This window comes from Miscanthus floridulus, chromosome 8 (assembly GCF_019320115.1).
Source record: "Miscanthus floridulus cultivar M001 chromosome 8, ASM1932011v1, whole genome shotgun sequence".
Classification (NCBI taxonomy): Eukaryota; Viridiplantae; Streptophyta; class Magnoliopsida; order Poales; family Poaceae; genus Miscanthus; species Miscanthus floridulus.
The window spans coordinates 226,058,436-226,201,187 of NC_089587.1; the positions used below are offsets into that span (position 1 = coordinate 226,058,436).

A 142,752-nucleotide genomic window follows, 5' to 3' on the forward strand; every position below is an offset into this window, starting at 1 on the left:
AAGTGTTCGGGTCAGGGTGCTTTTGTAGGAGCATGTACTAAGTAAACAATGGTAAGATTGAAGCTTAGGAAAAACGACATAGCTGTTCTAGTAGTTCAGAGAGATGGGCTTCGTTGTTGTCCTTCGGTCGGTACGCGTCTGGTCGGATCACTTCGTCCTTCAGTCATCCAGATCCTAGCCCGCTATGCCCCCTTTCTTGGTTGCTGCCTCCTTGCCTTTTTCTTCCTTTGGCCTGCCACCCTACCGTAGAAGGTACTTGAGGAGCTGGCAGTCCTTGTAGAGGTGTTTTATGGGGTAGTCATGGTTGGTGCATGGGCTCTCCATGAGCTCGTGGAAGTGGCCGGAAGGGCCCTGCTGGGGCTGCGTGCCCGCATGATTAGCCTGGCGACCAACGCGGAGTTGGTCGGTCGATGGTGATTCTTTCTATTCTTTTTCCCCCTCTACGTGGAGGGGCCTTCGTCCTGATCGTAGCGCTTGGCCTTGCCCTTGCCCCGACCTCTATCAGAGCATGACAGGAGCAGCGTTTGTTGGGGGTTTTGGACAAAGGTCCACGGTCCCGGGCCATCAGGGCTAGGATTCTAGTCGCTGCTGCGTGTGTCTCGGTTCAGTCCGAGCCACACGAATATAGGCGGTTGGTGCAGAGCGGTCACTGGGTCAAGACGAGGTGCTAGTGTGGCCTCCTATGCCACACTTGGTGATTGTAGCGGCGATCAGGTGGAGCGACCCATCTGCCGAGTTCTTGTTCCCCTGGCGGAGAGCAAGGACATGTATCGGCGTCACGATATGGAGCACTCCGCTTGTTGAATGGCGGCGGTCTCCACTAGAGCCTGGAGGTTCTGGTGGATCGCCTGTTCATGAGGGTCGTTTGGCTTGGACAGGCCGTGCAGAAGCATTGCCGCGGCGGCGATGTTCTGGTTCGCCCGAGCGAAGTGCGGGGGATCGTTCCCCCTATCCATGGTGTTGTGCTAGACCTGACAGGTGCGCCCCCAGGCACTGCTCGCCAGTCTATGCGCGCGGGGCGCAGTGTGGTGCGCCAGGCATGCTGGTGCAGTTGGTGGCTGATGCAGCCACCGTTGTCATAGTTCCTCCCCGTGCTCAAGTGTGAGCTCGGGGGTCTCCGTGTGAGGGTCCGGAGAGGTGTGAGTCCGTGAGGACTCTGCTTCCATCGGTGGGTGTCCTAGAGGGTCCGCCACGGCGCACTCCTGGGACGAACGGTGGCTAGGTCCCATGTCGCCGATGCTGGAGCCATCACTCTTGCCATCATCATCTATGAGGTCGAGGAAACAGGTAGGAGCATAGCTTGCCATTCCCACAAATTTGGATGCGAGAGGGGGCGGCGTAGGCATCCTTTGGAGCCCCCGACCATATGCGTCTGTGGAAGACGTGAGGCCATAGGGGAACCGGTCGTACGGTGGTTGCATTGGGGACAACAGGGTTCCGCTGGGTAATCGGCGGAAGATAAAGAATAGTAAGTAAATAACAGCATGTATATTACTCACAGCGGGGTTTAAGCAGAGAGTTTGCTCGAAAAGAAGCGCAAATGCCGTGTCATTGAAGCCATGCGTCCCAAAGTTGATGGAGGACGCTCCTCCGATGGGTGTCGGGGCGTGAGCCTCCTCGTGGAGATGTAGCACGCCGAGCCAGTCGGTGATGAAGTTCAGGCTTCCGAAGAGGAAGGCCTAGGATGGCTCGAAGACGGGTGGAACCCGCATCCCAGCGGGTGAGAGTGCGGGAAACTCCAGCGAGCCGAAGCGAATCATATCGCCCGAGCCCGCCACGGCGAGGGTGGCGAAAAAGTGGGCCATGCGATTACCAAAAAGTGTTGAACGTACAACGTCCTCCCCACGAACGGCGCCAACTGTCGGTGCAGAAAGTGACCAACTAGTGAATATTTATAGTTTTGCTGTACATTGTGATTGGAGGTGGCCTAGCACTCAATGACACAGGATTTATACTGGTTCAGGCAACGTGCCCTCCGTCCAGTCGGGGTCGGTCGGTGACTTTATTCCTAAGCCTGGGTGCTCGAAGTTTGCAGTGGGGTTACAAACGAGAAGGAAAAAGATGGGGTGTATAAGAGGTCCGGTTAGAAGGGCCGAGAGTGACAGGAACTTCGCTATGAGCTAAGTGTTCAAGCGGGTTCTTGAGGTCCGCACCTGGTGGCTCTGTGGTTGTGAGCTATCGATCTAAGGAACTCTGATCAACTGGAATTGGTCCTCTTTGTTGGAGAAAGCGCACCCCCTTTTGTAGATGAAGGAGATGACTTTACAAGTGATAGGGTGAGGGTACGTATGTTGCCGAGCCTTGTTGCCCACACCGGTGGGTACAAGATAGTGGTGGGCGCCTACAATACTGTTGCTGTCACTGTAGAATGTCAGATGCACATAGGAGGTCGTGCTGCCTTTTTCAGAGATGGTGGACGTCGGTACCTACAAATACTGTTTGATGCATGTTCACCTGGTATGGTAAATCCTGGTGCCCATACCGCTATTGACGCCCAGAGGCACGTGGGGGGGGCTTACCGTATGGGAGTTTTAGCGGCCCCTACAATACTGTAGAGGGAGATGTCGACGCCTACAATACTATTTGTGTTAGGGTGGCTGTAGAGTATTGTTCTGTGCAGGGTATGATCCCTGGTACAGTGGTTTTGACTCGTGAGCCTTGTCTTGCCTTTCTCCGCATGTCTTCTGGTTCCTACCGAGCGGGCATCCCTGATCGGATGGCTCCAGTCAGCTCTGAGTGCGCCGGTCGGAGAAGGGCGATGAGCAGGGTTCCTGTGATCCCCAGTCAGAGAGACGCGGGGTCAGAGCTAGAAGTAGTGTTTCGGGCCAGGCCTTTCGATCGGAGAGGTTGTCCGGTGGCGGCTGGAGTCAAAGCGAATGCTCCAGTCAGATAGGTGGGCCAAAGCAGCCGATGAGAGGGCGATGTTTCTCTTTGGCCAGACCTTCTGGTCGGTGACTGCACCGCCCTTCTGGTCTATCGCTTTAGACTCTTGGGTTGAGCCTTGGCATGGAAGCTGGTCCCCGAGGGACCCTGGGTTCATGAACCCAACACATACCACCTTGAACCACTATGGGTCTAAGAGTACGACCCCATGGTCAAACTTTTGACACCAGGAGGGAAGCGGGCACGTCTTAACGTGACCCATGGCCATGATAGGCCATGCTTGGGGGTTCGTATCATCAATAGTGATGGGTGTGTGGTCACTGTGCTACCTAACCCCCGTACGGTCGCTAACAGGCACGTCGGTTCACCTCGCCGTCCACCGGGACAAGATGGGACACCACGACCAGCTGATGACGTCGAGGCATGGCACCAGTGGTGAATAGGAGCCTGACGTGAAGGCGTCCCCATCACCATCTACAGCATCAGCGAGACCCGCATGAAGAAGAAGAAGAAGGACATGGTGGCCTTGGAGGCCTTCTTCTCCCTCGCTTTTCTCCTTTTCTCTCTCTATAACCTGTGCCTTCCCCTTCACCTATAAAAGGAGAAGCATGACGAGAGCATGAGGAGGGGGCTGAACGAGCACAACAAGACTCAACTCTATTCGATCTTTTCATCAAAGACTTGGGACCTTCTTCCTCTCTCGTCCGTTTGTAACCCCTACTATAAACTAGTGCCGGTAACACGAGCAGCAGCAGACTGGACGTAGGGACATTCCATCTGAACCAGTATAAATCCTTATGTCCTCCGAGCACACCATCCTAGCCAGACGTGCAGATACAAATTTACTAGCCGATGATCCAAAACACCAACACAATGGTTATCTAGTGCCACTAAGTGTGAGTCTTATTTGCATATACATTGCGCTTAGTGACGTGGTGAGATGCATGAGAAAGCTCAGGAATTTTCATTTTGAAAAGCTATCTCAAGTGCTAAATTTGGTTTGGTGCTTTTTGGGAAGAGATAGCACTTGTTTTGGGCACGTTGTGATGTCTAACTGGAATTTCTTGCTCATAGTGTTAATTATTCCAGTTAGAGGTGCTCTGTTTGTTTGGCATAATTAACTGGAAGTTCATTGCGCCCAAGCTAGAATTTCCGGTGCGGGAGGCTAACGATTTGGAGAGGAGCATCGGCCAAGAATTTCCAGGCGTAGTGTGAGAATGGGCACCTGCACAGCAATGATCGGGAGGCTAGCTAGCTGGGGATAATGCTAGGTCTCCCCCTCCCTTTCTTCGTCCTCCAACCATTCCTCTTTCTTACAAGAACCCTAAGAGAAGAACAAAGCTCTCTCCTCTCCCCTCTCTCATTCCCAAGGATTTGTGCTCCATTCAAGTGAGAGGTCGACCTCTAGTGTTGATTTTGAGAGCTTCAAGAGCATTCCCTCTTCTCTCCCTCTCCTAGCTTGGTGCTCATTCATGAGAGGATTTGGGGAAAACCTTAGTGTGTGCATTTGAGGTTGCATATTTGGTGGCGCTAGGTGATTCTTGTGATTGTGGGTTTCTTATTACTTTTGGTGATTGCCGTCACCTAGGCGGTTAGTAATTTATTGATTGGTGAGGGGATTTGGTGATTATGTTCGCTCCAATCAAGGATATATTTGTGAGGGGTTCTTGGGCTTATTGCCCGACGAAGTGTCAAAAGCCACTCTAGTAAATTGCTCGTCATTGAGTTACCTCACTTGTGGGTATGTTCTTACGGCGCCCATTTGTTAGGCTTGGTTTGTGAAATACCTATTAGCCGTCGAACCACCAAGTGTTGGTCGACACAACGGGGACTAGCATGCCGGCAAGCACGTGAACCTCAGAAGAAAAATCTTGTGTCTATTGTGATTGGAATTCTCCTGGTGATTCACTTGGTATTCATATTATGATTGGTTCATCTCTCTTTCCACAACGGTATAATTATCCTACTCACTCTCTTGTATTTATATTAATATATAGTTGTATAGTAAGTTTTTAATGTAGCTAGTTTGAGAGCTTGCTTGTTAGTTGAGTAGCTCATTTAGTGAAGCTCTTTAGTGTAGCATGTTTGAGAGCTTTTAGTGAGTAGTGACTTAGCTATTGATTGATCTAGAGACATTAATTAACTAGAATTGTTGGGATAGGTGGCTTGCAACCCTTTGTAGAGTTAGAGCAAAAAGTTTTGGGCTCTGTTCGGCTGATATATAAGCCGGCTGATAAGTCGACTGAAGTTGTTTCGTTGTGTGAGAAAAATACTGTAGATTCTAGACCGGCTGATAAGTTCAACCACTTTCTAATTGACTAATTAGCTATTCTAGTGGTTTTGTAGAAATTTTATTAGACTATTCATCTTGTAGCTATTTAGAACCTTTCAACGTCCCGACGAGCGGCCCCGCACGGGAGAAGGCGAGTGGCGGGCGACGCGGTGAAATCTACTGCCGTAGATGGCGTGGTGCGGAGGTGTAGAACGCCGTGACGGAAGAGCGAGGAAGATTGGCGTCCAGCAGTTGTTTTTAATGGAGAAGCGTGTGTCTGTTGACCGGTCCGTTGCGCGGGTCTAGAAAGCCATTATCCGGACGGCGGGACGCCTGCAGCGAGCATTTCTGTTTTTTAAGGGCCTGTTTAGAACAAGGGAAAATTTCTCTATTCCTGTGTTTTTTCTGCGAAATTGAACTGATTCCTATGAAATTCCTGCGTGCGTTCCAAACAGGCCCTAAGAGAGAAAAGCTGTCACTATCTATGTCGCGTTAGCTTGATGCGGTGCAAGTGCAACGCAACATTGTTCCGACGTGTCACCATGTCGCGGATGGACCTGGACCTGGACGTCCTGCCACTGCCGGCCCTGCAGGCTGGGCTGTCTTGCAGGCCCATATAGCAGAGGAGTTCCGTTGAAGTTGAAAGCAGGGTGTTTGCTTCAGATTAAAACCGCAGCCAATGTGGTTTTTAAGTTCAATCTATAGTTCAACCTCCAACCTAACGAGAACCGACTATGATTTCACAATCCGGCCAAAAAAATCGATCTAAACGAATAGGCTTCTGGAGATTCTACTGCATATTGTAGCAATCCAAGGCCATGATTCAGTTATCTCCTCTCTATGAGCTTTGGGTAGATTCTAGCGTGGTGAAAGACAATTTAGCCCTGCTCCAAGGAAAAAGTTTAAGAATTGAAGGGCATTTTAGACATTTGGCTTCTGAAATGAATACACCATTCAGAGTAAAAACTAGATGTTGAATATGCTGGGAGCCGTTTGGCAGTACTCCTAGGAGCAAATTCTCCGTGAGAATCAGCCAAATAACAAGATCCTAAGAATTAGAGAGCGGACCTCTAGCAGACATGCACTTGGATTATTACCATCCGGATTCTAGATTTCTCATAGTTATTTGATGGTCTAAAATGGACTACCCTAATTAATTAATCATGTGATTTGGAGGACAAAGTGACATCAAAACGTACGTCAGAGTGGAGAGGAGGACATGTGGACCATTATGTCTCCATCATCAATCTACTCTCATCTTCCAGCGTCCAATCGTACGTACGGATCGTTTTCCTTTCATTTGATCTCCTTTTATATACATGTACTATGATTGTTGATTATGATCGTGTTAAATAGAGACAAGGACAATATATATGTAGTACGAGGGTTATACTCCCTCTGTCCACAAAAGAATACAATTCTCACTTTTCGAGAAGTCAAATAGTTTGAATTTACTAAATTTATGTAAAAAATATACTAACATTTATGATACAAAATAAGTATCATTAGATTAGTTATAGAATATATTTTCATAATAAATTTATTTAAAAATATAAATATTAATACTATTTACTATAAATTTGATCAAAATTAAGTCAACTTGACTAGTACGCATCCCATAATTGCATTATTTTACGGACGGAGGGAGTACATGTTATTGTTGGGCTCCATTATTGTTTCGCTTTCTATGTTACTTTTGTGCACATTTTCAGAGCCTCTTTGGCAGGGATTTTCATGTGGCTTCTCCACCTGCTTAATTAGAAGCTGTACCAAATGAACAGTCTGAAGCAAAAAAAAAAGGTTAGGGACGGTGAAGCCGAAGCTATTTCGGAGGTGGAAGCTCAAGCCATGAAAACATAATTTCTCCTGATTTTTCTCTTTTTATAAACAAGTCTAAGCTCTACCAAAGAGGGTTTTATAGTGCATATTAAAACAGCTCCAGTCCAATACAGTGCTTGGGAAACCGCCAAGCAGACAGATAGTACGTCTGACGTCCCTAAAGAAGAGAAGAAAAGCAAATGCGTAGCGCAGGTTACACGTTAATCGCAAACATCCGAGGCTAAAAGCAGGCAGCTAGCGCCGCAGGCCGCAGTGGTAGAGAGACCAGAGCTAGCGTGTGAGGGCCGCAGCCGGACCAGAAGTCTCGCCGGGAACACCGCATGCACCGGCGTCGCTGTCTGTCTCTGTCTCCTCCGTCTCCAATCCGTCGTTCATAGGTGGGGTGGGGTGACCCAGCACGCACGCCAACGCCATTGCCGTTGCAGTCGCGGGACCGTAGGAATTTTACGTGAATCAGTGAGAAACGTGGAAATTTTCCCGCGTTCCAGACAGGCCCGCAGTCTACATCTGCTACTGCAGTGCAGCCAAACCAGGGATTGGCGACGGCACGCCACGCGCACTTTGGTCATCGTCGTCTCCGATCATCGCCTTGGATCGAATTCGTTTGCACTCTGCCACTCTTGTTCTTTGCTCACCTCCTGCGTCCTTCTAGAAGACCACCATGCTTGTCAGTTGTCACCGCGCGCGCTTTTTCCAACCTCACCACCATCCCTTCTTCTGGCCTACCTCCCCAAAATCCGACGCTACATTAACATATGGCAGCAGGTCAGTGACAGTCGGCTGCAGAGCAGAGGGACTCTCCCCTCGCTCCACTGCTTCACTCTTCACTCTGCTAGCTGCCCTGCCTGGCTGCCGCCGATGGACGCGAGCCAGGGCAGCAGCAGCAGCGCCAACATCTTCCCGATGCCACAGATCCCCCCGCTGCTCTTCGCCCCGCCACCGGCGGCGGCGTTGCCATCTTCTTCCCTCTCTCTTTCCTCCTATTCCTCCTCCTCTTCCTTGCGCGGCCACGCGCCGTCCATCACCAGCTTCCCCATCCTCGTGCTCACGGTGCTGGGCATCCTCGCCGCCTCCGTCCTCCTCCTCGCCTACTACGTCTTCGTCATCCGCTGCTGCCTCACCTGGCACCGCGGCTCCTCCGACGTCGCCGGCCTCATCGTCTCCCGCCGCGGACTCCGCCCCCAACGCACCGGCACCACAACCTCCGGAAGCACCGCGCCCGCCGACGCCGAGCCACGCGGTCTCGAGGATGCCGCCATCCGGGCGCTGCCGGCGTTCAGCTACAGGAAGAAGCCCGCCAAGACCGCGGCGGCCGCCGATGAGTCGTCCGCCCCGGCGAGCGAGTGCGCGGTGTGCCTTGGCGAGTTCGAGGAGGGTGACAGGGTCAGGATGCTGCCCGCCTGCCTCCACGTCTTCCACCTCGGCTGCGTCGACGCCTGGCTCCAGGGCAACGCCAGCTGCCCGCTCTGCAGGGCCAGTGCGGACGTCGCCGCCACCCTCTGCCGCCTGCCCCCGCTGCCGCCCGAGGAGGAGGTGGTGGTGGCCATCCAGGTCGTCGTCCCCGGCGCCGAGGAAGACCAAGACGCGCTGCCACGGTACCGAGAGGCCACCGTGGCACCTGCTGCCGAGGTCGAAGGAGAAGGTACTGGTGAGAAGACGAAGAGCACCATCAATGTTCTTCCACCGAGGATGTCCTTCTCCATGGACGGAGACGCAATGGCTGCTGGTGGGGAGGTTCACCTGCAGATTCAGAACATCTTGCAGAGGGACAGCCGTACACATGATGATCATGACAGCGACAGCAGCGGCGGCGGTCGGGTGTAGTGTAATGTAGGCAATTGGATCAACATTCTTCTTTTCTTTGCTGAAAAACGTGATTTTAGTTTCAAGCGGGCGTCGTGTATGGAAGACTTTTCTTCTTTAATCTCTTCTGTCCACCTTTTACTATATCAATATATACGCAAGATATTGGTCCCATCCCTGTTGATAGAGAGAATGAGTCATATTTTTTTTCCCCAAAGGTGAAGTATTTTCATTACTTACATAGTACAGGAATGGGGCAAAATATTCCTCATTGAAAGTTTTGAACACATTGCAAAGTTTTGAGCACATTACAAGAAGAAGAAGAAGAAGAAGAATACATAGTCAGCTTGACAGAAGGAAAGACAAGAGCTTGGAAATTGGAATACTAGCTTGTCTAGCCTGTTTCGCAAGCTTATCTGGACATCCTAAAAGAACAACCTGCTCTTAATATGCTAATGAAAGTTTATATCAATTTTTATTTATAAACGAATTTAAATTTCAAACTCAAAACTAAAATATTATAGATCTTCTCGAGAGCTAAAATTTTCATATGCATTTCAGTATGAAAAAATATGTTTTTTTTTCTAAGGTAACAAACCCCTAATGTTCAATATATTAATGCAAGTTTGTATCAGATTTTTAAGCATATCAACGTCTGCAAATGAATGAAACTCAAAAGAACTACAAAACTGTAGATCTCATTGGGTGCTACAATTTTCATATAAAAATCAACTTTTAACTTCTGCATGTTTCTGAAACAATTCGATAGAGTATTTCCCAAATAATACGATATAGAGTGGTACACTGCTGTTATTCGTGATTTGCCCATGTAATCTGATTGCAACTTCCAACCAACACGTCTGACGTGTCTAACGCAAGCTCCATGCTTTTGTAGGCACACTAGCACAATCCAGTGTGGCGCTGCCTTGCGGTGCCTGTTATTCTAAGTACCCTAAATGTCTCACCAAATTCTCTAGTTCATAAAAAAACAGGGCATGCGGACATTTCTGTCTTGAATACACATCATAGCTTGACGGATCAGGTCTTTCCTTGCTGCAGGGAGCTGGCAGTTCACCAGCCATTGATTTTCGGATATCCAAAATATCTGTAATACTACATATAACAACTAACAAGAAAACCCAAATCCTTCAGCCAATATTTGCAGAGGCTACCGTTGCACAGCTTTGGCAGTATCAGAATCTGTTTCCTGCTCCTGAGGTTCAGGCAATGCGTTTGCTGAACCTTCAGGTGATAGGCATGCGAGAGCCTTTGCCTTGATCTGGTTGTAGAGTCGCATAGCTTCCTTGAGCTCATCCCTAGCGTCAGCTCCATGATTTCGCCATGAATCCACCACTCTCTTTTGGAACTCCATTGCCAGGGGATAACTGCAGGTGCAGAAACATGAGGAGGTCATACTTATCAGTTCGAAGTTGGAATACAAAGCAGCTTCTATTCCTAAAGTAAAAACAGAACTTAACATCTTATGCCCAGTGGTGGAGCTTGATCTTAAATCTCGGTTGGGGGGTTACTGCACCCCAGCTTACAGCTGTTTTTTTTTTTAAGTAGTAGAGTTGGTTATTTTGAAGGTTGCTTAGGTGGCATGCCACATGTTGGCCTGAACACAGCTCCTCCCCTGCTTACAGCATGTCTGAACTATCTCCACTATGTGCTTAGAAAATTAACATCAATAAGCCAGTCAGCCCCACTATGCTGCCTAACAAGTTTGTGTATAAAAGACAATAAGGCACTAATATCGACCTTATAATCCCAGCGTCTAACATCCAACAGTATATGCTAGCCCATCCAAACTATCTTAAGAACAAGTATGCACAATAGCATGTGAATTATCTTAGCATCTCTTTTTTTTGTCTGGTTATGTTTGAGTCGAAGCTAACAAAAAACACACTCAAGATAGATTCGAGAGGGGAGGAAAGAAAACTCATTGTAATGCATTTGTGAAACTATACCTTCCCATAGCATCGTAGGCCTTAGCAAGGCTCTGACAAGCCTCGATGGTATCTGAATGGTGAGGTCCTAAGGAGACATCCATGACTTCTTTAGCGAGCGCAAACATCTGAGCAGCGGACTGTGGTCGGTCCATCTCCATGTAAGCAGCACCCAAGTTGTTATATACATACCCTACTCCATAATGCTTCGGACCAAAGCTGTCCTTCATCCTCTCCACTGCATCCTCCAAGTACGGGACAGCTTCAGTGACCTTACCGGTCAAGAGCAAAAGCCACCCAATCCTCGCTGCGACATTGCCCTCCAAATGCTGTGCCTGAGGGATCCTCTCAAGCATTCCCAGGCTCCTCTTCAGCAAAGATATTGCCTTTTCAAACTCATTCACCATCTCATACAGTGAGGATACCTCTATATACATCTCTGCCACTTTGTCAGCTGTGGCAAATTCCTTCTTCTCCAGGATGTCACAAGCAATCTCCAAGCACCTCTTTGTGTCCCCAACCTTCTCCTGGTTAGCGAGTGCCTTCGCCATTGATATGAAAACTAAAGCTCGCATCTCACTATCCTTGTCCACCTGCTTAGCGACATTCTTCAACACACTGACAGCCTCATCGAACTTGCCCAATGCGATCTTGATGTTTGCTGCGTCAATCTCAGCGTGCAGGAGGTCAGGGCCAGCCGCACCCCAGCTCTTCATTACCTTCTGCGAAATCTCATTCTGCTCCAGCGCCTGCCCATGCTGCTCCAACCCAGTGTATATCACTCCAAGCAGGCGCCTGTCGTGCGCAACCTCCACGGAGTTCTTGCCGAGCGTCGACTCGTGCAGATCAAGCGCCTTCTGGCAGAACGGCAGAGCCTGCTTGAAGTCAAGCAGGGTGGCGTACGCCTCCGCGAGGTCCCGGTACGCGACTCCCAGCTCCCGGCTGCCCGGCGGCAGAATGGACTCCTTAAGGTCGAGGCAGGTGCGCATGTCGGCGAGCGCCTCCTCCCGCCTCCCCAGCGCCGTCTTCACGTTGGCCAGCTGCAGCCGCACGGCGTGCGCCACGGGCCTCACGTCGAACCCTCCCGGTTCCTCTCCAGCCCCGAACGCGACGCCTCCGTCGGGGAGGAGCGGAGCGAGGAGGCGTATCGCGCGGGAGAGGAAGGAGAGCGCGTCGTGGAAGCGGGAGAGGTCGAAGGAGGCGGAACCCGCGAGGTGTAGTGCCATGGCGAGCGAGACGGCGTCTGAGGCGGAGGCGGAGGCGGGGGTGGCGGCGTTGGGGCTGGCCTCGAGGATGCCCAGGCATCGGAGCGCGAGCGCGAGGACGCGGGACGCGTCGGCGGAGCCGGATGCCTCGAGGTTCTGGCCGAGCTTGAGGCAGGCGAGGGCGAGGCGCTTGTCGTTGGCGGGCACGGCGGCCTCGAGGCGGGAGAAGGCCGCGAGCATGTCGTTCGTTGACCTCGCCGCCTCGAACGCCTCCTCCGCAGCCTCCGCGACAGCGGCGGCGGCGGCGGCAGTGGCGGGGACGGGAGGCGGCGTAAGCGGCCGCGGCGAGAAGTGGTGGCGGGGCGGTGCGAGGAGAGGGTTTATTAGGGCTCTGCGCGCGGGGGACGTGACCGGCCCCCGCAGGCGGGTCCTGAGGAGAACGGAGGCGGCGCGGCGTAGCGCCATGGTGGGCGAGGGAGCGGTTGCTAGCTCGCGGCGGCGGCGGCCGGCGGTGAGGGCGAAGAGGGAGGAATCTGGCCGATGGGCTGGGCTTTCTCTTCTTAGCAGTAAGTAGCTGAGCTCATTAGATACTGTCTGGGCCGTACGCTGGGCTGGGCTGAGAAACATGTGCCACCTACCGAGGGCATATGGACCACCGAAAACTGAAGAATTAGGCCTGTTTTGGTTTTGCAATCTCCTTTACATGCGCGCGACCACGCGACCCAAAGCCCATTACCGGCGGTAGGGTTTGGGGACCTCACCGGCGTTAGGGTTTGGGTTTGGGGATCTGCTCACCGGTGGCCTTATATTAGAAGGAGGTTTTGTGGGGCGGCGGCCATGACATGGCGGTGGAGCGGGTGAGACAGGGGCGGCGGGAGATGACGGTTGGGCGGGGTTGGCGATAAGGGCACCACGGTGGAGCTTGTCGGCAAGCTGCCCTGTGTTTAGGAGAGGGTGGGGTCGATGGGCGGGTGGCGGGAGGTGGGTGGCGCAATGAAGTGGTGGGAGTTCGGTGGTGGAAGCCGGGGGCTACAGCGAGGGCGAGGACGATGCCTGTGATTAGGGAGGGCGGGGTCGATGTGTAGGGAACTAGGGACGGAAGGTGGGTGGCACGATAAGACGGTGGGAGCTTGTCCGCCATGTGTACCCATTGACTTGGTCTTTGTCTCCAGCCGCGTACACACATTATTCCATACTAGTAGGCATGCACGTGCGACACGCATGTGTCTATCAAACTAATATTTATATCAAACAATAATAATGACAATGAAACTTTGGAGAAGTCAACATATATCATATAAAAAATATAATTGTTAAAATCGTTATTCTTTTTTTAGTCATGTTTATAATTCTATTTTGCCTATTCGTCTTTCTCCAAATAATTATCACCGGGACATAGTAGTAAGACAAGGGTGTTTTTGGCACGACTTCACGTCCGCAGGCTTCTATGCCGGAGCAGCGAATCATGGCTTCTTGTATGTACGTGAGAAGGGCTCCTGCTCATCCAAACATGAAGTGCTTCTCCTCTGGCTCTGGTGCCGAATTTGTTAGCGGAGCAAGAGACGGAGTGCCACCAAACAGGCTGAAAGTATTTGAGCACATTTTCATTATTTATTTAGTAAGGTAAGTTGAATGCCAATGTGATAGCCATTCATAGTTTCAAATTCCTTCATTTTAAGAGATATACAAATGCCATAAACCCATGTAAAAAATATTTGGAGAACTCTAAAATTTGTTAACGAGTTATAGTGCAATATCCATTTCCCATTGCAACTTTTTTCACACAAAATGATGCCAGTCCATAGTGTAACACCCTCAGTGTTACACCCTAAAACATTTACTAAAACATGTCATGAGCATCATGCTTATGTGTTAATACATGTGATAGAGTGTGTAGATAAATTTCTTGTAACTTAAAATGACTAATAAAAATGTTAAACGAAAGTTGATTCAATATGTTCATGTATATCAAGTAGGGTTTAAAACTAATTTTTATTGAACAAAAATGCTATAGAACATATATGTGATGCGTAAATACAGTTTGAAGTACAAACTTTGTAGATGACAGTGAAATACTTGCTGTCGAAAATGATATTACTAGCTAATATTTCCATTAGCTTAGAAATCACAAATTAAAATCAAATTCAGCTCAAAACATAGAAAATTTACAAGTTTATCAACAGCTAGACATTGCTATGTTTAGCAATTTATTTTGAGAGATTAGGTTAAGGGGTGGTTAGTGTTATAGCTCGATTTAGTAGTCTCATGTGGCAATGGTGAAGATGGTTTAGGTCTAGAAGCAACCGTTTAGTTTTTAACTTTTTATGGGCGCTTTAAAATTCGTGCACGACACAGTCTCATGTGGGCGCGATCACCATGCTCGGACGCTCAGCGTCGCCGCGTTGGTCGTGCATGCGCATGATGCAGCGCGTGGCCAACCGTGGTTGCCTCTGGCCTGGCTTTGGCTCAGTCGCCATTGGCCCCGCCGCGTAGAGCTGCTGTCGCCCACCGCACCACGACGAAGCCACTACCGGTGCTATCACCTCACCGTCGCGTCCGCCCACTGCTGCATCACCGCACTGCCAACCCACCTCACGCCGTGACGTTGCCGCTGTCATCGCATCGTCGTCGCGTCCGCGCCTGTCCGCTGCATCTCTGCGTTGCTACCGGCCCACTGCGTTGTCGCCTCTGTCGCATGCAGGTGGTCAGGCTCACCATCGCCTTGTCATTAATGACACTACGGCTACACGGGCCATGCCAGTCGGGAACACGTGCGCCTATCTGCTAGCACCTGCGTGTGGGCCTCCATGATCTCGCCGACCACATCCCGCCAAGGCGAGCACGAGCCAGGCCACCTGTCATGCCCCGTCTCTCTCTTTCTCTTTTCCTCCCTCCATTGTCGTTGTCGAGCCACGCCATCAATTACCCTTTGAGCGATCACCTCCATTCAATTCAGCACATTCCCGTCTTCACCATCATGTCCTCTCGCTGCCCGACCCCACCCAACTTTGAAGCGAGCACGACCAAGCTCCAATTTGGAGTTTCTTCCACCGCCGTGCCAATAAAGCCACGTCCGACCGTGGGTGTGGGCAACTCTCCCACTGTCCCTCCTGAGCCAATTCACCTGCACCACTGGCATTGCCTTGACTCCCTCTCCACCTTACGCGCCTTAGGTGAACCGCTATTGCCTCCCCTTCATTGCTGACGCGACCGTGTCGGTGCGATGCGCCACCGCACGGCTCGGCTGCACATGGCTAGCCTTTCTCCGTCATCTTCCGCCCTAACTATCACCTCAGCCTGGTCCATGGTAGCCTCTTGATGCTCACGCGCTAATTGATTAGGTCTATAGCTGCCCCAGCTCACCGGAATAGTGGCACTGCCATCGTGGATGGCCGTGCGCCGCTGCAGCCTTCCCTAGCTTGTTCTATCACCTATCACCGCCGCTTAGCATAGCCGCTCGAGTCAGAGATGGTGATCGACCCGTTAGGTGGGCCTATGTAGGTCCCAGGTGGCCGGCGTAAGCGCTTAGTGCCGCCGCTCGCCGCGTCACCGTGCGCTGGGTCACCGGGGGTGCACGCGGGCAAATTAGGGAAAGGCCAGGGGGTTAAGTGAGAAGTTCTGAGAGAGGAGAAAATAGCGCCAGGACAGTTGCAATTTGGGAGAAGTGCGAGGTATCTTTTGCAAAGTCATCGACGCGCGCGAGATTCCCCCACCGCAGGCCGCCTCGCGCTGCAGGCCAGCCTCACTGGGCTGCGCCTATGGGTCACCGCACGCTCGCGCACGCGCTGCGTCGCGTGGGCCGCTTGCTGGGCCGCGCGGGTGAATTCATTTTTTCATAAGGAATTAGAAATAGCTTTCTAATTTAATTTTTGAGCTAATCTTTGGTAAATCATATAAAATCATGTAGGTGAACAAAAATTGTGAAACAAATTTTGTTAGATTCCTAAAATTATGCTCTATATGTTAGTGTATTTAATTCATATATGTACATGTTGATACCAGGAGCTATTAAATCATTTGAGAGTGCTTAATATTATTAGGTTAAATATTGTATGATTTTTTATGGTAAATTGGTGATAGCTTTAGTCCTGAAATTTTTATGGTAGCTTCATTATATTATTATGTGCTCACTGTAATTTTTGTAGCTTTAGAATAGACTAAGCATTATGGTAGTTAAATGCTCTTTGTTTTAATATACATTAAGTCATTAGTAGAAATGAAGATATATCCTCCATTTGTAAAGCTAGGTGTTTATTAGTTGAACCCAACACTTTGTAAGGTAAAGATGATAGTTAGCTTAGTACCTTAGTCATTAGAGCTAGCTTAGTAGCTTAGTATGCGTATTCTTATTTTAAGAGTTGTTGTTGCATAAATGCTAAGTGTTGCATCATCATCGCATGCATGTAGAGAATGAGTTGGCGGAGATTATGACCATCAGCGATAACGAGTTCGAGAGGCACTGCCGCACCATGGCACTATCGCACTTAGGGCGACACTGCCGCACTTAAGTAACCATTGGGAGGCAGAGGGTATTTATACTTTTCCCCATCCTCCATAATGTCTCTCTCTTCTTCCCCAACGGTTCAGGCCGATGAAAATTAGCAGGTGCTCATCTCCTCTCTCCTCCATTAGTGTCCTTCAAACTCTTAAGCTTTCCCTTTGACTTCCCCATCAATCCTTGAGAGAAAAATATGCTAAAAGTGATGAGAGAGCAGCTCTACTGATTCCCAAAGCCTAAAGAGCATTTGGTTCACGTTTTGGCCGGTGGTTGTGTTTGTTACTCTTGGAGCTTGGCTCCTAGCCTGCTAGAGCGTCGCCCGGTGAGCTTGCCAAGTTTGTGGCAGCCCAGGTGGTTTGTAACCACCTCTTGCAGCAAGTAAAATCACCCCTCATCTCAAGAGTTCACTCTCTTGACTTGAGAACGAGGTAGGGTTGCAAAGCTCTAAGCCTTAGTGGTATACCTCAATAATGTGGACTTAGGCAAGCCTTGGCAGTGAGCTAAACCATTGGATAAATCATTGTGTCATCTTGTGCTTGTGTTGCTACACTTGTGTTCTTATTGTTGTTGAGGTGATTTCTAGGGTTTGAGACCGATCTACTTGTGTGTAGTATTCCTACCACTTTCAGTTGTCGATCTATGATCTACTACCCTATAGGAAGCTAAGAAAATTTACCTGATCTAAATTTTGTTGGGTAGATTTTAAACTATGAACTAATCTCTCCTACAGGTACGGCAGTGCCGCGCTCATAGAGTGGCAGTGCCATGGGTGAATTTGACTTCGGTTTGGGTTGAATTTTTACAGGCCTATTCACCCCCCTCTGGGCGTACCAGAGATCCTACAAGTGGTATCGAAGCGGGTTACCTCGTGTGCGCTTCATCGCTTGAGGTATGGAGCCGGGGGAGGATCCGGTGTTGTGAAGCCCATCAACGTCGATCCAGAAGATGTTGGGCTGCATGACACTGACGACAGTGAGCTTAGCACCTCTACAGCGAGCAACTCCATGCTCCCACAGCTAGAGGCAACCAATGCCGAAAAAGCTCAAAATGAAGAAGAAGAAAGAAGAAGAAGAAGAATGGTAGCTAGAAAAGAGAAAAGAGAAGCAAGAGTGAAAAAGAAGAAGGAGCAGCAGCGGTTAGAAGAGAAGAAAGCAAGAAAAGAAGAAAGAAGACTCAAGAGATAAGCTAGAAGAAAAAGAAGAGAAGCAAGAAAGAAGAAGGAACAAGAAGCAAAAGCCTCCAATGCATCTTCAAGTGAGCTATCTAGCAGCTCCAAAGATGGTGATGATGATGAGTCCTACCAAGTGCATAGCAAGAAGGATAAGAAAGGAAAGGGCAAGAAGAATGACGACAACAAATTTGCCACCATATCCTTTAACTATTCTTCTATGTCTATGACTAACCATGATCGTAAGTCTTTCATTAATGTGCCCATGAGCAAGTTACCTCATTTCGATAGGACTAACTTTGCCAAGTGGAAGCACTTGATGAGAGCCTATCTTATAGGTCTTTACCCTGGCATTTGGGAGGTTGTTTGCAATGGATTTGAGCCACCGGTTGATCCCAAGAATCCAACCATAGAAGAAATGAGAATCATCCACCTCAATGGTCAAGCTACTAGTGTGCTACTTAGTGCCTTGGATGGTGATGAGTACAATAGAGTGATTGGTATGGATGTTGCCAAGCAAATTTAGGATACTTTGCATCTTGCACATGAAGGGGTTGACAAAGTGAGAAAGGCAAGAATTGATTTATTGATGTCTAAGCTCAACCAATTTGTTATCTTAGATGGAGAAGGGCCACAAGAAATGTTTGATAGGTTGATGACCATGGTGGGCAAGATTAGAGGCTATGATTGTGATGAGGTAGATGATCACAAAGTTGTCAAGATTATGTTGGAAGCTTATTCACCGAGAAATGAGACCATAGTAACTCTAATTAGAGATAAGAAGAAGTTTGAGTACTTCACACCAAATGATATACTTGGGAGGATCTTGACCTTTGACATGCAAAGAGAAGAAACAAATGAGAGGAATGAGCTTGGAGAATTGCAAGCAAAGATAGAAGGCATCAAGATCAACAAGGATGTAGCTCTCAAGGCCAACAAATCAAGCAAGCAAGGCTCTACTAGCAAGTCCAAGACCAACAAGCAAGCTTCAATTAGCAAGCCCAAAGCAATCAAGCAAGTTCAAGAAAGAGTAGAGAACACCTCATCCTCTAGTGAGAGTGAATATGATGATGACCAATATGAGAAAGTGGATGATGTTGCTCTCTTTATGAGGAGGTTTCACAAAGGGTTGAAGAAGCAAGGGTACAAGGTAGTAAAGAGGAAGTTTACAAACAAGAAGAAGAGGACATGCTACAATTGTGGAAGCACCGATCACTTCATTGCCAAGTGCCCACATGAGATCAAGGAGAACAAGTATAAGAAAGAGAAGAAGGAGGACAAGGCCGATAGGAGAAAGAGCAAGAAAAACATAGGAGAAGCTCACATTGGGTATGAATGGGATTCATCTATTGAAAGCTCAAGTGAAGAAGATAAGAAAGTTGCAACCATTGCTATCCATGAGTCATCTTCTTCACCAAGACTTTTCACCAACATGTCTGATGATGACTACTACTCCCCTCACATTTGTCTTATGGTAAAGGGTGAGAAGGTAAAATCTAAATCCAATGCCAAAGCTCCACCACCTCCACGTCCTAGTGATATCTCTAGTAGTGATATTAGTGATAGCTCTAGTGATGATGAATCTGGTGATGAAGAAATTAATAAATTAACTAAGAACTTAGATGGAAAGACCAAACTATTCATCACTAAACTAATGGAGGACTTAGAGAGTGTCCAAGCTGAGCTAGAATCTAGAGAGGAAACTCTTATCCAACAAGAGGATCTCTACATTGCTAGGAAGGAAGCTCTTGCATTAGAGAGAAGTAAGGTGGAATCCTTGCATAAGGCCTTGGCCAAAGAACAAGGGGACCATGCTATCATAAAGAAAGAAAATATTACTCTTAAGAAAAGGTATTGTGACTTAGATGAAAAACACAAAGAACTTGAGCTGCAATATAACATTCTTTGGGATAGCAACTCACATCCCTTTAATGCAAATGATGCCTCTACTACCTCCACTAGTTAAGGTTGTGGAAAATATTATAATATTGATTTTAATACTTATTCCACTAACCTTACACACATGGAGGCAATGAGAAAAGAAATTGCTTGACTCAATGAGATCATTAGCAAGGGCTGCTTGAGTGGTAAGGCTCAAGTAAGTGATAAGAAGGCAAATGACTCAAAAGTGCATCAATTCAAGCAAGGGAGACACCTCTCAATTAAGCATGGGCTTGGGGCACACTGTAGGAGCCAAGACAAATAGAAGAAAGATCATAAATGGCTATGAGTGAGTCAAGTTTGAGAGGAAAGAAAGAGTTGATACAGATCAGCCTACATAGATAGTGGTAGTGCCATAGTCCAGAGCGACACTGCCGCTCCCCACAAAAATTGGAAGGCTACCAATTCTGCTCCTGATCAAACTAAGCCCAAGAAGAAGGTGTTCCAGCAGAAATAGGTTTAGCAGAAGCCAAAGGAATCAGTGTGGGGCACTATGAATAAGTATGCCTACCAACCAAAGTTTCAACCACCTCAACAAAGCTTGACTTCGTATTTTGTTTTAAGGAACAATAGCAGTGGAAAAGTGATTGCTAAATATGTTGGAAAGGAAGCCAACACATATAGGAATACTTCTATTTGGGTTCCTAAATTTCTTGTGACTAACATGCAAGGCCCCAAGTCTAATTGGGGACCTAAATCAAGTAACTAAATCTATTTTGCAGGCATACTCCTATGGTGGGTCAAGTTGGGTGCTTGATAGTGGATGTATAAATCATATGACCGGAGAAAGGAGTATGTTCTCATCATATACCCCAAAGATGGACTCAAATGAAAATATTCTCTTTGGAGACAACTCTAAGGGGGATGTGATTTGTCTCAGTAAAGTTGCTATAACCCTTGAGCATTCAATTACAAATGTTTTACATGTTGATTCATTAGGTTACAATTTGTTTTCTGTCTCTCAATTATGCGAGATGGGCTTCAATTATCTCTTTACGGATAAGGGTGTGGAAGTCTTTAAAAGGGATAATTCCTCTATTGTCTTTACGGGTCATTTAAAGAACAAGCTTTACCTAGTTAATTTCAACAAAAGTAAAGCTAATCTTGAGACTTGTTTAGTGGCAAAATCTAGCATGGGGTGGCTTTGGCATCGTCGACTAGGCCATGTTGGGATGAGGAACTTGGCCAAACTTCAAAAGGACGAACACATCCTTGGGCTAACAAATGTTCACTTTGAGAAAGATAGGATATGTAGCGCTTGTCAAGCCAGAAAGCAAGCTAGCATACCTCACCCACTAAAGAGCATCATGACCATGACACAACCATTAGATCTCATACACATGGATCTCTTTGGACTGGTCGCCTACCTAAGTATCGGGGGTAATAAATATGGTCTTGTTATTGTTGATGATTATTCCTGTTTCACTTGGGTATTTTTCTTGTTTGATAAGTGTCAAGTTAGAGACAAAGTGAAGACTTTTGTTAGAAGAGCTCAAAAGGAGTTCGGTATCCCCATCAAGAAAATGAGAAGCGACAATGGGACCAAATTCAAGAACACCCAAGTTGAGGAGTTTCTTGATGAAGAAGGCATCAATCATGAGTTCTCAACTCCATACATCCCTCAACAAAATGGTGTAGTAGAGAGGACGAATCATACACTAATTGACATGGCAAGGACAATGCTAGATGAGTACAAGACACCAGACCTCTTTTGGTGTGAAGCCGTCAACACCACTTACCATGCCATCAACCGTCTCTACCTACACAAGAAGTTGAAGAAAACTTCATATGAGCTTCTAACCAGTAACAAACCAAAGGTGTCCTACTTTAGAGTGTTTGGGTGCAAGTGTTTCATATTTAATAAGAAACCCAAAATCTCTAAGTTTGCACCTAAAGTTAATGAATGTTTTCTTCTTGGTTATGGATCAAATGAGCATGCCTATCGTGTTTTCAACAAAACCTCTAGGAGAGTTGAAATAGCGGTAGACGTGACATTTGATGAATCTAATGGCTCTCAAGTGGAGCAAGTTGATTCAAGTGTTGTAGGAAAGAAGGATCCACCATGTGAAGCAATCAAGCAATTGGCTATTGGTGATATAAGACCACAAGAGGATGAAGTCATTGAAGTGGAGGTTCCTCAAGCTGCTGATGAACAAAGTTCTACTGATGTACCTGATGCTAAGGGGAGCAGACCCCTACTACAAATTAGCAGAGCGGTAGTGCCACACATAAGAGCAGTAGTGCCGCACTCCCTCTAACAGCAGCAGCAAGTCCAACTCCGATTCAAGGACAGAACCTACAACCCATATTCGAGCAAGAAGATAATGAAGATCCAGAAGATGGAAAAGAGGTCATTGATCATCCAAGGCTAAGGCAAACAATACAACGGGGTCATCCCGTCGACAATATCCTTGAGAGTCTTCAAAAGGAGGTAACAACTCGTTTACATTTAGCAAACTTTTGCCAATATTACTCGTTTGTTTTCTCTTTAGAACCTCTTAAGGTTGAGCAAGCACTTGGTGATCCAGATTGGGTGATGGCCATGCAAGATGAGCTCAACAATTTCGAAAGAAATCAAGTGTGGACCTTGGTGGAGAGACCCAACACCAATATCATTAGCACCAAGTGGGTCTTCTACAACAAGCAAGATGAGAATGGAGTGGTGACAAGAAACAAGGCAAGATTGGTTGCTCAAAGTTTCACTCAAGTAGAGGGCTTGGACTTTGAGGAAACATATGCACCCATGGCAAGACTTAAAGCAATCCGAATGCTTCTAGCCTATGCCACTCATCACAATTTCAAGCTATATCAAATGGACATGAAGAGTGCATTCCTTAATGGCTCCATTCAAGAACTTGTCTATGTTGAGCAACCACTGAGTTTTGAAGATCCTAAGTTCCCCAACCATGTCTACAAACTCTAAAAGGCGCTCTATGGGCTTAAGCAAGCACCAAGAGCATGGTATGAATGCATTAAGGAATTCTTGCTTAAATAAGGCTTTGAAATAGGCAAAGCCGACCCTTCCCTTTTCACTCATAATATTGGTAAAGATATATTTGTGTGCCAAGTATATGTCGATGACATAATATTTGGTAGTACTAATCATACTTTTTGTAAGGAATTTAGTAGGACCATGACAAAGAGATTTGAGATGTCCATGATGGGTGAGTTGAAGTTCTTCCTCGAATTTCAAATCAAACAAGTGAAGGATGGAACTAGAGAACCATGGTTTGTGGTATCCTAAGGGCTCTAAGTTTGATCTACTTAGGTATTCGGATTTCAATTACGCCGGTTGCAAAGTAGATCAAAAAAGCACTTCAAGGACATGTCAATTCCTTGGACAATCCCTAGTGTCTTGGAGTTCTAAAAAGCAAAATTGTATAGCCCTTTCCACTGCCAAGGCCGAGTACGTTGCGTCCGGTGCATGTTGTGACCAACTACTTTGGATGAGGCAAACTCTTCATGATTTTGGATGTAATTTTACCAAAATCCCATTATTATGTGATAATGAGAGTGCCATTAAGCTTGCAAACAATCCCGTAAGCCACTCTAGAACCAAGCACATAGACATCCATCATTATTTCTTGAGAGACCATGAAACCAAAGGAGATATCAAAATTCACCATGTGAGCACTGAAAAGTAACTAGCCGATATCTTCACAAAGCCCTCGATGAGTCAAGGTTTTATGCTTTGCGTAGTGAGCTAAATATACTTGATTATCGTAATGTGGTTTGAATTTTAGCATGCCTCTGTTTGATAAACTAGTATCTAGGCAAAAGAGTTAAAATTTTTCATATTGTGCATGAAAATGATTTATAAAAGGCAACTTATGTATCATGATCATGGTTTGTATTGATTATTTATTTCTGGTCATGGTATATAGGTGATACGTGTCTATATCTTATACAGAGAGAGTCATATAGATTATAGCTAACTCCCACTGTTTTGGGGAGTGCGGCAGTGCCGCGCCTGCCGTATGGCACTGCCACAGAGCGACACTACCATGCTAGGCATGTGGTAGTGCTGCACTTTGAATCTCAATTGAGATTTGGCCCAAATGGTTTTACTGTGGGACCCATTTATTCTTTCTCTTATCCTTAGGTTGGCAAGAACTTCTTTCCCTCTCCTCTCCAATCCTTGTTTCAGAAGGTAGAACCCTAAACCTACTCGATCTATGCAATGTGAGTGTTTCTGTGATGGATTTGGGTTCTTAGTGGTACTATGAATGAGTAGGAGGGAGATTTGATGGACAAATTGAATCAATAGGTCGATTCATTTGGGGGCGATGCACAACACATGCGGTAGTGTCATGGTAAGGTGCTACAGTACCATACCCTACAGTTTGAGACTGCGTCTGGTTGTGACTTTCCCTAGATGAATCGATGTATTGGTTGGATTTATTCACCACATGCTCTCTCCCACTCAAAATGTTATCACTATTCCCATCTATTACATGACATCATGTGTTTTTATCTTGAACTATGCTCTAGAAATTGTTTGGTGATGTGGGAAGACATTTGAAAAATGGATTTGCTAAGAAAGAAGAAGGACGTCATGAGCTTGTGGAGATACTGAATGCGGTAGTGCCGCTCTCAGGGTGCGGTAGTGTCGCAGTGCCTAGGCAGCACTATCCATAGTGTCTCTCAAGTTCATGATCTAAGTCCTTTTTCTTATCAAGACTATTCTTCAAGTGATTTTCTATGTCCCATTAGTACAGTTTCTTATCTAGTTCATTCTATGCATAGATGGAGCATAGAGATAGTGACCGAAGGGGAAAAAGGAAGATGAATGAGCAAAGAGACAAGGATCCACCTCCCTGTGGTCAAGGGAGGTCAACAGTAGCAGGCAATAGTGTAGCTCTAAGGGGACTTGGTGACAAGGGGAGGCGCAAGCAATACATTGAAGATGAGGAGAGGCTAGAGATGATAGGTCATACCACTGATGCCATTCCTAACACTCCACAACATCTCTCTGAGTTTGATGGCAGATACATGAGAGATTTTAAGGGTGAGATCATCATGAGACCTCTAGATGACTCCTGACAGCATGTAGTTGCCAACTATTCCAAGAGTTGGAAGCTAGTGGAAGAGACAAGGGGGATCAATCCCTATGCAGTGCGCAAGGATTTGGGCATTAATTACAGATTCCAGAATGAGTTTTATTCCAACTTTTATGCCACTGCCATTCTTGCATCCAAGAAAACCAAGATCATCAAGATGCAGTATATTGATTGGGATGAGATGGAGGAGGAGGAGCCTGAGTTCGACAAGATAATCAAAATTTGTGACAGGTTCCAGCTTTTAGACATCATGGGTTTCCAGTATAACTGGAATGAGGAGGTCCTTACATAGTTTTATGCCACATACTTCTATGACCAGACCACTGATGAGATTCACTGGATGACTGATGGTCGGCACTACCGAGTTGACTTTGTCACTTTCAACTAGATTCTTGGCTTTGGGGAGGAGCACAGAGGTTACACTTACATTCATGATGAGCCTCGAGCTGAGATCCATGACATCAGTTACATGTGGAGAGATAGAAGAATTGTGGATGGCAAGAGGAGTGGTCTACACAACTTCTATTACATCCTCAACAACCTCATTAGGAACACCATAAACCCAAAGGATGGAGCAACCTTAGATATTAATGGCTATATGAGAAATGTGTTGGCTAGATTTGCTCCAGATGGGGATAGGTTCAATGTCCCTAGATTCATGTGAACTGAGTTGAGATTTGCATTGGAGGATGGGAGGAGGGGGCTGCCCTATGTCCCTTACCTTATGTTCATGATTGAGAGGGTCACTGGATTTTATTTTCCGAAGGATGAGATACACATTATCTACAAAATTGAGAAGACCCAGTCAGCTGCAGCTACTCAGGGAGCGGGGAGCTCTCATGCTCATGTAGATATCCCTGAGTCTTCCTGCTCTAGGTCTCGCAGTGGAGGTAAGATTAAGAAGTTTGGCAAGTGGTTAAAGGCAATCTTTGGCAAGTGCACCTATGCAGCTGACAGAGCGTATGAGACACAGCTTGAGTAGCGTCAGCAGCGTGGATAGGACCTTCCACCACTTCCTCCTATTTCACCTCCTCCATAGTATGACCTTTCAAGTCTCTCTGACATAGATTCAAATGATGATGAGGAGGAGGAGCAGGGATGAGTAGCAGATTGGGATGAGACCCTAGAGGGATACCGTCAGAGACAGGAGCCAAGGTGTTCCACTTGTTCCACTCGCTACACCGCCACTACTCATCGTCAGGGCCATGCACGTATTGACTCCAACGATGATGATGGTGATGGTGGTGTCGGGACTGCTACAAGAGGTGCTAGGGCTGTAGGAGGTGATGATATTAATTGGACGGACATCCAGGGAGATGACGAGTAGGTGTTGATCTTTCTTCTTTTCTTCTCTTTTTGGTGCTTTATGCCAAAGGGGGAGAAAATTAGAGGGGTCAACAACTTTTAGATGCCATGGTCAACAGTTGCGCTTCATGTCCTATTCGATGAGTGTTAGTCTTCTCTAGGTGGAAAGTTTGAGAGTTGCTCAAAACTCTAAATTATGAAATAATGCTACTATTTGACTCTTTGTGTATCGGATATGGACATGTATCATTTGTGTAGATTAGAAGTCATCTTTATTGTGCTAGGTTGCATATCTTTTTTTATCTGAGCTAGTTGTGTGGTGCTTGACTCTGTCTTGCTCATACAGTTAGGTGTGGCAGTGCCACACTTAGCTACAACAGCAAGCACATGTGTGCATGATCTGTCATATGCATCACATATATATTTTTATTGACACTATGTGTAGCACCCCACAAAGGCATGGATGTAGGGGAGCCCCAATTTTCACTTCACTAAAGTGTGAATCTTGGCCTCTTATGCCAAGTTGAGAACTCAATTCTCTATTCACATATTTAGGGGAGGCTCTACACCCATGGCTCGAAAAAAAATCACCAAAAGGGAGAGATTGTAAGTGCAATCAAGCCCTAATGTGGGTTTTGGTGTTGATAACCACCTAATTAGAGAACTAATGATATTTATTAAGATGACAAGTAGGGAATTCATTATATAGGATGTCACATGGAAAGGAAGAGCCCCCAATTACAAATAAGGACAGCATCGCGCTCAAAGGAGTTTTGAATTCTTTTATCTTTGAAAATTGAGTATGAAAAAAGTCGTACTATAAAGGGGGACACTACAACTAGTTAAAAAGTGTGCAACCAAATGCTCAATCTTTACACAAAACATCCTCACACCTCAGCCAAGACAACCAACTTAACAACTCCTTCACCCTTGCTGTCTTGCTGGGTGTGGCAGTGCCGCACCTAGAGAGAGGCACTGTCGCACCGCGGCACTGCCACACTTAGGGTGGCACTGCTACACTTAAGTAACCGTTGGGAGGCAAGGGGGTATTTATACTTTTCCCTATCCTCCATATTGTCTCTCTCTCTCTTCTTCCCCAATGGTTCAAACCGACAAAAATTAGCACATGCTCATCTCCTCTCTCCTCCATTGGTGCTCTTCAAGCTCTCAAGCTTTCCCTTTGACTTCCCCATCAATCTTTGAGAGAAAAAGATGCCAAAAGTGATTGGAGAGCAGCTCCACTGATTCCCAAAGCCTAAAGAGCATTTGGTTCACGTTTTGGCCAGTGGTTGTGTTTGTTACTCTTGGAGCTTGGCTCCTAGCCGGCTAGAGCGTCGCTTGGTGAGCTTACCAAGTTTGTGGCAACCCCAGGAGGTTTGTAACCACCTCTTGTAGCGAGTAAAATCAACCCTCATCTCAAGAGCTCATTCTCTTGACTTGAGAACGAGGTAGGGTTGCAAAGCCCTAAACCTTAGTGGTATACCTTAACAACATGGACTTAGGCAAGCCTTGATGGCGAGCTGAACTACGGGATAAATCCTTGTGTCATCTTGTGCTTATGTTGCTACACTTGTGTTCTTATTGTTGTTGAGGTGGTTTCTATGGTTTGAGGCCGATCTACTTGTGTGTGGTGTTCCCACGACTTTCAGCTGTTGATCTGTGATCTACTACCCTATAGGAAGCTAAGAAATTTACCCGATCTAAATTTCGTTAGGTAGATTTTGAACTATGAACTAATCTCTCATGCAGGTGCGGTAGGACTGCTGTTTGGTGCGGTAGTGCCGCGCTCACAGAGCGGCAGTGCCGTGGGTGAATTTGACTTCGGTTTGCGTTGAATTTTTACAGACCTATTCACCCTCGTCTAGGCGTACCAGAGATCCTAAAGTGATTAACCTGTCATTACTCACAATAGGTGATTATTATAATTACTCTCATGATAAAATGATGAAAGAAAAAATGGAGACAGAGTAGGGATATGATATGGATATTGGTGGGTGTAACAAGTTGTGTCCTATGGCCAACGGGGCTTAGCTTGGTTACACTGTTTTCCCTGTTCGTGTTAATTAAGGACCGTCCGTTGCTGTGGATGGTAGTGAGGTTACAAACTTATTATCCTGAGCACATACTTGCTTATGGAAGTGGGAAGACTCGTTACGCTCTTATTGTGGGTTCTGACTCTTTCCGGATCAACTGATTGGAGGCGGGGAAAGGTGAAGGTCTAAGCACCATATAGAGATCGGGTCTCAAGTGTGGGGGCTTGGAGTCTAAGTTTGGACGGGGATCTAGACCCTATGATAGGAGTGGAATGGGTTGGTCTTGTTTGTGCCTAGGGTACAAATGGATCATGTGTTTTGGGCTACCTAGCTGGGATACATTGGTTCGTGAATCACCTTTCCGTGAGACAGTACGACTTGGCTATGATCTAGCACCGTAGTAAGAACTGGAAGATAAAAGATTGTGAAATGGTTCTAATTGCTTAACCCTTGCTTGGAAGTAGAACAGGTGCTTACCTAGAATAGCTAGCTAATGAAGTAATCATGACTGCTAATAAAACTTGACTGTAAGGATGAACTATTAGTAATGCTTTTCGCAAACAAAAAGAAAAAAGCAAACCCATATTGCCTATTATATTCCTTAGAGTCAGGAAACTATTCCCACTAGTCGGGTAAGTCTTGCGAGTATATTGTGTACTCAGGGTTTTATTTTACCCCTGTTGCAGGTGCAGCTTGAAGAGTAGCTCTTGTGTGAAGGATTCTTCTGGTGGGCACAGACGGATCCTTGTATCGTTTTCGCTAGATGCTTATTTTCATTCCGCTGTTTAATTCTCGCACTCTGAACTCTGGGATCATAATAAATATTTTCTAAGAACTCTTATTGTATGAAATAGACTAAGTATTGTAAGCTCATACTCATTATTAGATTCTGGATGTAAAACGTGGATTGTTTCGAGTTCTCCCTTGGGGTGTGCTCGATGAAACTGTCCGATGTAGCCAACTTTTGGAGTGCTTAGTGTCTAATGGAAGACGAGCGCATCCGAAAGTGTGCTATTTTGGGTGGTTCTGCCACACATAGCTAGAAAGAGAACATTAGGATTCAGTCACATATGAGCTTCATCATGGAAAAAATGGTTATTAGAAATCAGCAAGGCCACTCCAAGCTGAAAGTTTTAGTGACATTTGGATTATATTGATATGAATGTGTACAGCAATGCAAAACTATGGGTTATCAGCATATGAATTTTGAATAGCTACATCGGGGAACCTCTAGCCAAAATACAAAACATAATTGTTACATCATTCCCTCTATGTGAGGATGTCTTCGGTGTAGTAATTACTAAGAAGAATATATCAGTATTGCTTATCCTCAAATGTGCAAAGTCAATTTCCACAATAATAAATTAAAACAATAGACATATGTTCAGAACATTGAAGAAATGAAAGCAGCATGCAAGTCCCACAAACAAGATATCAATTTAAGCGTTGTGCAACAAGAATTCAGATAGACAGAACAAAGATTTGGATATTGGGATGCATAGTTCAGGACCTTGTTGTTATGCATCATTAGGCCATTGCAAGTGTAAATCCCTACATCCTGCAGCTTCTTCGTGTCTCCTGCATTTATCCTCTGAGAAATCAAGGTGCCAAGCAGATGCATGCACCATAGATTAGCTTGAATGCAGGAATTATATATGCCGAGTACTCAAATTAATAGCATTGAACAACACAAATGGAAAACACAACACAAGTGAATCCTATTTCTACCAAAACAACACGTTAATAACCATTGTTCTGGAACCATGTGGTTCCAGCAAATCTACAGACAAAGTAAAACTTCAGATGATCTACAAAGAAATTGTATGAGCATTTACATGTACGGAAATCAGTGATTAAATTAAGAAAAATAGTAAAAACTATAGTTGCTAAGCACAATGGTTTCAAAGCACAAATGATTCTGTATACCACCTGACACCGAAGACTTCAGAGGCCAAAAGAATACTAATAAAGACTATCAAACTCAAAAAATATAATATCCGTAGCAAGTGGTTGGAATTAATCCTGATATTAAAATCCATGCTAAAGGATGTTAAAATAGTCACATATGTACATGTGACTTTGCACTTGATATCCACGATTGCTTGTCGAAAGAGAAAAGAGCATAAACTAAAAATCCATGTTTTTGACATTAAAGTCCAATGCTAAAATTGATGTCAATTACAACACAAAATAAAATAGTAATTCAACAGTTTTCTTAACGTCTGATCAATCACCAGTCCCAGGTACAAATACGTATTTTTATATGATATGTAATCTGACGTAGTTCAATAGGACATCCACAGCCTGTTCGGTTGGCTGGTTCGTATCGTTGCTGGTGAAGTGAAGAAGTACTGCTGGCTGGTTTGTGTGAGAGAAAAATACTGTTTCAACTGAAAATTTACGATCGTTTACGACAAGCCACAGCCAAACGAACAGGCTGCCGGTGATTTCTTATTTAGGCTAAAGGACGCCACTTTTTTTTCTTAGCAACTTTATAATATACAACTACAATAGTTAAAGTGGTGGCATATTTTATAAAAATATAGGTAATGGTTTCATCTTTGTTTTTTTATCAATAGTGTAACATCAATCTGGGTTATGTCCATCTAAGTAAATCGAGTGCAAATTAAAAGAGACAGGGCAAAAAGACAGATCGAATAACCGTCAATAATATCAATCTAGATTGTAGGGAAAAATAGCTAACCATCGGAGGTTCAATAACACCACCACTGCAGATCCATCTGCGGTCATCGTTGCTACTAGTGGAGATCAGGATCTAGCGCTGTCATCGCCTTGGAAAAATATGAAAGTTCAATAGCCAAATCAATTTGAAATATTGCATTGGATGAGGATCATGTACAACTATTCTAAATCATTCAGTGTCAAAGGACATAATTCCAATATCTCAGCTGTATACCACCCTGAGTATACAGTATATTGACCAAAAGGAAATCAGATTTTTTTCTATGAGGTACGTGAACGGTTAATTACATTTTCTCTGTGAACCTTTCAAAGCCCGTCAAAAAAGTGGCACATGTGAGAAAATATGGTTCAGTAGTGCAATTCAGATTCAGTAATTCAAAACTGAAAATTGATGTTAGTTTGTTCTATTTTCTAATGATTCATCGATGATCAATCTACTATTGCTCTTTCAATGAGATAATTACCTAAACAAAACATAACAAAAGTGAAATTTCCCTGGAAGTGCAAAACCATTCCTAGTAACGAAGTGGCAGTACTTGTCTTAATTTTTAGGTAGATATTGTGTATGCACAACCACCTTAGAAATTCTATAAGCCGGAAAGGAGGCAATTTTCACCTTTTCCAGTCCGAATATGTATGTATTGACTGGAAGGTCGTAAAAGCAGAATTGAGACACTGACGAACGTATTGCCTGACAACAAAGCACACAGAATGGCTTAAATCCCACTACTGCTGCTGCAACACTCAAAATCTACTTAGATTCTCAGACCAATGTAAATATGTATATGGTTATCAATCTTAGTGAACTCCTTCCATGAAATTATAGTCAGATTAGTCATTATCAAATTAATGGATCTGAGAGAGCACATGGGGATGAAGCATGGGGAGAAGCTGACACCTACAATTAGATAGCAAGATGGAAGAGATCAGGTCCCCTGATGTAGCGTATGCTTGCACCTGTGGCCGGAGATAAGGATGATGTGCAGCCGAGGGGCGAGGGCAGGGATGGGGCGCGCGAGTGCCGCCGACCTGGAGGAAGAGACCCACGCGCCGCCGCTACCACCTGGGAGGGAGAGAGTCGCCTGCTGGAGGAAGCGAAGCAGGCAACGCCGCCCGACGGTGGTGGATTGAGAGGCGACGCCGGCGCTAGCAACGCACCAGAGGACAACAACCACGGAAGGGAGCGAGGCGCCGATTCCACGGTTGCGGAAGGAAGGGAGGCATCATAACCGCACCATGGACCGTGGCCCGTGGGTACTCGTGCGCGGGTAAACAAATTGCTGGTGAAAAAAAACACCGTGGGGAGAGTGGCGGACACAGGATTGAGCGGCAGGAACGTAAGATCGCATGTAAGACATCTTTTGGCCCCACAGTAAGATTAATTAGTACCATTAGATTTAAAGACCCAAGTCATCCCATGGTTCTCACCTAAGTTGGGTAACAAACTTTTGGGTAACAAGTATTTATCAATTTCTTCGCTCTTTTATAGTATAGATATAGATTAGCTTTTCTCACCAACCATAAGCTAAAATAAAATAATCTGCATATGACAAAAAGCAACCTCTATCCTCTTGGTTATTGTCCCTCATGTACGAAACATAAATCAAAGATGATCTCGTCCTAAATCAAACATGGACACAGGACCATCCTATCCCAGAAAACTGAACCTCAAACCAAAGACGCAATCCGGTAGCCAATGGAGCCCAGGTTTCCATCTCAAAAAGAAAACCCTATACTAATTTGGTTGACTATTCAGTCAAATCTAAGTTGTGTTGAAATGCCCTGCCACACTCGACGTCTCCATTGTACATACAGGATCAATTTAATTTTCAAGAAAAAAATCACAGAAACATAATAAATGAAATGTTCACGTTCCGCACAAAAAGAGCCTACTCGTCTGTCCATAGCAGCCAAGTTCCCAGAACGTTGGGGTCATGGTACGAGAACGCAGTATGTGATACGTTGTTGCTTAAATTCATGGGACGAAGGGGATATATATAGCTCGATCTCGTTCCTTCGATTAATGGAATGTGTAAGTGTAACGGCAACGTATCCCCAAAACAATGAACACAATCCTAATTAAATTGGTTGATATCATGAATGAATTAATTAGCGCATGTTTTCACTACGTAAAACTTAGAAAGTTCTAAGATAAAATAGATAGTTGAACTCGTCATGTGACCTCTCCTCTTCTTTTTTTTTCTTCATCAATCGAATTTTGGGCCTTAGATTTTCATCAAGTGGCTAGGCGTGGTTCCTGTGGTGTGGACCACGTTCAATCGGTATTCGAAACAATGTTCCATCATGTTTCCTTTCCATGAATTGGAACAATATTCTTGAAACGTGTCCAGGTTCCGTTCACAGGCTGCTAACGTCGGTCCACAGAAAAAAAAAAGAAAAAAAGAGAGAGAGAAAAGTCGTCTCCTCCACCAACAGCCGTAGAGGCACAGGCAAGAAGGATCGGAACAGCATGTCATGGATGTACGGCTGTGGCCGCACCAGCAAAAGCCAACTAGGCAAAGCTCGTGCCATGATGACGCAGACACAGACACCTAAAACGAACCAAAGCAGCAACAAACAGTCTGAACTAGACGACCCCCTGCACCTCCACTCAACTCTCAACAGCACAAGGGATTTTGGGCCACATTGTGGGTGTGGCGTGGCCTAACCTGAAAATGACCCAGCTAAACTAACGTTCATCTGATCATGACGTCCAGGATCTGAATTAATCAAAAGGTCCAATGCCCCAAGAACACACGGCCACTATTCATATTCAGAGCAAAAGATTCAGATATTTGCAGAGACTCACACGGTCGTTTTAAAAATATAAGTATCCATCGCTCCCTTGCACATTGGCATAGCAAACTAGGGATTCAGCTATTTTACTTTTTATCAATCCAACAAATTCGCTCTCCTTTTATCACACTCCTAATATTCTCGCATATCAAATTTACTCCACAAAATTATGTAATATATGCATCCATCTCTCCCTCAAATATACACTTCGGATCATCTCTCTTTCTATATATCTTCTTACTTACTACTCCTTAACCACCAATTCATGTAATGCAATCGCGAGCTGCCGTCGTCAGTCACAGAGCTCCTCCAATGCGTCGGCGAAGCAGGAGCTGAAGCGCGCCATGTCGGCCTCCGGCAGCACGACGCCGATCTCCACCCCGGCGGCGTGCGCGTCGGCGTCGCGGCCCTCGGCCAGGGAGACCGTGCCGGGCGTCTTGTCGATGGACACCAGCTCTACCTTGGTCGGCCGGCCCAACCCGAAGTCGGTCTCGTACACGCCGTACCGCGGGGACCCGCCCACCGACATCGGCCGCTCGGGGACCAGCGACAGGATCTTGTGGAACCACCCGCCGGCTCCGTCCAGCACGCCGCCGTCGAGCCCCGCGACGGCCGCGCCGATCGCCGCGGCCGCGGCCGCCACGCCGTCGACGCCAAGCAGCTCGGCCGCGCCCACCTCCACGAAGCACGGACGGAGGCAGTTGCCCAGGTACTCCTGCGGGATTGGCGGCGACAGGCGGCGCCGGCACTCCACCGAGAACAGCAGGTGCGCGCGGGGCCGCTCGTCAGCGCTGCTGCCCACGCGCGCCAGGCAGGCCCACGCCAGCGCGCACGCCACCGTGAACGCCGAGCAGTGGACGCGCCCCGTGCCGCTGCCGCCGTCCGCGACCTTGGCGGCCACGCGCCGCTTCAGTCCGTCGATGCGGTCGCGAGTGAGCGCGAACGACGCGATGACCAGCTTCGGCGGCGGGCCTGCCGCCGCCGGTGGAGGCGGAGGCGGGCCGTTGGCCGCCAGCTGGCGCATTTCGTCGAGCGTCCTGGCGGCGAGGCCCTCGGGGTCGGCGACCACGCCACGGTCCAAGAAAGGCGGCGGCGGGACCGGCACCGCGTCCGCGCCGCCGACGGCCTCCCGGCACCGGGCGGCCCAGGTCTTGACGAAGTGCATGTAGCTGGAGTCGTCGCAGGCCACGTGGTGGATGGAGACGCCGACGGCGACCCCGCGGGCGGGGAACACGGTGACCTGCGCCGCCGCGAGGGCGAAGGACCCGTCGGCCTCCGGCGGCTGGAGCCGCGGCACCAGCGCGTACAGCCGGGCGACGTCCCTCGGGTCGCCGCCGGAGAGCTCGTCGAAGTCGTCGGAGCTCTCGGCGACGGTGAGCTCGATGGCCTCGCCGTCCTCCCCGCCGGCGGAGCAGAAGAATTCGTACCCGCCGCCGCCGTCCGGGCACGGCCGGACGCGGCCGAGCAGCGGGTAGAACGCGTGCAGCGTGGCGGCGAGGGAGGAGACGAGGGACGGCAGGAGGTGCGCGGTGAAGTGCTCCGCCGTGTGCGCGTAGGGGTAGAAGAAGACCCGCTCCACGGGGCCCGTGAAGAGCCAAGGCACGTCGAAGAAGGTGAGCGGCAGCACGCCGCCGGGCGCCGGAGGCGAAGCTCCCACCTTGAGCCTGTCAAGAACCTTAGTGGCGGCCATGGGGAACTGGAGATGCGGCCCCCTCTCCCGTGCCTGGAGCTGGAGCCGCACCACCGCAGGGAGAGAGGAAAGGGAGGAGGTGGTGAGCAGATCAGAATGGTGTCCGATTCAGATCCACCAAACACCTGCCACCAAACAAAACGTGTCCCTCTCGTCTCGTCTACCACTGCTGTCTGCTGCTTCGCTTCTCTTGAGGAAGGAAGGAATGTTACAGGCAGAAAGACACTGTCAGTGGCAGACTGACGATTTCTGCTGCGGTAAACAGTAGCCAATCTCCTGCACAAGCACAGAGAATAAACTGACAGGCGCAGGCAAAAAGGTTCGGTGTCTGCTGAATTACAGCAGCGAAAAGCAGAGAGCAAGCTGATGACAGCAGGGAAACCTGTGTTCAACTTCAGAGAATGAACCTGGTGACAGCCCAGTGAGGCAGAGAATTGAAGTGAAAAAGAGGCAGTAAACTTTGAAAATCTAGTGCAGTCACACTACAATCAGACCAGACCTAAAGATCTGTAGTAACAGATAAATCCGGTATTTGCGCACTCAGGTAACGAGGCAGCTGCAGTGTTGATCTGAACAGATGGGGTGGGTGGGTGTCGCCGGTCGCCCTTGTCTCTGTCAAACAGCCAAACAGTCAAAATTTCTGTTAAGCATCTCTGTTCTCTGGCTTATGATTTTGAAGCTGCATGTCCTTTCAGCCACCCACTTGGTTAACATTATGCTGCAGGTACTGTGCGTATCCGTGCTCCAATCTACAGAACAGACGAGCAGGGAAATTTTGGGAAGAGTCAGCTCTCTGTTTGAAAAAAAGGATTTGTCTTTGTCAATATGTGTCGGCGCCATGTGCTTACCATCACACAAGCACCGTGTTCGGCTGGTTGGGACTGGGCTGGTTGGGCCTGGAGTGGGCTGACAAATGTACTGACTATTGACACCTGGTTGTCTGTCTTGTATGAAATGTATGCCTCAAATGGTTGGTATAGTCTACTGTTCATTCGCAGCAATTGTGTAGTGAAACCTGGGTTGTTGGCGCCTGAATTCAACAAATGTGGCGCCAACCAGCAGGTTTGAATGGACATGTATGCCGACCAGCAGGTTTGAAATGTATGCCGAACAGCAGGTTTGAATGGACATGATGAAGTCAAACCAGCCCAGCCCCAACCAGCCGAACAGCAGGGATCAGCCCACTCCAGCCCCAACTAGCCCAGTCCCAACCAGCCGAACACGGTGAAGATGTCTTTGGCTCTGGAGGTCCTCACTTTGATTCTCTCAAGTCTCATCTGGACCCTGTACATGATCCCAAATTTTTATATAAAAGACAGGGATGCAGAGCTTTATCATCCTATAATCACATAATTAACTGAAGGTTAGACCTTGGAAATATATCCTGGCCCTGAATGCACGCAGAAATCGTGTAAGTAAAGACCGCTCCAACCTTAATATATCCAGTAAGGACCAGCGTTGTGGTTGGAGCAATCCGAAAGGGGAAAACTTTGCTCCAAATGTAGTAGTAGCAGTTGTTGCTATGGCCTTCAGAAACGATGGATACTTGACTGTACCAGAATGTGTTGGTAGACAGTTGCTGTGATGAGAAGGCATGAGCAGCCGGACAGACGCTCACCAACCCAACTGTGGAGCCTCTCTGGTATCAACTGAAAGGTCACAAAAGTATCTAAAGTCTGTCAGGAAATAATGAGCTTTCAGCAGGTTCATAGAGAGCCAAGGACTGATCTTAAGCAAAGGCACCGAGGTGATTGGGAAGAAACACTTGGAAGTGCTACTGAAATCAAATGGTGTACCTCAAAAGGAAAAGATGCAGGCAGTGATTGATTATTATCATTTAATAGAAAATTATTCAGACATTCATAGTTATAAAGAATTAGTATAAGCATCTTTATATAAAAAAAGCTAGTAGAATGGCAAAAACAAATGGCAGTAGTTGGCACAATAAGCAGATAACGTCAAAATACTACAGCATGTTTTCATGAGCAATTTCCTGCACATACAGAAGGCAAAACACATGAGCAGATATTTGCATCATAAGATCCGAAATTACCAAGAGGCAAACCAGTAAATCACAGTGGAGATATGACTGGCAATGACATTATCTCTTACATTGCCCAGGGACTAAATCGCAGAACCCATGTGATCCAAGCTTACCGAAAATAGCAATATGAGCAGCACAAAAGCAGTTTGTTAACACCACAAAGCAGATTCGAATTCTTTTGGCATATTATTTTTCTCATTCTACTAACCAGCTTTTTAACCAAAAAATAGCAATAACGACAGCAAACAAAAAATTAAGAAAGGTTCGCTCCTAGAAAAACTGAAATTGATCTCACAAGTTCATATTCCTCCCAGCACTACAAAATAAGAAACATTTATGAAGTGGCATCTAACTGAGATCAAAATATTCAAAACCTCGAGTACGTATTTTTGCTCTTGCGACACTTAGTTTCCTGCACTGGAGTTCATTATTTCTTCAACGTTCCATCTGCCAATTGAAGCTCCTGCTAGTTTATATGATTTGGGCTACAACTCCGTCTTAATTTGGTCCGTCCATGTGGATGTGGCTGGCCGTGCAGTAACTACCGACTAACTACTTTTCTTGGCAAATCGTTGGGCCTCAAACTGATCGAGGCCCAGGCCCATACTTTTGGGCCTACATATGCAAACTCCACAAGCCTTCATCATCATCATCAACCAAGTACTAATAAGGATAATCTAAAAAAAAGTACTAATAAGGAGCATCTCGTCCTGAAAGGAAACTACAATTCCACTAAAAAAATAAATAAAATACCATCAGTGGAATTAGTTATCAGCAACTCTGACTTCTCTTTTTTATTTTTTATTGAAAAATACTAGAGAGGAACATTTGTGAACGCACAGCCAACAAGAACTTCATTTCGAGAAAGGGACACAAATACTAAAAGCTCTTCAACTGGAATGATGGGGGAAGCACCACAAGCACAATTTCCGAGGCACCTGTTCATCACCAGATAATACTATCATCACTGTATAGTGCACTGCATTACTGCATCCCCCGGCCTATAGCTTCTGCTCTCTTTGCTTTCCAAGCTTTATCCTGTTCGGAATGAGCAATCGTTATTATGGTGATCGATCGCACATGGTTTTGGTCTTTTTGGGGGCCAAAGTTCGTGCATATTTTGACTCCTCCATTACGAGCTCTAGCTAATGGTAATGCTTGCTGCAAAGAGCCAAAGACCTCGATCACCTTCAATTCTTCTTTTGCTCCTCCATGGAAAGCAGCTGCATGCACAAAAACAAAGACACAGCACCAGTCTTGCTTTCCATTACGTGCTTTTACGTCTTGGGATCAGTGCTAAATTAAGTCGGTTGATTAGTGGGGTCTAATCACTATCAAGTGCCATAATAAGCCCTTGCCTTTATTTTTTCCGTGCTTAGCTTTATTTGCTTGTTTGAGTGATGACCAGCCAGCAGCCCCTTGACCAGGATGCCAGCTGTTGAATGCCTGCCTGAAGAATCCAAATAAATACTCCTGCTACCCCATGCTAATACTAAAACTTGGTACAAGACACAAAGTGCCAAGGCAAACAAAACTAAATGAGCCTGCATTCGACTTTATGAGACAGCCATCTAAACTTCAGGGGCTGTTTCTCATGACATGCATTTTTTTTAGCAGCAATAAACTGTAATCTTTCAACTCGAGGACAGCAACAAATACGTGTAGCTCACAAATTCGATCGCTTGTCACCTTCCCTGTGGTTTGCATATATAATTGACCTGACCTAGCTAGTCTGTGATCTTGAGACAGTGATAAGAACAAGCTAAGCTTGACACGCTTGTTAGGGCCGGCCGGCCGGCCACCTAATGACGGGCTATTAGCATCCTAGGCTACCTAACCATGTGTGTAGATCTTGTTATTCTAAGCCACATTAATCACGCGTTAAATCTACGGCTTTGCATGGATCGATAAAGCAAGAGGGTACGGTGGATTGATCGCAAAAGTCACTGACCTATCCTTGTTGTTAAATCAGCTATAACAATCGTCGTCGTCTTCAAGCAGATTATTAGTACAGTATTGATCAAGATTTGTTTGTTCGGGTTAATTCGTCTTGTTGTGTAGTATGTAGCTTGGCTGCTTAATCTGCAGGCAGCAGCTAGCTTTAGAACATCTGAACAGTTAGCTGTTCTTCGGCGTCGATCATCAAGAGCCTTAGCTGCTAGTAGATGTGAAAAGAAAATTTGATTTAGTAGCTAGATATCAGTAGCACATTAGCCTTCCCTTTTGTAATGGATTCAGTAAGAACACGCATGTCTGAATGAAAATTTTAGAGTTCCAAGATACTAACCCTACAAATAAACCTACTGATTGTTGTCCTTATCTGATGTCTGAAATAAAGAAACACTGCATTATTTGGCATGTCTATCTCAATTACCGCAATGTGATTAACATTGGATAGTCAAGCCCTCCCATCCCATGGCTATCATACCATGCTCATCAGGCTTTTGGAGTGTGCCAGCAGAGTCATTTTCTTTCACAACACACTACTACCACAGTAGGAGTAAGTTGGTCAATCCTCCAATCACAGTCAATTCTACCAAGAAATCAGCCATTGGGATCAGTGGCCTAGCTATGTAGCCTCACCGTGTTTCTGTTTCTGTGCAATGTGCGTACGTGCTTAGGTTTAAAAGGTCAACAGTACTGTAAAACACACTCCTCTCTCCTGTTGTGGTTGCAGTTGTAGGACGCAAAAGTAAACGTTGCTGCGGCAGAGGAGTTCATACCCTGTCCTTTGTCAAGGGGACAGTCACTCTGCATGGCATGGAAAACTAGGATTAGCAGCAACAGCAGCCTACGAATGCATACAAGTCGTTTTAAGGTCTCTAGAGAGCAAGATATTGGTGCCAAGTCAAAATCTTGCTTCAGCTTTTGGTACTGCTACTGAAGCTTCTAGCACTCTCCACTCTAAACCTGTGAGCTGTGAGCCTGTGACAGTGTTTGCTAGTATCTTATTGTTGTCATCACATTTGTACATCAATCAGCTAGGGGGATTCTAGGGGTGGAAAAAATAGAATCCCATGGACTCATGGTGACATGAATGAATGTTTGCACAAAACTTGGAGCACAACACTACTACACCAGATGCAGTTTTCCAGGGCCAGCTGAGAAACATATGGGGGCACAGAAGTTCAGAGTGCAGTTTGACTGCATCATCTGCTGAGACCAGTGTGATGGCATACTGTATATACTGAATGAACTTTCTTTCAAACAAGTCTTGTTGTTGGAGAAGCCTTGTACTGTATCAATCAATCGTGTCCAGACTCCAGATAGCAAGACTAGACTTCCACATTGCCAGTCACAGTCAGTGCCAACTGCCAATGAGATGTCATGCTCATGCATGAGAAGATGAATTTATCTACTCATAGTCTCATATCATATAACAGTTAGTTCTTATTTAGCCAGACATTTGCTAGAAGCAACTAACAAAAAAAAAAAAAAGAAAAAGGAAAAAGATGCATGCTTGCCAACCACTATATATGATTTATACTAGTACTACTCATCACCATTATATAAGATCAGAACACTGATGATATATAGTAGTAACAAAAGAAAGGAAAAAGAGAGTACTTCATCACTAGCTGGTACAAGTTGTTAATTTCCTTTTGCAGGAATTTCTAGCTCATCTCGCACTTGCATTAGCGGAGTGGAGAGATGAGATGGCATGGCATGGCTCCAAAACGCATGGTGTCTCATCATCCTAGGCAGCTACAGCTACAGGGAGTAGTTGGGGCTCCTCATCATGGCCTGGGCCAGGTACTGGAGCTCGCCGGCATCCACCTTGCCGGCGCAATGCTGCGCGGCCGCGGCGACGTCGTCCCTGAACCCGGCCATGAGCTCCGGCATGAAGCAGTCGTCGAGGGGCCCGGCGCCGGGTCTCCTGGCGCTGCACGCCGTGTCCTGGCGGAGCAGGGCGCTGATGCTGGCGCTGTCCGGCCACTGGTGGTGGTGGCTCGCCAGCGAGTGCGCGGCGCCCTGGACGCCGCACGCGAGCTGCGCCTTGGCCTGCATCAGCTGCGCTTGAAGGATGGCGACCTGCATTATATTTTCGATCAGGTCAAAGACAAACAAACAAGCTTGATCGATGATGATCTTCTGGCTGCATGCCAATAAAGAACAAAATCGATGATCGAATATCGATCGAGCACCTGCTGCTGGAGGGCGAAGATCTGCGCGACGCAGCCGTAGACGGGGTCGCGGAGCCTGGCCTGCGCCTCGTAGGTGATGGTGACGACGGCCTCGCAGCGGTCGGCGACGGGGAGGTGGGACAGCAACTTGGAGGCGTTGCTGGCGCCGAACACCTTGTGGATGGCGGCGAAGCGCGCGGCGCCCTGATCGCTGCTGAAGTAGGGCGCGAACACGCACTCCGGCACGCACCGCCGGCGCAGGAACTTGCACGCGCCGCACGGAGACCCCGCACCCGTCGCGCCGGCAGCAGCCGCGGCGGCGGCGGCCCCTCCGTTGGCAGCAGCAGAAGCAGCTCCGGCCATGTCGATCGTCGTCGTCACTGGCGCAAATTAACAGCTAGCAAATTAAAAGAAGTGTTAACTAGCTAGCTAGTCGATCGCCGTCTCCGATTCCGATCCTACTGGTGCTAGCTATGGTAGGACGCGCAAGCTGCACCCTGCTTGTGGACTACCGGTGCAACTCGAGGAGAGATGGATTTATAGGAGGAGAGGGAGGGAGGCCAGGAGGGGAGCGCCGGAGCCCGGAGCCCGGAGGAGGGGTAGACACGTAGGGCAGGGTGTCTGGTTTGAAGGGAGCAAACGTGTTAATGCTGTGTTGAAGAAAAGGAGCACCGTTGCTTGGCTTAAGCTGACACCACCGATTTTTTTTTTTGCCCTTTTTTTTTTAAAAAGTTTTTCACAAATATGCCTCCGGAGGTATGCTTTTAAAATCTAGACCATTACTTCGGCGCCGTAGTAATTGGCACCGAGATTACATGTCTCGGCGCCACAGTAATTGGCGCCTAGGTCTTGTGCCCACGCTGGCGCCGAGGCAGACGTGGCGCAAACGTGGCAGCCAGCTCGGCGACATAGATCTTGGCACCGACTTTGGCGCCGTAGATCATGGCACCAAGCTCGGCGCCTACATATTTGGCGTCGTGCCTGCTGAAAGCTCTAGTTTGGTTTTGGTTAATTGATGAAACTCTAAGTGCTAACATAGTTTATCAAAGTGATTATGAGATAGGTAGCACTACTCCAAGTGATGAAGCAATGGCGAAGAACATGACAATGGTGATGGCATGGTGATGATCAAATGCTTAAACTTGGAAAAGAAGAAAGAGAAAAACAAAAGGCTCAAGGCAAATATAAAAATTGTAGGAGTCATTTTGTTTTAGTGATCGAGACACTTAGCGAGTGTGATTACATTTAGGATCGATAGCCGTACTATTAAGAGGGGTGAAACTCATATCGAAATACGGTTATCAAAGTGCCACTAGATGCTCTAACTCATTGCATATGCATTTATGATCTAGTGGAGTGCTAACACCCTTGAAAGTATTTGTAAAAATATGCTAACACATGTGCACAAGGTGATACACTTGGTGGTTGGCACATTTGAGCAAGGGTTAAAAACCTCACCGGCGCCCTAGACAGAAAAAACAGGGTTCATAGAGTGACCGGACGCTGGTGGTGTAGTGACCAGACGCTGGGTTCAGAGTCCAGTCAGTAGCAGCAGTGAGCACGCGTCTCGGCCTTGTGACCGGACGCTGGCGCGAAGAGTTACCGGACGCTGGCAGGGTGCGTCCGGTCAATACTGACGTACGCTGACGTGTGGTGCAAAGTGGAGACGTTGAGTGACCAGACGCTGGGTGAGTCCGGTTGAGCATGACCGGACGCGTCCGGTCGTGATTTTGCGCGAATCGAACCTTATTGGAAACGACCGGACGCTGAGGTCCAGCGTCCGGTCACCTCGTAGCAATGTGTCCGGCCATCACTTAACCGTTGGGATCGGGCGCTCAGTATTTGAAGAGAGGGGACACGTGGCGTGTATCGCGCGACCGGACGCTGGGGTCCAGCGCCCAGTCAATCTGACCGGAGCGTCCGGTCGGCCCGTGTTCAGTGCAGTGAGGAGCCCAATGGCTCTATTTCGTGGGGCTTCTATTTAAGCCCCATGACCGGCTCAAGCTCACTCTCTTGGCCATTTGCATTGACATAGCAACCTTGTGAGCTTAGCCAAAGCCCTCCCACTCATCTCCATCATTGTTTCATCATCATTGTGAGATTAGGAGAGAATCCAAGTGCATTGCTTGAGTGATTACATCTAGTGGCACTTGGCATTCGTGTTTTGCTGCGGGATTCACTTGTTACTCTTGGTGATTACCGCCACCTAGACGGCTTAGAGTAGCGATGATCGTTGAGTGGAGGTTGGTGATTGTCTCCGGCTCCGATCGTGGTGATTGTGAGGGGTCTTGTGCCTTCCTCGGCGGAGAGCCGAAAGGTGACTCTAGTGGATTGCTCGTGTCATTGAGTTACCTCACTTGAGGGTAGGTTCTTACAGTGTCCAATTGTGTGGACGAGGTTCGTGCAACACCTCTTAGTCGTCGAACCACCAAGTGTTGGTCGACACAACAGGGACTAGCGTGCCGGCAAGCACGTGAACCTCAAGAGAAAAATTGGTTGTCTCTTGCCCTTTGGTATTCTCCCGGTGATTGATTTAGTATTCATCTTTTGATTGGTTCACTCCTCTACACGGCAGTATAATCACCCTACTCACTCATTTATATTCTTGCAAACTAGTTGTGGCAAGCTCTTTAGTGTAATTAGAATTGAGAGCTTGCTTTGTTATTTTAAGTTCATCTGGTGGAGCTCTTTAGAGTAGCAAGATTGAGAGCTCTTAGTGAGTAGTAACATTGTAAGTTGTGTGCCTAGTAATCATTGTAACTAGAATTATTGGATAGGTGTCTTACAACCCTTGTAGAGCTAGAGCAAGTTTGCATTTCACTATTTGTCATACTAATCAGATTACTCTAGTTAATTTGTAGATTTTTAAATAGGCTATTCACCCCCCTCTAGCCATATTAGGACCTTTCACCTACCTGACACCAAGCTCGGTGCCTACATATTTGGCACCAAGCCCTTTCCTTTCTCTCTTCTTCGTCTTCCTCTTTCCTTCTCTCTCATTCGTGCGACTCCCGAGCCCGCCCGCCACTAGTGCCACACCACCACACCCACGCCCGGTACTCCACACCAGCCGCTCCGAGCCTAGCACGGCATGCCCCCTGCGCGCCGCCCCCACCTCGCCCCCACGCGCCACCCCCGCCACGGCCACCGCGCCACGCCCGCTCGCTGATCCCATCCGCCCACCGACCTCGTCCTCCTGCTCCCGGCGCACCGTGACCTCATTATCGCTCCTATTGTCTACGTGGCAGGTCTGCTCCACCTAGGCGTGACCTTAGTCCCTGCTCCAGTGTCCACGAGCCGGCCCCTCCCCGCTGGCCGCCCGATCCGTGCCGCCGGCTGTTCCATTGCTGCCGCTGGCCCTCGAAGTGCCAAGGGCAGTGGCCCTTGGAAAGGGACAAGGGGAGGGGCTGGTGTCTAGTAGCAAGGCTGCAGCACCCGCCATGGATGACAAGTTTGGCTAGTGCTTTTTGCCTCCAACATCACCTGCTCTGTTTGTTGCATTCATCGGACAGGTAAAATTTGTGAATATGCAATGTAAGTACTTAGTTAGCTTGAATTGTAGCTCTAGTTTGATTATTTGGTACTTACTAGTAAATGTGATCACGTAGGTAGTTGATTTACTTAGTGAGATAGGTATGTAGATAGAGACATACATAGATACATAGGTATATAGATATAGTTAGATAGCTAGTTGTATATTTAGTTATTTAGGTAGGATTTAGCTATTTAGTTACTAGATTATATCTATATACTTAGTTATTAACCTATTTACTCCAGGACTATCAGAAGACTCTAGGTCTAAGGATTTACGGCAACGCAGCGACTGGGCCGTGTAGGTCAGAAGGTTGAAGAGCACTAGTAGATGCCTTCCTTGGGCATGAGGTTGGTGAGCAAGGGGCTCACACTTCTGGAGTTCTAATCTCCTAGCTCCGGCAAGAGTTTGCACAGTGCCCTGAGGAGGCAGACGATGAGACAGTTGGGTACTACTGCAGGGCATGGATCCTACACCTATTTGCATGCGTTCTCTTCCCCGATGCAATGGGGACACTGCGTCATGGATGTGGGTCCACTTCCTCACTGACTGGCACCAGGTGGGTCAGTACAGCTGGGGCTCAGCAGTGTTGGCTCTTCTTTACCGATAGCTTTGTGAGGCGTGTCATCAGACTTCGTCCTTAGCCTCACTTGGTGGATGTGTGTACTTACTCTAGTTGTGTATGTGGGCTCGTCTACCAGTTGGTTGTCCCGAGGTTCTTGCTCGTCATGTCTGGTTCCCAGGCCAGCCTCCATGTCGGCAGCCGATGTGGGCGTGCCTTTGGGACTAGGTTAGAGTTCCGCATTCAAGGTTAGAGCGGGCGTACATTGAGTTCATGAATGAGCTAGACACGCTCACGGCCTCTAGTGTAAGTAATTTTTATTTTCCATGCTGGTTTGAAATGGTTTTGTTGGGTTCATAAACCCGGGGTCCCTCATGGACCGGCTTTCCAACAAAGGCTCGGCCCAGCAGACAACGTTGTGAACAACGCGCAGCTCATGGGCCAGCCCAAAATACTTAGATGATAGGCTAGAAGGATAATCCAATCTCCGACCAGAAGGCCTAGCCGAGGAGGAACGGCACCCGCTTCTGACTTTGGCCCGCCTCTCTGACCAGAAGGCCTCGCTTCCAACTCTGGCCCCCATCCGGACAGCCTATCTGTCTGGAAGGCCTGGCCAAATACCACTTTTGACTCTGACCCATGTCTCTGACTAGGGATGTGCCAAAACCCTGCTCACTGCTCTTCTCCAACTAACGCATTCAGAGCCAGCTGGGACCAACCGACCGGGGACGCCCGCTCAGTAAGGACTAGGAAAACAGATGGAGAAAGTAAGGTAGAGCACTCAAGTCAACCATAATACCAAGGATCGTACCCTGTGCACCTACAGGACGATACCCTGCGACCTCCCTGGCATGATAGAGCCCAAGCAGTGTTGTAGGCACCGATATTTCCCTTAAGTGTTGATGGTGCCATCAACCACCATACCGGACAAACACGGTAATGCTCCCCCACATGCCTCTGAGGCATCAACAGTGTTGTGGGCGCCGGCATTTACCGTACTAGGCGAATATGGTAAAACACTCTGTATGCCTCTGGGTATCAACAGTGAGACAGGCACCGATATCTGCCATACCAGAAGAAGATGACGCAACCTCCAACGTGCATCTGCCATTAAAACAATATTGTGGGCGCCTACTATCATCTTGTACCTGCCGGTATGGGCAACAAGACTTAGTAACATACGTACTCTCTCCCTCTCACTTGTAAGGCTATCTCCTTCATCTATAAAAGGGGATGCACTCTCTGCCAACAGGGAGATCGGGCAGTTCACTAGTACACAACAACAGAACCATCAGGTTCAAACCACAAGCACATGCTCGAACACTTAGCACATAGCGGGGCTCCCGTCACTCTCGGTCCTTCAGACTAGAGTTCGACCAGACCTCTTGTACCCCCCATCTTTCTCTCTTCTGTTTGTAACCCCATAGCAAACTTCTAGCACCTAGGCTCAGGAATAAAGTCACCGACCGACTCAAACTGAACTTAGGGCATGTTGCCTGAACTAGTATAAACCATATGTCATTGAGTGCTAGGCCACCTCCAATCATAACGTACAGCAAAACTACAAATATTTACGTGTTGGTCACTTTCTGCACCGACAGTTGAGACCGTCTGTGGGGAAGACGTTGTACGTTCACACTTTTTGGTCATCAGATGGCCCACTTTTCTACCACCTTTGCCATGGCGGGCTTAAGCGATACGACTCACTTTGGCTCACTAGGGTTTCCCGCACTCCCACCTATTGGGATGTGGATCCCACCCGTCTTCAAGCCATCCTAGGCCTTCCTCTTCAGAAGCCTAGACTTCATCATAGACTGGCTCGGCATACTACACCTCCACGAGGAGGCAACCATCCCGATGCCCATCAGAGGGGCACCCTCCGTCGGCTCTAGGATACCCGGCGACTTCAACGATGAGGCGCCTACGCTTTATTTTGAGCAAACACTCTGCTCAAACCTCGCTATGAGTAAAGTACATACTGTTATTTACTCACTATTTGTTATCTTCTGCCGATTATCCGGAGGGACCTCGTTGTCCTAGTCATGACCACCATGCAACTGGTTTCCCTACGGCCGGGGGCTCCAAAGGATGCCGGCGCCACCCCCTCTCATGTCCGAGTTCGTGGGGATGGCGAGCTATGCTCCCACCTATTTCCTCGACCTCATGGATGACGATGTTGAGAGTGATGGCTCCAGCATCGGTGACATGGCACTTAGCCACCATCCGTCCTAGGAGTACGCTATGGTGGACGCTCTGGGACAGCCACCGGTGGTAGCGGAGTCCTTATAGACTCACATCCCTCTGGACCCTCATGCGAGGACCCTCGTGCTCATACGAGAGCACGATGAGGAGCTACGACAACGGTGGCAGAACCAGCCACCACCTGTGCCGGCACGCTCGGCGCACCACACTGCGCCCCATGCGCATAAACCGGCAAGTGGCGCCTAGGGTTGCGCCCGCCAGGTCCAGCGCAACATCATGGATGGGGGGAACGATCCCCCATAGTTTGCTTAGGCTAACCAGAACATAGCTACCGTGGCATTGCTTCTGCGCGGCCATCCCGAGCCGAACGACCCCCAGGAATAGGCGATCCACTGGAACCTCCAGGCACTGGTGGAAACCGCCGTCGTTCAACACGCGGAGAGCTCTGCATTACGACACCGACTCGTGGCCTCTCTCCCCACCAGGGGAGTGGGGATGCACTAGATGAATCACTCCACCTGCTCACCGCTACAGCCACCGAGCATGGCACAGGAGGCCGCATCTAGGCCCCCACTTGACCCGATGCCCGCTCCGCATCGACCGCCTATACGCGAGCGGCTCGGGCCAAACCAAGACACTCGTAGCATCATCAGCAACTGGAGTCAGTCCTGGCATGATGATGGCGTTCATCGAGCAGTAGTGATGGTAGGCGACACAGACCCCGGCCAGACCATTGCAAGGAGTGGTGAAACACACCCTAGGCGAAGTCGCTGGCCGGACAACTGGAGTCCCAGCCTGGATGGCCCGGGACCATGGGCCTTTGCCCGATGCATCTAGAGAGTGTCACTCCTGCAATGCTTCAATAGAGGCTAAGGCAAAGGCAAAGGCAAGGCCAAGCGCGAGGATCAGGACGAGGGCCCCTCCACGTAGAGGGGCAAAAAGAACAAAAAAGATCGTCACTGACTGGCCAACCCTGCGTTGGTCGCATGGCTGATCACACATACAACCAGCCCTAGCAGGGCCTTTCAGACCACTTCAACGAGCTCATGGAGAGCCCGTGTACCAACCACGCCTACCCCATCAAACACCTCTACAAGGACTGTGAGCTCCTCAAGCGCCTTCTGCGATAGGCCGGCGGGCCAAAGGAAGGAAAAGACAAAGAAGCAGCGCCCAAGAAAGGGGGTGTAGCGGGTAAGGATTCGGATGACTGAAGGTCCCTATATGGTGACCGAGGTGATCCGTCCGGATGCCTACCAACTGAAGGATGACAACGATAATGTTCTCACCAACACTTGGAACAGCGAACAACTATGTCGTTTCTTCCCCTAAAATTCAGTCTTATCATTTTTACTTAACGTTTGCTCCCATAGAGCGCCCCGACCCAAACACTTTTGGTCCAGGTCGCTCGGGGGCTCCACGGGGGTGTGACGTCACCCCTCTTTTCACTATCATATGATAAATACATTTTTTCTCGAACAAAAGGGCAGTCCATTCCTTTAATTACCTTACATAACTTTGCTTTAAATATTCTGACCGATCACACCCCGCCTCTACCTACGGTTACGAGCGGCTGAGCCTCGCAGGCCATGCCTAGGCTCTTAAGGTTGCAGCCTATGGTGTGAACGAGCAGGTGCGAAAAAGAAGAGAATAAAAAATAAAGTTATGCTAAGGTAAAAATAAGGAACGGACGGAACAAGCTTCCATAAATGAAGTAGTTCCATCATAAAAACAAAGTTGTTGTATTCATAAATACACAAAAACACTTTACACAGGGGGCTCCCCCATGACATTATCTTCTACATTTGCTAAAGTATTTCTACTACTTCTACTATGGCTTCACGACGGCATCGACTACCGGCTCGACCGGTGAGGGAAGGGGCTGCTCGTCCTCTGACTGGGCAACATTTAGCTCGGTTGGAGGTGGGGCGACGTCCACTTCTGACCCACGCTCCATGCCATCCACAGGCTAGGCGACGTCCTCCTAACGCACGCTTCCAGCCATGTCCACACGGCGAACATCCATCACCCACTACGCGGAAACTTGCTCGGCCAACAACTTTGTGTGTGGCAGCAAGCTCTCCCTGAGTGACTGAATGTCCTCCGTGCTACAGCTGTCGACGTACCCACTGTAGATGGTGGTGAAGTCTAGGCCTGGGTGGTACATTGCCACCAAAGTCAACACCCCCGATGCTTCATAGAACAACCCATCGGTGATGAGGGCCCGGACCTCATCCGGAACCTCCGCCAGCCGGATAGCGAGCGTGCTGGTACTTGGTGCCGACCCAAAGACCTCCAAGATGACGAGCTGGGCAACATTGCGTATCTAGTCAAGTTCCCCCTTGAGGGCACGTCGCTCTTCAAGGCACTTAGCCAGCACCTCCGCATTCTGGCCAAACATCACTTTGGCCATCTCCAGGCCATGCTCCAACGACTCTACCTTTCCACCCAGCTCTAGAAAGAGGATGATAAGCTCAGAATCAAGCTAAAGGAAGAAACCAACATGTCGAAAGCAGAAAAGGTACTTACCGAGGTGGGTGTTCTTGAGGATGGAGAGTCCCTCTGCCTGTCGGGTCACCTGCTCGCGTAGCCGGGCATTCGCCTCCTTTGTCCCCAGCACCCAGCCCTAAAGCATGAGCACTTCCTGGTCAGCCTTCGACCGGGCCTTTTGCTCTGACTCCAAGGCCTTCCACTCCATATCTAGGGTCTCCAGGGCTCTTTGGAGCGCCGCCTCGATGCCCGCTAGGGACATCTATAGCGCCGCCTCGGTCTTCACCTGGCGGGCCTTCGCCACCTCAAGCCCCCGCTCGACGGTAGTCACCCATTCCACCGCAAGCACTTCTACCGCCCGCACCTCGATTGCCTACGCCGCCTGGTCCTAGGACTCATGGTGGGTGGACTCTAGCTAACGCTCAAGATCGGCCATCTAGACGTGCTCCATCCGGAGGAAACGGGACTTATGGCATGACATCTCCTCCAGACCCTGCAAAAATAAGAAGCAAGCATGCTGAGGCAACCAACGAAAGACCAAGGGGTCAAGGATGAGCACGGGAAACTCACCATCATGGCACGACGTAGGTCAACCTTGACCAACTACTAGATGGACTCAACCCGCTCCTAGGCCTCCTTAAGCTTCACCGACAGCTTGGCGAGATCGGACTCCACGGCGAGTCCTCTCCCCCCAAGGATGTCCTAGGGCTGACACTCTAGGATAGGGCCACTCTAGGTCAGTCTCATCTAGCCTGCTGGAGGGCCCAGCCTCTGACTAAACCACCGTCAGCTCCTACGACGGTGTCGGTAGCTCTACCATGTAATCTGCTTCGTCATTGGAGGGGATCTCCACCACCTCGGTTTCACGGGCCACCGATAGGTGTTCTGACTCTATCCTAGCCGCACTTCCCGCTGGCACCTCCAGCGTTGACTGAGAAGGTGAGCCGCATAGCCCCCCGCCTAGCGAGGCAGGGAGCCTGGTCTCCCTCTCCTCTTCTGCCACAACCGATGGGGGAGGGGCCACAAGGGACACCTCCGACGTGGCCTCCACCGTCACCATCGGGATCGCCGCCAACACCATCACCACCGCTATCGCCGTACTAGCGACTGGCCCAGGGGCCACCGCCCCTAGAAGGGAAGGACCCACCACCACCACCCTGCTCTCCCCACCGCTCGCCACAACACGGTGCAAGGTGGGCCTCCAATCCTCCCGCACGGGAGTTGGGGCGATGCTCAGCCCCGACGACATTCGGCCGCTGTGAAAAAGGTACAGGTCAGTCACACTCCAAAAATCTCAACAGCAAGATTGAAAAGAAACAAAGAAAGGCATACTGGGATGTAAGCGGTACGACTCTGAAACCATGACCCGACATCAACGGGCCCATAGGGCGAGGACCACTCCCAGGCTACGACCCACGCCCCCTCACTTCAGCCAAGGGCGGAGTTGACCCAATTGGCTCCTACTCAGCCCGCGAGTCACCATGACCTTTGGCTCAGGGCACGTCGACCGGAGCAGCTGGCAGAGCATCCTCTCGTTGTGAGTCACGCACTGGCGCCAGCCCCGATGATGCTCAGGTGCGAGCCCGCTCCTCTGACTACCTAGCCTGTCCCACCACGCCCACGGTAGGCGGGGACGAGGCCGGCGACACCTTAGAAGAGCATGGTGACCGTGTTCGCTTCGCCTCCCGTTCGCCGACGGCATCCGCACTCATAGCACGCTTCCTCGGCATAGGAACATCACCGCGCCTCTCTGCCTCCTACTCATCGCCAGCGTGTGCGGTCACAGGATCGCAACACTCCACCGAGGTCGCAATGACCTCCTGGCTTTCCTCCTTGAAGAAAAATATGTCATCCTCCACCTCTGTGGGGTCCTTTGACTCGAGCTCTGACTCAACATCACTCTTATTTTCCTCGGCCCACATATGGCGGGTGATCTCCTTCTCCTTCTCATGCTTCCGCTGAGCATCCTTGGCTTTCTTCTTCTTCCTGGCATCCGCCTCCTCCTTCTGGGTGGCTTGTCGTGCTCTGCCCTCTAGCCCCTTTGGAAGGTACGGCCAGGACTTGTAAACTCTAAGTCCCTACAGGCGACTCGATCAAAAAATAGGAAAACAAAGGGAAAAAGAAAACGGAGTAAAGAGAGGGGACCATACTAGTTTGGACACCACCGAGGAGTTGAGAGGTCCAGGCTTTCCATCGAGGTTCTCTTTAGGCCTTAGCTATAGCACCCGGTCGAAGCGACTTTAGACCTCATCGTTCGGCAGCTCCTCCGGCGACACGCGATTAGGGTTGGTTGGGCCATTGTACTTCCACATTGGCCGCATCCTCTCCGCTAGTGGAGTGACCCGATGGTGGAACAGGGTGTGCAACACCCACACCCCGTCAAGGCCACGTCGCACGAGCTTCTGGAGCTCCACCTAAAAAACCTCCAACTTCTTCTTCTGTCGACTGGCAGGGCCCCACGACTAGCTCTCCAGCTTCTCCGCCCTCCTACCGGTGAAAGAGGGGAACGACGCCTCCACTGGGTTTCTGATATAGAACCATTCCCCGTGCCACTCATGGTTGGAGTCACAAGGGATATAGATGGGGTACGAGCCCCCCGTGCTCGGTTTCTTCTATAGCTCAAAGCCCCCACCGGCGCGATCATGAGTGGCTTCCCCTCGGACAAAGCTCGCCAAGAGAACATCAGCCAGAAAAAATCCACGTGTGGCTCCATCCTAAGAAAGGCCTCACACACGGTGATGAATCCGGTGATGTGTAGCACCCCAGTCAGATTGAGGTGCTGTAGCTCCAGGCCCCACTCATTGAGGAGCCCACGCAGGAACCAATGCGCGAGGTATCCTAACCCACGCTCATGGACGGTGAGGAAGGAAACAACCTCATCGCCCTGAGGTTGCGGGAAATCCTCCCTCCCAGGAGCCCTCTAGTGCGCCACTTCCTTCGGCGGTAGAAACCCCTTCTCGACAAAGGCCTCCAGCACCGACTCCCTCATGACGGATGACCTCTAGCCTGACATTTCGCTTTGGGTTCACAAATGGATCTGTGAGTTTTCCTATCTCCCTCGCTCTCCCCTTTTTTCTCCTAGGAACCGCCGTAGCACTTAGACGCTCTTGGTGAGAAGGAAGAAAGAGGAGAGACGGTAGCTGAGGAATAGGTGAAGGAATGGGGCAAAAGCCCTCTCCCTTCTCCTACTTAAAGAAAGGAGCACAATAGTTGGGAAAGACACGACGATCGGGGAAAGGTGAAATGATGGGGGCAAGAAACCCTCTCCCTTCCCCCATTCAACGTGGATGGGAAACGACGGGACGCGCCCTTATCGATGGGACGCACCCTGCCCTGATGAAAATGGTGCCTGGTCAGACAAGGACATGGCCTTGGGTATGGCCCACCACTACCACATGACCAGGCATGAGAGACAATGCTCCACCACGTGCGGATGGCTCTCTGCCTTCCTAGGCGGGACTTAGAAAGACCCAAACAACAGGATCTCCGCCAGGAGAGACCATCGGGCTTCCTAAGTCAATCAAACGGCTTAGGAAAGCGCCGAGAGACAGGTAAGGAGCAAAAGGATGCCCTATGTAGGCCATGCCGACTCCATCATGAACAACGAGCGTGGATCTTGGTCGAACATTTCCGATTGGAGCTCCTCAAACCCCGTCACTCGAGTCATCAAGGTAACATTACCAAACCTCCACTATTTCTTGATATAATCATTCATACATCCATACACGCATTCATTTCATACTGCCCGCACCCCCCGGACGATTCTACCCGAATCACCCTGGGGGCTCGGGTGCTAAGGTATCGCATATGTGGTTAAATGCATCACAACGCTCCGTGTTGTGTCACGAAGCGGCAGTTGCCTCATTCAAACATGAGCAACGACCGACTAGGGTTCAAAGGCTGGCCCACAAAGGGCTCGAGGCCGCCTCACGTCAAACAAAGCCAGAGGAGAAAACATAGATGAGCCTCGAGCGGCCCTCGCCTAGTTTGCCCTGAAGTAGAAAGGGTCATCTCAACCTTCTTGTTCGATCCTAAACCTCGCCAAACTCACAGAATCTCTATCGAGGGGAGGCCAGCGGGCCACCCAGGTCGGTCTCTGAATGACCCAGGCATCTACCGGGTTGCAGGTTAAGGAGCAGTGGAATGTCACAAGAGGGCTATGCTGACCCCATCACGAACGACAGACCTAGATTTCACTCGATCATACCCATTAGTGAAGCTCACTAAGCGCATCACTCAAGCCCGAGCGATCGAGGCAAGCGACGTTAGCTCAGCCCCTCAAGTTGTGAGAAACCAGCGGATGGGGTAACGCACAAAACTCAATCGACCCCTGCCAAAGGCCAACGGGGTTCAGGGGCTCAAGACACCAAAAAATGCCTCAGCTGCACCTGGTCCATGACTTCGACTCGCCCAAATCCCTCGGCACGTCCGACGCCTAGATCCGTGAAGTCCAGTTTCGATCCCTTAGCTGCGCTCGACGCTAGGATCCACGAGCTCTGTCTCGCCTGATCCCTAAAAACAACTACCTCAGGCTATGCACTGACACCTTGGTTGATGACTCTATCTCGACTAAAATGCACGCACACACACCCGCTGACAAAAAAAACCCCAAGGGATTTGGCCTGAATCGCCCGAGGACTCGGGGGCTACACTCACTGACGAAACAAAATGTCCCCCGCTGGCAACATGAAAAATCCCCCAGATGATTCTACCCGAATTGCTCGGGGGCTCAGGGGCTACACCCATGGGTGCGCTCGCGCGCACCCACCGTCAAGACAAAAATCCCACAGATGATTCTACCTGAATCGCCCGGAGGCTCGGGGAGCTCCTATCGGGTTCATAAACCCGGGGTCCCTCATAGACCGACTTCCTAATAAAGGCTCGGCCTAGCAGACAATGTTGTGAACAATGCGCAGCTCATGGGCCGGACCAAGATACTTAGACGACAGGCCAGAAGGATAATCCAATCTCCGATCGAAAAGGCCTGGCCAAGGAGGAACGACACCCGCTTCCGACTCTGGCCCGCCTCTCCGACCGGAAGGCCTCGCTTCCAACTCCGGCCCGCTCCGGATGGCCTCTCTAATCGGAAGGCCTAGCCAAACACCACTTTCGACTCTGACCTATGTCTCTGACTAGGGATGCGCCAAAACCCTGCTCACTACTCTTCTCCAACTGGCGCATTCAGAGCCGACTAGGACCAATCGATCAAGGACGCCCGCTTGGTAAGGACCAGGAAAATGGACGAAGAAAGTAAGGTAGGGCACTCAAGTCAATGGCAATACCAAGGACCATACCCTATGCACCTATAGGACGGTACCCTATAACCTCCCTGGCATGACAGAGCCCAAGAAGTGTTGTGGGCACCGATATTTCCTCTATAGTGTTGTGGGTGCCATCAACCCCCATACCAGACAAACATGGTAAGGCTCCCCCCACATGCCTCTAAGGCATCAATAGTGTTGTGGGCGTCGGCATTTACCATACCAGGCGAATATGGTAAAACACCCTACATGCCTCTATGTATCAACAGTGAGGCAGGCACCGACATCTGACATACCAGAAGAAGATGACGCAACCTCCCATGTGCATCTGACGTAAAAACAGTATTGTGGGCGCCTACCATCATCTTGTACCCACCAGCATGGGCAACAAGACTTAGTAGCATACGTACTCTCTCCCTCTTACTTGTAAGGCCATCCCCTTTATCTATAAAAGGGATGCGCTCTCTCCCAATAGGGAGATCAGGCAGTTCACTAGTACACAACAACAGAACCACCAGGTTTAAATCACAAGCACACGCTTGAACACTTAGCACATAGCGGGGCTCCTACACTCTCGACCCTTTAGACCAGAGTCCAACCGGACCTCTTGTACCCCCATCTTTCTCCCTTCCATTTGTAACCCCACAACAAACTTCAAGCACCTAGGCTCAGGAATAAAGTCACCGACCTACTCAAACTAGACGTAGGGCATGTTGCCTGAACCAGTATAAACCCTATATCATTGAGTGCTAGGCCATCTCCGTTCACAACGTATAACAAAACTATAAATATTTACGTGTTGGTCACTTTTTGCACTGATAGGTTTAGTATAGCATCTAACATCTTGTTTCAACATGTTGTAGGTGTCGTGGGAGCTGTACGATGGAGAGAGGGCACTTCCTTTTTGGTTGAGCAACATGTGTGGGTGCGACTATGACTTATACAGGATGAGGTGCCCTCTAATCTGCTTCTATGCTATTGAGTTCCACCTACCAGATAGAGTTGCATGCCAATTTGGAGTGAGATAGCTTTGGCCAACGGCTCCATTTTTCTACTAGCGTTGACTTACACAAGTAAGTGTTCTGCTATTTCAATTGTCCCGTTATAATCCATTTGTATTAGTTCCTATATAAGATGAAGTAATGATGACGTACATGCACTTTTAATATGGTCATATGTAAATGGATTAAGATGAATGTGCGTGTCTAGGAATGCATATATTCGTGTCATATTTTTGTTTGGTTTGCATAAAAAAACAAAGGAAACTCTGCCAAAATTTTCTACACAAATTTGTATTACTTCGTATAAAAACTTCACTAACGATGGCGTACACTGACGTGTAGGTTGGATCATCAGAAGAATAGAAAGATTTTTATTTGGGAGAAGCACCACCACTGCTACATTGAACAATGGGAGCTATTGGACACCAACATGGACGAGAACGACTGAGCCACACACGAACCGTGAGTATAGGCACTACCAAGCTTGGCCAAGGTGTGACACATTATAGGCTGAGGCTACAATGGACAGAAGATGACTACTGTCGACATCGAGTCCTCCGATAAAGACGCGGCGTATGACCAAACTACTCGTGTAGGAAGGCAGGTGGAGGCAGGACCAATCTTGGATAAAGTGGTAGATCAATTGCCTTATTTTTCTATGTTGAGTTGCATACCAATACAATCTTACTGAGAACTTTCTTGCAAGGCAACACCCTTAAATGCTCGGTTGAAGACATTGAGCGCTTTCGTCCGAGAGTTAGGGACGACGACACACATAGCTTTCTAGATGTAAGATTCTAAAAATTGTTTCAAGTATAATATTAATACGTTAAATTCTTTTAGTTAACATAATTTTGTGCAATAGAGACTGTCACTTTGGCTACACCGTGCAGCTGCTCGTTGTGGTTGCAGGACAGCCACAACGCAAGACTTGTATGTTCCTTCCGTAGGCAGAGGAGGCTTAGGTTCATCTAGCCAAGCACCTATAGGGTCCATAGGCATTGTGTATGAGAATGAGGATGAGGATGATGAGGAGGTGGACTAGAGGCACGAGGAGCTTGGACCGTCTCAGCTACAGGATGCTCCCTCGACTCAGCCTACACAGCCTGCAGGCACTAGGTGACGCCGTCTACCTGACCCTTTCACTCCAGGCATCGATGCTCTTGGTGACAAGGGTAAGGGTAAGACTAGAAGGCAGTGAGGGTTTATGGTAGATATTATTATGTACTATTATAGACTTTGTGGACTTTCATTATCAACTATTGTGGACTGTATGGACTATTATTATAAACTGTATGGACTATTATTATGAACTGTATGAACTACTATGGACTATAATTATGGACTGTGTGGACTATTAATATGCTCATGTATAAGATTTGAGATGAATGTGGCATATATTTGTATGTTTGAATATGTTGTATTGGGGTTAAATATTCATGTCATATTTGTGTATGGATTGCATCAAAAAATAGGAGAAATTATGCCAAAATTTTCTGCCTAAAGTACATTAAACTGAATATTATGACCACAGATAATGAAAACAACAATGAAAAGTCCAATACTATGACACATTAAATAACATAATAATACTAGAAGTACATGCCGGTAAACTAAATAACGCAGTACATGACCTAAGTACGCCCATACTTAAAGTGCATTACATGACAACACAATGAAAAGTCCATGAGTAGATAACATTGTTTATGAATAAACCATATAACTAGCAAGTCATGGAGATTACTAAGTGCAACGAGGCCACTTTCCCTTTCTCAGGGCATCGAGATTCTCCTCCATCGCTGCTTTCGCTCGGCGCGCACGCTCAAGCTTCTTCTCCCTCTCCTCCCTATACGCAGCAACACGCCTCCTTTTCTCCTCTTCCTTGAGCTCCTTTTCTAAAGCCTCCTCTCTGTGTCTCTTCTCCATCATCTCCATGTCCTCTGCCTCCCACCGCAACAGTTTCTGCATCCATTCCATGTCTTCAGGCTTGATCTCAGTGTCGATCCACTACTCAAAAATCACAGAGTGGTGGAGGGGTCTGCAACAAATGCAATTGTTACAAAACAAAAAAATCATGCAAGATTTCATATGACACAAAATAATTATTACACAACATCAATTCCTCACCATCTTGTTAATGTGGCGCTGACGAAGTGTAGGCTCAAACGCAAAATTGGAACACATCCAATACCTCTGCCTATACGTGTCCTCTTCATCGAACTTGGCTACCTTGCAAGGATCGCCGCAAAAGCACATGGGTACTGGAACACCACTAGACAGAGGAAATGGGTCGAAGGCATTTCCGGTCATCCGGCCATAACTACAATTTAACCAATTTCGTTCTAAGAACCAAAATCTATTAACATTAAACCCTAAACCTAGGGTTTCCCATTTGATGCACAACAATGAACCCATAATATAACAATATGCGCCGAGGTTACCTTGGTTTGCTAGCTTTTTCACACCTTGGCATCCTACGGTTGTATAATACAAATATTAAAAATTGCATGAAACCCTAAGTAATGATGATTTTTAGGTTGAAAATCCGACTAATATATACCGAATCGATGCGAAAAAAACTAGAAGGGAAGCGAGGATACCTTGCTCTAGAAGATCTACGGATCAAATCAAAGTTTCTAAGGTCTAATATACCGATTCGTGAGGTAGGGCGAAGTGGGGAGCGCAAAAACCTGAGAGGAAGGAGAAAGAAAAGGAAGAAGCCTAAGCCAGAAAGGTCGGGCGCTGGTTTAAAACACCACCTCGGCACCATAGATCATGGCGCCAAGCTCGGCGCCAATGACCCTGACGCCGAGGTGGCTGCCATGTCACCGCCACGTCTACGTTGACGCCTATGTCGACCCAAGACCTTGGCGTCAAATGCTCTGGCGCCTCGATGTGTAAACTCGGTGCCAATAACATCGGCGCCAAGATAAGGGTCTAGATTTTAAAAGCATACCTCCAGGAGCAGATTTGTGAAAAACTTTCAGAAAAGGGCAAAAAACAAAAAAATCGGCTGCCACCACAGCCTGCAGCTATATAGCTTAGCTTAAAATATCCTAGCTACAACACTCCCCACTCTGCTGCGGCTACCGCTATGGAATCGATGTTTTAATCACTGAATAGTAAAAAAAAGTAAGAGACTAATGTGGACTTAATAGATGGTCTCTCATATTTACGATGCATCATTTTCTCGTAACACCATGTTTAAAGCTGCTTGTTGCGATATATTTCTCCTCCATATTTATTAGCTTAGAGCTAGCGCTAACTTATACTATTAGAGACGCCTAAGAGTACCCCTAACCTAAAAACTAGGATACTCTCTTTGCATTGTCCCATATTACTTGACGTTTTCGACTCACTCACCGCGACCAACGACAAAAGGCAAAAGACCAAATTGCTCTTCAAGGAGTAGTGATAGAGATGTATTGAGAAAAAATGGTGTATTAGGAAGTCAGAAGGTCAAGTATTTTAGGCAAAATTTGAATTTTCTATAAGGTCATCTATTTTGGGTGGAGGGAGTATTAGTTTCTATATTCTAACTAAACAAAATAATAATGTGGCATTGGAATAAAAAAAATAGAGGAAGATGAAATAATTTTTTTAGATAAGAAACTATGCCTACCAAGATATGAACAGATGCGGTAGGCAGATGATGAAGAAAGACAACGTGTGATCCGACAAATTTTATTTTGAACAAACTATCTATTGCAAATGTGGTTTGTATGTGTTGTGTCTAATAATTTGGCTATATATGTGTTGTGTCTAATGATTTAGCAAATATAGAGTGCCGTGCAAACTGAGTATATCTCAGCTGGTTGGGTTTCTTGTAGTGGAACCTGTCCACCCGGATTTAAGTCCCCGACTTAACACGGGTACTCGCATTTTTCTAGATTTATTTTAGGATTTTACGGTGCTATTCTTTTAGTGGTAGACGACGTATCCGTCGACAGCGAGACGCTAGTGGTGACTTCGTCAATCTCGAGATTTATTGGTCCAACTCAGTTCTTCGTAGGGGTAGGATGTGTGTGCGTGCGTTCATAGGTGTGAGTGTACGCTCGTGTATGTGAGTGTCTACATCTGGGTCTCACAAATAAAAATATAGAGCGCCGCATATGAAGGCACACTCAGAGCACGAGTGGGTAGAGTGTGTGGCGTACTCAGAGCATGAGTGGGTAGTGTATGTGCGTGTGTTTACAGGGATGCGTTCATAGGCATGTTTGGTGCCGCCCCGAATCATTTGCCCGAAGAAAGATGCTGCCTATGTTACCTGCAAATCCATTCGATTTTGCCTGGCCAGGCAACCGCATAGGTGAGTGTTTGGTTCAAGCTCACTGCCTAGAAAAGAGAGTCGTGGGCCCCTGGAGAGTTTTCACGGTGATTAAAGCCCAGGCAACGGCAAGCAGCAACCAGGCAGTCGATTTTGGTTGCCTGGGGAAGAAGCATATGTCTGATCCAAATTGTTGTCCAGGGCTTCAACCAAATATCTTGCGGGGCAGATTACAGGCAACATATTTTCCAAGCAAAAGTGACTCAGGGCTGCATCCAACAGAACCAGAGTGCCGCATATGAAGGCACACTCAGAGCACGAGTCGGTAGCTCGTGTGCTGGTGGCACGGTGCGTGGTACGTGCACATTGCAAACCTAAACTTTGTTCAAGATTTGGCAAGTATAGAATCTATCTCACAGTTTTTGAGTTGAGACTGTCGTAATATTTGTTGTTTTAGCTCTCTGGGCATGGTGATTAAAGAGAAGTGAAAAAGATGTTGTGCACAGGTAACGAAAAGTAAAAAGACCTAGATAGAAATGTATTGATAGAAGAGAAATGTGTATTAGAAAGTAAGAATGACAAATAATTTAGTCTAGAAGGCTAGAATACCTCTCGTTAGTGTCATAGTTTGTCTATTTAGGTCCGTTCGTTGGTCTGAAATTTGGCTGAAACTGGTTGAAAAATATTGTTCCAACTGAATTGTTGTGAGAGAAAAACATTGTTCCGGCTAAAAAAAAAGCCGAACAAGCGGAATGGGTAAGCCGAACACGACCCTAAAAATTAAACTTGAGTCCTACTAGCTGCTAGAATCAGAAAAGACCCTTGTTGGAGCATATCGTTGCAGAGGTAACCGAGCTGTTTGACCGATAGTTTTTGTGACCGATAACTTCAAGCAAAAAGCCAACAGGGCGAAGAAAGGAGTCTAGCTAGTAGCACGGCAGGCACGCAGGAGATGGGCGATGAGAAGTGTACTGGTGTCAAATGGAACCAAGTGAAATCAATGGATGGACAGGTTGAAGGAAGGATCGGAGGTGATAGGCCTGTTCGTTTCAACTTATGAGTATCAGCCAGAATCAACGATCAGCTTACCGATCGAACAGGCCCGATATACGTACTCCCCGTATACTGCTAGTACGCACTAGTATATAAAATTGGAGGTGATTGTGCACGTACTCCGTACGTGGTGCCGGCATAAACAAAGCATTTCGCGCCGAACGGTCGCACTGTGCTGCACGCAGCACGCTCCACTCCTCCACTCGCCACCTCGTCGTCGTCCTCCTCCCAACTTGCCCGCCGTTGCCGCTGGATGTATCTGCTCCTCTCCTGCTCACATTCATTAATTAATCTATCTAATCGTATGACGACGCCCATGCAATGCACTCCCTGCTTGCTTCATCCATCCATCCATCCTCGCCTTTGACTGCTCATACATCATACTCCTCTTCGCAAAAACATTTGGCCTCTAGCTTCCTCCTCGGCTCCTCCTTACTTATCAAAAGAGGGAAAAAAAAAACAAAAACAAAAACACTTGGCCTCTTCCTCTACTAGTAGTAGTACACTTCATGTCTTCATCAGTTACTACTAGGAAGGAGTACCTGTGTTTCAGTTCCAGTCTGCTTGCAATGCAAAGCTCTGGCCTCGAGTCCTCGTCTCGTTGTCTGTACGCTTGTTTGGCATTGCTTTCTCTGGTTTTCTGCCAAGGCAGGCGCAGTTGCTGCTGCTGCTGCTTCCGGGGGCCGGGCCTGAGTGCTGACCAAGACAAGACACTGAGGCTGGAAAGCTGCAGGTGGCCGTGGCAAACAAACGAGGGCTTTGCGTTCGCCGACAGCGCACTGCCGTCTCAACCGTCGCTGCAGCTCACCAAGGGAACCAGACAGGGGAAGCAGCCTACCATGACCTTCAGAAAAACAACCACAAGCAGCAGCCGGGCAGGCAGTCAGTCAGAAGCCGCCATTGCCATACGGTCCTCCTGGGGAACAAGCACATGCGATGCTACCAAACCCAAACCATACCCCGTACCGTGCTTATTCTACTAGCATGAGATCACACGTTTATAACACAGGCTGCCTGTCATCAAGATTTTTTTAACACTTTTTTGAAACTATTTTCAAATATGACACTGTTTATTTTTTCAAAAAAGTGTTAAAAAAAATTGTCATCAGCAATCAAACTTGCGCACGCTGTCAACAATCAAACTTGCAGTTACGAGGAGACGACGCGCATGCACGAGGCAGTTGCCCACACGTGCACACGGTTGTTGGCCCGGCTCCTGGCTCCTGGCTCCTGGCTCCTGGGTGTGCAGTGCAGCTACGTACACCAAGAGCCTTCACATTCAGTCAGTCGGTCAGTCACAAGGTTACATTACACCATGCTACGGAGCTGACAGATGAGATCATGGGGATGGAGATGTCAACTCTCCTCTACAAAAAAAAACAAGCAAAAACAACTCCCACGCCGTGTCGCTGAAGCAAAGGAGAAACCCTTGCATCATCAGCATTGATCACACACTCTGCACCGAAATCCAAGGGGGGCACAGGCAATGGATCAGGCCAACGCCGTCCTTGTTGAACTGAACCAGATAGATCATCATGTTACGCCAGGGAGCGGCGGGATCAGACAGCAACAGCGGCTCTGCCGACCGGCCTAGCCGAGCCACGCAGTGGCGCGGCGCTCGCCGCCACCGCCGACGCTGTGCCGGATGCTGATCTTCTCGTGGGAGTACTTCTCCTGGAGGTACTCGAAGGCGTTCACGTCCAGCTTCCCGCTCACCGACTTGCCCTGCTTCCGCCGGATCTGCTGCTCCTTGATCGAGTTCCACAGCTTCACGATCGCGTCCCGCTGCTGCCGTGTGAACCGGGTCGCGTTATCGTACGCGTGCTTCGCAAAGATGTCAATGGCGGTTTGCGTCCTGACAACCAAGATATCATTCAATACAAAATATATAAAATATAATATTGAGCATATGGATGGATGACGCTCTATCAGACAAGAGAACTCACCATGGGATTCTGTAGCGCCGAGCGGCTATTTCCAGGCATTTCAGAAGGGCCTCCCGCTGTGACTTGAGAAATCTCTTTGCTTCCTCCTCGTCTGCTTTTCTGTTCAGAGCTGCGACTGCCTTTTCTCGAGCTCTCTCAGACTTCTTCGGCTTGTGCTCAAGAAGACCATCTAAACCGAAAGGATCAGAAGATTCTTCTCCTGGCTCTGAGGCTGCCGCATGTGTGCTATCATCTGCCACAGAGTCAGAAGCTGCAGCTGGAACACCATGATCTGTTTTGTTGTCCGTCACTGCATCAGTTTTGCTTGCAGCAGCAAGAGCCGCAGCTTCATCGTTGTCATCATCCACTGTTGCCACTGGCAGGGCTGAGATTGCATCTTTGATCTTTCCTACAGCCTTTGAGAACTACAAAAATAAAAGAAGAATATGGTTCAAGCATCAGTATCCCCAGGGTGATATGTATTGGGTTATGGCAGCATGTCTGATGATTGCATATCTACAGCAGCTGCCAAGTACATCTAGTAAAATATTTCATACTTAGGTTGTCAAGATAAGCAACACGTGGTGTTCAGAGAAAAATACCCACCACAAAACTGTCATCAGTGAAAAGATTATTAGCCACCACTGCATGCAGCACCCATATGTCAAATTGTTTTTTCTGCTGTTGGTTGAATAACTGCACATTAATCACAAGTTGTTAGTTAAAGTAGTGAAACACATAGTGACCTGACACAACCGAGCGACTATTTGTTTCAGGTACATCAGAAAGTTCACCTCTGTTACACCCTGAGCAGCATCAAACAATTTGTGGTAGTCTGCTCGTACAGAAGGCTCATTGCATGCTCCCAGTGAAGACATCGCAGCCTCTAGTATAGCAAAGAAATGACCGATTGTTCCAGGCTTGACACTTCCAGCCTCGATAAGTTGCAAAGCTAGTTTTGATGCCTTGCTGAATTTAGAAGTATTCCCTATGTGTGAAGCTATCTTCTGCATAGCCTCAATCACTTGTGTTTCTGACGCATCAACGGTTGTTCTGAACCGAAGACGTTTCTCGGGGACTGCAAGAGAGTATGAAATTTAGGGCATAATAACCGTCTGCCAAGTAAAGGAGTTTGCTTATTTGTTCTTATTAAGACAAGAAATTGGTCAGAGGAGGCCACTACATATAAAAAAAAGATGGAAAATAACAAGCAAGAATTTGAGCAGGTCAGATTGTCACTATTTTTTTCCTTGCACATATCGCTGCCACTGGCACAGTGCAATGCACTAAGTGCTAGCCCAGTTAACGGTCAGTTATGAGAACAGAATGCAGAAAGGCTTACATTTACCCATGAGAGAGTTAAAGGAAACCAATGGCAGACATCATCTAATGGTGTAATCAGGCAAATACGTCCAGCACAGCACTAAATGGAAACTGCGAAGCCTACTACGTGGGAACACATCACTCATAGGTGTGCCTTCTTGCAAGTAACACTACAAAAACTCAGTGAGCAGAGGTTGGTATTGGTAGTGACAAAATCAACACACAGACCTCTTCATAACTTAAAAAAGCGGGTGTGAATTCCTATCATTGCCCTGAACATTGTGGACGCGTTAAGTTAAGTGCATCAGTAACTCTAGCATACACCTATGTTTTTTTTTATTCTAAAGAATGAGAGGAAGCTATTATCGTCCTGGTGAAAAAGCAAAACTAAGAGGAGGTTATCACTACTTGGATCTTACATAGGCCCTAGTAGCAGTAGGACTACGAATCGCATCGATCTTACTAGTGTGCCACATAATCCAGGTAATTTGCTCAACAAAGCCATTCTTGTTGCTTCACCAGTAACAAATCTCAAGCCACCCAACCAATCCAAACCACCCGAACTGAAACGACCTCTTTCTCCCCTTTTGCCCTCGTTGAGCTCGACCTGGGATATGGCCATATGGGAACGGGGGTAGTCAAATCGCGCCCTGAAATCCCCTCCTCTGTCAGCCTCGACCTGGGAAATCGCAACTCAACCTGAATTCAGGCCCCTTACTATCCGGTTGCTGCTCAATCCTGATGTGCTACTCAGTCTCCACTTGAAGTCAAGGGGGCCCAATTAAACGATTAAGGGTTCCAATTCAAAGCGACGGGAGCAGGAGCAGTAGAAGCCGCGGATCATTCGGCTTGCAAAATAAAGGAGGGTAAGAAGCAGAGATCTCACCATGGGATTCCGGCGCGGCAGCCGCGGGGGCCGATGGGGAAGAGGTAGTAGCGTCGGCGGAGGGGGAGGGCTTGCTCCGCTTGAGGGAGCTCTTAAGCGCAGGCTTCGGTGCCGGCGCTGGCGCCGAAGGAGGAGGAGGCGGCGGAGCGAGGGAGGCCGCGCCAGCTCCGCCGCCGGCCTGGGCGGCGGCGGGCGGAGGCAGGCCGTCGAAGAGGTCGTCGGAGGCCATGGACGGGGTTTGTTTCATTTGGACTTTGGAAGAGGTAGAGACCAGAGAGAAGAGGAGAGCAAACTACGGGCCTTGGATTTTGATAGTAGCACAGCAGCAGGAATTAAACAAGGCCCGGCCCGGCCCAGATCCGGCTACGTATGGGCCTTCTGTGGTCAAGAATTCCTCCCATACACTTGCTTACTAAAAAAAGGGACTTTTTTTATGCGTTCCTACGGGTAAAAAACCGAAATTTCTATTAAAAAAATCATGAGATCATACACGTTTTGAAAAAATATAAATCAGTGGTTCCCTTCATGCATAAAATCTGGATTCGCATTGGTGATGATAATCCTGTTTTCTTTGTTGCGAATGCATAATTGGCAAACCATCCATTGGCAGAAAAATGCAAGCTGCCGAACTTTATAAGTTTTCATTCTTACATGGTTTCATTTCCTTCTATCTTCATGCTGCTCCTTGTTTCAACCTCCATATCACGATTAACAACAAAAAAGATCCTATCAGGATAAGAGTATCATCAAAGCCAGTGGATACATGGCTGGTGCAGTCACATTAACCAAGAAGCTTTCGGTCACTTCGCATTGAGTGATCATCGACGAAGAGGAACCTAGGACTGCACATGAGGGGTCTGAAGGAAGAGAAACTGCATGGAAAGCAAACCCTGGTTTAAATAAATTCACACGATAGAAAATCTAATGAGCCAGATAGTTCTTCGTGACGATATAGGCATGTACCTCAAAGGACTTCCCGGATCTCTCATACTCGAGCATACTGAGAGCTACTTCACAGCTCTGCGAGACTATGGGCTCAGGATCCTTTGCAAACTCCTCCAGAAGCACAATGCTTTCTTGGTCTACAACACAGCACGATCACAGTCTCAGGTAACTAGAGAATGTCTATGCATGGACTGGAGTTGGTAAATGACATTCTGCCAAAGCTTGCGGTATTGGTTACCTGCGATTGAGCCAAGGGCTTCAGCAGCTTCATGCCTGACCATTGGATGCTCACAGACATCCTTCAGGACTGTAGAAAGTGCATCTGAAGCAGCTTTATTTTGCAGCTGACCTAACACATAAGCAACCTGTAGAATAATACCAAGAAAATCGTATTACAACAACAACAACAACAAAGCCTTTAAGTCCCAAACAAGTTGAGGTAGGCTAACCAAGAAAATCGTATTATATTCAATAAAACCAAAGATATTGGAATGCAAAGAGAAAAAATACTTAATTTCTTGAGAGGAATATGATGTTATGACCTAGTTGAATCAGGCAATGTGCACACTAGGTCTGAAGCAGTTTCACACCACCAATCCTATTATCCTACCCAGATTTGTTACTATGTTTCTTCTTTTCAGAAAGGGAAACACCAAACTTCGACTCCATCACTAAATAAAAATAACAGACAAATTTCTTGAGGATCCTACTGACCATAAACTAAGAGGTTGTGACTGGATGTTGTCCGATCTAACATAACAGGGCTGAAAAACAACTGACATGTGACATCACATATACTAAAAAAAATAGCTGCAAGGCTGCTCAGGTATTCAGGTTTGTGCTCAACTTCAACTCTATTTCAATTTATTATGCCAGTTCAAAATTTTCAAGTGTAAATGTTCAATAATCTAGATTGCCAGAATCTAAAGAAATAAGTTGCGAGCCAACAAAAAAAAATCCAATAGAATTCAGAATAATTTTTGCCAAAACAAAAGAAAAATTCAAAGGATACATTGCTGGTTGTTTGATTTATGATTGTATACAAAAATATGACAACATGGATTAGCCAAATTTTTGACGAAACCTCGTGACGTAGAAGAGCACTTTTGACGCTCAGAGCTGCAACAATAGCAGAAACAGCAGCATCTCCACCATCATTCCTAAGTGCAAAAAGAGCTGCATACCGTTCGTACATGCTCTCTTGCTCATTGAGAAGAAGATCCCTGAAAAACATCCACCATGTTGACAACGGAAAGGCTATGTAGGCATAGGATACAATCAACACATGTAAGAATCCTTTGAAAGTTGTAAATAATACCTTAATTGATCTACTGAAAGTCCATGCTTTGCAGGCAGCGCTGGATCAACTGAGAGGAAGGGTGAACTGGTTGTACTCTCAGCCCCATTAGCTTTCTTCTGCTCTTCTATTCGTCTTAGTGCCAGCTCGCAAGTTTCTTGTACCTCCACAGCAGGATCAGTTGTTAAACTTTCCTCCAACAGGGGGATGCTCTTTTCCAGGCCAATAGCTCCAAGAGCTTCAGCTGCCTAACCAATACACATACACAATTATTTAACATGGATATTCAAGTACTAGAAGCAGCATATAACATCGATTTAACTGAGTACCTCATGGCGTACAATTGGATGTAGAGAAAGATCTTTTAGAACTGCCACCAGCGCAGGAATAGCCTCAGCATCCTGCATTTGTCCAAGTGCAAATGCAGCCTCATGGGCAAGCAAGTTAGAAGGATCCCTTGCAGCTGAACAATTTACAAAATATGTCAGGTTTTCTTAAGCACAATCCTTTGATCTATAAAACACTAAGTTGAAGGAATCTGACGATGCACAGCTAGTAGTGCAACAGTAGGTGGTTGCAATTCAGGCCCTTGATGTGCTTTTCACTTCTTGCATAACTAGTCTAGTACACTTCTTTTTCAGTTATGGACTACTAAAAAAACATTAATAGAAATTTAAGAGCTAGCAGCTTTGTTGACAGCAGACTAAATTAATAGCATAATCTCACAATTATACATATCAGTAAAGGAACAAAAAAGGTGGCAGGCAACAAAACTTTCAGGAAAATAACATGTACAGCATAGCATTAAATATTAAATAACCCGAACCAATGAAACAATACAAAAATTTGAGATAAACAAACACTCTAAATAGTTCGAGAAAAACAAACACTCTAAATAACAAAGGTCATATGTTCAGCGAGTCCTACAAAAGGGCTAGGTGGTCAGTGACTCAGTGCTAACTTCCTTTGGTGCTGGCCAAAATGTAACTCAAAGTTAAATTTTCTAGCATCACCAGTTCGTCACCTCAGCACTAGTATGGACTGTAAGGACACTAGAGTTTGGAACTAAACCAGCGAAGTACCTAGGACCACTGCATCTTGTCGATTAGTTCGGGAAAGCAACAGGGACCAGAAATCTGTTGCACCGGTTGCTAAAACCAATCCACAAGCTGCTAAAGCCTTCTTTTTTTCAGATATAAGGAGCTGCTAAAGCCTTCAACCAAGCTTTGAAGAGTAGCGAAGCCGAGTAAGTGAAGCGTAGTGAGAGTGAGACCTTGGAGGAGGGCGCGGCGCGGGGCATCCCCGCGGAGGTTGCGGAGGGAGAAGAGCGCCCGGAAGCGCTCCGCGATGGGCTGCTCCGCGTCCAGCAGCCGCTCGCAGAGGAACCGCTCCATCTCCGGGGACGATTCGAACGCGGAGGTGGCCGCCATCTCACGCCGGCGATTCCGTACGGTTCTCACGCTTCGGCAAAGGTGGTCAGTGGTCACTGGCGGCGGCGGCGGCGGAGGAAATCCCGTGTCGGAAAGAAAAGGAGAAGATGAGGACGAGCTCACGTCGAGGCGACGCGGACCGTCCGATCGAAACGCGCCACGTCACCTCTCCGAACGGACGGACGACAGCGACCTATCCTTACAGGCTCCTCTCGCTGCCGGTGGGTCCCAACGCCTTTGACCCAAATCCTGGCCCACGTGGCAGTTACACGCTACTTGTGTAATCTCACGTCGGCGAAGCGCGTAGCACCAGCATTCCTTCTCGCCCCCTTTGCGGCTTCTCGCAGCGCTGCGAATCCCAAATCCGCGCTGATCCGACGCGAATCGATCGAGAGGTGAGCTCGCTAGATTCCCCCGCAGATCCCCGCACTCGCCCATCCCTCTCCGGAATTTTCCCTCTGCTTTTTCGTGCTCTTGGCGCCCTCTTCGGCGATTTGTTTCTCTGATGGGTTTGGGGTTTGGTTCCTGCAGGTAGGAGGCAGCACGATTCGGATTGAGACGAGCGCCATGAACCCGAGAGGGTAAGATTCTGCGCCTTTTTGTTGCTTTGAGCTTGGGATTTCCTGACATGGTGTTCGGATTTAGGGTTGATGAGCGCGTGCGATTTGTTAGTAGGACCCAATGTGGCTGCCTCACTGGATGGATATACATGCGATTGGTGCGATCGGTACGCTGCATTTGTTAGGGGTTAAGATGAGTGATTAGTGGTGCTTTTACTTGTTCCTTGTAGATAATTCAGTTGTTGTTGTCCTGTAGTTATGGTTGAGGAATTCCCTGCAAAAGACAAATCGTTTGTTGTATAGGACAGTTTCATTTCCCGAGCTCTAAGTTGGTTGAGGATCATGAATATAGGTTTATCAGACATAGAAGTTGGTTTCACATGATTATTGACTGGGCTTATTTTGCTTCTCTGTCCCAACAGACCAATGAATTCGTAACTTGGGACTCTAAGAGCTACCATTCTAAAGCTACTGATATCTATGTTTATGCGTGCTGATATTTCTCTGCTTCAACACATTGATACTTTGCTCACTATCAGCCTCATGGTCAAAATTCTTTCTGCTAGTGCCGTCAAAAAAAAAACTTTCTGCTAGATCTTCTCTCTGTCCCTCTCTATCTCTGTCCCAAGCTCTGTAGTCTGTAGTTGTGCATAACACCGCATCTTTACAAATAATCCAATTATGGAAGGGGGTGAAAAGGATCTGCTGGAGCAATATAGCTATAATTAGAAAAATATAAGACATGGTGATCCTCGTTCGGCATAATAGCAGTACATGAATTTCACCCAGACGAAATGGACAGACTCTCTCTATGGCAACTATGGATGTCAATTGTATTGCTAATTGGGGCTGATATGTACTACCTATGTCTTGCCTAGTTATTATCGCACATCCTTTTTTTGTCACCTTATAGTAGTTTTCTGTTGTACCAAAGCATTTTAGCAGACAATGTTTTGACTTATTTCGTGATATGGGTCCAGAGAACTGTGTTTGTCGGTCCATCACAGAGTATGCAAGTTCCCCGTTTCTGATTCGTGGGCAATATATGTTTTATAACTATATTGTTATAACAAATATGGATTATTGTTGAGCTGAGTCGACCTTTTTTTAAAATTAGAGATAGAAATCAGACTTCAGAAGTATCCACCCTTTAGGGAAACACATATGTTTTTCTCAGTTTAAATGCAATTTATAGTTTGGATTGTTTCAACATATTTGTTCAGCTACTTTATCAAATGAATAAGGTTGTTTGTTGTTATTCATCACTGTGATACAAATATACAATCGCCTAGGTCATCATGTACTTATCTTTGAATTTGTGAACTTGGACACATAGAAATGTTAGTCCCTGGTTATATATTTGTGAATCCCTTAATACTTCTGATAATGTGGAATCCCATTTTTATCTGAACATCCTATGTTAACTGTTCCTTTGTGAAAAATTCATTAGAGTACTTAAGTTTAATTTTCATGTGCTGATGTGGATATTCTGGACCCCTTTCACTTTGCAATTATTCTGTATGCACCCTTTGTCTATTGATTATATGCCCAACTCTTATATTGGTTATTTTATGCACTTTGTGCAGCTACCGTAGCAACAGAACTTCTCTCTTCGATGGCATTGAGGAGGGTGGAATCAGAGCAACATCCTATTCTTCCCATGAGATAGATGAGCAAGAAAATGATCGAGCTATTGATGGACTGCAGGATCGTGTCAGCATTCTCAAGCGGGTATTGTGCCATTTAAACTTCTTAATGTTCTAATTCCATTGATTCTATTATGTAAATAATTGTAGGTATTATCATTATTATTAGTAGTAGTATATTTACTAGCTCAAGCTGTGTTGCATAGATAAGATAATAAAATAAGTTTATTAAAACAATACTGTGTTCCTTTAAAAATAGTTCCTCCCTGCCGCAGCTGTAGTGCATAGTAGCAGTAGTAGTGTAGATAGGGGATTCTTGTCAACCGTGTGCTTTCCTGGATCAGTTTGGTTTTAAATATTTGAAAGTAGTTCAGCACAGTTTTCTGGTTAAATTTTACCAAAAAGGAATATGATTATCTGATGGGCTTGCAATTATGAATTTGTGGCTGCATTAATGCTATCTGAATATTTCGTTGGCCTAACTTTTTTTTTTAGTGTGGTATGCATTTGGTAGCTAACAACTAGAATGTCTACATTAATAAGGTATGGCTTTCTTTAAAAGCTAACGACTAGATGAGATATAGAAGGATTCTTATGTAATTTGGTACGCTTGAAAAGCACTGGGAGTAACCAGCAAATAGGAAGTCCTGGAGAATATCTGGACATGGGTCATGTCATGATTCTGGTATAACTATGTCTCTTCGTCAATCTGATTCTTTCTGTCTGACGTCAGTGTAGACATTCTCCAAAGTCCAAATTAACAAATATGATGAGCAGCAATCTCTATTAAGGTTTAGGGTGCTTTGCTCATTTTATTAATGGTATGCTAGAAAATAAATAAACATTCAAACATCCCATCCATTGACTAGTTTAAGTTTGCTGGAATTGTTCTAACTTTAGGATTCTTTCCCCATTTATCAATCTGGATAAGTTTCTAGACAACTATATATTTGTTATTAGGTACTGAAAGCTCTTTTACTTTCCTGTAGTTGTCAGGTGATATCCATGAAGAGGTGGAGACTCATAATAGAATGCTAGACCGAATGGTATTTGCCCTTTTTTTGTTGTTGTAAGATCTGTATCTACTATCCTACTCCCTTACCATCATGCCTGATTCAGGGGAATGATATGGATGCATCAAGGGGTTTTCTCTCTGGAACCGTGGACAAATTCAAGATGGTAAGCGACAAGAGAAACAATTACTAGCACGTAGTTCATCTGTCCCTTGTGCCCTTCCGAGATGATTCATGTGTGAATGAACATGATACAGGTGTTTGAGACCAAATCAAGTCGGAGGATGGGAACCCTCGTCGCATCATTTGTCGCCCTTTTTCTGCTGGTTTACTACTTGACCAGGTAGAAGCGTCCTCAGTGAAAGCTCTGTGGGCTGGCGTGCTCAAGAACACGCTGGAAATGGATGTGCTGATCTGCATACTGTGCCGTATATACCTTGAAAACTCACTGTTCTGAGTGCAAAGTATGTTGATGTGGGTTTCGTGAACTCTGCACTGTATAACACGACTACAGCGTGTTGGGTCGATCCTCTGCTCTGTTGCTGGAGCTACAGAAAATGGATTAAAGTTTGTTGTCCGTTCCTTCAGCATGTTATGTGTATGGACGAATGGTATTAGATTATCTCCAACAATATCACCCAAAATACAAGACACATTCTATATTTATATTTGGGTAGTGTTATAGCTAAAGGGGTTTGATACATATTTTTAGTCTTCTTCAACAACAGGATCTAAAAGAGAACTTTTTCTGCAAATAAGTCTCTAGGAGAGAGGATACTTATATTTAGGTTGTGTCTCTGCTGTAACCCAAAATGGGTCTTGCATATAGGTATTTTGTTGAAGGCTAATACAGTACCATTCATGATTCATTTTGGGGTTGGATCTCCATATAGGTCCATTAGAGTAGTAGTAGCATGTGGAATCTCTACCGTGATGTATCTATAGTTGGTTATCTTGTGGCTGGACTTGTTTAATTGTAGAAGCTTTGTTTGAGCACACTGTGTGGTCGACACGTGTCGCGTGGCACATCATGCCAACAAATTCAGATGGAAGGAATGATAATGTGGTTGCACCATGAACAACTGCTATAATAACACTTGATAAGGAGTATTATATGGTTACAAGACTTAAGGTCAGCGTGTGATTAAACGCAGGAATCGCAACCAACGCAATGATCGAGGATGCAATTATTGATGCAGCAAGATGCTCTCCATTCTTGCGGGCAAGGGAACAAGCACCAAACACCTGTAACTAGCTTAGATAATTGCACCAGCCGGTCCTAATCACATGCATGTATGCCTATACATACCTATGCCTCGTATTTCTATACTAATCTCGCTAAATGCACCAGCTCTGACAGGTCGATTTCGGTTTCTAAACATATCTTGTCCTCACGGGCACTGTTATGTTTTTCCTTGTTTTTCACCAAACTCTCCTATATATGTTTGATTAATTATGGTTATTATATAGGACAAATATGGGCCAAACATGTCGAATGATACTTTAGGTTATACATCTAGTTATGTCACTTAGAGCTCGATTGGTTGTTTGTCTCGTTAGCAAGAGAGATGCTTTGTCTGTATGAAGATATGTTGTACGAGATAAAACTATCACGGGAGAGCTAAAAATGGACTTTTTCAAAACCGTCTAACTTTAAATCAACTATTGAGGTGCCAAAGTTAGACAAAGGCAAGAGTGGAGGGTCAAAAATAGACTTAATCAAGTACTTTAGTTTTTTAGATATTTATAATTTTTAGGCAAAATGGTCATTTTTGTCCCTGAACTATCGTCCGAGGCTCAGTTTGGTCCCTGAACTTTCAAAGTGTCCACTTTAGCCCTTGAACAATAGATTTGCAGGTCAATCTCGTCCATCCCCCTTCATGGCTCGCCACATGGCCAGCGGTAAATGCAAAATGACGTTCCTGCCCCCTCGCTCCCTCCTTTTTTACCCTCCAGCTCACTATGTTTCCATCTCCCCCGTTTCCCCCCTCTTGTCCATGTTTCCTCTCCTTGTCTTTTTATCATCTCCGTCGGGGAGGAAGAGCCGTGAGATTGGCCGGCGGGTTTCCCCAGTTTCCTCTCCCCCATCTGCTTCCTCTGGTTCCTCTCCCCTGTCTCCCCCATCTCGTCTTTCCCTCTGGTTCGGTTGCTCCTTTTCAGAGGCCGCCGCCGCCGTTGTGCCTATGTCTGGTGTCTCCATGGCGCATGGATCTAGTGAGGGGAGAGGGAAAGGCAGAAGGTCGACGCCAAGAAGAGGAGTACCGCCGGATCCCAGGGCGTCGAGTTTTAGCGCTCATGAAGCTGCCCGCGTTGTGGAGTTGAGTACAAAGCTATTGGAGCTAGGGTTAATGAGTGGACTATACTAAATTTTGATTGCAATAGGGATTCATTTGATTTTTGATCAAAAGTTGTCGATTTGTTGTAGCTTGAAACATTGCTTGAAGCACATTCAGAGGGGGAAACTGAGGAGAGGGAAACACCGTGAGCCTCTAGTCGATAGGTAAAGGAGGGAGCGAGGGGCAGGGACGTCATTTCGCATGTATGGTTGGCCACGTGGCAAGCCATGAAGGTGGATGGACGAGATTGACCTACAAATCCATTGTTTGAGGACAAAAGTGGACACTTTTAAAGTTTAGGGACCAAATTGAGCCTCAGACGATAGTTTAGGGATGAAAATGGCTATTTTGCCTAATTTTTATGTATTTAAATTTACTTATTGATAAATATTTATGTGTATTAAAATATTTACCTACACTTTATTGGATTTTTTTTCTAAATACGATTCCAAACTTACTTAAAATATAGTTTATATGTTTGAAGTTCTCCTAGTTTGAAATTGTTTAGAACAAACTCGGATAGAGAAATGCCAACCAAACTTGATAGATCTCAATGAGATATACAATTTTGTAGTTGACGACTATTTCATTTGAAATCATTTACCGTCCCAAAATTATGTTTGAAGTTCTCATATTTTGAAATTCATTTTTTAAATTTTTTTTATATAACGAACTCAGATAGAGAAATGACCAAAACCAAACTTGATAGATCTCGATGAGATATACAACTTTGTAGTTGATGATTGTTTCATTTGAAACCATTTATGTTCCCGATTTTTTTGAAGTTCACATATTTTGAAATTCAAAAATTTTAAATTATTTGAACGGACTGTGATGGAGAAATAACCCAAATCAAAGCGATATCAATGAGATATATTATTTTTTAGAAAAATTTTGATACCAAAGTTTTATTTATGATAATTTTATTTTTTTTCCTTTTTATGATAAAAATCCAATAATGTGTAGATAAATATTTTAATACATGTAAATATTTATCAATAAGTACATACAAATATATAAAAAAACTCAATACTTGATTAATTCTATTTCTAGCCCCTCAACTCTTGCCTTTGTCTAACTTTGGCACCTCAACTATCAAAACAATTCAATTTTGACCCGAGGCTATTCTGAGTGGGTTTCAGATGGCTCTAGGGTCGAAATTAATGGTTTTGATAGTTGAGGTGCCAAAGTTAGACGGTTTTGTAGGTGCAGGTTAAAATTTGACAAAGATAAGAGTTCAGGGCCAAAAATAGACTTAATTCTAAAAATAATACAAGGTTAACACCATAATTTTATTTTATATAATTATACTCTTAGAGTCCTTATTTTGTTTTATTATATCTTATAATTCTTTATTTAAAATACACTAATATTATTTGATGTGTATTAATCATGTGCTAATAACATCGATATAGTTAGTAACCACGGCATGCATACAGCGAGCCTGGCTCAAGAGGAACACCCAAAATCTACATATTTGCAGAGCAAGGCTAAGAGGCTCCTTTTGCATCTCGGAGTCGGACCAAAAGACTGTGTGTTTTTGGGATATCACCTCCCACAAATATAGATGATTTGGTCTATCATTGGTCTAAATTGGGAAACAAAAAGTACAATACATTGTTATTAACAGCAACTTCCGCACTTCTTTGGGCAATCTGGATAACAAGGAATGAGGTGGTTTTTGACAAATGCAAACCAAAATCTCTTTTTGCAGGTACTATTCCGAGGAACGCACTGGCTTCGTCATTGGGCAAACTTACAGCGGCATGAAGATCTTAAAGATCAAATGATCTCTGTAGCACAACACCTAGAGACGTCGGCTTTAGATTTCTTTGGATCCAATGGTTGGCTTTCACAAAGGCATGTTGGTTTTGTTTAATCAAAAACTTTTTACCTGTTCCGTTAGTCATGTGTGTGGTTGTAAGTTTTACTTCAGCCGAACTTTGTGCCCAGGTTTGAAGTCTGTAATAATTGGTCTGATTCTATCCTTGGATAGATGAAGCCGGATATTTTATCCTTTATCTAAAAAAAGTGGATTCATGCAACAAAACAAAGCTTTTTTCTGCGTATACGGATGAGGTGAGTATAGACTGGTGGAACCGGGAAACCAAACACACCCTTTATAGGAAATTAATCAATACTAACTTGCATCTCCCATGAGCCTGGATAGGGCACATACAACTCACCAATCACACCCTAATGTATATATAGAGCTTACCATGCCCATGTATAAAACATCTCACAATAGAGACCTAATGCACTCTAGGTATGGTTCTCATCTGGTGGACTAGTGCAAGATTGAGCACACAATGCAACCTGTGTGTTAGTTGCTGCAACGTCGAGTTCAGTTTGTATTAGGTGTAGTATTCTTCTGTCTAATAATTTAGTGTGTGTGTGTGTATATACGACTATATACCACTTTGGTTGGGCGAGGTTAGATATGTCATGCAGCACACCACCCCATCAGTGTTTGACAAAGCTTAGGTTATCCATCTCCGGGAGATGTGCCAACTATTTTAGTCATGTTAGTGGGCAATGCTTTGTTAAAACAGCTCTTATTAGTTTAGTTGGTCGCAGTTAGCTTTTGTTTTGTTCCTTTAATTTGCTTCTTTAGATTATAGCTGGAAGTGGAGGCATGAGTATGACAGTATCTTTATTATTTGCTTGGGTTTGCCTTTGTTGTACTTTGCAAGAGTGCCGTGCCGTATTTGTCATGGACCACAAGATCGCGAGGTAACGCATGCACGGATTAGTTTTTTCTATCTCCTCTAAACTTTTTCATGTTTATGCATGCCTTCTGAAGATTATATTCGCACACAACACCGTACACCGTAGCAGGTGTAAGTGTAAGTCTGAGTGATATTAAGATGCAGTATTATTCAATAGCACAGAAGCGGTTTTAATTTACGGCAGCAGGGATATATATATATAGATATAATTTTCCTTAAAATTTGCAAATCACTCTACTCAGTAAACTATAGTGAAGCATCATGCATATGTATCTTTAAGATGAGTACTAATAATCTTATTAGTAAATATTTTGTCTAGTTAAGATTACCAAATGTAGGGGCTATGAATTAAGGTGGATTAATTATTTAATCTGACGAAATATGCTGTGTAGTGGAATCTTGTGCCGCAAAGTTTCTTAATCTTATAACACATAAACAAACAAACGTATGCTTCGGGTCACAAGACATGCATCATCCTTTTGTTTTTGTACAGAGATCTGACATAAAAAGCATACATGTAGTTTATACGTAGTTTGCCTAGTATTATTAAAACAGTGCCTACTACTTCTAGCCTCCAAAATCTTATTGTTCTCCTTTGGCATGACCTCAAATCGTCTGTCCTTGCGTAAGACTAACTCTGAAACAGTCTTAGTAGGTCTTGCTAAGTACTGACTGCCTAGCTTGTGGCTGCGCTGCTCCATGTTTGTGAGTTGTTGAAAATGGCATACTGAGAACAAGTAAACTACCATCGATCATCATATAGAGCAAATAGATCCCCTTGTCATTTTTAATTTATTGCCACTAGTTTGGGCATCCCGAGGGTGAGTGATTGAAGGCCTTTGGCAATCATTTATGGGTATATATTTTGACAAGAGAAAAAGGTACATATATGAGATCTCTACATATATATAGATTATGGTATTTGATCGCTGCATCATACATGTCAGTTCATTAAATTATTGTTTGTCTCAAATTTTGAATGCAGCTACATATAAGCTAAGGAAGCACATATACCAACTTATATTAAGCACAACAGGAGGGAAAAAAAATCTTAGTTTAATTATGCAACCAGCACACAGCAGCAGGAACATGTGCAAGCATGGTATGGTACAACGGCGCAAAATATATCGATAAATTATGTTTCATAACTCCCATGGATAAAGAGAGTATTCATTTTTTTAATAAAAAAACTTGATCTGTGGGGCAAGACAGTCTTCAAGCATTGTGTGATAGGAAAGACCTTGTGAGAGCGACAAACGACCTAGGTCAGGCCTTAGACATGTGTTTTAGCATGAGGCATTATCAATGCTCTATTCGGAGCAAGGAAATTAACTTCTGCTCTTCTGTCACAAATGTAAGTATCGGGTTCATAAACCAGGGGTCCCTCGAGGACCGGCTTCCACGCTCGGGCTCGGCCTAGGAAAACAACATACAGTTCATGGGCCGGCCCAAGAGTCTAAAAACACAACGGGCCGGAAGGGCGGTCCGGTCGCCGACCGGAAGGTCTACCCAAAAGAACAAGTGCCCGTTCGTCAACTTCTTCGGCCCACCTCTCCGACCGGAACACTCGCTTTAGGCACCAGCCGTCTCCAAGCAGTCTCTCCAATCGGAAGGCCTGGCCCAAAACGCTGCTTCCGACTCCGACCCCGCGACCGGGGCTCGTGGGAACCCTGCTCGCCGCTCTTCTCCGACCGGCGCACTGAGAACCGACTGGAGCCGTCTGATCAGGGACACCCTATTCGGAAGGAACCAGAAGACGTGCGGAGAAAGGCAAGGCACGGCTCACAAGTCAAAACCACTGTACCAGGGACCATACCCTGCACGAAACAGTGCTCTGCAGTCACCCTGACACAAAGTATTATAGGGGCCGCTAAAAACTCCCATACGGAAAGCCTCCCCGCGTGTCTCTGAACATCGATCGCAGTATGGGCTCCAGGATTTGCCATACCGGGTGAACATAGCGCGGCTCCTCACATGCCACTAGGCATCAAGAAGTATTTGCAGGTACCGACGTCCATCCTTCCTGAAGAAGATAGCTCGACCTCCCGTGCGCATCGGACATTCTACAGCGACATCAACAGTGTTGAGGGCGCCTACCATTATCCAGTCTTCATCAGCGTGGGCAACAAGGCTTAGAAACATCCGTACTCTCTCCCTCTCACCTGTAAAGCCATCCCCTTCATCTATAAAAGGGGATGCGCTCCCTCCTACGAAGGGGACGGACTTCTTCAAATTCAGACTCACTAGATCGATAGCTCACAATCGCAGGACCTCCAAGTTCCGACCGCAACCCTTCCGATCGGAGCCGACCGGACCTCTTGAACACCCCTCCTTTCTCCTTCTCGTCTGTAACCCCACTACAGACTTCGAGCACCTGGGCTTAGGAATAAAGTCACCGACCGACCCAAACTGGACGTAGGGCACGTTGCCTGAACCAGTATAAATCCTGTGTCATTGAGTGCTAGCCCACCTCCGATCACAACGTACAACAAAACTACAAATATTCACTAGTTGGTCATTTTCTGCACCGACAGTTGGCACCATCCGTGGGGAAGATGTTGTACGTTCAACACTCTTTTGGTCATCGGATGGCCCATTTTTCTACCACCCCCGTCGTGGCGGGCTCGGGCGATACGATTCGTTTTGGCTCGCTGGAGTTCCCCGCACTCTCGCCCGCCGAGATGCGGGTTCCACCCGTCTTTGAGCCATCCCAGGCCTTCCGCTTTGAGAGCTTGGACTTCATCGCCGACCGGCTCGGCGTACTCCACCTCTGCGAGGAGACTCACGACCCGGCACCCATCGGAGGGACGTCCTCCATCGACTCCGGGACGCGCGACTTCGACGACGAGGCATCTGCGCTTCATTCCGAGCAAACTCTCTACTCAAACCCCATTGTGAGTAATATACATGCTGTTGTTTACTTACTACGCTCTATCTTCCACCAAATACCTAGTGGGTTACCGTTGTCCCCGTCACAGCCGTCATACGGCCGGTTCCCCTATGGCCTCGCGTCTTTCATGGACGCATACGCCTGGGGACTCTAAAAGGTGCTGGCACCGCACCCTCTCACGTTTGAGTTCGTGGGGATGGCGAGCTATGCTCCCACCGGTTTCCTCGACATCATGGATGACGACGTCGGGAGTGATGGCTCCAGCATCGACGACGTGGCGCCTAGCCACCGTCAGTCCTGGGAGTACGCTGCGGCGGACGCCCCGAAATAGCCGCTAGGGGTAACGGAGTCCTTCCGGACCCACGCCCCACTGGGCCCTCACGCGGAGACCCCCGAGCTCAGAAGTGAGCACGGGCAGGATCTACGACGACAATGGCCGCATCAGCCACCAACTGTACCAGCGCACTCGGCGCACCACACTGCGCCCCATGCGCATAGACCGATGAACGGCGCTCGGGGTCGCACCTGTCAGCCCCAGCGCAACGCCCTAGTTCGGGGGACCAATCCCCCACAGTTTGCTCGGGCCAGTCAGAACATTGCCGCCACGGCAATGCTCCTACGCGGCCTGTCCGAGCCGAACGACCCTCGCGAACGGGTGATCCACTAGAACCTCCGGGCACTGCTGGAAACCGCCACCGTTCAACAAGCGGAGTGCTCCGTATCACGATGTCGACTCGCAACCTCGCTCCCCGTCCGAGGAACAGGGACGCAGCAGATGGGGCACTACACCCTATCACCGCCACAACCACCGATTGTGGCACAAGAAGCCGCAACCACACCTCGTCTTGACTTGACCACCGCCCTGTGCCAACCGCCTATCTACACGCGGATTGGGCTGAACCGAGACGTGCGCAGCGTCGACCGAAGTCCCAGCCCTGACCGCCTAAGACCACGGACCCTTGTCCAACCGCTCCAGCAAGCGCCGTTCCTACCGCGCTTCAACGGAGGCCGCGACAAAGGTAAGGCCAAGCGCCAGGATCAAGACGAGGGCCCTCCACACAGAGGGGGAAAAAGAACAGAAAGGATCGCCGCCAACCAGCTAACTTCACGTCAGTCGCCGAGGCCGATCACGTGGGCATGCAGCCCCAGCAAGACCCTCCGGGCCACTTCCACGATCTCATGGAGAGCCCATGCACCAACCACGACTACCCCATCAAGCATCTCTACAAGGACTGCCAGCTCCTCTAGTGCCTCCTAAGGTAGGCTGGCAGGCCCAAGGGAAGAAGAAGGCGAGGAAGCAGCAACCAGAGGTAGGGGCGCAGCGGGCAAGGATCTAGACGACCGAAGTGATCCGACCGGAAGCCTATTGGCTGAAGGACGACGACAACGACACTCTCTCCGAGGACCTTGGAATAGCTATGTCATTTTCTTCTTTTCCTAAGTTTCAGTCTTACCTGTACTTAGCAAACGCTCCTATAAGAGCACCCTGACTCGAACACTTTTCGGCTCGGGGCGCTCGGGGGCTCCACTAGGGGGCTCTACTACCCCTCTATTTTTGTTCTTACCTTAAGTACTCTTTTACTTTTGTATGGAGAAACTCCTTCCCACCCGAACGTAAGGGCAGTTTGTTCCTTTGATTTACCTTACATAACTTTGCTTTAGAACATTCCGACTGATCGCACCCCGCCTTTTCCTACGGCTACGACCGGTCGAGCCTCGCGGGCCACGCCCCGGGCTCGCAAAGTTGCAGCCCACGGAACAAACGGGCAGGTACGAGAGAGAAAGAAATTTAAAACAAAATTATGCTAAGGGAGAACTAAGGAACGAAAGGGAATAAGCTTCCCCAAACGGAGCAACTCCATCACAAAAACAAAAACTGATTGCAGTCATTAAAACACACATGAACGTTTTACATAGGGGTCCCCCCCATGAACTTAAACTTCTTACATTTACTAACTACTTATATTTAAAAAGGTATTAAACCGACCCGGCGGCATCTGCTGACGGCGCGACCGACGAAGGCGCAGGTTGCTCGCTCCCCGATAGCACGACGTTCAGCTCGATCGGGGCCAAGGCGATGTTCCCCCCTGAACCAGGCTCCGTGCTATCTGCAGGCTCGGAGGCATCCTCTCCATGCATGCTTCGGGGCATGTCTTGACGGCGAACATCCATCACCCACTCGGCGGAGACTTGCTCTGACACCGATCGTGCATGCGACAGCAGGCTCACCCCGATTGACTGGATGTCCTCCATGCTCAGGCCTTCAGCATACCCACCGCAGATAGTGTTGAAGTCCAGATTCGGGTGGTACGTTGCCACCGAGGTCAGCACTCCCGACGCTCCATAAAATAGCCCGCTCCTGACAAGGTCCTTAACCGCGTCCGGGACCTCCGCCAGCTGAACCGCGAGCGCGCTGGTACTTGGTGCTGACCCGAAGACTTTTGAGACGACGAGCTGGGCAGCGTTGTGGATCTGGCCAAGCTCCCCTTTGAGAGCGCGTCGCTCTTCATGGGACTTGGCCAGCTCCTCGACATTCCGGTTGAAGTTCGCCTTGGTCGTCTCCAGGTCTCGCTCCAGCGCCTTCACCTTTTCACCTAGCTCTGCAAGAAGGGCGACAAGCTCAGAAATAGGCTGGGGGGAAAAGAAATCAACACCATGAGAAAACAAAAAGGTATGCACCGATGCGAGAGGTCTCAAGGGTGGAGAGATCCTCTACCTGCCGAGCCACCTGCTCGCGCAGCCAGGCACTCACGTCATCCATCCCCATCACCTGGTCCTAGAGCGTGAGCACCTCCCAATCCGCTTCTGACCGGGCCATCTGCTCCACCTCTAGGGCCTTCTATGCCGACTCTAGGGTAGCTCACTCTGGCTCAAGGGCTGCCAAGGCCTCTTGGAGCGCCGCCTCGATGTTCGCCATGGACGTCCGCAGCCCCGCCTCCATCTCCGTCTAGCGGACCTTTGCCGCCTCGAGCCCTCGCTCAGCAGTAGTCGCCCGCTCTACCGCACGCTGCTCCTCCGCTCGCGCCGCGGCCGCCTCAGCCGCCCGGACCTGGGACTCGTGGCAAGCGGACTCCACCCGACGCTCAAGCTCGGCCATCCAGGCATGTTCCGCTCGGAGGAAGTAGGACTTGTGGGACGACACCTTTCTTATTTCCTGTGGGAAACAAGCATTATAAAAAAACCGACGAAAGATTCAAAGGGCAAGGAGAAGTACTAGAAACTCACCTCCATAGTGAGCTGCAGGTCGACCTCAACCAGTTGCCAGGCAAACTGAGCCTGCTTTCGAGCACTCTCCAGCTTCGCGGACAACTTGGTGAGCTCGGACACCGCGACATGCCCTTGCCCCCCCAAAAATTTCCCAGAGCTAGTGCTCCTGGGAATCCTAGAGGACAAACCTCGCCTTCGATGGGTCCTCGGGGAAGGGCCACTCTAGGTCACCCTCCGATGAATCGCCGGAGGGCCCAGCCTCCAACCGGACCACCGCCAGCTCCTGCGGTGACAATGGCAGGTCCGCCACAATGTCTGCCTCATCATCAGATGGGATCTCCACCACCACGTTCGCATGGGACGCCACCTAGCATCCCAACTCCATCCCAGCCATGCTTCCCTCTCGTCGACTTTAGCCCCAATGGCAAGGTTGGGTCGTGCAGCCCTCCACCCGGCGAGATGGGGAGCTCGCCCCCCCTCGTCTCCTCCACCACAACCGGCGGAGGAGGGGCTGCAAGGGTTACCTCCGATGCCACCTCCACCACTGGCATCGGGATCGCCGCCAACAATGTCACCACCGCTGTCACATTATCAGCAGCTGCCCTGGGGGGCACCACCCCTAGGAGGGAAGGCTTTGCCTTGCCCCTGCTGCCCCCTTCGCTCATCCGTAGCACGCTGCAGAGTGGGCCTCCAAACCTCCTGCACAGAGGCCGGGGTGATGCTCAACCCCGGCATCCCCCGACCGCTAACAAAAATCATGGGTAAGCCACACTCCAAAAAGACTCAACCACCAAGAGTCGAAGAGGCAACAAAAGGAAACATACCAGGTGGCGAGCAGCACTACCCTGAAGACAGGCTCCAATGACGATGGGCCCACAGGACGAGGTCTGCTCTCGGACAGTGACCCGCACCCCCTCACTTCAGATGGGGTTGGAGTCGTCCCAAACCGCTCCTACCCATCCTGTGAGTCGCCACGACCTCTGGCTTAGGGCTCCCCGATCGGAGCAGTGGGCGGGGCGTCCCTTGACTGCGAGTCACACGTCGACCAGGTGCTAGTTTGCCCCTCAGACCGCACGAACTGCTCGGTCGCACCCACGGTAGGCGGGGCCTCCTCCGGCTGCAAGTCCAGCATTGCCACCGGCTCCATCGCCGCACGGATGTCGGTCCGCTCCTCGGACCACCCGGCTCGTCCAGCCGCGTCCGCCACAGGCGACGGCGGAGCTGGCAACGCCGCCGAGGGGCACGGTGACCGCGTTCGCTTCGCCGCCCGTTCGCCGACGACATCCGCACTCGCAGCATGCTTCCTCAACAAAGGAACCTTCACACGTCACATGGCCTCCTGCTCCTCACCAGCGGACATCGCCGCAGGGTCGCGACGTACCTTCGAGGTCGCAACGACCTCTTGACCCTCCTCCTCATCGGAGAAGACCATGTCATCTAGATTCGTAGGATCATCTGACGCGAGTTCCGACTCGACGTCGCTCACACGTTCCCCAGCTCTCACGCGCCGGGTGACCTCCTTCTTCTTCTCTTCTTTCTGATAAACCTCCTTGGTTTTCTTCTTCTTTTGGGTGTCTGCCACCTCCTTCTGCATGGCCTGTCGAGCCTAGCCCGCTGGCCCATTGGGAAGGTGCGGTCGGGACTTGTACCTCCCAAGCCCCTATGGAATGAATGAACCGAAATCAAAAAAAGAAGAGGGGCAGAGGAAAAAGCACGAGCAAAGTAAGGGAGCATACCAGCGAGGGCACGATCGAGGCATTAAACGGTATGGGTTTTCCCACCACCGTCTCTTTGTGCCTCAGCTGCAGCACTCGGCCGACGCAACTCCAGATCTCATCATCCGGAAGCTCCTCCGGCGACATGCGGTCTGGGTCCGACCGGCCGTCATACTTCCACATCGGGTGCGTCCTCTCCACCAACGGCGTAACCCGGCGGTGGTAAAGGGTGTGGAACACCCACACCCCATCGAGGCCACCCCTTATGAGCTTCCGGAGCTCCTCCTCGATGGCCTCCACCTTGTGCTTCTCTGTGTGGGCGCAGCCCTACGACCAACTCTTCTGCTTCACCGGCCTCCCGCCGGTAAACGCCGAAAACGGTGCCCCCACCGGATTCCTAATGTAGAACCACTCCTCATGCCATCCCTGGTTGGAGTCACATGGGGAGTACGTAGGATACGAACCTCCCACGCGCGGCTTCCTCTGCAGGGCGAAGCCTCCGACCGGAGCGATCTCGGCCGAACTCCAGTCCGCCATAGCTCTCCCAGAGAAGAAGAGCTGAAAGAGGTCCACGTGCGGCTCCATCCCAAGAAAAGCCTCGCAGACGGTGATGAAGCCAGTGATGTGCAGCACCCTCGTCGGATTGAGGTGCTATAGTTCTAGACCCCACTCGTTGAGGAGCCCGCGCAGGACCAGTGCGCAGGGTATCCTAATCCACGCTTGTGGAAGGTAAGGAAAGAAACCACCTCATCAGGATGAGGTTGTGGGAACTCCTCCTCCTTCCCAGGGACCCTCCAGTGCACCACCTCCTACGACAGCAGGAACCCCTTCACAACAAACGCCTCCAGCACCGATGCCCTCATGGTAGACGACCTCCAGTCCGACATTTCGGTGAGTTCCTCTCTTCTCCTTTGCTCTCTCCCCTTCTTTCCTAGAAACCTCCACGGCTCTCAAGAACGCTCATGGCAAAGAGGAGGAGAGAAGGTGGCTGTAGACGAAGAAAAGGCAAAAGAGCGGAACAAAAACCCTCTCCCCTCTCCTACTTAAGGAAAAGGGAGCAGCGGTTATGGAGGGACACACCGATCGGGGAAGCCAGAACGACGGGGCGAGATTTTCTCTTTCTTTCATTTAATGCAGATAAGATGCGCCCTGCTCGATGGAATGGCTCCTGATCAGATGGGACGTGGCCTGGCCATGGCCCACCACTACCGCATGATCAACCACTACCACACGACGGGCATAGGAACCGAAGCGCCACCGCACACGGGCGGCTCCCCACTTCCCCAGGCCAGACCTAAAGGAACTCGAATGATAGGTAAGGATAGACACCAACTGACAGGTAAGGAAGCGAAGGGGCACCCCATGTAGGCCACGTCGACTCCATCGCAAACAACGAGCACGGGTCCCGGTCGAACATTTCTGACTGAAGCTCTCCGAACCCCATCACTCAGATCATCAAGGTCCCAGTCGGGCTTTTCTGACTAAGGCTCTCCAAGCCCCATCACTCCAGTCGTCAAGGTAAGCATTACCAAAACCCCCTCTATTTCATTACAAATCATTCATACATCCATACACGCATTCATCTCATACGCCTAAACCCCCCGGACGGTTAGGGCATGAACCGCCTGGGGGCTCGGGAACTAAGCATCACACGTGCAGCGAAATGCACCAGAACGCTCCGTGTTACACCACGAAGCGGCGGTTTACCTCATTCGACATGAGCAACCAAACAGAGCCAGGGGAGAAAACCGTAGATGAGCACCGTGCGGCCTTCGCCCGGTTTAGCAAACTAGGTCATCTCAACCTTCTTGTTCGATCCTGAACCTCTCACTAAGCCCATAGAATCTCCATCGAGGGGAGGCCATTAGGCCACCCGGGTTGGTCTCTGAAATGACCTAGGCATCTGCCAGGCTACAGGTAAAGGAGTAGTGGAATGCCACAAGAGGGCTATGTCGACCCCATCACGAATGATGGACCCGGATTTCGCTCGATCACACCCGTTAGCAAGCTCACCGAGCTAGTCTTCGAGCCCGAGCGATCGAGACAGGCGATGAAACTCGGCCCCTCCGGTTGTGAGCAACTGGATGAGATAGCGCAAAACGACTCAAACCAACCCCCACGAAGGCCTGACAAGGCTCTAGGGCTCAAATGCCAAGGGACCGCGACTCCAAACTTGCGTCGACTAGATTGACGATATCCGGCTATGGCTCTTGGGACCGTGACTCTGAACTCGCATCGACTGGATCGGCAACATCCAGCTATGGCTCTTGGGACCACGACTCCGAACTCACGTCGACTGGATCAGCGACATCCGGCTACGGCTCTTAGGACCGTGACTCCTGCCGACGAAATATGGTCAGCAGTCTACCTAGGGGTATGCCCAAGGTAGTAGATTGTCGGCAGATAGATGCGCAAGCCACAAACAAGACGGTGACGCAAGACAGACATGAGGTTTTATCCAGGTTCGGTCGCCAAGAAGGCGTAATACCTATGTCCTGCGTCTGATTTGTATTGCTATATGTCAATGAGAGATGTTTTTTAGAGGGATCCCCTGCCCGCCTTATATAGTCCGGGGGTAGGGTTATAGATCTGGAAACTAATCCTAGCCAGTTACAATTGCCATATGTGGCCGGATAAGGATTCCTATTCTAACCGACCAGGATCTTGCTTGATCGCCAAATCCGCCTTGACTCCTTGTGCGGGACTCCGATCAGGTTGGCTGGGCCGCACGTCGTCTTTTGGTGGACCGGACCCACCGATCCGGGCCGGCCCAAGCTTAGCCGTAAGGGTATAAGGGTTAATACCCCCACAGCTAGTCCCCGAGCACCATGTATTATGCTGTGATACGCCATTTTAACCTTCTCCGACAAGTAAGGCTTGAGTCCTTGACATCTCTGACCACCGTCATCGCCGGAGAAGTAAGTTGTTCGAAGAATGTATGGTGCTCTTAAGAAAAAAGAAAAAGATTTCTGTCCTGAGAAGTGTGCCCACTTGTATTTCTGAAAAGAAATGTAAGTGGTCTTGAAGCATAGCGTCCTTGAACGTCAGAGGCGTAGGGGTCGAAAAACAAACACATTCACCACAAGGTGAAGTGTGCCCACTTAATCCCCGAGCCTGGTAGTAGGTGATGCAGGCACATGGTGCCAGGGTCTAAAAAGAATTCCTAGTTAAGTTGAGAACCCAATTGTCGTACAAACAAAAACGAGATGCACCGACAGGTGCATCGTACCGATGTAGTCCCCGAGCTTGCTGGAAGGCGATATATTAGCCTTGTAGCAAGGTCTAAATAAATGTCTCTCAACTGTATGTGAGTACAAATCACATGTAGCCGAGGAGAACCATTCTCCGAGCAGTGGTCGGGATAGTCCCAGAGCACATTAATAATCCTTACAATCATTCAAAGCACAGGGGTCGATTAAAACACATTCACCGCAAGGTGAAGTATGCCCACTTAGTCCCCGAGCCTGGTAGTAGGTGACGCAGGCACGTGGTGCCAGGGTCTAAAAAAAGAATTTCAACTGAAGTTAAGAATCCAATCGTTGTGCAGGCGATACGAGATGCACCGGCAGGTGCATCGTACCGACGTAGTCCCCAAGCTTGCTGGAAGGCGAAGTATGAGCCTTGAAGCAAGGTCTAAATAAATGTCTCTCAATTGTATGTGAGTACAAATCACATGTAGCCGAGGACAACCATTCTTCAAGCAGTGGTTGGGATAGCCCCCGAGCACATAAGTTGTCGGAGCAGTCCCCGAGCACGACAGTGGTCGGAGCAGTCCCCGAGCACGGTAGTGGTCTGGGCAGTCCACGAGCACGGCAGTGGTCTAGGCAGTCCCCGAGCACGGCAGTGGTCTGGGCAGTCCCCGAGCATTGTAGTAGTCCAATCTATCCTTGAGCACAAGACATGCAGCGAAAATATGAACGCCACTTGTAATATTATTTGGTGTATGTATTTATCTCCTTTCTCTGTCAAGTCCAGTCTGACACGTCTGGTCAAAAAAGCAGACATGCATAGTACGTCACTCTGTCTTCTTGCTCTTTTCTAGCAAACAGTCGCTTGGCACCTGTATGGAGGTGCGTCAGTGTGGGCCCTCTTACACTATCAACGAAGAGGCGCGTACACTGGTAACGAAGGGGCACGTTTATTGGCGTAGATCTTGAGGTTGTGTGAACAACCGTCTATGGCGTGTGCGCACGTCTCCCAAGAATCTTGGGCGAACGAAACGATAGAGCTCTTTGTTATTTATAATATAGATCTGGTAAGTTACTTTTACCGATCCCCATTGTCATTCACCGCCGCAACCTTCTTCTTCCTCTTGCCAAACCCTATTCCTCCGAAAATCATCACCAATCCCCTCACCACCGCATCCACCCCCTTAGTAAGGACAGACTAATGGTGAAGAGAGACGCCCAGAAGAAAGGTGGAGTCATGGCAAAGGAGTGGTGGAAGTCAAGGAGCAATGAGCAGACCATCGAAGACCTCGTCACCATGGGAGTGCTCCACAATAAGGCACTCGCGGGATGGCATGCGCCGGAAGGAGAAAGCTTCCCCGATCCACAACCAGGTGAGATTGTGGTTTTCAAGGATTTCTTCAAGCGGGGTTTTGGGGTTCTAGTGCACCCTTTCCTTCAGGGTCTCTGCTTGTATTACGAGATTGGGATTTGCAATCTGCATCCCAACTCGATTCTTCTTGTCTCCACCTTCATCCATCTCTGTGAGGCCTATGGTGGCTTCCAGCCCCATTTCGACCTCTTTCACCACCTGTTCTGTCTGTGGAAGAAAGGGAGCGGTGGCTCGAAGATAGCCGGAGGCGTCTACCTCAATCTACGTGACGGTATGAAGGCCCAGTACCTGCACTACCCCTAGAACACCTCGCTGGATGAATGGTACAAGAAGTGGTTCTACATCCGCGAAGAGCCGAACACAATCACCCTGTGCGACGTGGGGTTGATTCCAGAGAAGAAGAATAGCTGGTCGGAGAAGCCCGAGAACTTGGAGCAGATCGCAGAACTGCTTGGGATGATCCCGTGGGGAAAGCTGGATGGTCCAAGCGTGGTCGGGAACTTCATCAGCCGAAGGATCCAGCCCTGCCAGAAGAGGGTACATCCTGGCTTCGAGTACTAGGGGAGAGCAGATCCAACGAGGACCACGAAAGAGGCGCTCGACAAGATAGAAGTCAAGGCCAGGATTGGGGAGCTATTCAACCTGGCCGATCCCAATTATGTCAGGTTAAACGACATCGAGCACGCCTTCAAGCTGGCCCGACCTCCCCCAAAGGTAAATGATGCTTCATTGTAACTGTAGAATCATGTTGTAACAAGAAATTGACTGTTGTCTCCTTTATGTTTCTCAGAGTAATGGTCGTGACTGGGCAGCAGTGTTCGTGTCTCCGCCCCTTGGTGTGGATTGGCCACAAGTTACCGGCCTAGCCGCCCAGACCAGTGCCAGGACCGAAGACGTCCACTGGGCGGCACTCGAGGTTGTGGAGGATGCATCGACCAGAGCTGCTGGCAAGCAGCCGGCTGCCAACAAACAGCGCCAAGCCATCTTCCCCCTTTCAGACGACGAAGCAGAGGATGCGGACATCTTCTGGCTTGTCCCTCGAAAGAGGAGGAGACAAATGGGGTCGACGGAGGAGGGTGGCTCCTCTGTGCCAGCAGTGATCGCATCGCCGACCACTGCAACACAGAGGACAAGCGAGGGAAGTGTCGAGCATCAAACCTCGGCGCCAGTACCGGTCATCGAAAAAGACCCGGTGGAACCCATCGAGCACGTGGAGCAGGCGCGATTGAAGAGATGCTCCTTCGCCACGTCATTCCATGCCTCCAAGCTGTAAGTATCTATAACTTTGATATAAGCTTATAATTTGTATTGAATATTATTGTCTTCTGAACTTTTCCCTGGTGTATCAGGTCGGCGTCCACCGAAAATCCCGACCAGCTAGTCGGATGCGGCATGGCTTCGCCAGTACTGGCAGAAAGAGCTGCTCAGCAGCCAGTTGTGGAGGAACCTGAAGAAGAAATTCCACCAGAGCCTTAGTAGACGGGCGACCAGACGTCAGTCCCCGAGCAGCTGGTCGAGAAGACAGCCGAGCAAAGTACAAGTGCTCCGAGCACAAACCCTACTGAAGTAGGTACCTTGGCGCCAAAGGAACCAGTCCAAGCCAAGGAGCAGCAACCGGGGTTGGCACAGAGCACGCTAGCCAATGCTATGGCTCGTGGGAAAGCCATGGTGGTCGCGGTGACTGCAGACTCCAGACCGGCGCCGCCCCCTAAACAAGAGGCCGAAGAGGACGAAGTAGAAGAAATCCTGGGCCATCCCCAAGATAAACGACAACATGTATATGTGTCACGCTGGCGGAACGACGAGTGGGTTATGCACGAATAAATCCCAGAGGTCGAAGAGACCCTAAGAGTCGAATGGGCGGCAAAGCATCTGGTGACAGAAGTCCAGGTATGTTTAGCTTGACCACTTGACCCTGTTATGTAGTCGATCTGTCTGACTTAGCTTATTTATATGCAGGACTTGATGAAGACCGTGAAGTACCGAAAGAGGTGCTTAGACCAGATTGAGGGAATCACGGCGAATAATAAAGAACTGGCGGCCGAGGTGGAACACTTGCGCCGCCAACTTGAAGCCACCGACCAGGAGAGGGCAGAGCTAGAGGCACAAAACTAGAACCTGGTCGGGCAGCTTAATAACAAAGAGCAGGAAAAAACAAGTAAGTTGTCATTTTATCACAGCAGGTGTGTAACACGTGTTGTTGCGTTGTTGGTAGTGATAGCTGTAATGTAGGCTTAGAAGCTGAAGTAACCCACCTCCAAGAGGGGAATAGCCGCATGACCGTAGAGTGTGGTCATCTGAAGGAGGACAATGAGAAACTGGCACGCACCCAGTCTCAACTCTAGGACCACACCACCAAAATGAAGGAGGAACTGAAAAGTAAGTATTCCAGACCACCTTTCTCATTCTGTTGCCCGCCTTGTCTTGTCGTGCCATTACATTTGATGTCTTGTACGGTGTTCAATTTTAAAAGTCAATGCCAAGAGGCATCTAGAAGCCGTGATCAAAGAGCGTGACGGCTGGAAAGCAAGATGCCTCGAGGCCACCGAGGATCAGGACACATGGAAGAACCGGTGCCAGGAAGTGGCCACTGGCATTGTGCCCATCCTTGACCTTATCGACCTAGTGCTCATAGAGGAAGAGCCAAGGACGCCCTAGCTCGGACTGATCGAGAGATGCAGACAAGCATGGGGATGGTTCCAAGAGTTCGTGAAGGAGGCGGGTGAGTACATAGGTGCCCATGTGCTAAGCATGGTGCGTGCCCACTACCCCCTAATCGATCTCAAGCGCCTAGAAGCTGGATACCCGAAGGAGGTAGACCCAGACAAGGTGGAGGAGCTTCAGATGGCCCAGCTAGACCTGTCGTCACAGATAATTGGTGACATTAACCTATGTGGAGGTGGGGCAGCACCTGTATAGGGAACGCCATCGACAAGTCAGCTGGAAACGCCATCAGTTGCAAGCCAACCGACGAAGCCTACGGTCTCGACCAGCCAGGCATCGGTGGGGCCATCCCCTTCAGCTCGACCAGCACAAGAGTCCTCAAGACCCGAGTAGGGTATCGGAAGCAGCGAGCAGCAGGTGCCGCGCGCCCCGACCAGCCAATGTAATAGGCTTAGAGCTGTAGAAGGGGGGAATAGTTGTGTTATTGTAAACTTGGGCCTCTTCAGGAAAGCTTGTAATAACGTAATTGTATATCATTATAAGCTTGTTTGCTTTGTATAAAATGTTTTTAAGCTTGAAACTTATGCTGGTGTAACTAAGTGAGAACATGTTAACGTTATGTTTAGTTGTACCATTTTGCTCGACACATCATCCCGAAAAGTTTGTGCGGCCCTAGTTTGCCATGTGGTCGGAGTGTGAGGTTCATGACATGTGCACACGTAGACGTGGACAAGTCAAACCAAGGGGGACCTGCCGATCACCCGTAACATAGAGAGCGGATCCCATGCACGTGTTGGGAGGAACCAGAGACAGGGCCTGCTCCAAAAACCGTAGAAGGAGTGGTGGTCGGCTTTTACTGGCTAAGTTAGAATAACCATAAAATTCGAAGTGACGCATTAGAGTGGTTGGAGAAATCATAATAACTTTATTGAAGTAAATCGAAAGTATAAGAGGGGTACATATCTCAGTAGTTAAGCATAGAAATGTCTAAGCTTGTCGATGTGCCACGAGTTTGGTACGTCAGTACCGTCCAGGTGAGCTAACCTGTAAGACGTTGGTCATGTGACCTCCTTGATCATGAAAGGACCCTCCCATGGGGTTGTGAGTTTATGGACACCAGCCTGGTTCGTCTTCCACTTTAGGACCAGGTCCCCGACCACGAAGAACCGCTCTTTAACGTTCTTGTTGTAATACCTACGCAAAATAGCAAGATATTTGGCCATACGTACACAAGAATCGAGCCGTTTCTCTTCTGCGCTGTTCACTTCTAGTTCCCGTACTTCATTGACCCTTCCTTCATCGAAGTTCTCTACCCGTGCTAATCTGAAAGCTATATCTGCTAGAAGGACTGCCTCAGCACCGTAAACCATAAAGTACGGTGAGACGCCGGTGTTACGACTGGGCTGAGTTCTGAGGCCCCAGACCATGGCTAGTAACTCTTTGAGCCATCTTCAGAGAGCTTTGTCATTTTCTCTGTACATCCTCTTCTTTAATGTGTCCAAGATCATGCCATTTGCCCGCTCGACTTGTCCATTAGCTCTAGGGTGCGCCACCGAGACGTATTTTACTACTATGCTCCTTTCATCGCAGAAGTCCCAAAAAGCGTTCCCGGTGAACTGAGTACCCAGATCAGTGATGATGCTGTTGGGTATGCCGAAACGGTGGATGACCTAGTCGAGGAACGTGATAGCTTTCTCTGAGGATGCCTGTACCAAAGGCATGTATTCTATCCACTTAGAAAATTTGTCGATCAGCACAAAGACGCATGTAAATTTCCCAGGAGCCGGCTTGAAGGGCCCGATCATATCTAGTCCCCAGCATGCGAAGGGCTAGGAGGCTGGTATTGTCTGGATCTCATGTGCTGGTATATGGATTCTCTTGGCGAAGAACTGACAACCCTCACAGTGGCGGACTAGCTTTTCCGCGTCGGCTACTGCTGACGGCCAATAGAACCCTGCTCGGAAAGCCTTGCCGACCAGTGTTCTTGAGGCCGCGTGGTTGCCGCAGGAGCTGGAGTGGATTTGGTCCAGGAGATGTTCGCCTTCTTCCTGGGTTATACACTTCATCAAGATTTCCTCCTTTGTGTTTTTGCGCCATAACTTGCCATCGACGAGTAGATACTGCTTACTGCGACGTATCAGGCGCTCGTTTTCTATCCGATCAGTATAACTGCTGCCATCTGTTAAGTACTTGATGAAAGGTATTCTCCAGTCGGGCTCATGAGTGGTCGGAGGTGGCTCGATGGTGCTCGACGCCGGAACCATAGCCACCAATTGCTGGTCTGGAGGCTTGTCTGCCGTGGAATCTTCCTCTTCGATGGAAGGCGTGAGCAGGTCTTGGATGAATACGCCATGTGGGATTTTGGCTCGGGATGATCCTAACTTTGACAGTGCATCCGCTGCTTGATTCTTGTCCCAGACCACGTGTATGTACTCGATGCCATAGAACCTGCCTTCCAGCTTTCTGATCAATTTGCAGTATGCATCCATCTTCTCGCTGGTTGTGTCCCAGTCCTTGTTGAGTTGGTTGATGACCAGAGCAGAGTCTCCGTAGACGTAGAGACGTTTAACGCCAAGCTCAACCGCAATGCGCAAACCATGTAGGCATGCTTCGTACTCGGCGGCATTATTAGATGTTGGGAAATAAATCCTGAGGACGTAATGGAGCTGCTCCTTGGATGGTGACATGAAAAGGACTCCTGCTCCCGCACCGTCGATGTTGAAAGAGCCATCGAAGTACATTGTCCAATACTCATCGGTTCCGGTAGAGGCAGGCGTGCTTAAGTCTGTCCACTCGACGATGAAATCGACAAGTGCCTGAGACTTGATTGTAGTGCGGCTTGCAAACTCTAAGGAAAAGGGGCATAGCTCCATTGCCCATTTGACGATGCGCCCGTTCGCATCCTTGTTGCTAATGATGTCTCGCAGAGGGTACTCAGTCATAACCACCACACGATATCCATCGAAGTAGTGTTTCAACTTTTGGGATGTTATCAGTATGGCGTAGATCAACTTCTGAATCTACGGATACCTGGTCTTGGACTCATTGAGTACCTCACTAATGAAATAGATTGGTCGCTATACCTTGTAGATGTGGCCGGGCTCGTCTCGCTCGACCACCATGGCCATGGAGACTACTCGATTAGTAGCCGCAATGTAAAGCAGCAGTGTTTCGTCTTCTCTTGGAGCAGTGAGGACCGGAGGTGACGTAAGGTATTGTTTAGCTGTGTGAAGGCAGCGTCTGCTTCCTCTGACCACTCAAATTTTTCGGATGCTTTGAGTAGTTTGAAGAACGGTAATCCTTTTTCGCCTAATCTTGATATGAAACGGCTGAGGGCGGCCATGCACCCGGTGAGCTTCTGAACATCCTTCACCTTCTTAGGCGGCTTCATATCCAAGACAGCTTTGACTTTCTCTGGGTTAGGGCGTATGCTGTCGTGACTGATGATGTTGCCAAGTAGTATGCCAGAGGGAACACCAAAGATGCACTTCTTTGGGTTTAATTTCCACTGGAATGTGTTAAGGGCTGCAAAGGTGCGTTCCAGGTTGTCAACAAGGGTATGTGCTTCCTTGGTTTTGACGACTATATCATCAACATAAGCCTCGACGAGGTCGTCTTTTATCTCATCTTTGAGGCAGGCTTGTATAGCGCGTTGGTAGGTAGCCCCGACGTTCTTAAGCCCGAACGACATGGTCATGTAGCAGTAGGCGCCAAAAGGCGTGATAAAAGATGTCTTGATCTGGTCATCCTTTTTGAGAGCGATCTGGTGATAACCAGAGTAGCAATCAAGAAAGGAAAGGAGCTCGCAACCGGCGGTTGAATCTATGACCTCGTCTATGCGAGGTAGGCCGAAGGGGTCCTTAGGGCAGTGTTTGTTGAGATCAGTGTAATCAACGCACATTCTCCATTCATTATTCTTTTTGCGTACAAGAACCGGGTTGGCTAACCACTTCGGATGATACACTTCTTTGATAAATCCAGCTGCCAAAAGCCATGTAACTTCTATCCTAATTGCCTCCTTTTTGTCGCGAGCGAACCATCGTAGCTTCTGCTTGATAGGTTTGGCCTTGCCGTTGACATTCAAGGAGTGCTCGATCAAATTCCGAGGTACACCGGGCATGTCAGCAGGTTTCCATGCGAACACATCCACGTTGCTCCTCAGGAACCTGACGAGCGTGTCTTCCTATTTGGGATCCAAGTTGGCCCTGATAAGGGCCGTTCTGCTGGGATCGCCGTCGACCAGCTGGATCACCTTGTGATCCTTGGACTTGATGCTCTTGCGTGGAGCCTCGAGCTCTAGGATATCCAGGTGGTCGGCCGAGGTCTTCTTGGCGTCGAGCATGGTTTCGGCCATGCGAATAGAGAGGTCATTAGCCTCTGCTATTTTGAAACTATCGTCCTCGCGGGTATAAGCTACGTACACGTTGCCTCAGAGGGTTAGAACTCCTTTATCGGTAGGCATCTTGAGCACCAGATACCTGTAATGAGGTATGGCCATGAACTTGGTGAGCGACGGTCGACCAAGAATAGCATGGTAGGTGCCGTCGAAGTCAGCGACTACAAAGTTGACGTAGTCGGTGCGGAAGTAGTCTAGGGTCCCAAACTGCACAGGTAGCATGATCTGCCCAAGAGGTGTAGAGCTCTGTCCGGGGAGAACACCCCAAAACTGTGCCTCGTATGGCTTGAGATTCGCCTGAGCTATCTTCAGGGCGGGCAGACTATTCTTGAACAGTATATCGATGGAGCTGCCGCCGTCGATCAGTACTCTGTCGAACTGGACCTTGTTGATATAAGGATCGAGGACCAGGGGAAAACGTCCTGGCTCAGGTATTGTAGCCCATTGGTCCTTTCTGCTGAAAGAGATTTCACGGTGAGACCACGGAGGGAGTCACGGATCGGCGAGGAGGTTGTCAGCGTTGGCCATGTTCAAGCAAGCACGGGCGAGCAGCTTGCGTTCCTGCTTGGTCTCGATGGACACTTTGCCTCCGATGATGGTGTGCACGCGATCGGTTGGCTTGACGTACTTGTGACGAGGGTCTGCATCGTCATCGTCGTTATCCTCGTTGCGCTATTCCCCTGCGTCGTTAGGCTTGTCGGATGTATCCAGAGCCTGTTGACGCGTATAGATAGACTTGAGAATGCGGCAATTCTCCATGGTATGGTTTGACTTAGGATGGAGCTGGCAGGGCCCTTTCAATGCTTTGGCATAGTCGTCTTCGTAATTACGACGTCCGCCACCCTTTTTAACGGTATTGACCTCGCCGTCGTCTTCCCGAGCATGTTTGCTCCTGTAATCGTCACGGCGGCTACGCCGCTGATTACGTTGGTCGCGGTGGTCGCGGGAGTCATTGCGCTGGTTGCGGCAGTCAAAATTGTCGTTCCGACCATGGTTGTCACGGTAGTTGTCGCGGTGTGGGGGGTGGTCGGAGCGTGAAACCCTTGCTGCTTCTTCAATAATTATCTTCTTAGCGTCGTCGGCGTTTGCATATTTCTTAGCGGTGGCCAGGAGCGCTGTGACCGATTTAGGTCTCTTCTGGAGGAGCTTGTCTCTTAGGGCGTCGTGGAAGCGGAGGCCAGTGATGAAAGCCTTGATTGCCTCGTTGTCGGAGATTGATGGGACCTTGATGCGCATCTCTGAGAAACGTCGGACGTACTCGCGTAGTGGCTCATCTTTCCGATCTCAGATCCATTGCAGATCGTACTTGTTGCCCGGTTGTTCACAAGTAGCGATGAAATTGCCGATGAAGGCTTGCTTGAGCTCCTGCCAAGAATCAAAGTAGTTCGTCGGCAAGCTGACCAGCCATTGGTGACCTGCATGGCCAACAGCGACTGGGAAGTAGTTAGACATGACGTGCTCGTCAGCCATGGCTGATCTGCACGTAGTTTCGTAGAGCATGACCCATAATTCGAGGTTTTCCTTGTCGTTGTACTCCTGAAGTTTCTTGAGCTTGAAATTCTTGGGCCATATGACTTGGCGAAGGTGTGGAGTAAACTACTTCAAACCTGGCGGGCCGTGGGCAGTGTCATACTCCATACGGCGATAGCTTTCATAGGATGCTCGATCGTCGGCTCTCTGGTTGATGCGAGCGCGCAGATCGCGTCCACCGAGGTAATGGCGGAGATCGTTGTTGCCGTCGCGGCGATCTCGATTGCCATCTGGATTAGCCCTGCGACCGTGGTTATCGCGGCGATTGTTGCGGTTGTCTCGGCGATTATCGTCCCGGATGTTGCGGTGGTTGTCCTCCCAACGGCGGTTGTTATCCTGACCACCATCATGGCCACCGTTTCTGCCTTGACGGTTGTCTGATGGGTTGTTGTTGCGTGAGCCACGTTGGTTGAGTGGCTGTGAGCGACTTGGGTGCTGGCGGCTGTGGCTTGACTCGACTGAAATGGATGGAGCTCGGACTTGATTTATAATCTCTGCGGTCTGGGCCATGGTAGCCGTCAGATAGGCTTGTATTTCATTGCGAACCGCTTGGGTTTCCGAGGTGTTGGGTAGCCGTTGCATTGTCGCCATGGCGATGGCTACATTGGCACTGGGAGTCCTGAAGACCTGTTTGTCCCCCACCCTATCGAAAGCATCGTTGAGGTCGCGTGGCTGGACCCTTATGCGTCGTGCCTCTTGGTCTGCTTCGGCTTCGATTTGTCGGCGATTAAACCGGTCAATATTGCGTGCTTCGCGTGCAGTCCTTTCTTGCTCTGTTTCGCCAACTGCTGGCGGTTCGTCATTGCTGACAACATGGATCAAATCCCCTCATCTTGGCGGGAAATACGGGAATTGTGAAAACCTTGGGGCGTGGTCTGGCAGATCCAGATCGTACTTGACGCCGTTGTCTTCATGATGCTGAAGCTCGGTGTGGATAGATGCATTAGATGCGATGCCAGACGAGGAGCTGGAGTCGCCCTCTTGGACTATGTGGACGGATCCTTCTTGATAATCTTCAATCCGGATCATGTTGATGAAGTTGCGTGGCTTCGGCCGCGGTCGGTGCATAAAACACAGATCCAAGCGGCGTTGTAGGTTATACGCGTAGCTGGAGGCAGCGTTTTGCAGGCCGTAGGGCTGGACCTGGTGGTTCTCCATCGAGGCTTCATACTCAGAGAGCCGGAGACCCGTCGCGGAGGCTGGCCGGCGACGAGCGGAGTGCCCTTCAGGAGTAGATATGACCACGAGATCTGTACCAAGTCGTGTAGGATGACTGGTCTGAGCTGGTCGGGTAAATCTATTGTGGGGAGCGGTTACCTGCTCATTAGGTTGACTTTGAATCGTACTTACCAGAGCTAGGGTTTCAGCGAGTTTGGTGCCGACCCGATCGATGGAGTCGAGCAAGTCGGTGTTGTCGATCTGCTTCCCTTTGTAGCGGGGAAGCGGATGACGAGTTGCCGGCGTGGCTGAAGATGATGCAGGCGTGGTCGGAGCCAGATGTACCGTGGTCGGAGCCAGATCCATCGTGGTCGGAGCCGTATCCATCATGGTCGGAGCCATAGCTGATGCAGGTGAAGCAGTGGTCGGCGCAGACTGAATACACGCCTCCTCCGTGGTCATGGCGATGAAGTCGTCAGAGCTGGTGGTCCAGGTGATCTGGCCGACGGTGAACATGAGGCTGTTCGGCATAGCCATGGAGCCAGAGATGATGACCATCTTGTTTGCTTGGAGAGCAGTACACACACCCCCTACCTGGCGCGCCACTATCGACGAAATATGGTCAGCAATCTACCTAGGGGTATGCCCAAGGTAGTAGATTGTCGGCAGACAGATGCGCAAGCCACAAACAAGACGGTGACGCAAGACAGACACGAGGTTTTATCTAGGTTCGGCCGCCAAGAAGGCGTAATACCTACGTCCTGCGTCTGATTTGTATTGCTGTATGTCAATGAGAGATGTTTTTTAGAGGGATCCCCTGCCCACCTTATATAGTCCGGGGGGCAGGGTTACAGATCTGGAAACTAATCCTAGCCAGTTACAATTGCCATATGTGGACAGATAAGGATTCCTATTCTAACCGACCAGGATCTTGCTTGATCACCAAATCCGCCTTGACTCCTTGTGCGGGACTCCGATCAGGTTGGCTGGGCCGCACGTCGTCTTTTGGTAGACCGGACCCACCGATCCGGGCCAGCCCAAGCTTAGCCGTAAGAGTATAGGGGTTAATACCCCCACAACTCTGAACTCGCGTAACAGCTTCACTAACTAAAACTAACTCTCTCGATCCACGGCGAGCACCGACGCCTGGGTCTACTCGTGACTCCACCTTACCCGATCCCATGGCGCGCACCGACGCCAAAGATCAAACTTTGTTGCATCCAAAACTAAGCTATCTCTGTTCACAGCGTGCACCGACGCCAGGGCTTGTCTCAAACTAAACTTCCTCGCCCGATCCCCGACGCGCACCGACGCCAGGATCAGTAAGTTCTGTCTCAATCCAATCCCCGCGCTTAAAAACACATCGACTGCACAACGATGCCATGGTTAAACAAAATTACATCTCAAAACTCAAAACACGCACACCCACGGGTGCGCTCGCGTGCACCCACCGTCACAACACAAAAACCCCCTAGCCGGTTCCGCCCGAACCACCCAAGGGCTCGGGGGCTACACCTGCGGGTGCGCTCGCGTGCACCCGCCAGCAAGACAAAAAATCCCCCAGACGATTCGGCTCAAATCACCCAGGGGCTCGCGGGCTCCTGTCGGGTTCATAAACCCGAGGTCCCTCGAGGAACGGCTTCCACGCTCGGGCTCGGCCTAGGAAAACAACATACAGTTCATGGGCCGGCCCAAGAGTCTAAAACACAACGGGCTGGAAGGGCAGTCCGGTCGCCGATCGAAAGGTCTACCCAAAAGAACAAGTACCCGTTCGTCAACTTCTTCGGCCCACCTCTCCGACCGGAGCACTCGCTTCAGGCACCAGCCGTCTCCAAGCAGTCTCTCCAATCAGAATGCCTGGCCCAAAACGCTGCTTCCGACTCCGACCCCACGATCGGGGCTCGTGGGAACCCTGCTCACCGCTCTTCTCCGACCGACACACTAAGAACCCACTGGAGCCGTCCGACCAGGGACACCCCATTCGGAAGGAACCAGAAGACATGCGGAGAAAGGCAAGGCATGGCTCACAAGTCAAAACCACTATACCAGGGACCATACCTTGTACGAAACAGTGCTCTGCAGCCACCCTAACACAAAGTATTGTAGGGGCTGCTAAAAAATCCCATACGGAAAGCCCCCCCCCCGTGTGTCTCTGAACATCGATCGCAGTATGGGCTCCAGGATTTGCCATACCAGGTGAACATAGCACGGCTCCTCACATGCCACTAGGCATCAAGAAGTATTTGCAGGTGTCGGCGTCCATCCTTCCTGAAGAAGATAGCTCGACCTCCCATGCGCATCTGACATTCTATAGCGACATCAATAGTGTTGAGGGCGCCTACCATTATCCAGTCTTCATCAGCGTGGGCAACAAGGCTTAGAAACATCCGTACTCTCTCCCTCTCACATGTAAAGCCATCCTCTTCATCTATAAAAGGGGATGCGCTCCCTCCTACGAAGGGGACGGACTTCTTCAAGTTCAGACTCACTAGATCGATAGCTCACAACCGCAGGACCTCCAAGTTCCGACCGCAACCCTTCCGGTCGGAGCCGACCGGACCTCTTGAACACCCCTCATTTCTCCTTCTCGTTTGTAACCCCACTACAGACTTCGAGCACCTGGGCTCAGGAATAAAGTCACCGACCGACCCAAACTGGACATATGGCACGTTGCCTAAACCAGTATAAATTCTATGTCATTGAGTGCTAGGCCACCTCCGATAACAATGTACAGTAAAACTACAAATATTCACTAGTTGGCCATTTTCTGCACCGACAGTAAGCATTCCTGAGTTTGTGATATGTCAAGCTATTTTAAATTTTGACTAAATTAAGTTATTATGTGCATGCTTGCCTGCTCTTTCTGGGAGATTAAGAGGGTTTTTTTTTAGGGGGGAGGGGGTCATGATCAATACCACTACTTGAAGGGCGCCTACGATTTATACGACCAAACTAGTCAATGACATGTAGGGTTTGTCCTACATGTCATTAATATAGGCTAATATGATGGTATAGCTGATAAGTGTACCTCAAATTAATGATGGTCAAGATGAAAACATTACAGAAACAAAGGAAATTAGGAGATAACAAAGAATATTAAAGGCCAACATAGTACGTATAAATTATGTTGTAGCTAATAATTAATTAGCAAATCCATAAGAAGCTAACCAGTTAGAAAGAGACCATGCCAGCATGTGTCTTTTGTTTGGAACTTTGGATTGTGGTCATATGACAACCTTACATATATCATGCAAGTGACAAGCAAACGAAACAACAATATTCGTTGGACGGGTAGCATCACTTCAATCAACTTGTCAAGTAGGACGACGACTTCTATCCAGTCTCATATGTGTTCTATTTTTTCATTAAAAGTTGCATTGTGGCATGATATCATTACTAATTCAAAAAAGGTACATATATACTTGGAACAGAAACAACATATATAACACATTGGATTTTATTCTAGTTTTGAGAAACAAACATTCCCCGTCAGATGATTAGACAATTAAAATTTTAAACAACAAATAGTAAAAGGTTCTTGCTTGCAGGACAAATCTTTTGCTCCCGTCTTCTAAAAAATAACTAAATGCAACACTCCACAAAAGATAGAGGCACACAATTATTCATGTTAAGAACAATGGCGATATCAATGCACATTTGTTCAGTTATTATTGGGCAGGAAAGTTACAAGCGGAACACTTTGTGGTTGGCCAAAGAATAGCAACAAGAATTGAAGGCAAAGGGCACACTGTTTTTGTTTAGTTGTGATGTCGGAGTTTTGAGAAAAAAGACATGCACCCTAGCAGCCTTCCGCATACATCTCGACACAAAAAAAAACCTTAATCAATCTAGCCCAATCCTAATTACCATCCACAACAAAGCTAAGGCCACCCAACCTTATCACCTTTCTAATTTAGGACCAACATCACACTAGCAATTTTAAAGGATGGTGGATCGGAATGGCAGCACATCATATCGAAATTGTTTCAGTGCAAATGCTTCTGCTCATAGCTAGATGAAAAGGGTCGTGTGGGTATAATGGTCATTTCAAATAAGAATGACGTTGCATATCGACGCACTAGATTCTTTCTTGTTGTCCATTTAAACAATGCCTAGATACCTATTATCAACTACGACCTTAGAGCTAGAACTTTTATAGGTTATTTTTTTACGTAACAGTCCTTAACACACCAAACAGCGCACCACCGGTTCGACTGGGGACCAGCCTAAAATATGCACGGCCTCAAAGAAAAACAAATCTCTGTGAAGTAAACATCTAGCCTGTAACTTGCATATAATATACAGTCCCTTTTGAATTCACATGGCATATTGGGGACCAGTAGGCAGTCAAAATCAAAAATAAAACCAAATAGCCCGGTGGAGGAACATGCAGGGGAAATGGGGGTGAGAAGAGGGGAGTGCTCCTTGCAGAAAGGCCAAGTAGATTACATATTATATGTGGCACCAAAGTCTCTCTCTCTCTCCATCTATCAAGTCTTCCACTCTTCCTGCATACATGTCCACCTTTCTTATACCCACTTGTCCCTTGCTGCCCTCCTCAAAGTTCAGACCATGCTCTTCTTCTCCTCCTTGATCTCTCCAAGCTCTCTCCCTCTCTCAACACATACCAAACTTCCACTTCACACCAGACCTAGCTACTAGACAGAGGGAGAGAGAAACCCATGTAAAGAGAGAAAGAGACTTGTATGTTGTGAGCTATAGCATATGATGCTTCTCTAGCTCCACACAAATTATTACTCGACAGCAAGTGAAGAAAGTTCTCTCATCAAAGGTTATTATCTCTGCATCTAGATCTGCTCAGATATACACATAGATACATCAAATCTTTTTCTTTTGCTTGGTAGTAGTTTAGTTCCTGCTGTATTTCTTGTCTTGTCGATCGATCGTGCTACAGATAAGCTGATTGATCTCTGTGTTTTGCTTGTTGGTTCAGGCGTCAGGATGGCGAACCGGTGGTGGAGCGTGCCCGGTCACTTGGGCCTGCCGGAGCAGCCGTCCGGCTCGTCGGGCCCCAAGACGGAGCCCCCGGCCGTCAAAGACCCGGAGCCCAGCCCGGCAGGGGGCGCGCCAGGGGACCATGCCGATGAGACCAACGAGTCCGGCGGCGGGGAGCCACGCGAGGGCGCCGTGGTGGCGGCGCCCAACCGGCGGCCCCGCGGGCGCCCGCCGGGCTCCAAGAACAAGCCGAAGCCGCCCATCTTCGTGACGCGCGACAGCCCCAACGCGCTGCGCAGCCACGTGATGGAGGTGGCGGGCGGCGCCGACGTGGCGGACGCCATCGCGCAGTTCTCGCGCCGCCGCCAGCGCGGCGTATGCGTGCTCAGCGGCGCCGGGACCGTCGCCAACGTGGCGCTGCGCCAGCCGTCCGCGCCCACGGCCGTGGTCGCGCTCCACGGCCGCTTCGAGATCCTCTCGCTCACGGGAACCTTCCTGCCGGGACCCGCCCCGCCGGGGTCCACGGGGCTCACCGTGTACCTGGCCGGTGGCCAGGGGCAGGTGGTTGGCGGCAGCGTCGTCGGCACCCTCATCGCCGCCGGGCCGGTCATGGTGATCGCGTCCACGTTCGCCAACGCCACCTACGAGCGCCTTCCGCTCGAAGAGGAAGAGGAAGGTTCAGCTCCACCGATGGCTCCCGGCGGCGCCGACCCGCTCATGGGCGGCGGCCACGGCATCGCCGACCCGTCAGCGCTGCCGATGTTCAACTTGCCACCGAGCAACGGGCAGCTTGGAGGGGGCGACGGCTTCCCAACATGGGCGCACCCGCGGCCACCGTACTGATCTCCGTCGATGCCAAGGTCGAGAAGTTGCTAGAGTAATGGCGAATGGTACGTGGCACCGGCGGCGTGCGTGCATGGTCGTTACTGTTCCATTGGAGACGAAGACGACGGAGTGGCGCCATTAGGTTAGTACATATGATGAAGTGGCCATTAGACTACTGTGGTTCCTAGTACTACTTTGTCGTCGTCGTGAAATAATCAAATATTGGAGTGTTTATTTGTACTTAATTCAGCTATATTTCTCATCAGCTTGGATGTGCTGTTGTAGCATCATGCAATGTTTGGCTTTCAGATAAGTTTAGAGTGTCTCTCTGCAACTTGTGTGTTCTTAAATCTCTCCTGTTTAATCACTTTGAATTCGATCATTTGTGTTTTGCAACTTGTTCTATGCGTGCATGTGTTCCTAGATCTTAGCGCAGCGGGTCTTTGCATTTCGTTCTCTTTTAAGTTCTTTAGTAACATATATAAAGTGTCAGGGGTCCCAAATCAGGTATCATCTGTAGCAATTAAATGCTCTTCTTGGTTGTCCCTCACCTCCTCCCTCTAACATAATTGTCTCCCTTGGAGTTTGGATAGGAATATTAGGATCATCATGATTTAGTTCAAAATCCTACAAGTTGTATACTTTCTTCTTTTGAAACGACAAGTTGTATAACCCCTCTGTTCCAAATTGTAAGTTGTTCTCGTCTTTCTATATCCCTAGACAGTGTACATCTAGGATTATAGCAAAAACTACATATCTAAAAAAAATTAAAACGACTTACAGTTTGGAACATAAAGAGTACGTACTTATTGTAGAGAAATCCAGTCCTCCCTATCGAAGCAGGCTGTAACTAAATCTGGTAGGGAAAAAAAGCACAGTGTAATGTCAAGCTTGTTTGAATATAGCAGCAGAACTCGGCAGATGAGATCGAGAGCTGATGCAGTTAGCTAGGGCGGCCTGATCTACTGCTAATAATTAATGTTAATTACATTGCACTCGTCTTGGTCACAATGTTTCGATATATTGCATCGCAACAACTTTCACACAACTGCACTCTGCATTAGAGTGTTACGTAAACAGTGAGCCATTTTCTTAACCCTGCTTAGATATAAAAAACTGAAAATAAAATATGCATGATTAGTATATACATACTAGGTTAGGATCGGAGACACACACATGCATGCATGCATGTGCATCAGTATAGATATTTCATGTTCTGTCGTTGATGCCTGCTCATCTCTGAAGAAAATGTTCTTGTGCATGATATATGCGCTAGCTATATATTTGCATGCGATATGCATGCTCAGATGCATGTATGTTGTTGAGGCATGAAGTTCAGATTTAAAACTGGATTTGTGTGAGCAACTGAACTACTGTTGCATTTCCTATTGCTAGTAGATCTAGCGTGCATAGTTACTAATGTGCAGTGGAATTGTAGTAATAATTGTATTGTAGAACTAAACTTGTGTGTGCAATCTCAAAAGGCAACAAGGCATATATATAGGTACTATGTGCGCCTTTCACTTTTAATTTGACAATAACTATATTTGGTGTGTGTGTGTGTGTATATATGGCTCTGTAGTGTACTGTTTGTCGATCAAAAGCTGTGTATAGGGTGCAGTGTGCAACATTATTAGCATGTCTTGATATTTATCATCGTTTCAGACTCCCCCATCTGGCATTTTTTTCCCCAACAATGAAAACGATTTTTAGGCCTTTGTTGGCTGCAAACTAGGATACAATAAATCTTATAGTCTCTAGAAGACTAAAACTATGGTTTTATCAAAATTGTAGTCTTTTTGGAGTTTTAGAAACTCCACTGGTGACATCTTTTTTCCTAAACCAAAATTTTGTATCTCTTTGATTTATAAAACCACAGTTTTGTGATACTATATATAGTTTTCGAAAACCAGGTCATCCAAACAGACCATTACTCCATTAGCATGTGCTGTTTTCATGGACACATAATTACTAGTTATATTGTAGTGTTTCCACAAATGAAAATATATATGATTATATTTGTTATACAACCCAGCCTAATATACTCTCTTCATTCCAAATTATAATACATTTTAGATTTTATACACACATAGTTTTTTTATATATCTAGACATAGCATATATTTAGGTGCATAGCAAATGTTATGTACTTATAAAAACCAAAACGACATAATAATAATTTGGAATGGAGGGAGAGTATGTTTGGTTAACTTGTTGGCCATGAAGTTTTGAGTTTCCCCTCCCATATCATCCTAATTTAATTTGGAATTTGCTTAGTTGAGGAATGAATACATGTTATTGCCATCTGTTTTTCAGTAACAACTAGCACAAAACTAATTATGTAAACATGCATGTAACTCTTTCCCTATAAGAACTGGCCCTCTCTGAACTTTTGTTCAAGCTAGGCTGCAAGCTCCGGCTCTGTTTTCCTCTCTCACTGCTGATCAGCGCTGGGATTACATCCTACTACTACAGCCTCATAGTCATAGCTTCTTTTTCACGAAGATTAATTCATACTACTATACATACAGAGCACATCTATACGTGAGTCCAGACTATTAATAAATAATAATATAATGTAATTAGCATGCGCGTGCAGTTTGCCATGTTTTTTTTTATATAACAGAAGCTTTTCTATATTTTTCTCAAGTGCAATACATAGAGTTTTGATACAAAGTCTCGAAAAAACTACTACTTCTGGTTTCTACTAGACACGAAGCAGTGCAAATAAACAGCCACCGAAAGAGAGAGAAGAACCATGTCCCTAGAGCTGATATATACTATAAAGCAGCCATGTCCCTGTACACTATATATTTATATATATGCCTCTAGCATGTGATTACGTGTGTATATATAGTGGATTTTGAATTAATTTGACAAGTAGTTGAAGTTGCTCCATACATATGTGTGTGTGTGTAAAAGTAACTAAAATTAATAAAGATCTCAAGCAAGTAAGCTTCGTCATTTAGTTTTAGCTAGCTAGTGTGTCTATCAATCGATATTAGTCTTTGACCTTGCACATACGACGGGATTGGACGTCTAGTTGTACTTGCCTTATCTTATTTTTAACCTAAATTTCTAAAAGCTAAACTCGATGGCGAAATGTGTGTGCAAACGTAAGAGATTGATATGTACTAGCAATAAGAAAGGTAAGTGAATAAGATTAGGCCGGCAAGCAGAGCTTATATCATCAGTGCATGCACACACATCAAACATATAGGAGCACGAGCATATATATGGATAGATAAGGGGACAAACAGTAAAGTAAAATGAATTGAAATGAAATATCACTACCGGAGGCGGCTTCTTTGCCGAGTGTTACACTCGGCAAAGAGCGCTCGATAAACAGTTTATCGGCAAAGACCTCTTTGCCGAGTGCACTTTATCGGGCACTCGGCAAAGGCTTTGCCGAGTGCCAATCCGACACTCGGCAATGAAAAGTGACCGTGACGGCGAGCGCCACCGTGACGGTGGCTTTGCCGAGTGTCAAGGTCGAGCACTCGGCAAAGGTACCCGCTTTGCCGAACGCCATTGACTTAGACACTCGGCAAAGGTGGCCACTTTGCCGAGTGCCGCCGACAAGACACTCGACAAACAGGCCACCTTTGCCGAGTGTCTGCCCTGTGGCACTCGGCAAATCTGTGATGTTTGCCGAGTGCAATGGCCATTGCACTCGGCAAAGAAAGTTCCCAGGTAGTCACTTTGCCGAGTGTCATGGCCATTGCACTTGGCAAAGTGAAAATAGCGTTTTTTATTTGTTTTTTACATCCCATCCAAACAAACAGAAGATATATATAACAAACATCACCAACATCACATATATATCATTAACAACACATATATATCACCAACACCACATATATATCACAAACGTCACATGTCTCACAATATATCATAAATCAGTTCACAAGCAATCCAAGTGCTCCATCATCGTCAACCACAATTGCAAATAGAAGTATCATTAACAACCACAAGTATCATCACTGATTTGGTGAAGGATTCGCTGAAGCATGAGGATCGTTTGATGCCGCCGATTGATTCTGCACAAAGAAGAAGAGATTGCATGTGTGAGACAAGATAAATATATACCATACATGAATAAAACTTTCATACTCCACTAGATTTAACCGTAAGCATGAACATACAAACTAAAATATTTATACTCACAGGAGTAGAATAGTGAGGAGTTGGAGGTAGAGGTGGAGCGAATAGCGAAGGTGACGGAACTACACCCGTAGCGGCGCTAAGACTTTGCATGTACTAAAGAATCTCCGCCATCCTCCGCAGCTCAGCCTCCCGCTCGGCCTCCACCCTCTCCATCTTTGCCTATATTTGCTCCCGTATCCTCCTCTCTTGTTTCAGCTGGGCCTACAATATATTCACCCCAATGTTACAATAATGCAAAGGAAAGATATGAAAAAAATCAATGAACGACGAATAAATCAGGAATAACATCGAGTGCCTCCACCCGGTGGTGTGAAGTGTCCTGCCGAGGTCGTATGGCCGGGCTCCTGCTCGTGTTGCTTGCTCGAATCTGGGAGAGACTGGGAGTAGCGGCCGAGTCGATTGTGCCGTCGCCATGATACGGAAAGAGGGTTATACCTAGGGTGGCAGTGGAGTCAGGCTAGCGGGGCCGTGGTGGGTCGGTGCAGTGGCGAGGCGACGCGGTGCAGGCAGACCCGCAGCGGTGAGGAAGACGATCAAGGTCGCTAAGGTACTCCGGTTCTGCTCCGATGGGCTCTTCTCTGCAAAAAAAAGAAACATAGAACTGTCAATACAAAATTTCGGCACCACCTCCCCTGCACGGTGAGGTTTCCAAAACCTGCAAGAAAACCAACGGTACGATGGCCGACATGCACATATATATGAACGGCACGATCGTCGACATGCACAAGATTATGTAAGGAACACCTAGCAACGTAATCAGGATAAGCAAGGATCAGGGATTACAAATTCAGGATCTGTATCCCATTACTAATATATTCCATAAGCTATATTAATTTATGACAAACATCAATCCATGCATCCACAATCCATCCATGCTAAACCTCAGATTTGCAACTATGCACCATAACCAGCGTCCACAAAGGCACCCTAACCAGGACATCTTAATCTATTCATGCATCCACATCCATCAGGCGGAGACGGCATAGGGGCTCACCACTACAAAATGACGACCGAGATGGCCGGATGCGAAGGCGTCGTTGCTTCGGCGGCCTCCTTCTCTTCCTCCTTCTTCCTCCTCTCCTCCTCTCCTCCTCCTCCTCCTCTCTTTCTCCTCCTCCTCCGGTGGCGCGGCACGGGGGGCGACGCTGGCGCGGGCGTGTGTGCGGTGTGTGTGGGCCGGCCCAGCCGACGGGGTTAAATCCCTCCTTTGCCGAGTGCCCTCGATCTGACACTCGGCAAAGGTTTTTTTATTTCTTTGCCGAGTGCCACCTGGCCTGGCACTCGGCAAAGAGTTTTTTAAAAAAAAAATCTTTGTCGAGTGCCCCCAATCTGGCACTCGGCAAAGTATTTTTTTTAATTTTTTAAAATTCTTTGCCGAGTACCAACCGGTCTGGCACTCGGTAAAGAGGGGTTTTTTAAAAATTTTAAAAAAATCTTTACCAAGTGCCAGCCGTCCTAACACTCGACAAAGAGGCTCCTTTGCCGAGTGTCATTTTTTGACACTCGGCAAACCATATTTTTTATCACTTTTGATCTTCAAATTTTTTCTGCAGTCCTCATACAATACCTGGTACTCCATGTTCCAATGTGGCACATTTCTCGGACTTTTTCTATATTTCTTTAATTTATTTCATTTAATTGAATTTTTTGGATAATTCAAATTATAACTGCTAGTTATTCGAATAATGAAAAAATAAATGGAAAAATGATATTCATGTTATTTACTATAATGTGAGGCCGTATCTAGGAACGGACCACCAATTTCGAACATCTTGTTCACGAAACATGACCACGAACTTGCGGTCGAGTTGTTTTTAAATTCTATAAAAAACAAACGAAGTCCAAAAATAATGAAACTTGTCAAGATGTCAATATATCATATATGGAGGCTGTGATAAAAAATTGAGGAGGTTTCGCGTAAGTTTGTCACGTACGATGCTTACCACCTCGTCGCCCTCTTCACGAAAACATGAAACTTCTTTGAAGATTCTTCGGTTTGCAAGCATCGTACGTGAGCGAAACCTTCTCAATTTTTTATCACAGCCTCCACATATGATATCATGATATCTTGACAAGTTTCATGATTTTCGGACTTCGTTTGCTTTTTATAGAATTTAAAAATAACTCAACCGCAAGTTTGTGGTCATGTTTCGTGAACAAGATGTTTGAAATTGATGGTCTGTTCCCGGATACGGCCTCACATTATACTAAATAACATGAATATCATTTTTTCATTATTCGAATGACTAGCCGTTATAATTTGAATTATCCAAGAAATTTTAATTAAATGAAATAAATTAAAGAAATATAGAAAAAGTCCGAGAAATGTGCCACATTGAAACATGGAGTACCAGGTATTGTATGAGGACTGCAGAAAAAGTTTGAAGATCAAAAGTGATAAAAAATATGGTTTGCCAAGTGTGAAAAATGACACTCGGCAAAGGAGCCTCTTTGCCGAGTGTCAGAATAAGACACTCGGCAAAGGATTAACGGCGCCTGCCAGCCGTTAACGGAGGCGGCCCTTTGCCGAGTGTCTTATCCTGACACTCGGCAAACCACATCTTTGCCAAGTGTTATTGTTTGCCGAGTGCTCGGCACTCGGCAAACAACCTCTTTACCGAGTGCCAGTTGTTTGCCGAGTGCTTTCTCTCTAGCACTTGACAAATAGCCTCTTTACCGAGTGTCTGATAAAAAACACTCGGCAAAGAAGCCGTCTTCAGTAGTGTATCTGCTAGTTCTGAGTTCAATGAAGAAGTAAACTTTGCACTCGCTATTTTTTATTGCCCATATAGTACTATATGCATGCATAAACTGAAGTTCTCTCAATCTCATTGCTCCTGATCGATGTGTTTAAGATCTCGAAGATTCAAGTGGCCTTCGATCTGTTGCATTAGTTAACCTAATTGTCTTTAATATAGATCGAGCTAACTTGATGAAGACACGTATATAGCATAGTGGTGTCAGCTAAAGCTAATGGAGATCGAGGCCCTGTTTGGTTTTCCCTCGCTGGCTATACTTTAGTCACAGGATGTTTGGTTAATTTGAGTGATTAAAAGAGGCCTTTTAGTCCCTTTTAGTTAGGATGTTTGGCTCTAAAGTGACTAAATGGAACTAAAATGTGAGATTTAGTCCCATTTAGCAACATCCTGATGACTAGTTGGCTAAAGCTTATTTAATCATATTGTTTAGGTGAAAAATGACTAAATAAAACTAGATTTAACTGGCTGAAGTTTAGCAGGAGAAACAAACACTCCCCGTTAATTGGCTGAGACTGGAAGAGTGAAGACACGATCGATGCTGCTGCTGCTGAGAGACCGCATGCGCAGGGGGACCATATATGCATTATTAGTTGTTGTTACTGTATAGAATTGTTGCACCCCCACTATAGCTCGTTGCATGCATGCGTGTGCCAATGTGGCAAAGTGTGTAGGCGCTTGTGTTTATATGTATGTATGATGATGCTTGTAATCTAATCGTCCTTTTTTTTGCGCAGAAAGTTGCTACATAATATATCCTTGTTTTTTTTATTCGCACGGCGCCACTGCTTCCTCATCTGCCTACTATACACCGGCCGTCTGATCTGCAGCGTAGATCGAGGCCATCCAGTGTTCTGGCCGTGGCCTGACGATCAGCTAGCAATATCACAGTGAAGCCTGACTCTCTGCTCTCTAGAAGGTCATGTTCACGTGCCCTTAAATCCGGCTTGATCTGCTTATTTTTTTCATCTGAAACAGTATTTTTCTCTCACAAATTCATCCAGCATTCCTCCAAACCATCCAGATTCCTCCAAAATTCAGACAAGCGGCTTGTTAATTAGTCAAGCTTCTCTTCCTCCCGTTAATCACCAGACTTTAATTTTCCCTCTCCTCAGATGCTGTCATGCATGCGCATGCCCCTACCACTTCCAGTGACGGATCTCCGTCCTGCACTATTTGTTCAGTCCATCTCCGGCCGGTTCCTCCGAATCTGTTGAACTGGCACAGCAAGCATGCATGAGCTGTGGAAGAACGAGCTCCGGCTCTGCAGGGTCCCCCAATCTTTATCTGCAGCTTTCCATTAGCCCCGGACCTCATATACATGGCATGGCTCCCCTCAAAACTAAATAAGAGGTACTGCATCTCTTTTACTGTCAAAACCATTTCTATATCAATTAGTAGGATGTTTAATGAGTACTCCCTCTGTTCAGAAAAAACGCAATTCTAGCTTTGAACCTGGACACGATCTTAGATCCCGTTTGGATTGACTAAAATAAATTACTAGCTGCAACAATAATAAAAAAAACTCTAGCTGATAGATCTATACGACTTAGCTTAGGAGTAGTTTACTTTGAACTATTCAACCATCCAACTTATAAAAAACTATCAACTTATAAAAACATTAGCTGATCCAAATGGGCCATTAATGACTCCATTTCCACGTATGTGCCTACTAGCGTGCTGGGCCAAATACCTTGCCATGTTGTGCAGGAAGTTGAGAACATTTGTTACAGGGAACCGTACAAGAAGAATATATCGCTGTTTTGCACACTTTGATCTACCAATTTTTACTCCACATAACAGGCCTTGATGCTGTGATCACACCTTTGATATTTTTTAATGGTTGTTGTGTCCATTCGGTTCATCAAAGTGACTACTTCATACACCTTGAATGCTTCACTTTCGATTGCTAAATCTTAGCATCCAAGCCAAAGAATTGGCTAACCAATGAGCTGACAATTTATTCCGTTGTGTTTTCCTTCCTAATAGTGAACACAACAAACCACTATTAATTATTAGTGCAAATTGCTATTCTAGCTTGCACCTGCGACAACACACGGGGTACCAGCTAGTTTCACAAAATTTTGAACACACAAGTATTTTGGCATGTGGTACGTTGCTAGTTAGGAGAATCATGCATTGTTTACATGTTCTTTTGGCCGGCGTGTTCTTGATGAGTATTTAATTTTTCACTAAATGTCATAAAATTTTGAACACACAAGTACTAGCATGCATATGTTGCTAGTTAGGAGAATCATGTACGGTTTATTGGCGTGTTCTTGATGACGCCAAGGTAGCTAATTAAGCTTTGGCGTTTAATGCCAGGACGCCGAACTTTGCCAAGCTGCGGGTCTATTTCTGAAAATTGTTTTGCCAGATATGTGAGTTTATAAACAATGTTTGCCAAAAGGCCCATTTGGAGATATAAATACTTCACCGTCCATGCTACTACGTAGCTTCACACCAACACCACGAGACTTCTTCTGCTCTGCCTGATATGTCTCTCTCGGGCTCGGCAGCTTCCATCCTCCTCCATGCCTTCGTCCTCACGACCCTTCTTCTCCTCGCCGACACGGTCTCCACCTGGGCATTTGTCCCGGTGGTCGACCACCGGGACGACGTGAACACGACGATGTTTACCAACGGCTCCTCGTTGACGTCTCCTAAAAGTGCCGAAAACTGGGAGATGTACTACTGCTTCCTCTGCACGGGGCGCCACCCGCTGCTCATTCACTACTGCCCCATCTACTGGGACGAGTGCCACCTCAACTGTTGGGATGCCATTCCCGAGGCACCAGCACCCCCCGCGCCAGTGCCGCCGTCGTCGTCGGTGGGGTCGTCGGCTCACCGCACGGCCACGGTGCAGGGCAAGGAGTGCTACGTCATGAAGCTGTACATGTCCGGCCGCTACGTCATCGTCGAGCGCCTGAGCTGCGATGGCATCGCCGCCTGCTTCCTCACCTGCGGCGGCGGGGAGCTAGACGATCAGAAGGTCGCCATGGGCACCGCCACCACCACGGTGCCGGCGACGATGACGGCCGCAATGCAGCAGGGGAGCTTTGTGCCTTTCGAGCTGTGCAACACGCAGGTCAATGCTCTGCGGGCTCCGCCATCAGCAGGCGTCGTCGTCCCGGCTGGTGGTGCACATTGACGGCCCTAGCTGTCTAGCTCTGCTCTCATGGATGCATGGATGGATGCGTGTCGCGTGTGTGCGATGTCTGCATGCGCGAGTGTCGAACTAGTTGCGTACTCGCGTGCGGTAATCTGTGTGGATTCGGTTTTTATTTCATGAATGTTGTGTCCCTTCGGTTCATTAAAGTGATTGCTACATATATACACCTTGACTGTTTTACATCTGATTGCAAATCTTGACATCCAAACCAAAGAATTGGCGGCTAACCAATTCAAGGGGATGACAATTTATTTAGTTATATTTTTCTTCCTAATATGCTACTTCAAATGCTCCTTGAAAGGCCTTGATGTTGTGACCACACACCTTAGATATTTTTTCGCGCCTGTTGTGTCCCTTCGGTTCATCATCAAAATGTGACTGAGTGTTTCATTCACTTCGAAGTGCTAAATCTTGGCATCGTCCAAGCCAGAGAATTAGCTACCCAATGACCTGACAGTTTGTTTCGTTGTGTTTTCCTTCCTGATATGGTACTTCAACTGTCACTTGATGAGACGACCAACAAGGTGTCAGCCTGGAATAATCATCTCTACTACAAGATAACATTTCAAGACTAATATGGCTTCGCTGATATTTCTGTGCCATCACGAAACTTTAGGTTTTGTCAAAAAAATGTTCAGTCTCCAACCTTTCTTCTCTATATATGTTCAGAACATACATATGTACCTTAGAGGTTTTTATCATCCTTTTGCATATTAATCAACTATGGTACTCACATGCATGCAATGATATACACTATTACTACAAATTGCTATTCTTTCCTGGGTCCGCGGCAATGCGCGGGTATCAACTAGTTTTTCTTTTAAACAAAATGAGCACATAAGTACTGGCATGCATATGTTGCCTGTTAGGAGAATCATGTATCCTTTACATGTTCTTCAGGTCGGCGTGTTCTTGATGAGTATTTAAATTTTCAGTGAATTTCACAAAATTTTGAACACACAAGTATTGGCATGTGTACGTTGCTAGTTAGGAGAATCATATATTGTTTACTTGCTAGTTAGGAGAATCATGTGTTGTTTACTGGCATGTCCTTGATGACGACGCAGAGGTAGCTAAGGTAAATTTGCCAAAATACCCATTTGGAAACATAAATACTTCACCATGCCTGCCACCATGCAGGCATGCATGTAGCATCACACCAACAACACCAAGCCATCTTCTGCTCTGCCTGGCATGTCTCTTTCGACAGCTTCCATACTCCTCCATGCCTTCCTCCTCACCACCCTTCTCCTCGCAACATCCATATCCATCCCGGTGGAACATGGCGACGTGAACACGACGACGACATTTACCAACAGCTCGGCAACGTCGTCCCCTGATGACAAGGAGAACTTTGAGATGTACTTCTGCTTCCTCTGCTCGGGGCGCGACCCGCTGCTGATTCACCACTGCCCCATCTACTGGGACGAGTGCCACCTCATCTGCGACGATGACATGTCCACCTCCACCACCGTCGATGCCGCCGTTCCCATGGCTACTGCGCCCCCCGCACCACCAGTGTCGTCGCCGCTAGGGTCGTCGTCGGCCCACCCCATGGTGCAGGGCGATGACTGCTACGTCATGAAGCTCTACATGTCCGGCCGCTACGTCATCGTCGAACACCGGCCGTGCAAGTACATCGCCTGGTGCTTCCTCACCTGCGGCGGCGGGGAACTGGCCGACCGCCGGAAAGTCGTCATGGGCGGCACTACGACCACAATGCCGGCGACGATCCAGGGGAGCTTTCTGCCTGTCGAGCTATGCGGCACGCAGACGCAGGTCAATGCTCCGTGGGCTCCACCATCAGCAGGAGTCGTCGTCCCAGCTGGTGGTGCACACTGACGGCGCTAGCTGCCTAGCTCCGCTCTTGTGGAGGACGGAGGCGTGCCATGCGTGCGCGGTGTCTGCATGCGGTTTAGGTCACGTACTCGAGTGCGATAATCTGTGTTGATTCAGTTTTTGTTTTTATGGCTGTTATGCTCCTTCGATTCATCAAAACTTGAGTGTTTCACTTCTGATTGCTAAATTTTGGCATCCAAGCCGTTCGTCCGTTCGTCTCTGCGTCTTCTGGCCGCAATCCGTGTCACCGTACCGTTTGCGAAACTTCTTGTGCAGTTGTGCGTGCTGAAGATTGTTCTTGTACTGAAACTCCATGTTTGTGCTGAAAAATGGACCTACCGGCCGCTATGACTGAAACAATATGTGAAATTGATATCTTGCCAAATAGTATTGCTGTGATGGAAACTATATGCCACTCATTCAGATCTATATTTTGTTTGCGTTTGGCATTTGAATTTGAATTTAAAATCCTGAACTATGGATTTTAAATGTTGTTGAATCGTATATGTGGTAGAATTATAAAAGTAAGCTTTGATTTTTTTGATGACGTTGAAATAAAGTTTACACTATACTCCCTCTGTCATGCAATACAGTGCGTTCTAAGACAACCGAAGGGAACACTTAAATGACGCAGGTACCCATAGATTATTCCAATTATAGAGTTTCTCCTTAAATTATGGCTTCTTTTTTAACAAACCTTACCAAATCTAAACATAGTCATTACGTAGAATGCATTGTATTTCAATACAAATTTTAGAAGTCGCAGTGCACTCTATTTTAGGACGGAGAGAGTACGATATATATATGTAAAATGGGAGGTGATATGAAGGAAAGGTAATCTAGGAGACATAATTTTTCTCAATCTGCTGTGTATGGATCTCCTTTGGTTATTACGTGTTTCTTGTTAAGCAGATAAAGCCGAAAGTACATTTTCAAGACCTTGTATCATCGCTTCCTCTATCAAAACAAATTTGCTGGAGTAGCCATCTCATTTAACTAGAAATCATGTTTTTCAAAACCCCCTAATCACTTATAGAGGAATACATTTTTCTTAATCTGAACAGATCTGTAGGCCAGCGAAACCGCTAAAGAAATGTGCAATCTCTTGGCTCTATTCATTGCAGCTAAACCGCCAAAAAAAACATCTGCTTGGCTCTTTACTCTTGGTAGGCGGCCTCCAAGGATTATATCTTTGATGGTTTATCTATTTTTCTTGGCAGTTTTGGATGGCCAAGGTAGTTTCAGATCTTGGTAGTGATAGCAATGAACTCAGTTCATCCCCGCCATATGCAAAAAAAAAAAGGAAAAATCACCAAAAATCATGAATATTTTGCAGAAATTTCATCGAAATTTTTGAAACTTCAACCAAAGAGATATACAATTTTTCTAAAATTTTAGATCTCAACAAAACATTAACATAGTTTATGACTACACATCCAGTGAGTAGAAGAATATGGGACATAAACAACACATCTATTGAATACAGGAATATCCAACATAAACAACACACATGTTAAGTAGAAGAATATGCAACATAAATGATAGAAATATGAGTCTATAGTAATATATTTACAATAAAGCATGTGCATTAACGTAATATGGAATTTTGGATTTTTGTTTCGCCGACCCATGAAATTACCAAAATTCACAAAATATTGACGAAATTTTGAACCATGATTATTACTAAAGGGCACCTCCAATAGTAAGAGTCAAGCACTTACTCTTAGATGCCATCTCATCTGGTATGCCCTACATGTAAGGTGTTATTTATTGATATATTATCTCTCCTATTCAAGAGAGAAATCCAGAGGAGTTATGTCTCATACATTTGGACACGCAAAAAGTGCTCTTCTCCTTAGCTAGCTCAAAGTTTTTTTTACCTCTTTCTTCTTACTAGATATAATACTAACTTAGAACTGGTCATTAGAGGTGTCCTAATATACAATGGGTCTATGATCTGAAATCGTCACATGCCAAGGAGGTCCCAACTTATATATGTAATTAGGGATGAAAACGGACGGAAAAAATCCCGTCCCATCCCTATCCATCTTTGAGTGCCAACTTCTCATATGTGTTCATACTAAATATGATAAAGTATGAGCTGGTTACATGATACTTATAGCTAAAGTCACTTCAACTTCGACGTAGTCTAAGTCATCAATTTAAACTAATTATAAAAAATGACAAGTATATCTACTAGCAAATAAACACCAAAAGAAACTATATGAGATTTAAATAATTCCAAACTAGACATAGTAATGTAGTCGATCATGATTTTAGAAAAACATATCTAAAACCTATGGAGCTAAAACAAAATTCTAAGGTTAAATTAGATTTTTGGGTCCTTAATTTTTAAAACAAGTATTTGGATATTTTTAAAATTTTATTTCCCTATCTTTTTTATAAAATCTATTTGACCTTTATAAAGGATTAACATAGTACAATTTACCTTTCTCGTGGCTGACATGGCAACATGTCATACTAAGTCACCTTGTGAACCACACAGGGAGCTAAACACTCGTTTTTCTAGTTTGATGGAGTAAATCGGACCACAACCATAGATGAGGAGGTTCATTTTTTTTTTCTTTTGTCTTTTTGGTGAATGGTGAGAGCCTAAGTTGGCGGAAAAGAAACCCAGTAGGGCATGGGCCAGCAGCGTACGTGTGTGTTTGGCGGAAAGCCCATTGACAAGCCACCATTTCGGTCTGTCTGAGTTTTCTCGTTGGGCCTAACCTATCGACGTACACACAGACAACCCACTGGCCTGTGCGATGCCTCATATACTAATGCGGCTTCGTGCTTGTGTATGGGGAGAAGAAAAATGTATATTGTGCATCGAGAGAAGAGAAATATGCATCGAAAAGTAAAAATGATAGTTAATTAAGATAAAATTTTAATGTCATAAGGTCAAATATTTTGAGACGGGGGAGTATACTACTTAAGACATGTATATAGAGGTTACCTTGTTCTTGTAAGGACAGTCTCGGTAGAGGTTTTATACGAGTTTCATGAGCATCAAATAAACTGACCTATGGCATATTATTGATATAAAAGTTTTATAGGATGAAATGAGTTTCACAGAGATAAAATTTATTTTCCAACACATAGGAGTCTTTTTTTAGATGTAACACATAGGAGTCTTAGAAACAATAAGATAAAACCCCTCACCGAAATCGTCCTAACTGGATAACTTCTTCAGCTTACCGGGACTGCTCTATGTACCCTGGTTCTGCGCGCGATGTAGTGGTGACCGCGTCGCCCACTCGCTCACGTCCTCGCCTTGGCCGGTTTGCTCACTGCCGCTACGCCACTAGCGCTAGATCTTAGGAGCTCAGTTAGCCGGCACTAGCATATTTTATATATATATATATATATATATATATACACACACTAAATTTTAGACCATTTTAGCTCTCAAGGCATCAAACAATAGACCACTTTAGCTCCTGGGTACCAAATGGAAGGTTTAGAGTAATGTCTAAAGTATTAATCCTCGACTTTATTCCACTTAATTTAGATCGAAGTATCAAAGAGGCGCAATTCTTGCTGTGTTTCACTGACAACGATAGAAGTGACGACTACTTTACTATTGTCATCGTCAATCGTTGAGACTCCACTTTACTATTGGTCAGGGTGTTTCTTGTTTCAACGAAAACTTTTTAGCGAGGATGATAAAAGTGCCGGACGCTAAGTAAAAAACGATTTTTTAGTAACGGGGTGAATTTTTTATAGGGACGGCTGATGATAGAGTCACCCCTACAGTGACATGCTCGGGAGCCCAGACACTAGCCGCTCCTACAAATGAAACAACAGGGGCGGCTGGTGATACGAGCCGCCCCTACAAATGGGTCTGATTTGTAGGGATGACTCACTCACCAGCCGCCTCCGGAGTTGTTATTTGTAGGGGCGGCAAATACCTCCGATTTGTAGGGCGGCTCAATCACCAGCCGTCCCTATAAATGACCCACATATAAAACAACTGCAACACATTCTTTCTTCTCGGGTCACTCACTCCAACCCGTGAAAGAAAGGTGTGGAGGTCTTGGGCACCTCTCAAAAATTGCTCTACTAAGGGGGGAAGGTTTTGGTCTAAAATCCTTTGGTGAAAAGGTTGTAGAAGGTAAGAAAATACTATTCCACACTTTTTTGAAGTTTTAGTGGGTGGTTAGTGAGTAATTAAAGTTTTATTTTTCTCTCTCTTCTATGGTGCTTGAGCTACTTATGAAGCAAATTATACCCAAGTTTTAAATGTACTAGAGTAAATTAGGAAGGGGAACAAGATCAATCCCTTATTTGGTCTATGTTTCTTGATTTTAGTGAACAATTAGTTAGTTTTATGCATGTTTCATGTGCATGTAGATCTAGATCTAGGGTTTGGTTTTTTTATTAATTTTGTTTTTGTAAATTTATGTTTGATAAAATTGGACTAGGGTTTGTATGAAAGATATTGGATAAAGTATAATTGTTGCTAACTGTTGTCTTTGAAATTGTTTATTGTAATCAATAAATATGTATTTTAATTATTTATGGATAAATAGACCATTAATTAATTTTCCTCTACCATGGTGTGTTTGTAACTTTGTATGCTTCATGTAATTATATTAGATTTATATTCATATATATCTAAAGTATATACAATTATTCTCAAGTAATTATTAATTTGATTTATTTTTATATATATCTGAATAAGTAGTACTTTAATGTTTGTTTTGTTGTTATTGTAAAAGATGGAGTACAGGAACTCTTAGATGTATGGTTCGTTAAGGTTTAAGGCAGGTTTTCGTAAAGAGGTGGATAAATTTATTGAAGCCGTAAAGAAGCATGCAACGACATTGATAGAGAATAAGGATACAATTATTTGTCCCTGTAAAGATTGCAAAAACCGTATGTCATGGACAGATGTGACTATCATCAGATCACATTTGATTATGCGAGGATTTATTGAGGACTACATAGTGTGGATTCATCATGGTGAAACGGTTATTGTTAACGACGAGGATGAGGAGGAATATGACGATGAAACCATAGAATCCTTGTCCCAATATTCAGCAGAGCTTGATGCACGAATGGATTTCGAGTTTGGCAATGAACAAGGTGGTGATGCTGGTGGTTGGGATGGTAATGACGAAGGTGGTGCCAATAATGATGGTGGAGCACGTGTCGGGGATGAAGATGATTTGGAGGACATGATTCGAGCCCTTAGACCAGAGATTTTACTAAATAGCCCGAAAGGTCTAGAAAATTTGGAAAGGGTGATAAAAGCATCGAAGGAGACTGTGTACGGTGTTAAAAAGGGCCGTCCGACACATTGAACATTGCTACGTTTTGCGCTCGAGCTGCTCATCCTAAAGGCTAAGTACGGCTGGTTAGACTATAGTTTCAATGATCTATTGCATCTCCTGTCATGGGTGCTGCCACAACCAAACTCAGTTCCCGTCAACACATGCCAAGCGAAGAAGGTCATAAGTCTATTGACAATGGGGGTTGAAAAAATCCATGCATGCCCCAATCACTGTATACTTTTTTATGGCGAAACGTTCAAGTCACTGGATAAATGTCCCCGGTGTGGGACCAACTGGTACAAGAATAATGACCTTTATGGTGGGGACGAAGCCTCCATGGGGAAAACGAGGAATTAGAAGGGTATAAAAAAGGTGGTACAAGAATCTCAGCCCCTAGAGGATACTCCATTAGGCAACGATGCAATGCAGAGAAGAATTTCTGCCTTGGTAATATGGTACCTACCAGTGACCGACCGCTTGAGACGTATCTTCCTAAACCCTAAAGAAGCCGCACTCATAACATGGTGGGATAATGAGCGCAAGGTGGATGGTGATAAGATTGCACATCCGACTGATTGTAGTCAATGGCAAAGGTTTAATTAGAAGCACAAAGAATTCAGCAATGACCCAAGGAATGTACAGTTTGGCTTGAGCACCGATGGAATGAATCCCTTCAATGAGAGGATGAGTGACCACAGCACTTGGCCAGTGATCTTGACCATGTACAACATCCCAACATGGTTGTGTCAGAAGAGAAATTACTGTAACACCTCAGGTGTTTTAAATACTAAAACCTGTCATGTCATCATATGCATTGCAAAGCATTTGGCCTTAGTGAAAACTTTGATATGCACACACTAAAACAAGTTTATATTTATGTTATATGTGTTGTCTTGTATGGTTTGGATCAAGTTCAAAGTTTTGTTTGAATTTGAATTTCCGAAAACCCTGATTTCCAGCGATTTGTTTTACCCCAAAAAAAACTAATTCAAAATCGAAGTACATTTTGGGGTTGAGCCTTAAAGCAAAAGTGTAGAGCTTGTCGAGTTGTACAAAGTTTGTTTTTGGAGTTTTCAAAGTTGTTTAGAAAAATTTGAAGTAATTTGAAAAGGCGTAATTCTTTAAATGTTCCCTTTTTTAATTCAAATTTGCATTTCAAAATGTAGACTGAATTAGGGGGTGGTTATAAAAGTAAAGTTGTAGAACTTTGGATTTTGAACAACTTTTATTTTTGGAGATTTTTGAGTTGTTACATAAATTTGGGAGTTATTTGAGTTTCAAATCGGATGACAATTCTGTAAATATGGTGAACAGTGCTCGCTGCTTAAGCTACATCGCCGGCGACCTTCTTCTGGCTTCCAGTCGTGCCTGTGGCCACCCTCGGCTTCGCGCTGGCGTGGAAAAGGCCCCTTCGTGGCTTCTTCGTGCTTCTGAGCCGAGTTATAAGGCCTGCGTCGCCGTCGTCTTCGCCGTTTTCGTTCCTCTGCTTTTCCCGTCGCCATCGCTCAACTTTGGCGAGCCTGTGTTGTCACCGTAGTGCCTCCATCGTCTCGACAAAGCCAGTCCCAGCTTCGCCTAATCCTTGCGCACCTAGCCAACCAGCCCTGATCGCTTACCGTCACCGAGAAACGCCTCTCGACGCTTTTCTTCCTCACGACCGACAGCGTCACCGTCGCAAGCGCGTCACCGTGGCTAGCGCTCTCCGATGAGCCGTTGCTCTTGCTCAGTGTACCTCCAGCTCCACCTTGTTCTCGTGATGCTCTATGACCGGTTGATTGATTCTTTTATCCACCGTAGCCACCGGAGCACCGTCGTTGCCGTTACTCGCACTGCCGTGGCCACTGTGAACGTCGAACCACGTCTCCATTGCTCCTCCGGCCTTGCTCTCTGCTCAGTCATGATTGGGGTGAGCTACTGGACCTTCCTGTGCCATTTATTTAATTGCTACCGGGCTCCTGTTGCCGGCATAGTGTCGCCGAGCCACCGTGTCCGCCATGGCCGGTGCCGAGCTCGGGTTGTGCCGTAATTGGTGCAAGTAGGGACATTAATAGGTGCGCCTAGTCTTGGTGAACGTGTTGATGTCTTCGCTGTCGCCGTTGGTCTCACCGGCGGCAAGAAATCGTCGGTCAGCGCCATCGCCGCCGTAGTCAAAGCGGGAGGAAGGGGATGACGGGTGGGGTCACCTTGTCAGTGACTCAGCGGTTTGAATATGAGTTTTTCAATTTTCAGAGATGAATGAATAGTGTATGTTTTTGTTATTTTTGTGTAGATTTATTTAGAGCTCCAAAAATTATAAAATTTTTTGTGTGACTTCTCTGTGATGTACATTATTTAGGAAAAATATGAAATATTGATTTTTAGTATTTTTTAATGTGATAAAAATTGCTCAATTAATTAATAAATGAGTTTCCATGATTTTTCTAGGCTTATTTCTTTATTCAAAAATTATGAAAATTGTTTTGCCACTTAGTTATCATGAGATGAATATTTAAAAAAATTTTGAGGTCAATTGGAACAAGTTGATTTATTTCATAATTTGTAATTAAATAATTAATTCATAAAAGCAAATAGTAACCTTTAATGATTTATGTTTTGATTGAATTTTGGATTGAGTGATGACCTTGGGTCATTAGTTGATAATGATTCTTGGCAATGGAATTAAGTGTTACGAAAAGGGTTTAGTTAGTTTGACTTGTAACTGTACCGCGAAGGAAAGTTGTATTCAAGTTGTTAATTTTTGCATCCATCATCGAGCATCATGTTTTATATCTCGCATCATGTTAAACATGGCATTGTTACTATGTGTAGTGAACAAAGGTGAACACGTGGTAGTTAATCAAGTTGCGGAGGAAGTTAATCCATCTGTTGAGGTCGGATCTGATACTTGTGGAACGTCGTAGGAACCTAACTTTTCCGTGAATCAAGGCAAGCCCCGGATGCATTTAACCTACCTTGTGATTTACAAATTGATTTCGCTTTTGCTCTTCTTTACTGCATTGAGTGATTAGGAGTTAAGTGAAAACCTAATTGGTGCATTACCAACCTTGTTTTACCATATCTACCCTGTTACCAATTTTAATTCGTATATGCCTAGTTGTGCTTAGCTATGCTTAGAACGATAAAAGTCAGGTGATTACCTATCATCTGCAAGTTTTAAATGGAACTTTGGTTACTTATGTTATCATGTGATATGGGAATGTGGAATAATAAATCTAGACTGGGCGGACTCGGTGTGTGAGAGCCACAAGACATGGAGGTCTTGTGAGCGGCTTCTTTCCACCTGTGTCGATTAAGGTCTGTCTGTTGTTGAATTGCATGAGGTGAGACTTTGTAGTACTAACCACATACTCCGGTAAGCCTTAACTTGGCAATTCTATTACGAGAATGGCTACTCGCGCACTGGGAGTGGAGAGATGGCGGGAATAGCGTGTACCCACGTGGCAATGGGCTGGATTGGTGGAGTACTGTATTCTCGGGTGGCGTAGACCTGTTCTTGTTTTAGAGGATCCAAGGGTAGGTTGATATATGTAAGTCAGGGACCTACATATGTCGTGTGGTCTGGAATCCCCAGCTGGGTTTTAATCGGTTCGAATCGTCGTTGCTCCTCGGTTATGGAGACTCAACTCACTGTTCATCATCGTAGTTTAATAACTAGAACTTGAGGATGGTTTGAGAAGATGTTGGATATGAAGTTTCATGATCTCAATGCGGATCATGTCAGCTTTGTATATGAATTTTATGAAGTTTTAAATGTTGATATAAAGAATTTTGTTAAAGAGATTTTACGCAAAAAGAACTTTGATTATTGCTAAAGCCATACCTTAAATCCCTGAGCCTGCATTCCTGCGTTATATAAATTTTTATTTCGGTTAAGTCTTGTTGAGTACTTTTGTACTCAGGGTTCGTTGACCCTTGTTGTAGGTGAGCCTCATGAGTAGGTCTGTTGTGGACCGTGCTGCATGACTGTTGTTCAGGTCGATGACGATAAGTGAATGTGTGATCCTTGGGCAGGATACTTATATTGTGTGTTTGTATTATGTTATAATGCCACTCCACTACTATTTGGTTTGTAATAATTATCGAACTTAGTTTGTAAGGTTTAAAATAACTAGTTTGTAAACTAAGTTATCGTAAGACTTCCGCTATTTTACTCTGATGTAGATATTTGAATAAATATTGTAATACTGCAATGACTCTGTAATGGGATCCTGCTCGGAAATCATGGATGATTTAGGGGTTCCCCGAGGACATCCGACAGTCTTCTTAAGTTACCAGGAACATATGCATAGTCATCAGAGGTCGTTAGGACAGTGACAGGTGCATGTGGGTCCTATAATTTAGGAGGTTCTACCACAGAATGGTATTAGAGCGATCGTTACAAGGTCTTTGTTGTATTGTTTTACAAAATTTCAAAATGATTTGGGACAAATATTTATAACATGTTAATTTGGTCCAAATTGCTTCTGGCTTATCTTATTTCATTTTCACCATTCCTTAATTGATTAAAAAGGCTTTGTGTGGTGGAGTAGTAATCTTATTATGCCCTATATAATAACAACTGTTGTTTATGTACTTTATGAACTTTGATGTTTTTGTTCGTAAGAACGATTCATGCATCATGATTAATTCACTTGTTACTTCCTTCACCTCTGAGTCTGGGTTGGGTAGTGAGTCTGGGTTGAGTTGTGTAATCCACTCCTGCTGCTATTGAGACTGTTGTTAGATTGTCTTACTTGGATTAATCTTATTCCCTACAGTATGGCTCATACCAAGATGACACCCCGTAAGTCCGTTGGGCCCAAAGGAGTTCCCAATCATCAACTTGCCCCTAGGAACGATGGTGCTAGCAGTAGCAGCTCTAGGCCTGATTCCTAGGTAGAGATACAGAGGCTTACAGTAGAGTTAGCTCAGGCTACTAGAGATAGGGCTGTGGATGCCATATAGGTAGGAGAATTATAGGATCAATTGAGGCGTCTCACCACCGCTCATAGGAACTGCGAACATATGTTAGTTCGTATGGTGGAAGGAAGGAATGAAGCTTGGCATAGAGAAGATGTAGCTAGAGCTAGAACTCATGAGCTAGAATTTTATGTAGAAGATTTAGAAGAACATAATACTACTTTACATGAAGAAGTTCATAGGCTAAGCAACCTCCTGGATCCAAATCATGAATCCTCAAGCTGATGTAATGGACCCAGGTGTTATCCTTGCCTGATGCTAGTGAATCGGAAGAAGAAGAAGATCTAGAAGAATTAGTGATGATCGATGAAAGTGATAATGAGGGCGGAAATATTTCCGGAATGGATACCGAGCTCGAAGTTTGAAGTGATCGAGGGAAAGAGTAGAGATGTATAATAGTTAGTTCTAGTTAAAGTTAAGTAGTCTTGTTTAGATGCGGTCTTGTGTATAACTTAGTAAACCCTATGTAATGTGTTTTGGAGTAAACTCTTGTTGCAATTCAATAAAGGCTTGTGAGTAAAGTTTGGTTTGTTATGAACAGATGCGTCGTACGCGGGGTTCGCATATTCCTGGTACTTCACAAGATGAAGACGGCATTCCTGATCCGCCACCAGTTCCACCAAATCTAGCTGATGCTATCGCCGCCCTTGTCAATGTGAATATTGAAAATGCTCGATTGCTTCGAGAGATAGCTCAGAGTAATCAGAATATGGTGCAGGGAAACCATGGTCGCAATCATAACAGGCATGAAGCTACATATGTTGATTTCACCGATACAAGACCACCGGTGTTCACCAAGGCAGATGAACCACTGGAGGCTGATGATTGGCTTCGGACTATGGAGCAGAAATTTGATCTTATTCCATGCACGGAGTATCAGAAACCTGCGTTTGCCAGCCCAGCAACTTCGAGGAGCAGCAAGTGCTTGGTGGGCAAACTTAGTGGCTATACAACTAGCTGGCATTCCAATAACTTGGGCTGAGTTCCGTACTACCTTTAGAGCCCACTATATTCTGGAAGGAGTGATGGCTATGAAGCTAGATGAGTTCCTTGCTTTGAAGCAAGGGGATCAAATGGTTATGCAGTATGTGGGAAGATTCAATCACCTGTCACAATATGCATCTGAACATGTCAATATGGATGCCAAGAAGAAGAGGTGGTTTATGAGAGGTCTGAATACCAAGCTGCAGACAATGATGACTACTTGTACCAATGTTACTTATCATGAGGCAGTAAATATTGCAATTGCTTCTGAGGAAAAGTATCAGCAACATAAGGAGATCAAGAAGAAAAAGAGTGGGCAGTCTGGATCCTTTGGTGGAAATCAAAAGAGGCAAAGGATAATCTATCATCCAGTCAACCATTATCGTCCTCCTTATTGTCCGCCGCAGTTCCAAGTCGGACAACAATCAAATGTCCGTCCTGCTACAAATTACCAGAATCCACAACAGACCAATGCTCCTGGTGTCAATGCTCCAACATCCCAGGGTCACAATTATCCATGCTACAATTGTGGAAGGTCCTGGTCATTTCTCCAGGGAATGTCCGTATCCCAAACAGTATAATTCAAATTCTCAGAAGGCCCCTGCCAATCAACAACAGGGTCAAGTACAGAACAAGAACAACAATCAGAATGCTCAGAAGGGCAAAGATGAAAGGAAGACAGGAAGGGTTTTCTATATTCAAGCTAGAGAGATTCCTGAAGGGGAGCCAGTGATGATGGGTATGTTTCCTGTCGCCAATCATCCTGCAGTTATGCTTTTTGATTCTGGGTGCATCTCATTCATTCATCAATAGAACATTTGTCGTGAAGCATGAAATTCCTATTGGGGCAACAAAGGAAAATTTCTTTATACAGTCGCCCGGGGGACATCTGTGTACTAAGGAAATAGGTATACCAGGTACCCATAAACCTGGGTGGGCATATTTTTCCCACTACCATGATTATCCTAAAGGATCAGGATATAGATGTAATTTTGGGGATGAATTGGATGTACCAGCATAAGGCTGTTATAGATGCTTTGAATAGGACTATAAGGGTGAGTTTGCCTAGATAGTAATTCTCAACTTCTCATCCAACTTCCAACCTTAAGAAGATCAGTGGGCAAGGTTTGTGCAACTATCAGTAAAAGAGATTAGAGATATCCCAGTAGTGTGTGAATTTCCTGATGTGTTTCCTGAAGATTTACCCGGTCTACCACCTGATAGGGATGTCCTAGTTTAACATAGAGTTGAAACCTGGAACAAGCTCTGATTTCTCGGAGAGCTTATAGGATGCCACCCAAGGAATTAGCCGAGTTGAAGACTCAGTTACAAGAATTGATTGAGAAGGGGTTTATCCAACCTAGTTCATCACCTTGGGGATGTCCGGCAATTTTTGTGAAAAAGAAAGATGAGACCCTGAGGTTATGTGTTGACTATCGTCCGTTGAATGAAGTGACCATCAAGAATAAGTATCCCTTACCTCGGATAGATTTGCTTTTTGATCAACTGGCCGGTGCCAAAGTTTTCTCCAAGATAGATTTGAGGTCAGGCTATCACCAAATCAAGATTAAGCCTGATGATATTCCCAAAACGGCATTTACCACAAGATATGGATTATATGAATACTTGGTAATGTCTTTTGGTTTGACAAATGCTCTAGCTCATTTCATGTATCTGATGAATTCAGTATTCATGCCTAAGCTAGACAAGTTTGTAGTGGTGTTTATTGATGATATCCTAGTATATTCCAAGAATAAGGAAGAACATGCGGAACATCTTAGAATTGTTCTGACCCATTTGAGAGAACATCAGCTTTATGCCAAGTTCAGCAAGTGTGATTTTTGGCTTAAGGAAGTACAGTTTCTTGGACATGTTTTGTCAGCTGAAGGAGTTGTTGTTGATCCAAGCAAAGTTAAGGATGTGCTTGATTGGAAACCGCCAACCACAGTTCATCAAGTTCGGAGTTTTCTGGGATTGGCGGGGTATTACCGTCGTTTTATTCCAGATTTCTCTAGAGTATCAAAGTCCATAACTGAGTTGTTGAAGAACCAAGTCAAGTTTGTCTGGTCATCTGATTGTGAAGAGGCTTTCCAGACTTTGAAGAGACTGTTGACCACTGCACCAGTATTAGCCCAACCTGATATCGAAAAGCCGTTTGATGTTTATTGTGATGCTTCAGGTATTGGTATTGGATGTGTATTGATGCAAGAAGGCCGAGTCATTGCCTATGCTTCCAGACAACTAAAGCAACATGAAGAACACTATCCGACTCATGATCTAGAATTAGCAGCTGTGGTCCATGCTCTGAAGATTTGGCGGCATTACCTGCTTGGTAATACGTGCCATATTTATACAGACCACAAGAGTTTAAAGTATATCTTTACTCAATCGGATTTGAACATGCGACAAAGAAGATGGTTAGAACTGATTAAAGATTATGACTTGGAGGTACATTATCACCCTGGTAAAGCAAATGTGGTTGCAGATGCCCTCAGTCGAAAAAGTCATTGCAATTGTCTGACAGTAAGAACAATGGGTTTGACTTTATGCCAAGAGATGGAAAAGTTGAGTATAGAGGTAATTCAACAAGGTAGTTTGACCAACATAGTTGTTGAAGCCACTATTCGAGACCAGATTATTGCTGCTCAGAAAGAAAACAAGGGTATAGCCCATATCAAGGAAAGAGTAGGAATGGAAAAGCAGAATGTTTCAGCATAGATGATGAAGGTGTGCTATGGTTCAAGGATCGCCTGGTGGTACCAAAAGTTCCTGAGTTGCGTCAGTCAATTCTTGAAGAGGCACATGCTACTAGGTTATCTATCCATCCGGGAAGCAACAAGATGTACCATGACTTGAAACAAAGATTTTGGTGGACCAAAATGAAGATAGAGATCGCTAGATATATAGCTAAGTGTGATATTTGTCAAAAGGTGAAAGCTATACATTTGAGGTCCGCTGGAGAGTTACAACCATTACCTATTCCTAGCTTGGAAGTGGGAGGATATTAGTATGGATTTTATTGTTGGTCTACCCAAGACATCAAAGGGATTTGACTCAATATGGGTGATTGTAGATCGACTAACCAAGTCAGCACATTTTCTTCCAGTCAAGAGTATATACCCCACTATCCAATATGCCAAGATATATTTAGCAAGAATCATGAGTCTCCATGGAGTACCAAAGACCATTGTGTCCGATAGGGGTACACAGTTTGTCTCTAGCTTTTGGAAACAATTGCATTCTTCATTGGGTACCAAACTACTGTATAGTACAGCTTATCATCCACAGACTGATGGTCAGACTGAAAGAGTCAATCAAGTACTTGAAGATATGTTAAGGTGTTGTGTCCTTAACTATTCCAATAAGTGGGATGAATGCTTACCTTTGGCCTGAATTCTCATACAACAATAGTTATCAGGAAAGCATTAGAATGGCTCCATTTGAAGCACTCTATGGTCGTAGATGCAGAACATCACTGAGTTGGTCTGAACCCGGAGAAAGAAGATTCTTTGGAGTTGACCTTGTGAAAGAAACAGAAGACAAGGTTAGGCAAATACAAAGTAATTTGAAGATAGCTCAGTCCCGACAAAAGAGTTATGCGGATAAAGGACGTAGACCATTGGTGTTTAACAAGGGAGATTTTGTATATCTGAAGGTATCACCAATGAAGGGAGTTACCCATTTTGGTGTTAAAGGCAAGTTGGCACCTCGATATATTGGACCATTTCAAATTTTAGAGAGGTATGGAAAAGTGGCATATCGCTTGAAATTACCAGAACATTTATCAGCTGTACATGATGTGTTCCATGTTTCTCAATTGAAGAAGTGTCTCCGAGTGCCTGAGCAGAATGTTGAGGTTGAAGGAGTAGAACTTGAACCGGATTTGACCTATTCCGAATATCCTATCAGAGTTTTGGATCAGAAAGATCGTGTCACACGAAGGAGAACAATCAAGTTCTACAAGATACAATGGAATCAACATTCAAAGAAGAAGCTACTTGGGAATCTGAAGATTACTTGTTAGAAAAATTTCCAGAGTTTCTTGCGTCAATATAGAATAATGTTAGTCTGCTTTATTGATAAGAATCATGTTTGTAAAGGGACCTCAGCTATTTTATGGACTAGGTTTGGGATGATTTTGGACTGACACATTTCCTTTTCCATTACTTACCCTATGACTTTGAATCTCGGGGCGAGATTTCTTTTAGGGGGAAGGATTGTAACACCTCAGGTGTTTTAAATACTAAAACCTGCCATGTCATCATATGCATTGCAAAGCATTTGGCCTTAGTGAAAACTTTGATATGCACACACTAAAATAAGTTTATATTTATGTTATATGTGTTGTCTTGTATGGTTTGGATCAAGTTCAAAGTTTTGTTTGGATTTAAATTTCCGAAAACCCTGATTTCCAGCGATTTGTTTTACCCCAAAAAAAATCTAATTCAAAATCAAAGTACATTTTGGGGTTGAGCCTTAAAGCAAAAGTGTAGAGCTTGTCGAGTTGTACAAAGTTTGTTTTTGGAGTTTCAAAGTTGTTTAGAAAAATTTGAAGTAATTTGAAAAGGCGTAATTCTTTAAATGTTCCCTTTTGAATCAATTTGCATTTCAAAATTGTAGACTGAATTAGGGGGTGGTTATAAAGAAAAGTTGTAGACCTTTCGATTTTGAACAACTTTTATTTTTGGAGATTTTGAGTTGTTACATAAATTTGGGAGTTATTGAGTTTCAAATTGGATGGCAATTCTGTAAATATGGTGAACAGTGCTCGCCGCTTAAGCTACATCGCCGGCGACCTTCTTCTGGCTTCCAGTCGCACCTGTGGCCGCCTTGGCTTCGGCTAGCATGGGAAAGGCCCCTTCGTGGCTTCTTCGTGCTTCTGAGCCGAGTTATAAGGCCTGCGTCGCCGTCATCTTCGCCGTTTTCGTTCCTCTGCTTTTCCCGTCGCCACCGCTCAACTCCGGCGAGCCCGTGTCGTCGCCGTAGTGCCTCCATCATCTCGGCAAAGCCAGTCCAGCTTCACCTAATCCTTGCGCACCTAGCCAACCAGCCCTGATCGCTTGCCGTCACCGGGAAACGCCTCTCGACGCTTTTCTTCCTTGTGGCCGGCAGCGTCACCGGTGCAAGCGCGTCACCGTGGCCAGCGCTCTCCGGTGAGCCGTTGCTCTTGCTCAGTGTACCTCTAGCTCCGCCTTGTTCCCGTGATGCTCTATGACTGGTTGATTGCTCCTTTTGTCCACCGCAGCCACCGGAGCACCATCGTCGCCGTTACTCGCACCGCCGTGGCCGCTGTGAATGTCGAACCACGTCTCCATTGCTCCTCCGGCCTTGCTCTCTGCTTAGTCGTGATTGGGGTGAGCTGCTAGACCTTCCTGTGCCGTTTATTTAATCGCTACCAGGCTCCTGTCGCTGGCGTAGTGTCGCCGAGCCACCGTGTCCGGCATGGCCGGTGTCGAGCTCGGGTTGTGCCATAATCGGTGCAAGTAGGGATATCAGTAGGTGCGCCTAGTCTTAGTGAACGTGTTGGTGGCTTTGCTGTCGCCGTTGGTCTCACCGGTGGCGAGAAATCGTCGGTCAGCGCCGTCGCCGCCGTAGTCAAAGCGGGAGGAAGGGGATGACGGGTGGGGTCACCTTGTCAGTGACTCAGCGGTTTGAATCTGAGTTTTTCAATTTTCAGAGATGAATGAATAGTGTATGTTTTTGTTATTTTTGTGTAGATTTATTTAGAGCTCCAAAAATTATAAAATTTTTTGTGTGACTTCTCTGTGATGTAAATTATTTAGGAAAAATATGAAATGTTGATTTTCAGTAATTTTTGAATGTGATAAAAATTGCTCAATTAATTAATAAATGAGTTTCCATGATTTTTCTAGGCTTATTTCTTTATCCAAAAATTATGAAAATTATTTTGCCACTTAGTTATCATGAGATGAATATTTACAAAAATTTTGAGGTCAATTGGAACAAGTTGATTTATTTCATAATTTGTAATTAAATAATTATTTCATAAAAGTAAATAGTAACCTTTAATGATTTAGGTTTTGATTGAATTTTGGATTGAGTGATGACCTTGGGTCATTAGTTGATAATGATTCTTGGCAATGGAATTAAGTGTTATGAAAAAGGGTTTAGTTAGTTTGACTTGTAACTGTACCGCGAAGGAAAGTTGTATTCAAGTTGTTAATTTTTGCATCCATCATCGAGCATCATGTTTTATATCTCGCATCATGTTAAACATGGCATTGTTACTACGTGTAGTGAACGAAGGTGAACACGTGGTAGTTAATCAAGTTGTGGAGGAAGTTAATCCGTCTGTTGAGGTCGGATCTGATACTTGTGGAACGATCGTAGGAACCTGACTTTTCCGTGAATCAAGGCAAGCCCCGGATGCATTTAACCTACCTTGTGATTTACAAATTGATTTCGCTTTTGCTCTTCTTTACTGCATTGAGTGATTAGGAGTTAAGTGAAAACCTAATTGGTGCATTACCAACCTTGTTTTTACCATATCTACCCTGTTACCAGTTTTAATTCGTATATGCCTAGTTGTGCTTAGCTATGCTTAGAACGATAAAAGTCAGGTGATTACCTATCATCTATAAGTTTTAAATGGAACTTTGGTTACTTATGTTATCATGTGATATGGGAATGTGGAATAATAAATCTAGACTAGGCGGACTCGGTGTGTGAGAGCCACAAGACATGGAGGTCTTGTGAGCGGCTTCTTTCCGCCTGTGTCGATTAAGGTCCGTCCGTTGTTGAATTGCATGAGGTGAGACTTTGTAGTACTAACCACATACTTCGGTAAGCCTTAACTTGGCAATTCTATTACGAGAATGGCTACTCGCGCACTGGGAGTGGAGAGATGGTGGGAATAGCGTGTACCCACATGGCAATGGGCTGGATTAGTAGAGTACTGTATTCTCGGGTGGCGTGGACCCATTCTTGTTTTAGAGGATCTGAGGGTAGGTTGATATATGTAAGTCGGGGACCTGCATATGTCGTATGGTCTGGAATCCCTAGCTGGGTTTTAATCGGTTTGAATCAGTCGTTGCTCCTCGGTTATGGAGACTCAACTCACTATTCATCATCGTAGTTTAATAACTGGAACTTGAGGATGGTTTGAGAAGATGTTGGATATGAAGTTTCATGATCTCAATGCAGATCATGTCAGCTTTGTATATGAATTTTATGAAGTTTTAAATGTTGATATAAAGAATTTTGTTAAAGAGCTTTTACGCAAAAGAACTTTGATTATTGCTAAAGCCATACCTTGAATCCCTGAGCCTGCATTCCTGCGTTATATAAATTTTTATTTCGGTTAAGTCTTGTTGAGTACTTTTGTACTCAGGGTTTGTTGACCCTTGTTGTAGGTGAGCCTCATGAGCAGGTCTGTTGTGGACCGTGCTGCATGACTGTTGTTCAGGTCGATGACTGATAAGTGAATGTGTGATCCTTGGGCAGGATACTTATATTGTGTGTTTGTATTATGTTATAATGCCACTTCCACTACTACTTATGGTTTGTAATAATTATCGAATTTAGTTTGTAAGGTTTAAAACAACTGGTTGGTAAACTAAGTTATCGTAAGACTTCCGCTATTTTACTCTGATGTAGATATTTGAATAAATGTTGTAATACTGCAATGACTCTGTAATGGGATCCTGCTCGGAAATCGTGGATGATTCGGGGTTCCTCGAGGACACCCAATAGTCTTCTTAAGTTACCAGGAACATATGCATAGTCGTCAGAGGTCATTGGACAGTGACAGGTGCATGTGTGTCCTATAATTTAGGAGGTTCTGCCACAATTACCTTCTCCTCAATATTCTTATTTTTGGCCCTAAACAACCAGGCATTGATATAGACATGTTCCTCAAGCCTTTGTGTAGCACCCGGTTTTAAAGACAAAACCAGATACACACTATATGTGAGCCCAGGAAGTCAAATCTCACATACAGCCACAAATCAGGGTAATATCAAAAGACAATACTCATTACATAACGTATTATTAAAAGGAAAATAACCTCAGAGTATAAGTCAGCGGAAAGTTGACTCCGATCTTCTGGCGAAGACTCCAAAATCCACAGGGACGACTGACTGGTTGACCACAAACCTAACTCCTCCAAACCAGCAATCTGGTACCCATCCGGGATTTTTATCCAATGTATAGAAAAGTAAAGCAAGTGTAAGTACATGTCGTACTTAACAATTATATCATGGGGTTCATGAGGCTCAAAAAGGCTGACACTGGTTTACTGCGATTAGCCTTTGTTTATCATAATTTTAGCAATTGATTGGCAACAAGTTTATCCATAAGCCCATAAACTCATGATCAGGTAAACATGAATAATGTATAGCATAAACAATCAATTATTAACATCATCATTATCCCTTAGTGATCATCTCATCTCTATTCCATAAGGGTCCAAGGTCGCTCGTGACCGTGAGCACGGCTGTTATAACAGTTTTACACTCTGCAGAGTTTGTACACGTTCACTGTGAGTCGTGATTTACCCTTTCGCCCGAGGTGATCAGCCTCTTGACCCACTACCAAGGAAGGTCGGCAGGGTTCACTATGAAGCCTTTTAAAGGTTCGTCTAACAAGTTAGGGCCGCTAAGGTTTTCCCATCAATAAGCATGAACCCCTCTCCAAGTAGTGACTAGCAAGTGCACCTACTTGGCAGACCGAGATCATACCCGTTGGAGCCCCTCTTGCGCCGTAAAGGTAACCACTAACAAGCTAGAAAAGGTCCTCATACTGAGCTAAAGCCAGAGCCATATAGCCCTCACAGCTGTACTGTAAGTCCCGGATGATCACTTACAGATGAGTCCTTAGGGAGAGGAATCTAGAGCATTTAGAAAGTAGCTAAACACTCCAGCCCCCTGATTCCATGTTACTAAAAAGTCATGTTTTAATGTTTATTGCATATATCATTAGTCAAGTTACAAGATCATGGTTTTGATTAAGCGCTAGCAAAAACTATCCAATGCAATATCCCAAAGGTTTTCAAGGAACAAGATATCAAATATCTAGGATATCCTATTTGGCAACAAGGGAGACACATGCAATATGAATTAAGTGATTAAATGTGAATAGGTAACAAGGATGGTCCCATGCTATACTTGCCTTACACACCGATCCTTCGGTAAGCTTTATTCTTTGATGTCTTTCTTCTTCTTCTGGATCACCACGTATATCTCACCGACTGGACAATCGTAGAACACCACACAAACATCCATACAAATACATGCATAGCATACAGTGGTATCTATATCAGAACAGTACACCAATCATAGAAAAATAAGTAAAGGAGATTGATATACGATTCTACGCATCACTACGAACACACAGTCGCGAGAGGCACGCTAATCGGAGCTACGGTTGAAAAGTTACAACTACCGAGAGATTTGCTTTATACGTGGAAAAATAAACTATAGGCTTCATTTATGTTAACTTTATGAATTCATATACAAAAGATATTTTATAAACAATGTGGATTGAATTAAGTCAATTTTAGATTTATATTATAAAACAAAAGTAATACAACTTATATTTTATGTATAAAACTCAGTTACATAATCATTAATCAAGATATGATTTAAATCACGTTATTTCAGAAATATCAATATAGTAAACACTATTACTAACGTGTAAATCTCGTCACTACGGATCTAATGCAACTTGAACGGACTATTTCGGAGTTTAAATAAATAAGTTACGATTTAACAAGTTTTACTTTAATTAAATAATAGATTAAATCTACTCATGAATTTCAAGTGTTGAAAACATGCCTAACAGTAGTATAAACACGTAGATAACGTAAATACGGTCCTAACGCAATTCGAACGGATCAAATCGGACTTAAAACGCAAAAGTTACGCATAAAATAAGATCCAGTGGCATTTCTGTAATTAACTTGAACTCAAATTTGAATTAAAACAATTAAAAATCTGAATTTAAATGTACTTTGGACTGGGCACACTAATTCTGGAAAATACAGGGGTCTAACCGAATAAAAACAGGACTGAAATGTATTTAATTTGAATTGAATCGGACAGCGGGTTGATTGCTGAAAACTACAGGGGCTAAATTGCAAGATGCGCATGGCTGACCGATGTTGACCGGGGCTGCTGACTCGGCTGCTGACTGGGCTGACGTGTGGCATGCTCTGGTTGGTGCGGTGCACCACGTGGCGTGGGTCAGCGCTGATGCGGCACCGTGGACTGGGTGCATGGGTCCACGGTGGACCGGTTACGCATCAAACCGGTACATCTAATCCTAACCGTCCAACGCAGATCCGACGGTGCCAGAGCGTGCGGGTGAACTTCCGACGGCTACACAGTAACTCCGGTGACCTTGCCATTGTCGGCGGCGAACCGAGCTCGGTGGCGGGCGTCGGGGGCGTTCCGGACCTCCCCAAACCAAATATGAGGGCACCTAGACGATCTACAGGTAATCGCGAACTCGTTCAGATGAAAACCGAGAGCGGGGATCACGCAGGAGTGGCGTCCCGCGGCGGCGCCATGAACGGCGATTCGGGTGCTCGGTGCTACAGCATTCTAGTGCGTGATTCGACAAATGGAGGGCAGAGAAGGGACGAGGAGCTCACCGAGACTCGTACTGGGGTGGTCGTGGCGTCCGGGAGGCTTCGATGGGGTGGGTCACCGTCGGCGGCGATCTTCGTCAGGCGAACAGAGGAAAGGGCAGAGGGGAGGGATCAGGCTGGGGCTTTATAGTACAGACGGGGTGCGGCGAAGAAGGAAGGGGAGCGGGGCGTGGGCAGGATTTGGTCGCCTGCCATGCGTGGGCGACGGCGGCCGCATGCCTTGCATGGCCGCGCCATTGACGGGACGAGAAAAGGAAGGAGGCGCACGGGGAAGGAAAGGAATGCGTCAGGGAAGAAAGGAAAGGGTGCTGACGGGCGGGGCCAGAAGCGCAGTGAGGGAGAGGGGAAGAGCGCGTGCGGGTGTCTGACCGAGAGGGCCGGGCGTGAGTGAGTGCGGCACAGGCGCTGCGGAGCGACGCGCGGGTGAAGGCCGAAGCGGGCCGCGTGATGAAGGTGGAGAAAGGCTGGCGCGCTGGAAAAGGAGAAGGGAGGGGAAGTTCGGCTGGGCTGGCCAGCGGCCAGGCCGGGAAGAAGAAGAAAAGAGCGGGCCGGGGAAACTGGGCCTTCGGGCCAAAGAGAGAGGTTTTCATCCTTTTTTTTTTTTCAAAATCCTTTTCTATTTCTAAATTCTATTTCCTTTCTTAATTCAAAACTATTTCAGATATGAACCAAATCAAATAAATATGATTTCAATATACTTTCTAATTCCAACATAGATGAACCAATTTTTGGGAAGTTTCCAAAAATAACTTTTTAAGTTCTTACATTTTTTTCCAATTCCTTTTCTTTTTCCTAATATTCCAATTCTAAGCTAAATTCAAATCCAATTCGAGTATGTTTTCAAAAATACTTTCCCATTTGATAAAAATGGTCAATTCCATTAGGTTTTCCAAGATAAACTTTACAACTTTTAAAAATACTTTTATTTTCTAATTTTCTTTTCTTTCTTTTCTTTTATTTCAAAGCCATTTTCAAACTCTTTTCAAAAGCATTCCAAATTACTTTGGAGTTTGGATCAACACCATTCATCGCAATAAATAGAATGCAACAGCATGTATGCTCACACATGTTGCTACCTTATGATGGATTTTAAATGAAAAATTTTTATTTCCTATATTTCATGTGCACAAAAATTCATAAATAAATCATTTTAATCCTATTTTCAAAAGAGGCAATTTTTAGGGTGTTACACTTTGATGCAAGAAATGGATAGGCTATGGAGGCGTGGGGAGCAGATGTATGATGCATTCCGAAAGGAGGACTTCATATGTAGAGCAATAATATTTGTTACTACCAATGATTACCTCGTGCTGTTTGCTTTGTTTGGACAGATCAAAGGAAAGATGGGATGCTTGGTTTGCTTGGATGGTACTACATGGGTGTACCTGGATGCATCCAAGAAGATAGTTTACCTAAAGAACCGACGCTTCTTAAAGACAAGTCACACGTACTATAGTAAATTGTTCTTTAGATTTTATGACAACACCCCGGAGATTGAACCCCCTCTAGAGAGACGTCATAACGGAGAACACATGTATAGAATGGTGAAAAACATACGCGTCGTCTATAGAAAGAAGAATCCGGATGGGATGAACAGAGATAGAAGCACACCTCTTGTCGAAGGCATACCTTTCAAGAAACAATCGATCTTCTTTCAGTATCTGCCTTATTGGCCAGACTTGGAGGTCCCCCATGCCATTGATGCTATGCACGTGCAGAAGAATGTCTTTGAGAGTGTGGGGGTATTAACCCCTATACCCTTACGGCTAGGTTTGGGCTGGCCTAGACTAGGGGGTCCGGCCCACTAGAAGACAACACATGGCCCAGCCGATCTGCTCGGAGTCCCGTGCAAGGAATCAAGGCAGACTTGGAGATCAAGCAAGATCCTGGTCGGTTAGAATAGGAATCCTTATTCGGCCACCTATGGCAATTGTAACTGGTTGGGATTCGTTTTTAGATCTATAACCCTGCCCCTAGACTATATAAGGCGAGCAGGGGACCCCTCTCAAAAATCATCTCATTTATATACAGCAATACAATCAGACATAGGACGTAGGTATTACGCCTTCTCGGCGGCCGAACCTGGATAAAACCTCATGTCTGTCTTGCGTCACCATCTCGTTCGTAGCTTGCGCACCTGTCTGCCAATAATCTACTACCTTGGGCATACCCCTAGGTAGACTGTCGACCATATTTCATCGACAGTGGCGCGCTAGGTAGGGGGTGTGCGTACTGCTCCCTAGACGAACAAGATGGTCATCATCCTTGGTTTCATGGCTACGCCGAACGGCCTCATGTTCACCATCGGCCAGATCACCTGGACCACTGGCTCCGACAACTTCATCGCCATGACCATGGAGGAGGCACAGATCCAATCTGCGTCGACCACTGCTTCATCAGCATCAGCTACGGCTCCGACCATGTTGGATCTAGCTCTAGCCACACCAGCATCGTCTTCAGCCATGCCGACAACCCGTCGTTCGCTTCCTCACTACAAAGGGAGGCAGATTGACAACACCGACCTACTCGACTCCATCGATCAGGTCAGCACCAAGCTTGCTGAAACCCTAGCTCTAGTAGATTCGATTCAAAATCAACCTACCGAGCAGGTAACCACTACCCACAATAGATCTACCCGACCAGCTCAGGCCAGTCGTCCTGCACATCTTAGTATGGATCTTGTGGTCACGTCTACTCCTGAAGGGCGCTCCATTCGTCGCCGACCAGCCCCCGCAACAGGTCTTCGGCTCTGCGAGTGCGAAGCCTTGATGGAGAATTACCAGGTTCAGTCCTACGGCCTGTGAAACATTGCTTCCAACTACGCGTACAATATACAACGCTGCTCAGATCTGTGTTTTATACATCGACCTCGGCCAAAGCCATGCAACTTCGTCAACATGGTTCGAATTGAGGAGTATCAAGAAGGATCGGTCCACACAATTCAAGAGGGCAGCTCAAGCTCCCCGTCCAGCATCGCATCTAATGGCTCTGTCCACACTAAGCTTCAGCATCGTGACAATGAAGAAGTTGAATATGATCTAGATATCCTAGACCACTCCCCGGGGTTCCCACGATTCCCATCCTTCCCACCAAGGCAAGGAGACTTGATCAATGTTGTCAGTAATGATGAACCACCGGCAATTGGCGAAATAGAACAAGAAAGGCTAGCACGCGAAGCATGCAATATTGACCGGTTTAATCGCAGACAAGCCGAAGCCGAGGAAGAAGAGGAGGCACGACACATAAGGTTCCAGCCACGTGATCTCAACAATGCCTTTGATACGGTAGGGGAAAAGCAGGTCTTTAGGACTCCAAGCGC

The 142,752-nt window shown here is 46.7% G+C and overlaps 10 protein-coding genes across 12 annotated transcripts; 5 read left to right on the plus strand and 5 right to left on the minus strand.

Moving 5' to 3' along the window:
* Positions 1–7,702: 7,702 nt before the first annotated feature.
* On the plus strand, positions 7,703–8,991 carry LOC136475208 (RING-H2 finger protein ATL1-like). Its single transcript, XM_066472758.1, has one exon. It carries the CDS (start codon positions 7,853–7,855, stop codon positions 8,816–8,818), a length of 966 nt encoding a protein of 321 aa, XP_066328855.1. The 5' UTR covers positions 7,703–7,852; the 3' UTR covers positions 8,819–8,991.
* Positions 8,992–9,498: 507 nt separating this feature from the next.
* LOC136475209 (protein KINESIN LIGHT CHAIN-RELATED 1-like) lies at positions 9,499–12,505 on the minus strand. The gene is made up of 2 exons (XM_066472759.1): positions 10,765–12,505; positions 9,499–10,182 (listed from the first exon to the last, which is right to left on the minus strand). The coding sequence occupies exons 1-2, from the start codon at positions 12,411–12,413 to the stop codon at positions 9,966–9,968; spliced, it is 1,866 nt and encodes a 621-aa protein (XP_066328856.1). The 5' UTR covers positions 12,414–12,505; the 3' UTR covers positions 9,499–9,965.
* Positions 12,506–33,412: 20,907 nt separating this feature from the next.
* On the minus strand, positions 33,413–35,870 carry LOC136475210 (malonyl-coenzyme A:anthocyanin 3-O-glucoside-6''-O-malonyltransferase-like). Its single transcript, XM_066472760.1, has one exon. The coding sequence runs from the start codon at positions 35,140–35,142 to the stop codon at positions 33,745–33,747; it is 1,398 nt and encodes a 465-aa protein (XP_066328857.1). The 5' UTR covers positions 35,143–35,870; the 3' UTR covers positions 33,413–33,744.
* A 4,979-nt stretch (positions 35,871–40,849) lies between these two features.
* LOC136475211 (LOB domain-containing protein 16-like) lies at positions 40,850–41,736 on the minus strand. The gene is made up of 2 exons (XM_066472761.1): positions 41,332–41,736; positions 40,850–41,218 (listed from the first exon to the last, which is right to left on the minus strand). The coding sequence occupies exons 1-2, from the start codon at positions 41,671–41,673 to the stop codon at positions 40,898–40,900; spliced, it is 663 nt and encodes a 220-aa protein (XP_066328858.1). The 5' UTR covers positions 41,674–41,736; the 3' UTR covers positions 40,850–40,897.
* A 20,380-nt stretch (positions 41,737–62,116) lies between these two features.
* Positions 62,117–66,599, minus strand: LOC136478383 (uncharacterized). Of its 2 annotated transcripts, none has more exons than XM_066476823.1 (5): positions 66,461–66,599; positions 64,395–64,678; positions 64,207–64,296; positions 63,622–64,025; positions 62,117–63,530 (listed from the first exon to the last, which is right to left on the minus strand). In XM_066476823.1, exons 1-5 carry the CDS (start codon positions 66,468–66,470, stop codon positions 63,266–63,268), a joined length of 1,053 nt encoding a protein of 350 aa, XP_066332920.1. In that variant the 5' UTR covers positions 66,471–66,599; the 3' UTR covers positions 62,117–63,265. The 2 variants fall into 2 exon arrangements, with proteins under 2 accessions (XP_066332920.1, XP_066332919.1); XM_066476822.1 differs by lacking the exon at positions 66,461–66,599 and adding an exon at positions 65,810–66,096 and having other exon boundaries at positions 62,121–63,530.
* Positions 66,544–69,625, minus strand: LOC136478385 (deoxyhypusine hydroxylase-B). Of its 2 annotated transcripts, none has more exons than XM_066476824.1 (7): positions 69,325–69,625; positions 68,381–68,514; positions 68,073–68,299; positions 67,839–67,977; positions 66,993–67,119; positions 66,773–66,891; positions 66,544–66,681 (listed from the first exon to the last, which is right to left on the minus strand). In XM_066476824.1, exons 1-7 carry the CDS (start codon positions 69,479–69,481, stop codon positions 66,646–66,648), a joined length of 939 nt encoding a protein of 312 aa, XP_066332921.1. In that variant the 5' UTR covers positions 69,482–69,625; the 3' UTR covers positions 66,544–66,645. The 2 variants fall into 2 exon arrangements, with proteins under 2 accessions (XP_066332921.1, XP_066332922.1); XM_066476825.1 differs by having other exon boundaries at positions 68,381–68,452; positions 69,325–69,511.
* A 144-nt stretch (positions 69,626–69,769) lies between these two features.
* On the plus strand, positions 69,770–73,567 carry LOC136478386 (bet1-like SNARE 1-1). The gene is made up of 6 exons (XM_066476826.1): positions 69,770–69,876; positions 70,013–70,062; positions 71,628–71,772; positions 72,677–72,733; positions 72,807–72,866; positions 72,958–73,567. The coding sequence occupies exons 2-6, from the start codon at positions 70,049–70,051 to the stop codon at positions 73,045–73,047; spliced, it is 366 nt and encodes a 121-aa protein (XP_066332923.1). The 5' UTR covers positions 69,770–69,876; positions 70,013–70,048; the 3' UTR covers positions 73,048–73,567.
* Positions 73,568–104,501: 30,934 nt separating this feature from the next.
* LOC136475212 (AT-hook motif nuclear-localized protein 20-like) lies at positions 104,502–105,684 on the plus strand. Its single transcript, XM_066472762.1, has 2 exons — positions 104,502–104,677; positions 104,840–105,684. The coding sequence occupies exon 2, from the start codon at positions 104,848–104,850 to the stop codon at positions 105,682–105,684; it is 837 nt and encodes a 278-aa protein (XP_066328859.1). The 5' UTR covers positions 104,502–104,677; positions 104,840–104,847.
* Positions 105,685–115,085: 9,401 nt separating this feature from the next.
* On the plus strand, positions 115,086–115,739 carry LOC136470741 (uncharacterized). The gene has a single exon (XM_066468479.1). It carries the CDS (start codon positions 115,086–115,088, stop codon positions 115,737–115,739), a length of 654 nt encoding a protein of 217 aa, XP_066324576.1.
* A 1,215-nt stretch (positions 115,740–116,954) lies between these two features.
* LOC136470742 (uncharacterized) lies at positions 116,955–117,602 on the plus strand. Its single transcript, XM_066468480.1, has one exon. It carries the CDS (start codon positions 116,955–116,957, stop codon positions 117,600–117,602), a length of 648 nt encoding a protein of 215 aa, XP_066324577.1.
* The last annotated feature ends 25,150 nt before the right edge of the window (positions 117,603–142,752 follow it).

Excerpts from the sequence above, each read along its gene's own strand:
- LOC136478386 (XM_066476826.1), top strand. Across the intron at positions 71,773-72,676 it reads GTGTCAGCATTCTCAAGCGG|TTGTCAGGTGATATCCATGA; the intron begins GTATTGTGCCAT and ends ACTTTCCTGTAG. Across the intron at positions 72,867-72,957 it reads CCGTGGACAAATTCAAGATG|GTGTTTGAGACCAAATCAAG; the intron begins GTAAGCGACAAG and ends AACATGATACAG.
- LOC136470741 (XM_066468479.1), top strand. The coding sequence starts at position 115,086 with ATGTCTCTCTCGGGCTCGGCAGCTTCCATCCTCCTCCATGCCTTCGTC.
- LOC136475210 (XM_066472760.1), bottom strand. The coding sequence starts at position 35,142 with ATGGCCGCCACTAAGGTTCTTGACAGGCTCAAGGTGGGAGCTTCGCCT.
- LOC136478385 (XM_066476824.1), bottom strand. The coding sequence starts at position 69,481 with ATGGCGGCCACCTCCGCGTTCGAATCGTCCCCGGAGATGGAGCGGTTC. Across the intron at positions 67,978-68,072 it reads CTTTCAGTAGATCAATTAAG|GGATCTTCTTCTCAATGAGC; the intron begins GTATTATTTACA and ends GATGTTTTTCAG. Across the intron at positions 66,682-66,772 it reads GATCCGGGAAGTCCTTTGAG|TTTCTCTTCCTTCAGACCCC; the intron begins GTACATGCCTAT and ends CTTTCCATGCAG.
- LOC136475212 (XM_066472762.1), top strand. The coding sequence starts at position 104,848 with ATGGCGAACCGGTGGTGGAGCGTGCCCGGTCACTTGGGCCTGCCGGAG.
- LOC136478383 (XM_066476822.1), bottom strand. The coding sequence starts at position 66,056 with ATGAAACAAACCCCGTCCATGGCCTCCGACGACCTCTTCGACGGCCTG. Across the intron at positions 64,297-64,394 it reads CTGCTCAGGGTGTAACAGAG|TTATTCAACCAACAGCAGAA; the intron begins GTGAACTTTCTG and ends ATTAATGTGCAG. Across the intron at positions 64,026-64,206 it reads TCACTGATGACAGTTTTGTG|TTCTCAAAGGCTGTAGGAAA; the intron begins GTGGGTATTTTT and ends TTATTTTTGTAG.
- LOC136475208 (XM_066472758.1), top strand. The coding sequence starts at position 7,853 with ATGGACGCGAGCCAGGGCAGCAGCAGCAGCGCCAACATCTTCCCGATG.
- LOC136470742 (XM_066468480.1), top strand. The coding sequence starts at position 116,955 with ATGTCTCTTTCGACAGCTTCCATACTCCTCCATGCCTTCCTCCTCACC.
- LOC136475209 (XM_066472759.1), bottom strand. The coding sequence starts at position 12,413 with ATGGCGCTACGCCGCGCCGCCTCCGTTCTCCTCAGGACCCGCCTGCGG. Across the intron at positions 10,183-10,764 it reads GCCTACGATGCTATGGGAAG|TTATCCCCTGGCAATGGAGT; the intron begins GTATAGTTTCAC and ends CTGCACCTGCAG.
- LOC136475211 (XM_066472761.1), bottom strand. The coding sequence starts at position 41,673 with ATGGCCGGAGCTGCTTCTGCTGCTGCCAACGGAGGGGCCGCCGCCGCC. Across the intron at positions 41,219-41,331 it reads TCTTCGCCCTCCAGCAGCAG|GTCGCCATCCTTCAAGCGCA; the intron begins GTGCTCGATCGA and ends AATATAATGCAG.